Here is a 144,179-nt window from a genome sequence, read left to right as displayed (position 1 = left end):
TAGGATTTGGGCCCTTTGTGTAGTTGGGTTGGGCCTTGGATTTTTGGTCAAGTAAGAAAAAGGGTAAAATGGACTTTTACCCTACTTATGGGCTAAGTAGCATAGATTATTGGTTATTTGTCGAGATCCGATTAATAATTAGATATTATTTTGATGATGATAGCGCGAGGATTTTCTAGACAAGCAGTCAAAGATTCATTTAAGTGTTTCGGCAGCTAGAGGTGAGTTTCTTCACTATGTTTGGCGGGTCGAAGGCTCTAAGTCAGTCCATGATTTTGTTATGTTTAGGATGCTAGATGTTTGTGTGACTCTTGCATGTGTTATGTGCTTGTATATTTACTGGGCGGGGCCATATTATTTTTATGTATGATATCTATCTCTGTGATTATTGCATGTGTTATGTGTTTATCTGTTTATATGTTTTTATGTATATCGGACGGGGCTCAATGATTGACAGATATGTATACCGAGCGGGGCTCGATGACAGGCTGGTCTGTTATATTTTTATCATGTATGGTATGTGGTATTTTTGTTAACTCACAAAGCTTTGTATTTCCGATTTTCAATTTATGTTTTCAGGAACTTCTTATTCGAAGAAGAAGAGTATGTGATGATTGTAGTACACACACCAACTCGTTCTGCATTTTTATGTTAATCTGATGTTTTCTGATGTAGTCGATAGACTCTGTTTCACCATGATTTTTATGATGACGTTTTGGATAATAGTTTTATTTATTTAAAAACATAAATTTTTTATCTTAATTTTTGGGACGTTACACTCGAAAGAAGTATTAACTGTTTACTTGTACTCAACCTATCCTCTTAAGTTTCCATTATGTGATACTTTTATTATTAATCTCGAAAGTCATGATAAATACCTATAATATATAATGGATTTATTATTGTTTTTATAAATATCTACCTTGTGTTGTATGCGTATAGCAAGATCGTGTATTGCTACATATGTGTTCCAAATTTTAATTTTTCCTATTTGTTATTAGGTTATGGAACCATACATGACTTATACATATAAACATGTGCAATAAGATATGCAAGGATTTGGTGTATTATTGAGTTTATTGTATATCTAGACAAGCACAACTATTCTTATCATTTTTATTCTATTTAGTCATTAGCAACCTATATATATATATATATATATATATATATATATATATATATATATATATATATATATATATAGAGAGAGAGAGAGAGAGTAGGGTTCAATTGAGAAAAAAAAAAGGTTGAGAATGGGGAATCATTATCAACCAATTATTTATTTTTGTCGCAAAAGCCTCCAACGTACCGGTGGAAATGAGAAAAGAATGCACATATGTTTTCCAATAAAACATGTTTCCTTAACCTATGCTAATCATTACCTTAATATGTACAAAAACATAGTTTTTTTATTTTTTATTTTTTAAGGAATTATTTTTATCGAAAAATAATTTTAAATATATCAAAATTCATAATTTTTTATTCTCTATCAATGGACATCTATATTGATATAGTTTTAAGATAAAATAAAATTTTTACTTTTTTTTTATAGTTTCAGTTTTCGTTATTCATAACTGAATAAAAACAAATCAGTTTTTTACTACAGTACATCATTATTCAGTTATAAATAAAAAGTATCATTATTTTTTTTACAGTTTAGTATCATTTATATGTGGATATAACATATAATAAATATAGTACATTCATATTAAATATTAGACGATGCATTCACTTGTGAATATTACATAGTATATTCATTTGTGAATGTTAGATGATATATTCACTTATGAATATTAGATGATATTTTAATATATGAATATTAAATAGTATTACATGGTATATCACATGAGAATAGTACATAGTATATTCACTTGTGAATATTAGATCGTATATTCACTTATGAATAATAGTTGGTATATTCATATGTGAATATTGAACAGTATATTCATATATGAATATTACAAAGTGTTTTCAGAAATATATATAATTTTTATATGTTATTCACATATGAATAACATACAGATTTACATATTTGTTTTGTGTTTTAATAATCACATATTGATTCAGGTGAGAAAACTTATTCATATGTGAATATAACTTGGTAATTTTTTTTTATGCATTTTATCAAACAGTTCAAGTGCATACAAGCTAACTTTTTTAAAAATGTGATAAATATGATACTTTGACTATTTAAATCTTACAAAATAGTAGATTGGTAGAGAAATATATGAAAATTTTCAAACAAACAATGATTTGATCTTTTTCTAACCTTAATTTCGATGTTTTATTTGATGATCGATGTTGAATGAATGATACGAATTTAATTTTTTGTTGATTATCAATGATGTTGTTCTAATGATGTTGGGAGTATAATTAATCGTAGATGTTGAAGATATGTTCGTATTCAAGCAAAATTGAATGTTGGATTGAAAGAGCAAAAAACGAATTTTTATTGTCAACACGTGTTATTGATGAATATCGATGATTGATTAACATAGGATCACGTTGATCGATGATTTGATTGAAGAAATCTTGATGATTGTTGAAGGTTGGAAGAGAAATTTGGATGATAAACGATCGATTAGAATGAATTTCAACTGTTATCTAATTTTGTACACTTATGTATTTGTGATTGAAGGCTATTATATTATATTTACAAGTTTGTCACCGTGTCCTTTATGTTTAGAGACTAATTAAATGAGTGGCTGAGAATGATTCCTCCATTCTCAACCTTTTTTTATTTTCTCAATTGAACTCATCTATATATATATATATATATATATATATATATATATATATATATATATATATATATATATATATATATATATATAGGGTATAGATCCGGTAAGAAATTTTTTTTGGTAAGAATGTAAGAAGTTTTTTTTCTACATATTTTTTTGACGAACAAAATAAATGAATCACTAGATGATTCATTTCTAAGATGATTCACAAGAAAAAATTCTCAAAAAAACATCTTTATGATTCATTTTTAAGTAAATTAAGAAAAAATTCATTTTTATGATAATTTTAGTGAATAACAACAAAATCATTGTATAAATGAATCATAAAGATGTTTTTTTGAGAATTTTTTCTTGTGAATCATCTTAGAAATGAATCATCTAGTGATTCATTTATTTTGTTCGTCAAAAAAATATGTAGAAAAAAAAACTTCTTACCTTCCTACCAAAAATTTCCTTCTTATTTGATCTTGACTATATATATATATATATATATATATATATATATATATATATATATATATATATATATATATATATATATATATATATATATATATATATATAGTACCTTATAAAAGAAATCTTACTATTTCTATAAATAGAATCAATATAATAATAATATTTTTTAAGACGTTCAAGCCTTTAAGCTTAAAGTACAACCAACTATTAATATAATAATATTATAATATATATCTTACAAATGATAATTCAAGGGATACAAGTATTAAAAACACATTTAAATTAGTATTTCCTTGTTTTTAGGAATTGAATTAGTATTTTCATCAATTTTGAGCCAACTTGTATTCCTAAAATATCTCTTCTCTGGTATCTGGTGTATTCGAAATCTGAAACACTTCTTTTCGACAAATCGTTTGAAATTTAAAAGTTCATTCAAATTGGAGTTCCCTAATTTTTTGCATAAAATATTATTGACTGGAGACTAATTCAAATCTTCATCTCCTTTTCCTCCATGGAATTCATCACCACAATATTTTTTGGTTTTGGCATTGCACTTTTTATTTTTATGAAACCGATCGATAATGGTGCAAGTGTTCTTAGAAATATAACATGTCTTCGAATGGAATTAATTGCTTGAAAGAAACTATTCGCCGCCACCGCTTTGCGCGGGCAAACGGCTAGTGTGTGTGTGTATATATATATATATATATATATATATATATATATATATATATATATATATATATATACACACTAGTCGTCTACCCGCGCCAAGCAACGTGTACGAATAGTTTTTACAGAAATCACTTCTTCAGGCAATTAATTTTTTTTTGTTTTTGCACAAATAGTTTAATACATCTAAATAATTATAAATATGAATTATGATATCAGAAATAAAATCAATAAGATTAAAAATAAAAATTATGATTCTTTACAAATATATGTGAACACACAAATGTATTGTTAAATATCATTAAGCATTAGTTTTAAGATTCGTTTTCTTTTCAACGATTAATGTATTTTTTAACTTATGTGTCCCTTTTTTATATGATAAAGAGGTGTTTTTATATGTTTGATTCATCGTGTCGAAAATAGACGTTAATAAATCAACATAACATATTTGAAAAATAAAATCTTTGTTGATGTAAATTAGAGAAAAAAAAGCATTTGGCAAATAATGTTTTCCTGTATGATTACCCAAATAATTTATTTTTTATTATTCATTAGTAGTTATTAGGATGTATCTTATATAGGGTAAAATTCTTAAAATGAAATCAAAATATGTAAATCTTTTTTTTATATTTTTTATGTTTATGATTATTAGGAAATATTTGATATATAACATATTTTATTATTAATCATGATACTTATATATAAAAAAATATGAAGGCAAATTAGTTACTTCCAATATTTTATGGTTCAATTGGGTGATCAACAATTGAGTCTTAAATGAAAAAAAAGGTTTTATAAGGTCAAATATTATAAGAGATAAAGATCTTCCATTGTAATAAGAAAAAAAAAACACTTCATTGAATATGTTTCATTTTTTAGTTTATGGATGCCTATTTTATTCTCCATCTTTTACCGACATTCTTGCATGATAAATAACAATCACTTTGGAATATATTATACTTTCTCACTCGACATAGTTCTTTCCTTGTTGAATTTGTAATAAAAAAAATAAAAAATAAAAAAAGACGACATTACAATTCAATTCTCTTACTTTGACTAATTTGAACAACGAAATCAACCTAAACAATAAAACCTTGTATAGATATATAACTTGCAACATAAACCAAAAAGAGACCAATTTACCATTTATTCATATTTTTACACCAAAACATACAAGCAACCTTAATAGACCCTTCATTTCTTTTCTTTTTTCCATATCTTTTTTTGTAACAAACCACTCCAGAGGCATAAAACATGAATAATTAACTTTCCATTTTTTATACTAATCAAAAAAGGACCATTATGCCATTTTCTAAAAATTATGCACCTGATCAACATACAACTACTTTTAACGAGATCTTGATAAAAATAGATCTTAATCATCAAGAACATACAACTATCTTGACAAAACTCTTTGGATGTGGATAATTCTTTCCATAACCACCCTGATCAAATGACCAAAAATAAATTTATAGCTCCTCAATAACTTCCTGTCATCGTAAAAAGAGATACATCAAAATAATGCTCAAATTAAACAATGTGATTGTAATAACAATCATAAGGAAATAAATTTAGAACTGATTTAATTATACAAAAATCACATCATGAAAATAAAGTACAAACTCTTCATTGTTAGGTCCTTTTTTATGTGAAATTTCAAGATTGCAAACTCAAATATTTCTCTCATATCATCCATCTTCTGCTTCATACATTAATCTTAATACAAAGAAATGATTATTCTATAACAACAATAACATTCAACTCAAAAAATTTTATCATAATCAAGTAAAACATGAACCTAGCTGATTGACCATATTCAAAACTTATCAAGATTCGTAAAATGAAACTTATGTGATTTCTCCATCTACTAAAGTATGGTAGTAATAGATGAAAATAATGGTTGTTACCTTAAGCCAATAAATCAAGTGTGGGATTTTAATGAGTGCTACTAATTTCTCAGCAATGTAGTTCCCTATAACATATCTGCATAAAAAAACCATAAAAAATAGGCTTATAATTTATATTGACAATTAAATATTGATTGGGAATTCTTATCAAACACATGGTGTGCATGATGTTCCTCATGAATTCAACTTTTAACACTAAAAACATACATAGCCTGCAGCTTGTAGATCTACTACTCCTCTTCCCATATAGATATATAAATAAGATATTAATATTCAAGCTAAACCATGTAACAGAGAATGAAAACCTTACATTAAAAGGCTTATCAAAATTAGCGAAAACTGGAAAAAACATATTAACATAGAATTCAAACATTACATCAACGATCCACCAGGCTCAAAATTTCTTCTCGACACTACAACGTAGAATGGTGAAGATCATCAGTCTCTGTTTTTAGAAATAGAACCACAGATGGGGGAAGAAGATTTATGAGGATGATGATGAAATTTGAAATGGCTCCAGATAATTAGAGAGATTTTTTAGAATGGGTTAAACCAAATTTTAAATGAAATGAGGATAATGAAACTGAAACGGAACAAACCCCTCCTGAATCATACAAACACGTTAAACAAAAAAGAAGATATAGATGTTTTTTACCTGGGAAAGCATTTCTAGTGGGGAGGAGAAGGCATTATGTTTTCTTGAACCTGAAGGAAACCATAAGCCTTCTGTAAATATGAAACAGGCAAACCAACATTAATAAAAGAATGACACATCAAGCATTTTGAGAGAGTAAAATAACTTGGAGAAATTGGAGGATGTAAAGTTCAGAAGCAACATAAGATATAGGGGAAGGCGGGCGAGATTCGAGAGATATCTGCAGAGACCGGATTGGATTTCACATCATTAAGTCGTTGTACATGATGTTGTAATGGCTTGTACCTCTTAATTTTCAGCTTTTGACCAAATATGTATATTAAGGTATAAAGATATATAGGGTGAGGTTCAATAGAGAACCATAATTAACCAAGAAACCAATGAAGCAATCTTGTTTTCAACTTTTAGAACTTATTTTTTATCAAAAAAAAACTAAAAATAAAGAAATTCATAACTTTTTATCCTTTTTCCAATGATATAAAATTCGATTTTTTTACGTCAAATTCACAATGTGAATTTTTGAAAATTCACAATGTGAATCCAAAAAATATTTTTCACGTTTGCAATGTTAATATATGAATTTAGATATTTTTAGATTTTTTTTCGATAAAGAATAAGTTCTAGAAATTGAAAAAAAAAAGTTTTGGTTCTTTGAAGAACCAATAATTATGGTTCTCTATGGAACTGTTCTATATATATATATATATACATATATGGTTTTTATTCTATTTAGTCCTTATGTATAGATACCGTTTTATAATGTATAGATTCTTTATCGTATATACACCACATTCATATTAGGCTAAGTGGAGTGGGGTCGCCAAATACCCTCACCAAACTCGTTAAGCAACCTAGAACACCGCCCCCTAACCCTCGCTAGGGGGCTCACCACCGGAGACTCATCGTTGTGTTGGCGAGAAGAAAGAGAAAGAGAGAAACGAATGTGATTGGTCTGATTTTTCTGATTGTTGAACCTATGAGTTAAATCGGTTAATTTTTTTTAGTTAATGTCGATTTTCATCTTCACTCCTGACTTTTGTTTCATCTTCATATTTAAATACAATATCTAATGTGTATGTGTGTGGTCCATCTGTGAATCTGTGCATCTACGCAATACAGGTAACAAATCCAATTCATTTGTGAGTCTTGATTACTTCCATGGCTATAACAAGTTTTGTGAGCCTTGATTACTTCCATGGCTATATACATATACAACTCAAATACCGAAGTTTTAAAAAACCTGTTCAAATCATTAAGCTTCAGATTTGCTTTTATGGCTATGGCTATTTGTTGTTATTTTACTGTGCACACCATGTGTTCAATCATTTGCCTCTATGAGAATACTACTATGTAATTCAAATGAATTCTATTCAAAATGCCTGAAATTGGTTGTAACAAAATACTAAGATTAGGAATTGGAGATGCTCCATGTGATCATGTCTTTTGGCTTCTGTTATATGGATTCAAAGAAACACGTAATGTGCTATAGATACGCATGTCTTAATTACCTCTATTTTGATTTGATTAATAGACACTTGTTGATGCTCCTAACATGGTAAGAGGCCAAATGAACTTCAAGAGGTTGACACTTACAGCCATCAAGATTGACATCAATGGAGTTCCAAAGAAGAAAACCCTTGTTGATGCTTTAGAAGTTGGAGTTAAGTTTTAATAGGGCGGCTAATCTCCTTGGTTGCTGCTGTGAAAATGATGAGAAGCTACTTGTGGCTGAGTACATGCCCAATCACATCCTATGAAGTGGGCAATGAGGTTAAGAGTTGTAGCTGAGTACTTGTGGCTAATCATGTTGGATTAGTGTCTAAGTCCATAACTATTTTGGTATGTACTTGACCCGATGGTGCATGGTCCTTTTGGGTTGCCTTCACCAAAGCAACTTAATTGGAGAAATAAATAAAGAGAGAGAGGTTATTATGATTTATTAATATGTTATAAGAATAATATATTAAGGAGAAATCATATTTGCTTAATTAATATTGGTCAATAATTAATTAGGAATTAATTTTGTGATCAAGTTTAATTAATTAAACTAGAAGGGTTGAATTGTAATTATGTGATAGTTACAAAATATGGTAATGGTTATCCTAAATATGGGTTGAATGAATTCAAGGAGATAAGGATCCTTGAAATCGTCCAAAGGATAAAGGATAAGGGTTTTCAAGGCTTATCTTATGGTTGCTTTGTGGATAAGCAACTAGATAAGGATAATGACTGAAACCCTATCTTTACACCTTAATAAAGACCCTAAGGCCTTAGAATTTGTGTACTTGTTCCCAAGAAGTCCTAAGGACGAATTCTAACCTCTCTCCTCTCTCTTTATACCTTCTCCATTTGCTCTTGGTGTTTGTAAGCCATTAGAGGAGTGACACTTGTGACTCTAAGCATTCCAAAGTCAATTCAAGGTGGAATTAGGATTGTTATTGCTATATAACAATCAAGGTATGTTCTTAAACCCATTCATATGTTAATATCGATTTCATATGCTAGAATTAGGGTTTATAGTCTTGGATTCAAAGCATGTACAATAGAGAAACCTAGATCCAAGCATTAGGTTTGTATGAGCACATAGGATGTCTTATGACCAAAAAAAAACCCATCAGTGGTATCAGAGCCTAGATTGGTTTCAATTGTATTGATGCATTGTATATCTAAAAAATTCGATTTTTGGTGTTCTAGAGACTGGACTCGCCGAGTCCATAGCAGAACTCACCGAGTCCAGGGTGGCTCGACGAGTCCGGGCTTGACTCGACGAGTCAACTCGTCAGATAGTGCTTATCTCGGGATTTCTTGCTGTTTTTGCATATGGATAGTTACCTTATCATGTTAGATCAATATAAATCCGATTTTATGATATATATATGTGACTATATCCTTGATCAAATTAAAGATAATTATCAATTAATAAAATATTTGTTTCCTTATATGATAATTGATTGATTATTTTGATTAGATTGATAAATTGTTTTGCAAGTAATCATTAAATAAATCAAATATAGATAATTATGTGATTAAATGTTAATTTAGATTATTTGTTATTTGATCCTTGTTGTTATGAAAAGTTTCATATTTTACCCTTTAGGTTTTATAGTTTAAATTTGAACCCAAAAGTTTTGTTGTTTTGAAATTTAAATAGTTAAAACCCTAATGTTTTGAAAAAGGTTTCAAAACTTGCCCTCAAGTTTTGGAATTTAAAAGTTGATTAAAAGTTAATTAGGAAAGTTAAATTCTAAAACCCTAGAAATGTTTTGAAAAGTTCAAATACACCCTTATGGTTTTATTAATTAATTAAGGTGTATAATTAAAAGAAGTTTAATAAATCCATAAAAGTTTAGGTTTGCAATTTAATTGAATTAAAAGTATAATTGTTAAATTTGACCACCTAGTATTTTAAAAGTGTAAAATACACCCTATACTATATATAACATTAAAAGTCTAACATTATATATGTATAACTAAAAGTCAGTCTTACCGTTAGTAGGCCTCATTCACGAAGCTGGTCTATAAGGGGTGTTTAAGGAAATTGCCTATAAAATGGCGATTGAATAGGTATCCACTCTTACCCACCGCACTCTTGACTAGCGGAGGGTCGTTAGCCGCACGGGTAGGATAGGACAAAACCTTCCATTATAAGTATAATGAAATACAAAGTAACTAAATGTTTTTTCAAATTCTCAATCTTAGTTACTTAGGAAAAAGTGAATTGATGCAATTCCATGAAATTACACTTTGTGCCCTTGCAAAGACGTTAGTGGAGCGTGTGTGGTTTACCGGCACACTAAATGGTTCTAAGCAAAGGTAGCAAAGGGTGACTCAATGTTTGTCATAGTTCGGTGGAGCGTGTGTGGTTTATCGGCACATCGAATAGGTGACTGTAACATGTGAGGGCACCATGTAAGTTTGCATGGTTATTCACACCCGCTTTGTGATCCTCGGCATCCCAATCACAAACAAGATGGGCATATCGAGATTTAAACATGCCATTGAAAGTTCAATGAATCTCAAAGGATCTAGGAGTTTTCATTGATTTAAAACTTAAATTTCTTTTTCATTTTTCATGGTGGAAATTAGTGAATCGTCATTCACTTACCTTCAAATATTCTACAACTAGATTACGGCATCCCTTTTCTAGGTTGTAGCGTATTGTGTTGGGTCCTAGCCTTAGTATCTCATTTGGGTGATTTACTAAGGACTCAATCAATCAACTAACTTGAATTCGTTTTCTCCCGTTTTGTAGATGTCAAAGTTCGACAATCATGGTCTTCCCAAATCCCGTGGAACAAGCATTCCACATGAAGATGATATTCCACGATTCGATCGAGGAACAAGAAATCATGCTTTACTTCCTCCTCCTCCTCCAATTGTTCTCCCTAACCCACAAGATCAAAGAATTGAAAGGTTCAATATCACTAAAGCCCTATTGGAAATGAAACATGAAGATGGTAAGCCCGTGTGTGCCCACGTTCTAGTAATGAAATCACACATTGATAGGTTGATAATGTTGGGCGTGTCATTCCCGAATGAGTTGGCTGTAAATTGGGTTTTGTAGTCACTTCCTGAATCATATAATGAGTTCAAAAGAAAGTATTATATGATGGATCATGACGACAACCTCATTGACCTAACCTACATGCTCATTGCTGCTGAATCAGAAATGATTTGGCGAAGCAATGGAGCGCATTTGTTGGGAGAGTCAACCGACCATGCTTCCGAGGACGTTCTAAAAGAAGCGACCTGCGCTTGCTGCCAAGAGAAAGGGCATTGGATAGAAGTCTGCCCCAAGAGCCTGAAAATTCCAAAGATGGGAGAGTCAAAGAGTATGGTTGTGCTTCAGGTAAAATCCATTATCCAACTTAATTAAGTTCCTATTCGTTGATTCTTAATACATGATGTGATAAGATTGCATTTGAATATTTTTGTAGGATCAGTGAAAAGAAAGGAAGCTTGATAAGAGAGCAAGATGAATCTAATCACAAGAGATGGATCTCGATCGCATGGACTTGAAGATTGGATTTTGAGCTTAGATAGTTATGATAGAGTTGTTAGAAATTTTCCTTTTACATAGTTTTCAATAGATTTTGCATTTTAAGGACAAATGTTTTTCCGTTGCTTTTATAAATAAAATAAATTTTGTTTGACTTATTTATTTATTTGTTTACTTCCTTGCAATGAAATCGTTATGAAAATTGATGTTTGCATATTTCTACAACAAATGGATATGATTCTTAGTTATGTTATTTATGGAAATGTCGAGAATTTACCAAATAGGGAGAGTTTCTCATCGCCCAAAGTTTCAATTGGACTGAAATTTGGAATCACGCAACTTGGTTGCATGACGAATGAGAAATTTCATATTTGGAAATTAGACAAATTCGTTGACAAAGTATCAAGTGAAAGACTAGGAGATCGAGTACACAAAGTTGTGTGTTGATCAAGTTCACCATAAGAGTAACAAAGATATTCGTCATGATTTACTAAAGGCTTAGTAAATATGATTACACTTACAAGATTAAGTGTAATTCTGAATTGATTAAAGGGTTTAGATCAATAGTAGAACGAATAAGAAGAATCAAGTAGGCAGAAAGATAAAAGTTTCTCCATTCTAAGAAGAAGGGAGAGTAGCTTTTATGCTTTATGATAGATCTTAATGATTAAGAACCATATCTCAATTGATCCTCTAAGTGAGTCTTAGTACAATTGTATGTTTAAGAAGAGGAATCAAGGATTGAAGAAATGGTTAAATCAAAAGGTCAATCATACTTCGTTCCAATAACAAGTCTTAAAGTTAAGATTGTGACAATGAGTAAAAAGTATTAAAGGTTTATAACATTCATCAAATGTGGAAAGTTGTGATGTCTTGGATAAGACAAAGACCAACTAGGACCAATTTATGAAGTGTTTTGATAAAAGCTACACTAACTCTTGAATATTTGGTTGTCAACAAATGTTTATTGATAAGAGAATCTTATATGTCAAGGAGTCAGTGGGAGTCTTAATGGTCTTAAAAGGTTTCAAGAACAAATCAAATAAACCTTATTGATCATCACTAGCACACGAGTTGAGGTTTACAACCTATCATGTTAACATTATTTTGTTTCTGTGATGTTTCCAATTGAGTTAATTATGCATGCGAGTTCTTTGAGTTCTCATTTTGAACACGTAAAAGGCAAGGAACCTTGATCAATGAAAGGTACATTGATAGGAAAAGGTGAGTTGCTTAACTACTTGGAAGACGTGGTGGGCAGCTGTGCTACCATAAGGCAAGAAATCAAGATTAAGAAAGTTCGGTCCATATGAGTTTGAATTTGTCGTAAAATTTGGTTTTAACAAATTCACATGGATAGGAACAAATACACCATTTAAATCTAAGTGTAATAAGATTTCCTCCTTCATGAAAATGATTGTGAGGAAATGCTTTCACTAAGAAATATTTTAAGAAGATAGTGATTGTAAAATTGCATTCTCGAATTCGATCATGGTTACGGTATCCCTTTCCATAATTTGAATTGTGAGGTTTGGCAATTAGTCTTAATTGTTAAGACACACATATGAACTATCTAAGGCAAAGGTGTATAAGTTCAAGAAGCCTTGATAAAAGATTATCAAAGAACTAAGTATTAGAAACATGGACTTAAGAAATTCAATAGGTATTGTCTTTCTGAAAGTTAAGATGTTTATGAATACATGTCGAAGCTAGTGGGAGCATAAGTGTTATGTTTTATAGTAATCATCATGATAGTGGGAGCATAAAAGTTATGATTGTATGATTATTATGGAATTTTTTGCACGTTGGCAATATTAATTATAGAAAACAAGAGTTATACCTTGCAAAGTCGTAAGGGTTGTATAGTTGTTTTGCTATAATTAAGGGAGAGAATATTATGCTTCATTTCAAATCTAAAGGATTAGGTTGTGAAACGTTAATAGATTTAGTCAAAGGTACATAGTGTGTTCTTAAAATTTTGATTATGATTACGGCATTCCTCTTCACAATTCGAATTTTGAGAACATAGCAAATAAAACATTATGCGTCGTGTCCCTTACGCTTCGGGTATAGGACCGATTGCAAATGCTTTAATGTTTGACCATTCTTAAATTTTCCAAATTTCTAGCGCATTTAGAGGGGAAAGGGACTAGAATCGGTTTTGACTAAAATAATTAAACAACTATCAAAGTTCAACGAGGATTGGTCGCTTGTGAGTAGTTGGAAGTATAGTATTCGAAAATATGGAAATGTTTCCATATTGGATGGACCATATCGACATCATTAAAAATAGAAAAGATTCTATTAAGAATGAGTTGTCATGAGGAAAATATGGAAGCGTGTTCATATTAGGAAGTAAATATTGAAAATCTATGTCTAGATTAGAAACTTTTATGCAAAAGGATGTTCAAAGGAATGTACTTTGAGTGAGAGACATCATATCTAAGGAATTGTCTTGTAACAATCTCCGATAGAGGACTTTGTAATATCATTGACAATAGTCTTTGTGACTTTGGTGCATTGACATTACGAAAGAATCATTGCATAGGATGTTAGAATCTAGCATATTCTATAAGTAGCAAGAATTTGATATTCTTTCACTTATGAAAATGGATTTGGAGTTGTGAAATGAGAATGATTGGAAATGTGTGCAATTTGTCTATTTCACAAAAATAAGAACTATAGGTAAACATTGTGTGCATGCTAGGTGCATGGGACAATTGTAATAATTCAAGTAAGAAGTTGATTACCGGAAACGACAAATAATGAGTAATCAATATGGTGATAAATAAAAGGCGTTTTATTTATACTCAAAGGTTTGAGGCCATATGGGATTAGTATTATTCTTGTGTTTCACATTTGCATGTTTTGACTTCCAGAATAATTGAGTTTATTAAGAATAATCGAATTATTCGAACGGGCCACAGTCATTCACATGTTGGAAGTAGATATGAATGAAAACTGTCGTGAATTGGTGTGTGGATTGTCTAGAAGAGTATTAGACATAAGCAAATGTTTGCTGCAACGTTCATGAGTGTTTATGAATATGATTTGAGCATTGGATTAAACCCACGCTCACTTGGATCATTCCATGAATTGTATCACGAGTGATTAGTGAGACGATAACATCTTATATTCTTGAAACTGAGATGTGTGAGTTGTATCTTGTGAATCGGTTGCACATTGATAATATGTAAACGCACTAGTAACTTGGTGTTATAAAACATATTGTTGTATGTAATTCGGTGAATGAGTGCAAGCAAGCATTGTATCAAAGTTTATCTGTTCCTTTTATCCAAAGAAGGATAAAAGCGATATCTTTGGGCCCCTCGATGGCTTAGTGATGACAAACGTAAATGCTCGGCCGGGCTAGGGCTAATTTGATTTGTTCAATTAGTCTGTCATCATAAATCGGAAATCGATAAGTAGTACAAAGAGAATGATTCGAAATCATATCTCATACGATATCTAGAATGGAGGAATATATGATCCCTTATCTAAGGACACGCGTATCTGATAGGATCAGAGTTGACAGTGGCTTTGGAAAGCTATGATTGCAGATCAGGATCTAAAGTCATAGGCAGAATAGTTATTAGACTTATCCAAGTGGGAGACTGTTGGATTAGTGTCTAAGTCCATAACTATTTTGGTATGTACTTGACCCGATGGTGCATGGTCCTTTTGGGTTGCCTTCACCAAAGCAACTTGATTGGAGAAATAAATAAAGAGAGAGAGGTTATTATGATTTATTAATATGTTATAAGAATAATATATTAAAGGAGAAATCATATTTGCTTAATTAATATTGGTCAATAATTAATTAGGAATTAATTTTGTGATCAATTGTAATTAATTAAACTAGAAAGGTTGAATTGTAATTATGTGATAGTTACAAAATATGGTAATGGTTATCCTAAATATGGGTTGAACGAATTCAAGGAGATAAGGATCCTTGAAATCGTCCAAAGGATAAAGGATAAGGGTTTTCAAAGCTTATCTTATGGTTGCTTTGTGGATAAGCAACTAGATAAGGATAATGACTGAAACCCTATCTCTACACCTATATAAAGACCCTAAGGCCTTAGAATTCGTGTACTTGTTCCCAAGAAGTCCTAAGGACGGAATCTAACATCTCTCCTCTCTCTTTATACCTTCTCCATTTGCTCTTGGTGTTTGTAAGCCATTAGAGGAGTGACACTTGTGACTCTAAGCATTCCAAAGTCAATTCAAGGTGGAATTAGGATTGTTATTGCTATATAACAATCAAGGTATGTTCTTAAACCCATTCATATGTTAATATCGATTTCATATGCTAGAATTAGGGTTTATAGTCTTGAATTCAAAGCATGTACAATAGATAAACCTAGATCCAAGCATTAGGGTTTGTATAAGCACATAGGATGTCTTATGACCAAAAAAAACCCATCAAATCACTTGTTGGGTCAATTCAAAAACGGGGACATTTTTGGTCCCAGAGGTATTTTGGGAAAACTTTCTTAATTTAAGGTTTTGAGTTAGTTTAGGATTCTAATTAGTTTAGTAAATAGGGTATGGTTGTCTAATTAGTTTAGTATAGATAGGGTATGCTAAAATCATCCCTCTTTTAGCCTTCACTCACCCTAATCACACCTTTAAGATTTTAAATCATTTCCACTGAGAACTTTGTAACTTAACCTCTTATTCTTGAATATCTATTCGTTTTGGAATTTGAGCAATGCCTGATGTATATATGTTCTGACTTGGACGAGCACACAACTGTGTGACTGTTTTTCTTAAAATAAATAAAAATAAACGAGCATACAACTATATTAGCATACAGATCTGATTAGAATTTACTGTTTATGGTTTGTTTTATATGTATGTCTTATATTTATTTGCTTTCGGTTTTATCTTATTCTTATACCCAAAACATAAAACTGTGAATATTAAGAAAATATTATTCTTTGTAAATTTTCGATAAATGTATCTGTTTGTTATTTGGTGTTTGTCATTTGAAACTATTAATTTGTTGTTTGTAAATGGTTAAAAACGTAAGTTTTGATTCAACCCATGATTGGCAAAATGAATGATAAAATGTCATTTTACTTTCATTTTTTGACCAATATAACATCTTACATTTTTTTTCAAAACTTATTTTAATTATTTTTATTGTTAAACCATTTTATTTTGATAGTTATATTAAAAAGGCTAAAAATTCTAATGTAAGATATTATTTATCATTTTTTTTATCAATAAACACGGAAATCCATTCATTGCTCATTTAATTATTATCGTACAATTAGTGAGACGACAAACAACCAATAAGTTGTGTCGCTAAGACTTTTTGCATAGTAAAACTAATCCGTTTAAAAAGTACATCCAAAAATCTAGGGGATATAACATTACTATCCATGATACGTTGTAATCTATTAAAAAACTTTACCGCATTCGACACAAGAAACCAAACGTATTAAATGTAAATGGTATTTTGGGAAATGCATTTTAATAATTAACATGGTATTTTAGGAAATACATTTTGACAATTGATCCATTTATCATTATTAACATGGTATCAGCTTTACCTTTCCCGTATGCATGCGGAATAAAAAAAACATTTTTAATATATATATATATATATATATATATATATATATATATATATATATATATATATATATATATATATATATATATATATATATATATATATATATATATATATATATTAAATTAGAAAAAGAAAAAGAAAATACAAAAAATTTGAGTGCTAAAAGTATTATCACTCTTTACCAAATGTTAAATGTAAATGTAAAAAAAATAATAATAATAATGTAGCATTAAAAATAATTATATGGCAAGGGTGCCAAAAGTGTCACCATTTCTGATGAGGTGTACGGTGATTTGAAACATTCATTGCTATATGTTACATTAAATTTAATATTATTATGGTTATGATCTTTCATAAATTATAATACCATTTAAACTGGTTAAATTAAAAAATTAAAAAATTAAAAAATTATATATTAAGTCTAATTCTAGTAATGTTCAGAGGCCTCCAATGACAGCCTTAGACCTATGACAAAGGTGTTAGGTTCAAAATTAGTAGAAATATAAATATTTATATTAAAATTTCCAACAATATCAACATAATTATGCAACAAAAGCTTAACAATCTATAATTAGTACGTTATCAATATTTTTACAATGTCTACTTTAACTATTATGTTCCCAAAGAAAAACCTTTCAACAAATTCACTCATTGTAGATATGTACTAGGGTTGGGATCCACCCATCAGGTTGCAGCAGCAGAAGGTCCAGTTAGTAAAAAAGAAGCAATGCTTTCTGCAAGCATTAGCTTCTCAATGGTCACCTTCTCACCGAACTTATACGAGAAACAAATTTGACCTTGTGACTCAGCGGAGCCCATCTGCACCGGGAAACACATCACCGCACTGCCACCCAGTGGATATGCATGATCATAGAGTTGTTTCAACGACTGGTAAACTTCTCCTATGTATCTATCCCCAAGCTTACGCTTACAATAGAGCTTAATTACAAGCATGGTGCCATGGTGTTGTAACCATGACTCAGTTATAGTGTAGTTCATGGTATTATGCCATGCGGGGTTGGTCTGGCCATGCTTGTCTACTGGAGTTCGCTTCTCCAATGTCTTGTTACCCCCGATAAGTACCTGTAATCAAATTTTTTAAGGTGTAAAGAAAAGTTTGTTGATTAAGGTGGAGATTTGAGATATTAATGTTGAAAGATATCAATTAAAGATCTCTGTCAGCATAAATGTCTAAGTGGACGCCACGTTAGTAACGATAAATTAACCATGTATAAGTTTCTGTTCAAACTCTGGTTGGTTATATATACCCCTTGTATAACATCAAAAACTTAACAACAAATTTTAAGGAATAACTAAAGAAATTTGTATTATGATGATGCGTGTGGATTACTCTTCACCCCTTTTCTTTTCTCTATTATCACTACATTAAAATTATGACACGCTACACGCATATATAAGAGATGATAATTATGTTTAATTGCTCCTATCCGTTTATTGTAATTGACTGAACTATAGAAAATCTTGAAGATCGCGTACTCGTGCAAGTTTTATTTTCTGCTATGCAAGAAAATATTATTTCCTCGGTATACGAATAACGTTATCTTCATTTTTCCGGGGTCAAATACAAGAAAATGAACTGAAATCATTACCTTCGCGTAAACTTTCATCTTGAAAATTCTTCTCACTTCTCGTAAATCATGTGCAGAATTAATGGTCAACTCGAGTTTCCTGCACTCCATTTTGAGTATAGACCATAGAGGATGAGTTTAAATATATGAGAAAGAGAGAGGGAGAGGGTATAGAGTATATAGACTATAGAGGATGATTGAGTTTAAATATTGAGAAGACTTTTGAATTTTAACGTAGACTTATAAATGAAGAGAGAGAATCCAATTTTATGTTCCTAGCTCTTGACTTGTGTAAAGACTTAATTATTTATTCCACCAAATTATTAATTTTTTTTTTGGTTTGGTGCCGCTAGGTATTGAGTTTATTCCGTAAAATTTATTGTGAAATAAGTTTATTATATGGGTTAATTTAAAAAAAATTATATATAAATATTAAAATATTTGAGAACGTTGAATTTATAAGAAAATAAGAAAAATAATGAAATTTTCTATTCTAATAAATAAATAAGTTTATTCTCTTATTAACAAGTATCACAATATTAGAAATCTTCATATATCTTTACATCTTCTAATAAATTACATCTTCTAATAAATGAAACCTAAAAATCACATGTGTTACTTTTTTATAATGTTTCTTTGACATGTGGTATTTTTCTATGATTTTTATTATTAATTTTTTGTAAAAATCAAATTCAATTCAAATTTTGAAAATACAAAATCATATCGTAATAACATTATTATGTTTATTTTGCTTAACAAATTCATAATTACTTACAATTGACAATGTCTTGATTTTTCTTTGATATTTATTTTATTTTTTATCTATAAATTTTTTTAAATATAATGATTGTGGTTTTCACGGGTTATAACCTAGTTAATATTATATGTCACTAATCATGTTACATGTCAACCTATTAATTTTTCATTTCAAATTTTAAAATTTAAATTTCTCATTCTAATTATATCCTTATTTTAATAAAAGAGTAAGTTGATTGTCCTTTTGTCATGTGTCACCTTATTAAACCTTATAATTAATGTCATGTCATATATCAATTTATTGATTATCAATTTCAAATTTCAAAATTTAAATTTTTCGCTCTAATTACATGAAATTAAATAACATTAAAATAAAAGTTAAAATAAAATTAATACAAATGATAAGGTCACGTACTTATTTAAATCAACAATTATAAATTTATACAACTAAAAAATATCTTTTAATTAATAATTTATTTAAAATAATTAATTAATAATTTTCAGTTTTTACTGTGAAAATTTAATTAATTTTGTAACTGTGGTTTCCACGGGTTATAAACTAGTTAAATTAATAATTGATTCTTCATTTCAAATTTTAAATTTTAAATTTCACACTCTAATTACATTAAATTAATAACATTAGAATAAAAAATAAAAAATAATATATATTATAGAGTTATATAATTTCATATATTTATTTAATTCAGCGATTATAATTTTATATAAATAAAAAAATATCTCTTAATTGAAAATTTATTTAAAATAATTTATTTGAAATAATTGATTAATAATTTTAAATTATTACTATGAAAGTTTAATTAATTTTATAACCATGGTTCTCACGGGTTATAAACTTGTTATTATAATGAAAATGTTTTTTTTATCTTTTAAATTTAACAAATAACTTAAATAAATATAATGGGTATTAATTTTGGGAAATTTGAAACTATAAGGTTAGTTTATTAGTGAAATTCATGTCTATTGATTACTATATTTATTGCAACTATTACATTAAAATATTATATAAAATTTAATAAAATAGAGGAACTCATAAAATGATATGTGAGAACAAAATTAATTCAAAATAACCACAAAATTACATTTGGAAAATTGAATGAGAGTATGACAAATAACAAAATAAAACCTTCATTTATTAGAGTAAGATGATCTACATTTTGCATATTTTCTCTTTTAGGCCTAAAATTAAATTTAAAAAAAAAAAAAAAAAAAAAAAAAAAAAAAACAATCAAATTTTATATATTCCTTGTTATTTTATTAATTATATTGGTTACCAACAGATAACCGTATATCATTTAACTCATGTGTGTCCTAAACATCGACAAATCACTTTCGTATCAAAACCGTAACTAAATCTACACATGAATTTGTAATGAAGAATCGTGTACCTCTCAGCTATTTTCTCGGTGTCATTGTTTCATGCCATGCGAGTGTGTTTTTATTTTAAAAGAAATATGTTACGGAAGTACATGAACGAGCTGGAATGTCATATTCCAAACCTACTCCTCCTCCCATCGATAAAAATGAAAATAGGTACCAATTATGAACAATTCAACCCCACTCTATATTGCACCCTTGTTAGAGCGTTATAATACCTCACATTTACCCGACCAGATATCTTATATGTAGTTCATCAAATATGCTTCCAAATGTATGAACTTCATGAATCTCATATGGTAGCCTTAAAGGCATGTACTATGACATGTTCAAAATTCTCTTGATTATGGTCTTATACTATATAATACTCCTTCCAGATGTCTCGCCGCATGTACTGACATTGAGTGGGTCGGTTATCTCGATTTGGATTCAAAACCTTTTTCCATATGTGGGATTTAGAACCTTATTCTTCAGGTTTCATTGGAATTAGTGTATGATTTAAGACATGAGGAACAAGTATTATAAAGTGTAAGACCATAATCAAAATGACCTTGAACATAGCATAATACATGTTTTCATGCTACATGGAAGCATATATGTTAGAACTGCATATGAAATATCTGGTTGAGTGCAGGTGAGGTACTAAAACGCTCCAATAGGGCTGTGATACAGAGTAGGGTTAGTGTAACATCCTATTTTTACTATTTTCGTAGATAGTAATATAAAGCGATTATTATGAAATGAAAAGTAGAAATATATTAGTTTTTAACCAAAATAATCATCATCAACATGTAGAAGACATCAATACGAATTCTACAAATATATAAAACGCTTAAATCTTACTTCGTATGGAGAAGTTATGACTATTTAAAGTTTTGCATTCAGCCCTGTAAGGCAAAGCGTGTCGTAAAATACGAATCGAAAATAGATTGTATATTAGCTTAAGTAATCTAAACAAAATTGGTAGTAGTTTAGCCAGATGTTGGTACATATATGATATGTTGATGCTTAAGACGCACATAAGGTGGAGGGATAAAGAGCTACATATTGGTAATAGATTCCATTAATGGAATAATAAGGAATATGTTAAAGTTGAGTTTTTTTTTTTTTTTTTTTTTTCAGTTTTAATTTTAAAACGGAAAAATGCAAAATATAAGATATTTGTTGGAATAAACCCAATTTATCTATTGATAACAAATTAACAATGCCAAGAATGAAATAACGAATTGGTAAAAGTTTGGTTTATTTTAAAATAAAATGTTTTAAGTCTAAAAGGGAAAAAAAAATGCAAAATATAGAGTTTGTATGTATAGTTACATCTCACACTCGATCTCGTTCTGTCAACTACTCGATTAATAAGTAACTATCGGTTTGTATGTATAGCTACGGGTACCGGTTATCCCATTTATTAGTATAATACGTTAAAATTAACCGGATGGAATTTACATTACGTAAACTTTGATCATAATCTCGTACAAAATATAACTTGAATGTCTTAATAATTCCAATTTTAACAAATCCTATATATTTAATATCTAAAATATATTATACAAATATAAGTATTACTATACAAAATTTAAAATATATGAATATCATTATATAGGCCTGGAAATCAGGTTGGGTTTGGGTTGGTGGGTCACATGATGGTGGGTTGGCGAGACAGAAAACAAAAACTCAATCAAACTCATATAATATATAGGTTAGCGGGTTATAGATTAGTGAGTTGGAAACTTCAATCCAACCCAACCTATATAACTCGTTTAAGTATATGAGTTCGCAGGTTCACAAGTTAGTGGGTTGAATCCAACTCATATAACTAATTTAATAAATAAGCAACACATTTTAAAAAATGAAGTTTTTTTTTTCAACATAAATTCATAAAGTTATTAACATCCAAATAAAATTGAAAAATAAAAACATTCATACAAAGTGGATGCATTATTCATTCCTAACTCATAAGTATCTAAAAATGGCAGCATGTTTTCTTTTTTGATTAGGGCACCGCAAATGCAAACTACAACATATGAATACAGAAAGATTACAATGATACGAAATATTACGAATATGAAAGGAAATCAGACTTCATTAATATTTAAATATATATATATATATATATATATATATATATATATATCTATTATTTAAATGTTATATATATATATATATATATATATATATATATATATATATATATATATATATATATATATATATACACTAATCGTTTACCCGCTCAAAGCAGCCGGTGACGAATAAGTTCTTTTGGCTATTAGATCCACTTTGTACCTAATTAGATGCATCTCAAACTCTTATATATCATACTTAATTTTAGATTATCAAATAAGTTTTTATGATTTTTTTCGAGGATTAGTTAATCGATCTAAAGAATTCAAATTTATTACGGTTGTCGTAAAACACATTTGAATAAAATGAATTTATAAAAGCCGATCCAGTAACTAAAAATGACAATCTTTTTCGATTTTCTGGTTAACCAAATTGATGTTTTTCCGTTTCTGTTGCAGTTTATGTGTTTTCCTTTTGACAGTCAACCAAAAAGTTGATTTATTTTACTTTAATTAAAAAAAAATGTTTAGGTGTAGACTTTATAGTTAATAATCGATTATTATTAAAAAAAATGAATTTTAATTAATCATTTTCATATTTATTTTCTATAACTTAGAATTTCCATTATGTCCACTTTTCTTCATAAATGTGTGAGTTATTAATACAAATTGTATGTCATTTGCAGTTCATTATAATTTCTCTTAAAATAACTTATTTCAAAGAGGAACCCTTATGATTTCATTCAAATACAACTTTACCATATTGATATTTTTAATTTTTTCTTAAGTCATTTTGTTAATAAACTTTTATCCATATCACATTCCATATGTAAAGAACGATTTTCAACTTTTAGTCGACAGGTTTGGTTATTTTACATTTATACCAAATCTCATACAACATCCCACATAAATAGACACAAATGCATACATACATATGTTTTAAAATCTAAAAAATAATGATGCTTTGTGACACACAAAGTATGATAAACATTTGAACTTTTGATTATTTCCATAATCTTTAATTAATCATTCAAGGTTTCAAACCAAATTATGATGTTAGATTTTCCTCGTAATATGAACCTACGTTTTAATAAAAACAATATAATTATTCATTTAAATTTATAAAATAAAATAAATAAGTATTTAAATAGAAATCTCATTAAATCAGACAATAAATAAGGAATCTTCCTTTTTTTAAATATAGGTTAGTAAACTAAAATACGTTTATATTTAATTAAGTACAATTATATAACGTATGCTATCACATGTTAATCATATGTATCTTCAAAGCACACATTAATTTTTTTAATCATATATATATATATATATATATATATATATATATATATATATATATATATATATATATATATATATATATATATATATATATATATACACACACACACACAGACACAAACACAAACACACACACACGGATTTGCAGGTTAACCCGTGAACCCAAACATGTAATCTAACCTAACCCATGAAATAAACAGGTTAATGGGTTGATGGATCAAAAATCTCAACCAAAATCCGTCTATTTTCGGGTTGATTCAGTGTCAGGTTATAGGTTGGATCGATATTTGTCACCCCTATTATGATAAACTAAATGTTCTAAAAAACTCATAATGACATGTCATGACTCAAACACTTGTACATACAGTAAGATTTTAACAAAATGTAATCTTAAATCATATATGTATATAAAAACGATATATATATATATATATATATATATATATATATATATATATATATATATATATATATATATATATATATATATATACCAAATTGTCGTATTAAATCAAGCCTTACAAACAAAATTATTCGTCACAACTCGTAAAAACTTGAGTGTTGACAATATCGGTAAGTCAAAACTGACATTATCAACTTTGCTCCTTTTTTTTTTACCCATTTTGACACTTTTGGTCATTAAAATCAATTTTTTTTCATTTTTTAGGAACCTTTTAATATTCAAAGTTTGGCTATAAAACTTTAAGAAATTAACGACTTTGGTTTATTTTTTCTAAAAATTTGTTAATTCCACCCACTTTAATTCTATAGTAATTTTAACACCTTTGATTTTGACACTTTTGATCATTGGAATAAAAAAATTTATATTTTTTTAAGAACCTTTTAATATTCAAATTTTGTCTACAAAACTTTAAAGAATTGACAATTTTATTTCTTTTTCTAAAAACTTACTAATTCAAACGCATTTAATTCTTTAGCCATTTTTATACTTTTAGTCCTTACAATCAAAACTTTTACATAACTTTTACATGTTCTCATAAAAAACACAAAAAACGGTTCGGAACGAAACTCTGTTTTGCCGTTAGTTATTATTATATAAATGTTTGCGGTTGGGATTAGGTGGTTTTTTCATTCCAATCTTAAGAAGAGTAAAATTGTTGGTTTATTTTTATTGAAGAACGTTAATAGATTAAAACGTCTATTGTGGGCATTTATACGCATAGAAAAGACAAATTTGTCTAATTTTGTTTAGTTTTTTCAAGATCGAGACAAAAGTTATAAGATTTCTTATAGTAGCCATCAATTACAAAATAAAGAGTGAGAAATAGGCCAAAGGTCCGCGGAATCCGAAAATGGGTTGAGAAATTAGTCAATGGGTTATAAAATTGTGTTCTAATATGCTCTAAGTGGTTCACCAAATATATAAGATATATTTTTCTTCATTTTTATACAATTTTTTACATCATATAAAATCACTTTTTGTTTGAAAATGGTTTTTTTTTTTTTTTTTTTTTTTTTTTTTTTTTTTTTTTTTTTTTATGATTCCTACGAACAAAACAAAACACATGGTTTTTTTCAAGTGACGAAAAAAAATTAAAATAAATGCTTTTTTTTCTTTTGACAAAAACTATGATTAAAACCATCATCAAATGTCAAAACCAATAAAATAAAAATCAAAGTAAAAAAAAAAAAAAAAAAAACATTAATAATGTAATAGTAATCATGAAGGGTGAATGGTTTTTTATAAATCCTGAAACAGAAAAACTAAAAAATAAAACGTTTTTTTCTTTGATAAGAAATCCCATGCCTTGCAAAATTACTATTCACCTACTCACCTACAAATCATTCCTTTTTTCGATCTTTTTTTTTTTTTTTTTTTGGGTGGAATTGTTATTTCTTAAAAACAAAAGTAACTTCCCTTTTTGTATTTGTTTTTGTTTTTTTTTTCTTTGGAAATCTTAGAGAAAAGTTCCAAAGTTTTGAACCAATTTGTGATCTACTTCTAAATTAAATTTCATTAATGAAAAAGGATAAAATAAAATCGGCTATTATAATCATTTTAACCCTTTTTACCTTTTGCAGCAAGTTACTTGCTGAGGTGGCATGCCACATAGACTGTTTGGCTGAGATGGCAACTGATGTGGCATGCTCTTTCTTTATAATGTAAAAAAACTGATTTTTTAGAGAAAAAAAATGGGATGGGATTTGAACCCGTGACCTTCCACTCTCAAACCGTACACCTTACCATGTGAGTTAGAAGCATTTATTATTATTACTTCTTCAAATGTATTTATAAAGTCTTTATAATTTACCCTTACACTAATTATATTGCTAATTAGTACATATTATCCCAATTATCTCTGTTAGCTTACATGTAAATAACAATGTAAAGAAATAATCTAAAAATGTGACATGTACAAGCTGATTTCCATGGTCGTTGAGTTTAATTTCATGAGTGTTCTGAAATAGATTTAAGAAATCAGTCCTTAGATTCGTATTTGATTCTGCTTTCAGTTCTTTTGGTACATATTAGGAAAATAGACTGAATCGAATTACTAAGATGCACTGATACCATATGATATCTTGAGAACCTGAAGAATCGTCTCTAGATTCAGATCTTATTTGGGATAATCCATCTTTTGGGGCTACAGGCTTCAAGAACACCCATTTTTTCTCCTCCCTTGGTTCATGTCTCGTAACCCAGACAATCCACTTCAAACCCAAATGGCAGTCACTATTTTCAGTAATCCCTTAAGGAGAGAATACTATGGAACCGATAAAATGGAAGGGATGAAGCATTTCATAGGAAGAAGACGAGTCTTTATTCAAACAAAATTTGGTTGTCTTAGGAATGGAGCTAGATCGAAGTGATAATGCTCATACAGTCAAACAAAGGTTACAAATAACTCTAAGTCTCCCAATCGAAAAAGCTCTATAACTTTTGGAGACATGGTTTTAAACAACGACCTCAGTGCCATTCGTGACCATTCTCCTCATCTCTTAACAAGAAGCATCTTACATAGAAGCTCTTTAACTCCATGTTTATCCCGGACTGGTAGATACATCCGCCAAAAAGACCAAAGTGTCCCCGTTGAAATCCTAGGGCATTCTCGTAATTTTGACCAAACAAAACCTCTCGTAGACGAGGTTGTGAACGCGATAATCTCCGTGATTGAACCTTGGTCAACCAGGGTTAAAACGGTTAGTTTGTGTTGGTGAAACCGGTTTCACAGAAGTAGCAGCTTATCTTCTTGATTATGGCAGGAGATAAGAGAATCGAAGTTAGAAGAAAGATGTAGGGAAGAAGAAGGATTAGAGGGAGAAAGATGCGAACTTTTAGATGGTAATTAAGGATAAATTATAAGATTTTATAAATACATTTGAAGAAGTAATAGAAATAAATGCTTCTAGTTCAAATGGTAAGGTGAATGGTTTGGGAGTGAAATGTCATAGGTTTGAGTTCCTTTCCATTTTTTCTCTAAAAAATCAGTTTTTTACATTATAAAGAAAGGGAATGCCACATCAGCTGCCACCTCAGCCAAACAGTCTATGTGGCATGCCACCTCAGCAAAGTAACCTACTGCAAAAGGTGAAAAGGGTTAAAGTAATTACAATAGTTGGTTTCCCGTCCTTTTTCATTAATGAAATTTAATTTAGGACTAGATCATAAATTGACACAAAACTTTGGAACTTTTCCGAAGATTTCCCTTTTTTTCTTTGTATAAAGTTTCCTTGTGAAAATGTTTTTAAAAGGGATAATGATTTGAAAGGGTAATAGATTTTTGATTCTGTTCATATTTAGTTAATAAACATTTTTTTATTATCTATTTGTCACTGAACTATTAAAACTGTTCACATTTTACCCTTACGATCGGTAACATCATGTCATAAAGATAAAATATGAACAGTGTTAATAGTTCAGTGACAAATATATAATGAAAAAAAGTTTAGTGACTAAATATGAAGAAAGTTGAATATTCGTTTTCTTCTCAAATTATCCTAATATTATACCCCGAAAAAAGTATAAAAAACGAAAAATGAAACCAATATTATATGTATATCTTTTACTCCATGTATTGACGTACATCATATTAGTATATTTACTATTAAAAGAGATATTGAAATTTTCATATTACACACAACATACATTTAGTAGTATTTTTATTATTATTATTCTTTTTAATTTTTTTATGCAACTTATGTTAACATATACATACATATAGTTGAAAACATACATACGGTCAAATATATAGATACATAAATGGTCTATATTATATTATAGTTTCAAAAATAGTCCCATATGTAAAAAGTTATTATAAGAATTCTTCCTCGTTAGTTAAAAAAAATTTATTTTTATTTTTTTTCATTTTTAACGATTATATTTTAAAAATAAAATGGTATACTATTAATTTGTCTATGAGTTCATCTTATTTTCTTTAAAGAAGAAAAAACGATAAAGAATAATATGATATTTTTACTTTAAGCATACACAAAATAGCTTTTCTTGACCAGTTTTGTACAGGAAACACACAGAGTCAAATATAAATTGAAACCATCCAACGAACTAACCAACACCATCTGAGAGAAGGAAAAAAAAAAAGTTGATTCTTTAATGAAATTAAGCAACAACATCAATTTTAAATCTATTATCAATAACTATTGGATTTACATTATAGATGTCGTCTTCATAAAGATTTTAAGCTAACTTGCATCAATTCAAAGATGAAGTTGAGCATCAATATTCAGATAGAATCAAAACATCCTATTGGTAGCCAATAATGTTAGATTAGGTGTCTATGGTCAAAACTCAATTGATATAACTTTATGAACTAAAAAAAAAAAAAAAAAAAAAAAAAAAAAAAACAAAAAACTTTTGGGGTAGCCCCTAATAGCTAGAAATAGTTATGAAGAACTTAAGGAGCGTGATGAAATAATTTGTTTTTTATACCTTTTCGGGTATAATATTAGGATAATTTGAGACGGAAACGAATTTTCAACTTTGTTCATATTTAGTCATTAAACTTTTTTTATTATCTATTTGCCACTGAATTATTAAAATTGTTCACATTTTACCCTTATGATCAGTTTTTCTCTCTTTCTCTCTATATCTATCTATCTATCTATCTATCTATCTATCTTGGTATGTGTGTGCGCGCGACGATAATATATAACTTTTTTGTCGGATAATTTTCTTACGGAAAACTAATTATTTGATTTTATTATTTTGTTATTAAGAAATAAAAAAAGTTACCAGTTTTAAAAAAATATATTTATATTTATATCTTATATTTATATTGCATGCTTATGCATTTGATGTAAAGTAATAAATATAAAAAATATAAATTAATTTATATACTTGAATTTAATATTTTAAATTTGTCGCTCTAGATTGAATTGATTAATAACCTTCTTTAATTCAAGTTTTCAAACTTTTGTAAAGTATTAATAATTTATTTATGCATAATTGATTTGTATAAAAAAATTTGTAACTTATACCCTTAAAATTCAAAATATGATTAAACATTTGAACCTAATTCTATATAGACTTAGATTATTTTGTTTTTACTAACTATTGTGTGTCAGATGCACAGTTCTGGACCAACAGATAGAATTAATCAATATACATGATTTGAGAGTGTATGATATTATTATGAGATAACATGTACCATATAATCAAATAAATTTTAGCAAAAGGGTATTTTGGACAATTAACTAAATTTATAAAATGAAATTTTGGATTTTTAGGGATAATTAGTTCTACTAATTTTAAAAATATGAATTTTTTTAATTAGTTCAATTTTAATTCTAACTTATTTTCCTAACATAACCGATTTTATTCTATCAGAATATTTGTTTGCTAGAATGATCTTTCAGAATTTTATTCTATTAGAATATTATTGAAGAACAACAAAATTATTGAATCTAAGGTTGAAAAATAACAATATTCTAACATATTCTTATACATCTGAACTTAAATACAAATTCATACATATTCTTACAGACTAAAAGCCTTATATATTTTAATATAATTATACATATTCTAAAAGAATATCAACAAAAATGAATAAAATTCTTAAAAAATAACAACATTCTTAAATTCTAAGTATGATCAAACTTTATTCATTCTTCAAATTATTCCTATTAGGTCTTCAACGCATTCTTCCAACAATTCCTATTACAAATATAACATAAACTAATAATGACTAAAAACATGTTACTTGTAACTAACTATCAATTTATATATTCTGGTAAAATACATAGAATATGACAGAATATATAAAATATATTATGACAGAATACATAGATTTTATTCTAACAGAATAAATTCTGACAAAATACATATAATACATTCAAAAGTATTGTATTTACTGGTAATATAATTTTAGATTCCAAATATACAATAACGATGGGCAATAGAAATTGGAATTCAAAATCACAAATTGAACCAAAATAATACACAGACAAATTAATTATTTTTTTTAAACAATTACATAAAACATGTGTTCCTAGTAATTCTGACAGAATGCATACCACAAGGTTAATTTCTTTATATTCTCTTTCAGTCATTTAAACAAACACTTATTAGGCATTATCATCAAACAAACCAAAATCTTGTGAAAGGCTTAGTGTGATCAGAAGCAAAATAAAAAAAAACATAAATTCTTTAGAGAACATCAACGTTTAACTTTTTCAATATCAAATAAAAACAAAGAAGACGAACCTGAAGAATCGGAAATCAACAGGAAGGATAATCGGATGTAGACGAGTGTAAAAGCCTTAACCCTTTCCACATTACCTAATGTGGACAAGTGCAACATTAATGCTATATATATATATATATATATATATATATATATATATATATATATATATATATATATATATATATATATATATTCATTTAATTGTAACGAAAGAATCTATCTCAATGATATAACATATATGGTTTAGGATCTATGATATAGAAAAAATGGACAAAGATCAAATTGTTCATCACTCCTTTCTTAAAAGAAATTTGATTGTAAAATCAGAAATTAGGTTTAAAAAATAGAAATTAAGTTCAAGAACATACCAGGGCTAGGATGTTGGTGTACGGCGGCAGCCATAGACCGATTTCAATGATGGAATACGAAGCCGACGAAGGAGAGGGATGAAGAAGAAGATATGGAGTGGCAAGATGAGGGATATATAGGTATGTCGATGGTTATAAAGAAGAGATATTAGATCAACATATATTTATTTTGTTTCCTTAATTGCAAGAGCAAAAAACCAGAAATACCCTTCTTGATTTAATTAATTATGTAATTATTTGCTAATTTGTGATTGGTGCATTTAGGAACACAATAGTTGCTAGAAACATTTGAACCTAGCTCTCTCTCTCTCTCTCTTTATATATATATATACACATACATACATACATATGTATATATATATATATATATATATATATATATATATATATATATATATATATATATATGAGAAGAATTATGGAACTAAGAACGTGAGAACAAATATGGGCCATATATATTTTTTGCTGAAAAACCCTTCTGGGTATAGGCGCGACAGTGGAATATAATATACATACATAAATAAAAAGGTAATTATATCCTCATAAATTTCAAATTTGCCACCTATGCTGAAAATATGTTTAATCAATCGTAAAAATAAAATTAGGGTATAAATGAACACATGATGTAAATGAGATCTTCTGCCAGCTCGATTTATCCGGATCCGTACAAGTACAAATGTGTGTGTGTGTATTTATATATATATATATATATATGTATGTATGTATGTATGTATAGAGAGAGAGAGAGAGAGAGGGAGAGAGTAAAATGCTTACAATGGCAAAAACTACAAAAGACTTATGTACCTACTCTATTTATAGAGTACTCGACGGATACAAAAAAACATATAAGGGATTCGACATTAATAACGAATCTATAAATAGGTCTGATACAATATATACACTACCAAAATCATGTTTACATTCGATATTAACATAACATTCGCTAGTAAGGAAAGTACGTAAGCTTCAATATATCACAACAAATATGACTCTACAATCTCCTCCTTTGTGATCAATATCAAATCTACAGACTAAGGGTGGTACCTTTATCACTTGTAGCAAAACTCTTCTAATTTCCATATACCAGACGATGATCTCCCTTATCTCTGCTCTATCATCATTCGTATTCTTCTTGCAATTGTTGATTTGAAGAAGGATACAAGAAATTATATGATTTAGATATCTTTTTACATTGTCAGTGCAAAAGAAAAACTTCTTTTTGCCACCCTTCATATTCTTCCATTGAAAAACAACTCCTAAAGGATGATTGATTATTTCACCATCTTCATAATCATTAATGTTGAATTTCACTTTCAACAATGATTTGGGAACCTTTGACTTCTTTTTCGTAAACAATATTTAACTCAAAATTTGTTAATGCTAGGTTACCAAAGTAATAGTTTAAGAAGCTCTAAATTCGACCATACCAAATGATACACGAAGCTTTGTCTTGATTTGGTGATTATTCAAATCTCCCAATATCTTCGTAATTGTGATGAGATCATTCAAATTCATCAAAGGGAAGTCAGCAATTGTGAAGTCAACCACAACATTGTTTGCCTTAATAACACTATATTGATAGTTTTTCAAGACTTGTACGAACATAACATCAGAATTTATCGATATCAATTTGACAATCTTCACCAAGGACCAAACATCTTCTTCCTTTTTACCAAGATCAACATGGAAACGAATCATCAGTTTCTTGTACTCCTCTATATATTTATAATTCTCAACAATCTTGAATTGAGCAAAAGTAAACGTGGCGTGATTAATTGGAAAGTCCAATTGGTTGAAATATGGATCTTCAATGTCAAAAAAATTCTTCGGCACTTTTGTCAACGCATCCACTTTGCCATACACCACATTTTCAGTTGTTTTGTAACACCACGTCTTGTTTGGATCTCCCTTATCAAGACCAGGTGGGTCATTTGCTTTCGTTCACATGATGTTGTTCAACTGCTTTATTCTTTCAAACTCAAGCTCTTGAAGCTTTTTCTTCTCTCCTGCTGTAGTTTCCACATGAACATATTTTCCTTTATCTTTTGGTTCAAAAGTTGCAACAGGTTTGGTTGTTTAAAAACATGGGCCTTCTTTTTATGTTCAAACCTTTATTTGATTGTAGCTTTGACATATCAACTTCGAAATTTGGTGTAGTACTTTTTGTCGAAGTTGCCATAATGGATTTCATTGGAATTCAAGTTGGAATTTGAGTAGCAAACACCTTGCCAATTACTTTTCCTTTATCTTCTCCACTATCTTTCGATGACCACCTCTCTTATCTCCCCCCTGTGACACGATCATTGATGGACATGGAACATGGTTGGGTAGTTGAAGAACCAAATACAATATCGGAGCAAGTTGCGTTTTAAAACATGACTTCAAGGATGAAACCACATAAAAGATTTGTTCTGGAGATATCCAAGTTGTTAATGGAACATCAAACTTCGATAAGCTATCATGAAAACTCGTGAGAGAGTTATCAATTGTAACGACCCAATTTTCATGTCCAAAAATTTTCATTTTAAAGTATTACTTTTAGAAAACATTAATAAATAAAAGCATTGTTTGATCACGCCATAACACATCGCAAACCATGTTTTAATATTGAAACCATACAATCCATCAAATATCAGAGTACAGTCCCAGAGAATCTCGTAATGCGGAAACCGAAGAGTGTGTGTGTGACATGCTGCTACCGTGCCGGCTCCTTTCCCCCAGCTGAGGAGGTACCTGAAAACAAAACTGTAAACGTAAGCACAAAGCTTAGTGAGTTCCCCCAACGTACCACATAACATACAAACACATAACATACGTACTGCCAGGCTATTCTGGGGTGCCTGACTACCCGGTACGGCCATTCTGGGGTGCCGACCTACCCATACGGCCATTCTGGGGTGCCGTCATACCCGTGTCAAGCCATTCTGGGGTGCTGACTACCCATCGGTCCTAACAACCGATCCTCGGGGACTGGTCCCCGCCCGCTACCACTATCGCATAGCATAACAGACCAACATACGAGCATACCATCACATACAGTCAGATAATTCTGGGGTGTCTGACGACCCAGCGGTCCTAACAACCGAACTCTACTACTACTGCATATAGCGTATCATGATAGCATGTAACATAACAGGTAATAGCAAACCTAGATGATATCACAAAGACAATCATCTATCATACATCTCCTACTGGTGGGTCGACATTGTGGCCTTAGACCCACCACTACTGGAAGGTAACTCACCTCAAAGTAGCTGCTGAACTGATCGGGAACTAACTGGCTGCTGCTGCTCCGGGAGTCCTCCGGCTGCAATTCCCACAACATACTCAATCAAACACTGCTAACTGTCCTTTAGGTAAAATAACCATTTTACCCCCGGTCTAGCTCTAAGCCAATGCTAGAGTCAACTTTCAGTTGACCCGACTCGCCGAGTGGATCTCCACTCGCCGAGTCCCGAGCAAACCAAAGTCCTGGGTCCCTGGTTCTACTCGTCGAGTCGGGCTATGACTCGACGAGTTCACCTTCTAACTGTCATTCAACTCCTTCATCCTACTCACCGAGTTGTATGAACAACTCGTCGAGTTCATCTTCATCCGAAGAACACTTTGTGCTAAGACTCGCCGAGTTGTATGAACAACTCGCCGAGTCTGTTCTTGATCTATGAAGATTGCCTTGGACTCGCCGAGTCAGGGCATTGACTCGCCGAGTCCTAACATGGGTGAGTTCAGCTCCCAACCCACCGAGTCACTCCCTGTGACTCATGGCTCAACTCGACACATGAAGAAGGGACCAAATCGGTGACCCGCGACCAGACTCGCCAAGTCACCTATACGACTCGCCGAGTCATCGCCATGCATCCACCAAATACATCGATTTACTTGATTTCAGTTCGTGAAACTCATAGATCTGGACTACTAGGACACCAATCACACGTAAAGTTTCCAACTTTACGTGTAGATATTCACCAATATGGATTTTAGGGTGCAAAATGCCTCAAAAGGGTAGATCTAGGATGAACAAGCCACATGGGGCCATAAAGCTCACAGATCTGAGCTCCTGGAGCTCAATATTGCTTAGATCTAAAGGTTAATCCACTTATTACGAAACATTAAGCACAAACAAGCTTGAAGGATTGCTAAAGAGTGTCCCAAATGAAATCCTAAGCATAGAAACAGGGGAAAACGAGATATACCTCAAGGAAGATGTTGAAATGACACAAAGATGGCTGATCTCCTTCTCCTCTTCTTGATCTACTCCTCTTTCTCCTCAAAACCTTCAAGAACACACCAAGAACACTTCAATCTCTCAAGGAAGCAAGGGAAAACGATATTGGGGGAGTTCTGGGGGTGAATGGGGACGAGTTGGGGCGGAATGAGAGTTTAAATAGGGAGCAAACCCCTGAAACTTAGGGTTTCATCCAACAGCGGTGACTCGCCGAGTCGCCAACTTAAACGTGTCCTGGGTCTCGTCCCTACTCGGCGAGTCGGACCCTATGACTCGCCGAGTCCAAGGCTAAATTAGGGCAATGCTCAAATAAAATTCACATACCGGAAACCAGGTGCTACAAATCTCCCCCACTTATTTTAGACTTCGTCCTCGAAGTCTGCTGCCCGGTCCTGAAACAGCTCGGGGTAATGCTCCATCATCTCGTCCATCGGTTCCCAAGTCCATTCCGAACCCTTGCGGTGCTGCCATTGCACCTTTACTAGTTCTACCCTCTTGTTTCTCAACGTCTTGGTCTTTCTGTCAAGTATTGCGACTGGGCGCTCAATGTAATTCAAGCTGTCATCAACCTGAATATCCTCCAACGGTACTACGGCTGAATCGTCCACCAGGCACTTCCGCAGCTGCGAAACATGGAAGGTGCTGTGGATCTGACTGAGCTCGGCTGGCAGATCCAGCCTATACGCCACCTTGCCCACCCGGGCTACAACCCTGAACGGCCCGATGAATCTTGGGCCCAACTTGCCCCGCTTCCTGAATCGAATGACACCTTTCCAAGGCGACACTTTCAGGAGGACCATATCCCCGACTTGGAACTCCAAGTCGGATCGACGTCTATCGGCGTAGCTTTTCTGCCGACTCTGTGCAGTCTGAAGTCTGCTCCGAACCTGCTGGATCCTCTCGGTCGTCTCTAGCACCACCTCGGTGCTTCCCATGACTCTCTGGCCAACCTCCCCCCAACATATCGGGGTTCTGCACTTCCGCCCATACAACATCTCGAACGGGGGTCGGTCAATACTCGCGTGATAGCTGTTGTTGTAGGAGAACTCAGCCAAAGGTAGATAGGTATCCCAGCTACCACCGAAACCCAGCACACACGCCCGCAACATGTCCTCCAAAGTCTGGATGGTCCGCTCACTCTGACCATCTGTCTGCGGGTGAAAGGCGGTGCTGAAATGTAGACGAGTGCCCAACTCGTCATGAAATTTCTTCCAGAATCTGGAAGTAAAACGCACATCCCTGTCCGAGATCACCGATACTGGCACTCCATGCCGTGCCACAATCTCCCTGATATAGATGTCGGCCAATTTTTCGGCCGATATGCTCTCCTGAATCGGAATAAAGTGAGCACTCTTGGTCAATCTATCCATGATGACCCAAATCGAATCCACTCCCCGTGCGGTCCTAGGAAGCTTTGTGATAAAATCCATCGTGATATCTTCCCATTTCCACAGTGGAATGTCCAACGGCTGCATCATGCCATGCGGCCTCTGATGTTCGGCCTTGACCTTCCTGCAGGTCAAGCACCGCTCGACGTACCATGCCACATCCCGCTTCATGCAAGGCCACCAATAATCCGGACGAAGATCCCTATACATCTTCGTCGCCCCGGGATGAATAGAAAATCGGGACTTGTGCGCCTCCTCCATCAAAGTCTGGCGCACGCCACCGTGATACGGCACCCACACCCTACGGTGCAATGTCAAAAGTCCTCTGCCATCATAATCAAAGGAGGAAACCTGACCCACCACACGCTCGCTCTTCCGATGCTCCTCCTTGATAGCCTCCTGTTGAGCCTCCCGAATCTGCTCCAACAGGGGAGTCACCACAGTCATCCTCAAACAGACGTCCCTGATCGGCACCGTCTTGCGGCTAAGCGCATCGGCCACTACATTGGCCTTCCCCGGGTGGTAAAGGATCTCGCAATCATAATCCTTCACCACGTCCAACCACTGCCGCTGCCTCATATTCAGATTCGGCTGGTCCATGAGGTACCTCAAACTCTTATGGTCCGTGTAGATGGTACACCGAACCCCGTAGAGGTAATGCCGCCAAATCTTGAGGGCAAAGACCACCGCCCCCAACTCCAAATCGTGCGTCGGGTAATTTGCCTCGTGAGGCTTGAGCTGCCGCGAAGCGTAGGCAATGACATGCCCCCTCTGCATCAGAACTGCGCCCAACCCTGAAATGGACGCATCGCAGTAAACCACAAAATCCTCCACGCCCTCAGGCAGGGCTAAGATCGGTGCCTCACACAATTTCTGCCTCAGCATCTCAAACGCAGCCTGCTGCTCGGGTCCCCATCGAAAGACCACGGCTTTCTTCGTCAGTCGTGTCAGGGGTACGGCTATCTTGGAGAAATCCTGGATAAATCTCCGATAGTAGCCCGCCAATCCCAGGAAGCTCCGAATCTCGGATGGAGACTTCGGGACCTCCCATCTCATCACGACCTCGACCTTGGCCGGATCAACCAGAATCCCATTCTGGTTGACGAGGTGTCCAAGAAATTGCACCTCGCGCAACCAAAACTCGCACTTTGAGAACTTGGCATACAAGCTCTCCCTCCTCAGGGTCTCCAATACCTCTCTCAGATGCTCCTCGTGTTCCTCCCGAGTCTTGGAATAGACCAAGATATCATCGATAAAGACTATCACAGACCGATCCAGCATCGGTCTACACACGCGGTTCATGAGGTACATGAATGCGGCAGGAGCATTGGTGAGCCCAAACGACATCACCACGAACTCATAATGACCATAGCTCGTCCGAAACGCAGTCTTCTGCATATCCTCCTCCCTGACCCTCATCTGATGATACCCTGAATGCAAATCAATCTTGGAGAACCAAGATGCTCCCTGAAGCTGGTCAAATAGGTCGTCAATCCTCGGAAGCGGGTATCGGTTCTTCACCGTTACCTTGTTCAGCTCCCGATAATCTATACACATCCGGTGCGACCTGTCCTTCTTCCTCACAAACAGAATCGGGGCTCCCCAGGGTGAACTGCTCGGCCGAATAAATCCCTTGTCCAGCAGCTCCTGCAGCTGCGTAGACAACTCCTGCATCTCGGGAGGGGCCAACCGATATGGTGCTTTGGCTATCGGAGCCGCACCGGGAATGAGGTCAATCCTGAACTCCACCTGTCGCTCCGGAGGTATCCCAGGTAGTTCCTCCGGGAAAACATCAGCAAAATCTCGAACCACCAGGACCTCGTTCACGATCGCCTTACCAGCCTCCCGGGTATCCATCACATATGTGACATAACCCGCGCATCCCTGCTGAAGGTAGCGCCTAGCCCTTGCTGCTGAACATACAGTGGGTCCACACTGCGGCCGCTCTCCATGAATCACTAACTCTCCCCCGCTTGGGGTCCTGACTCGCACTAGCTGCTGTGCGCAATCTATCACTGCCCCATTAGGGCTCAACCAATCCATACCAATAATCACCTTGTTCCCACGTAATGGAATGGGAACCAAGTCTACCAGGCAACGCTCCTCAAACAGTCGCAGAACACAATCTCGAAACACCATCGATGCTCGCACCGATCGATCGTCAGCAATCTCTACCTCTAACGGGCGATCTAACTCGCCCGAAGTCTCATGAAATCTCTTGCTAAAAGCAAACGAAACGAATGATCGGGATGCACCCGAGTCGAACAATACCTGAACCGGGATGCCGTTCACATGGAACGATCCTAATACACATGTATACATACGGAGCACATATCAATATCACAACCACGTAAAATAAAAGATAGAAGGAAGGAATCATACCCGTCACCACATCGGGCGCGGCGCGTGCCTCCTCGGCAGTCAACTGAAATGCCCGACTCCTCACCACTGGAGCCTCTGCCTTGCCCTGCCGGCCATCTGTGATCCGCAGGGTCGCTGGAGCTGGCGCCTTCACTGGCGCTGAAACTGTCAACATAGGGCAATTGGCCTTCTTGTGGCCCCTCTGGTTGCAGTGGAAACACAGCAACTCCGATGTCTGAATAACTGGCACAGGAGCAGTGCAATCCCTGCTGATATGCCCAAACTTGCCGCACTTGTAGCAGCCTGACGATCCCATCCTGCACGCCCCCTCGTGCGGCCTGCCGCACCTCCTGCAGCGGCTCGGTCCCGACTGGCCTTTCGGCCTCCCATCTGATCCCTTGGGCTTCTTCCCCGAAGCCCCTGCTGCCTGACCGTCCTCAAGTTTCCGTTTCCGGATGTGCTCCAAATCTATCTCTCTTTCCCTAGCCCTGGCAATCATGGAGTCCAGGGTAGGGCAAGCCGAAAAGCTAACATGCTCCCGAATGTCAGCTCGTAGCATATCATGGTAACGAGTCCTCCTCATATCCTCGTCACCTGCATACTGGGGCACCAATAAAGCCCTCTCCCGAAACTTGGCGGTGATCTCCGCCACGGTCTCTGTCGTCTGCCTCATGTCTAGAAACCCCCTGGCCAGCTGCTGAAGCTCGACCGCTGGTGCAAACTCCGCCCTGAACCTAGCCACAAAGTCTGACCAGGTCATTGCCTCGATAGCCGAGGCTCCCAACGAGTCACCCACTGACTCCCACCAATCCCGGGCTCGGTCCCGTAAACACCCTGCTGCGTATCTCACCTTCGACCCCTTCGGGCAGAAGCTGGTCAACTGGGAGGACTCAATATCCGCAATCCATCGCCTGGCGACAATGGGGTCCTTCACCCCATGGAAATCCGGTGCACCACTGCCCCTGAAGTCCTTGAAGGACAGTGTGCGAGATCCCGACTGGCTAGAGGCCAAGTCGCTCCTGAATGCCCGTAGGCGATCCTCCATCAACTCCAAGATCCCTTCCTTGATCGACCCAAAGATGATGGGGGTCGACTCAAGGATGCCCCTAGTGATCTCCGACGTGATAAACTCATGTAGCCTCTCATCAATCGGCTCGGTGCCAGATCCCGAACCTGACCCCTCTCCTGACCCGCCATCCGTCGGTCTCGGTCGAAGTACCACCATTCTGCAAAACATCATAATAATCATTAGTGGTACTGCTACTTTCTATGGGATCTCAACTACTTACAGGTTCCTTGGTCTCGTCTTGGCCTTCCTCGGCTCGGGTACGGATCCTCTGCTTTCAGTAGTACGGGCCCATACTACCTTCCACATCTATCCGTACCTTCTCCGAGGAATTCCTCGACTCCACCAGCTCCCCTTTACTACTGCTACTCTCTGCTATTCTCATCCTAGGCTTGCCCTAGGGAAAACTCAAGTTCAACACGACTGGTCCTCAGCTACTGTAGGTCTCCTCATAATGCTAGTTAGCCACCACCTAAACACCATCACATGTGATGAGGATTAGATAATCCTTCAAGTAAAAGATCCGTCCCTACAACGGTTGGACTCGCCGAGTCCTAACATGGGTGAGTTCAGCTCCCAACCCACCGAGTCACTCCCTGTGACTCATGGCTCAACTCGACACATGAAGAAGGGACCAAATCGGTGACTCGCGACCAGACTCGCCGAGTCACCTATACGACTTGCCGAGTCGTCGCCATGCATCCACCAAATACATCGATTTACTTGATTTCAGTTCGTGAAACTCATAGATCTGGACTACTAGGACACCAATCACACGTAAAGTTTCCAACTTTACGTGTAGATATTCACCAATATGGATTTTAGAGTGCAAAATGCCTCAAAAGGGTAGATCTAGGATGAACAAGCCACATGGGGCCATAAAGCTCATAGATCTGAGCTCCTGGAGCTCAATATTGCTTAGATCTAAAGGTTAATCCACTTATTACGAAACATTAAGCACAAACAAGCTTGAAGGATTGCTCAAGAGTGTCCCAAATGAAATCCTAAGCATAGAAACAGGGGAAAACGAGATATACCTCAAGGAAGATGTTGAAATGACACAAAGATGGCTGATCTCCTTCTCCTCTTCTTGATCTACTCCTCTTTCTCCTCAAAACCTTCAAGAACACACCAAGAACACTTCAAAATATCAAGGAAGCAAGGGAAAACGATGTTGGGGGAGTTCTGGGGGTGAATGGGGACGAGTTGGGGCGGAATGAGAGTTTAAATAGGGAGCAAACCCCTGAAACTTAGGGTTTCATCCAACAGCGGTGACTCGCCGAGTCCAGGATATGGACTCGCCGAGTCGCCAACTTAAACGTGTCCTGGGTCTCGTCCCTACTCGGCGATTCGGACCCTATGACTCGCCGAGTCCAAGGCTAAATTAGGGCAATGCTCAAATAAAATTCACATACCGGAAACCAGGTGCTACATCAATATTTTTAAACACCCATTCAATTCCTTCTTGAGCTTAATCTCCCTAACATATTTCATATTTAAGGCTCAAATGTATTCAACCAAAGTTTGTGTAGCCCCCAAAAGAACATCAACATTATTCTTCACACCATCACAAAAGAGATTCACCTTTTTGACTTCTTTTGTAAACAAATTAGTAAATTCGTGAACATTTAAAATAATTAAATCTTTTGATGAGGTAACCATTTGTTCAAATAAGCATGCCTTTCACAAGCAACATTATGTAATTCCTTGACTTCATGTTTATAAGAACTAGATTGATTAGCAAGATGTTCTTCTAGACTCGTAACAACATTGTTTATCAAAGTCTTCGTCCTTGACTCTTGATGTAACATCCCAAAAATATAGTCCAAAATTTTCTTTTTAAATTATAATTAAACCCATAGTAATCGAAATCATCTCATGGAAACATAAGTGAAAATATTGATTAGCAAGACGTTCTTCTAGACTCGTAACAACATTGATTATCAAAGTCTTCATCCTTGACTCATGATGTAACACCCCAAAAATATAGTCCAAAATTTTCTTTTTAAATTATAATTAAAACCATAGTAATCTAAATCAGCTCATGGAAACATACGTGAAAAATATTTCAAAACATCTTATCAATCACTGTATCAAAATCATATATCAAAATATCAGAGTAAATCTTCCCAGGCTACAAGTTGTGGTGTGTGCCATGCAGTCATCCCAAGCTCTTCCCATGGATAGTGGAAGTACCTGAAACCAAAACTAAAAAATGTAAGCACGAAGCTTAGTGAGTCTCCCTAAACTAACACATACCATACACATAAACACATACTGCAGAAATTGGGCCTAGCCCACTACCTCAGGCCCTGCACGGCATTGGACGAATCCGACATCAGGCCCCGCCTAGCATTGAGCCCCTCTCGGTATACAGATCTGTTTCTACTAGGGTTTGCTTGGTACATGGCAAAATTACAAACTGAAAACATAATACCAAGTCAAGTTGTAGTTAAATACAATAGCGAATCAATCATGCTTCAATATATCTTTAGATCAATAGTTGGCTTATCCAACGAAGGACTTAAGCAAGTGCCACATGCCATGGGGTCCTTCGCATCTAAAAAATTTGTCATTCCAAAGCGCTCAAGCAAGTTCATTGCGTAATTTTATTGGCTTATAAAAATTCCTTTTTTGCTTTCGCGAATGTTGAGTCCCAAAAAGTAATTAAGTTTACCCATCATACTCATCTCAAACTGACTTTTCATCAACTCTTCAAATTCCCTTGATAACGAAGGGTAAGTAGAACCAAAATTTATATCATTGACCTCAATTTGAACAAACATGCGATGATTTCCAACTTTCTTTCGAAATAATGTGGGATCAACTGAACCTTGGTTAAATATAGCGATCTTCAAAATAATGGTTAAAGTTGCATACCAAGCATGTGGTGCTTGTTTCGACCCATAAATAGCTTTCTCAAGGATATAAAAATGATTAGGAAACTTATCATTCACAAATCCAGGTGGTTACTCAACATATATAGTCTCTTCGAGTACACCATTGAGGAAAGCACACTTCACATCCATTTGGTACACATATAAGTTCTTGTGAGCTGCATAATCAAGAAAAATGTGCACTGCTTCGAGTCTTGTGATTCAAACAAAAGTTTCATCATAATCAATTCCTTCTTGTTGAAAATAACCTTTCACAACTAATATTGTCTTATTGTGAACCATATTACCTTCTTTATCAACTTTACTTTTGAAATAGAAACCGAATCAGGATGTTCTAATGCAATATTAACTGCTTTCAGTTCAATTTTAGAAATAAAAACATTAAACATGCAAAAATTTTGATGAACACTAAGAACTTCATTTATTTCTCTAACATGTGCTCTTGTTACCACACCAAAATTAGGGTTACCAATGATTTGTTCTTTTGGATGATCACAAGTCCATTTCTCCATAGGAGGTAATGATGGATCAAAATCCAACTAAGCATCCTTAAATATTTCTTCAGTCTTTGAAAATTCTTCTGCAATAGATAAAGAATCATTAGTGTCATCATTTTCATTAGATATTCATCCATTATCATCTTTGGTATGTATGTGACTTGGATCCCTATGTACATATGGATTCACTATGTGTTTCTCCCCCTTAACAACAACATTCGAAACTAATAGTTCCCCCTTGACTTGAGGTTGTGATGTCAAGCGCTCCCCTTCAACTTGACCAGATATCGAAGTTTAATCCTCTTCGACATTAGATCTTTGTGTTGAAGATGAATATTCATCTATGTGTCCATCAATAATAGTTGAGTCATCAGAATGCTTCGATGCTTCAAATACTTGATTGGCATAAAGATTAACCTCATCATCAATTTCTCTATTAGGAATACTAACAAGAAAATCAAAGTCAATATCAAAAGTAAGCATTTGTTCAGATTCCTCATTAGAATTAGAAAGTATTCGTTTCTGATGAAATTCATGTTAAACTCTTTTAGCATATTAATCATCGAATGTTAAATTGAAAGTTTCTTCAACTCTTTGCATTCGTTTGTTCATCACCCTATATGACACAAAATTAAGATAATATCCATGAAAGATTTCTTTATCATCCTTTTTCTGAAAGTTCGAAATATTATATTTTACTTTTATATTGATCATAAAACAACTCCAACTAACAACATGGAAAAATTTTACATTAGGTTTCCTTTTATTCATGATTTCACAGGGTGTGATGTTAAATATTCGTTGAATGAAGAACGATTTTGTGTGAAAAAAGATGTAGAAATCGCTTCTGCCAAAAATATTGAGGTAAATTTGCATAAGTGAGCATTGTTCTAGCAGTTTCACATAAAGATCAATTTTTCCTTTCGACAATACCATTTTGTTGTGGTGTGTATGGAAACAAAAAATTATGAAAAATTCCAAGATTTGTCAAGAATGAACCAAGAACTTGATTCTTGAATTCCATTCTATTATCACTTTTGATGCGTCAAACTTTCTAAATCAGACTCAGTTCAATACTTTTGATAATATTATTTGTCACTTGAGTAGTCTTAGATTTCTATCTAAGAAATGAACCTAAGTGAAACACGAAAAATCATCTACTATGACAAGTATGCACTTCTTCCCATTAATGGACTCTATAGTCGAAGGTCCACACAAGTCAATGTGTAGAAGTTCCAATGTTTCTACACTCTTTGAGTTGATGAATATAGGATGACCTTGTCGATGCTGTTTTCCTAGCTCACAAGCTGCGCACGAAGAATCATTATCAAAATTTAGAACATGTAAACCTCGAACAAGATCATTTATAACAAGTTTATTAAAAAGTTTGAAATTAAGATGAGAAAACCTTCAACCCCAAAGCCAAATGAGATCAGAAGTGGCCTTCGATAGTAAGAAAACAGAGGATATGCCAACTATTGGTTTTACGTCCAGAGTGAACATGTCACCCTTTCTCTTTGACTTTAACAAGACTTCCTTCGTTTCTTTATTTGAATCACACTTCCTTCTTCATCAAAGAGAACTTGATTCCTAGTTCCAACAATAAGTTGATATATGCTTATAAGGTTGTGTTTCAAACCTTTGAGATAAGTGACTCTATTTATAGTGAACTTCCCATTCGTAAACTTTCCATAACCCTTCACTTTACAATTTTGATTATTACCAAATTTCACGACTCCATTATTTTCTAACTTCCAAAAATCTCTTAGGTTATATTTCCTTCTAGTCATTTGACGTGAGCAACCACTATCAATGTACCAATTTTCTTCAAATTGCTCGTCACATAGAACCTGCAATCATTCAGAGAGATTTAGGTACCCAAGGTTTTTTGGGTCCTTGTACATTAGTGTGAAAAGTTACGTATAGTGCCGAATTCAAAATCCAACAATAAACTTTTGTTTTGATTTTTTCAATTAAATTGACTTCACCAGTTTTTGGCACAAAAATAAAATCATTCAATATCGAAGCATCAACTTTGATTTTCACTTTTTCATCCTTACTTGCAGAAAAATCAACTTTTTTGTTTCTTTTAACTTCTTTCCATTTTGATGGCTTCAACAATGATTCTTGTGATGAAGTACTTACACTCATTGATTCATTTAAGTAGTTCTCATAATCTTGTTGGACTTGTTCTTGAGAATATTCATTCGATTGGAATTTCTTTCCTTTTCCTTCAAACCAACAATTGAAAATTTTCATTTTATTTTTGCCTTTGACAAATGAAAATTTTTATTTATACAAAGAAGATGGACTTGGAAAAGATAGACCACCAGATTTGAATGATACATTTCTCTTCACAACATTTGTTGGTTCCGATGGATTTGTTTGCAAAAAAGATTATTGTGATTTTTGTTGAAAATGATTTTGATATCCAAAACAAGACTCTTTTTGAAAACTTTTATGAATTTGGGGAAAATTCTTGTGAACGCACCTCTCATCAAAATTTGGACTTTATAAATTTGTTCCTTATTTGAAATTTGAACAACCTTTGACTTTTGTGAAAATCACTTTGATTTTTGTTCTCAACACTTTTATTGACACCTTTGTGAACAACTTTCAAAACTCCTTTTGAAAAATGAGTTTTAGATCGATTTGAAAATTTATTTTTTTAGCCTGTGGTTGTTTTTGTTGTAATTTCTTTTCCTTCCAAAGTCTCTTCTTTTCTTCCAATAAGCTTTGTTTTGAGCTTTCTTTTTGGAAACATCTTTTTCGAAAGTTTCATTCTTCGCTTTTTGATTCTTTAAATCATCTTGTAAAGACTTATCATAACTTTTCTCTGATTCACCGTTGACATCAAACTTGGTAGTTTTCATATCCCAAACACCATTTTTGTTATTTTTATTATTTTTTGAAAAGGATTTCTGACTCTTTTGATGTTGAAAAGTTTTTGATCTACGATTCAAACCATTTTCCTGAACATTTTGATTTGAATAAAAACCTTTACCAATCACTTTCAATTTATCTTCTTTCAACAATTCATTCAATTTTGGATTAAATCTATCCCTATTTGCTTTTGTGACAAAAACTTGGTTTGGAAATTTATTAACAAATTTTGGATAAATAACCGAGTTTTGTTTAAGAAAATGTTTTCCTTTTTCTTTCAAAATCTTTGTATATTTCTCTGAATCCTCAAACACTAGAGCGTCAACAACTTATGGAATTTCTTTTTCACTTGAATCATCGTCATTGTCACTTTTATTGTTCGTTATGTATTCGACAATAACAAACTCTTGGGAATCATCAGTGTTGGTTGTCAAAGATGAATCATAATTTAGCTGTGATTTTGAATCATCATTTTCTTTGCTTCTGGCTAATGAAGTGATTCTAATGACAAACAATTTTGAGCAATCAACACATTCCTCTTCCTCAATTTCACTGATATTATCAGAATCATCTTCAATATTAGCAAAATTTTGTTGAGTACTTTGTGTCAAAGTCTCTGTTTTGTTCAAAATTTTCATTTGTTCATTTTTAGATAGAGTATTATTCACAATATCAACCAAATCATCAACATCCAAACAATCATCGGTATTAACAATACCATAAGCATACGAATCATTAGGAATTTGATCATATTTAGCAACCTTACTCTCACAATCATAAGTAATCTCATTAACTAATTCACGCTCAAAATTAATGAAAGGGATTTGTTTATGGTGTTGTTCCTTACAAATATATGACGAATGATAAAGATGACTAAGTTTACCATACAACCTTTTAGTTGTATTACAATATATGTTTCTTTGTTAAACTAGCGAAATATTATCCATTCTTAAAGAGTCTTTATCTATCATGATATTTGTAATTTTCAAGTCTAAGCTCTCAACCCTAGTTTTCTTTTCCTCTAATTTATTTTTGGCTTCATAAAGAAAAGCTTTATTTTTCTCTAGTTCGCTACTCATAGAAATCATCATATCATTCAAGTAAGAACAAGTATCATCAAAATCAAATAAAATAGCACTGCAAGAATTTAAAGGAACATTAAGAGAGATAAGAAGATCATATACCTTCTCAGTCATGGGAAACCTCGAAGTGTTTGACACAAAACATATTCCCTCAATCATCTTTTCCTCCTTTTCACTCTCCTCCGAAACCTGCTGCATAAACTCTCCAAACATGCTCTTTTCTTCAGAATTATCACTATAGTGCTTCACATACATGAATTAATGAGTTAGATGACGCATTTCCTCATCGTTAGAACTAGAATACCAAGTATGGTAAGTTCCATCTTCATCATTAGAACCCTTCGCCATCAGAGAGATATTCTTTGACTTTTCACGAAAAGCTTCTCAATTTTATTAACATAGTAGGCTTCATCTTTCATTTTCTCCTTCTTCTCCTCTTGCTTCCTTAACATGCAATCCCATGCAAGATGGTTTTGTCTATTAAAATAATTGCAAGTATAACTTGAATCTCCTTTTAGATTCTCCCCAATCTTTTTCTCTTCTTTCTTCGCTTCCACGTTTTCAACACTCTTTTGACCAACACCAGAACGCACCAATGACTTCTTAATTGAGTTGTTGTTAAAGTTTCCATCAATTGGATTCTTGTATAATTTCTTGAACCTATTATTTGAATAATAAGCAATGACTTCTTCATCAGAATTCATCAAAAGACCTTCTTCGCCATCATCCACTTCACCATCAGAACAAAACTTCTTTCCCAATGGTTTTCGAGACTAGTGCCAAAGGACCTCCAAAGTTCATTTTTCTATTTTCCTATGCAATCTCTTTCACCTCAGACTCATGAACTTTTCATAATGTTGTAGTGATTCAAAAATAAGTATTTGTTGAAGTTCTCTTGAGTCTTGATCATCAGACAAATATTATTCCATTCCTTCTTCAGTCCAAGTATGAAAGTTATGTTGAACTTAAGAGTAGTGAGAATAACACCATACTTGGTATACTTTTAAATGATCTCATTGAATCGATTGTAGTATGATTCGATAGATACATTATCTTTTTGTTGAAAGTTAGCTAAATCTGATAAGCATTGAGTCATCGAGTTTTTCTTAGTATGCTCATTTCCTTGGATTTTTTTTCCTTAAGTGTGTTCTAAATATCTTGTGCAGTCTTGCAACCTTGAATGTAGTTGTGCACGACCGGTTGCAAAGTTCCACATAATCCGCGAATGCATCTCTTGTCATTAGCCTTCTGCTTGTTACCCAAGGCAATCGTATCTTCAGCTTCACCTTCTGTTTCTACTGCTTGAATACAATCGACATGATACAAACCTTTGTCAATCGATCTCCACGAATCCTCATCAATTCCATTGAGGTAATTTTTAATATGATCTGCCTACTGATCGTAATATTTTGGAAGCAACATTAGAATTTTTGTGGAAGATCAAGCAGATTTACATAGTTGATCACGATGTTAACATTCAAATTCACCAGTGAATCAAGTTGAAAAGAGAAAAAACTTGAAAAGAAAAAAATCATATAGAAAAGATTAATTAACGATCATAGAATCGTTAAATCATAGGGATCAATCGAAGAACTATGCTTTCACTTGCGGAAAGATTGAATCGGAACAAATGATTTAATAAAATGAAAACACAAACGAGATGCGTCAATCGATTTGTCGATTCCTGCTCTGATACTAATTGAAAAATGTTTAACAAATTGTAAAAATGAAATCAGAGTACAAATGAACACATGATATAAATAAGATCTTGTTTCAGCTCGATTTATCTAGATTGTTACAAGTATAAATGTAAAGAGAGAAAGTACAAGGCTCACAATGGCAAAAGCTACAAAAGACTTATGTACATACTCTATTTATAGAGTACCGACGGAGACAAAAAAACATATCAGGACTTCGACATTAATAATGACTCTAAAAATGTACCTGATATTGACATAACATTCACTACTAAGACAACTACCTAAGCTTCGATATATCACAACAAGTATCACTCTACATAAGCACTCCAACCTACCAAGACGATGAAACAAATAATATATATATATATATATATATATATATATATATATATATATATATATATATATATATATATATGTCAATTCTCAAGTGATTATTCATATATAAATATGATGGTTGGTGGCAGAGTTGATACGTAGCGGCGACAATGGTAGTAATGGTTGTGCAGTGTTGGTAGTGATGATGGGAGTGGTAACCACAAGAATATAGTTACATTTATATTTACATGGGTATATTACATTCCTTCATTGGGCCGATATGCATGAGGATTTTGCAGCAATATATATATATTGGTTAGGATCATTTGAGAACTCAAATATCGGTCAAAAACTTTTTTTATTTTTATTTTTAAATTCTCTTGAGACTTTTTTTTTTTTTTTTTTTTTTTAGCCGTCAACTAGCTTATTAATTAAGCAATTAATTTGCTGAGGAATAAAAAATATATATTTTTTGAAACGACAAACTAACTAACCTACTCCTAAATAACCATCTATGTCTTCATAGAGACTTGAACCCATGACCTCTCCTATGAGAGGATCACTCCTTAGCGAATTAAATGTTTAAGAAGTGATTTAATGGCCAGTAAAATTAAAAATTACATCCCTTAAACATAAATTAGATCCCTTAAACTTTTTTTTTTTTTTTTTTTTTTTTTTTTTTTTTTCTTTTTGTATTTATATGTGTGTGTGAGTTTGTGTATTGTTCATTATTTATGTAGAGTAATGTGTGCTCGAAAAGTCAAGTTATTTTTATTGAAGAAACTACGATGTGGTTCCCTCAAGAGATAGACTTTACATTGACTATGACTTGGATGGTGGTGGCCTTTCGGACTTGGTTGTTTGGGGCCTATATTATATGCTGTTCCAATAATACCTAAGCCTCTGGTAGGTGGTTATGCAAGTGTAGATATATAATATGAGGATAAACTATAGAAAAAGAAATAGATTTACAATTTTTTATTAATGTTTCAGCCAATTAAAATTTTTTAATTAGTCACTGCAAGGAATTTATGTTTTCTATTGATTATCACATGTCTACTTTTTAACATGTCCTCGGCCATATGTTAGTGATTTGTTAAGCACCGGATCTATACTGGAGTTGGATCACAATAATTACATTATCACAAGACATATTTTCACACACAAATCTCTCGATCAAACTCATTGTCTAATTTTTTTTTTTTTATGAAATTCCGCGAAATATTAAAAATACTCAAATCTATAGTCACTCGTTTTATAATATTAGTAATGGATATCCACAAAATTATACGCATTTTTATGGTTTTTTGATTGTTTTGATTGTATTTTCATGTAGCTGTTAAAGTGTATCATTCATACATTATTTGCATGAGAGGTCATTCGTTCTTGTATTTCATTTGAAATACATTAATACACTATATTTGGGTTTTAATTTCAAGTATTTTGCTTTGCGTTCGTCAATGGGTGGCCTGGTAATATCAATTTAAATACATTTATTAGATATGTTATATGTTACATGCTAGAAACGATGTCATATTTGTTGGGGATTTGTCGGATGAATGCATATTAACACCTACAAATATTCCTGAGTTTGTATCGAATGATGGAGACTAAGTTCAAAAATACACATGTACCTGTGGAATTATTGTCGAATTTATCAAAATTATCATAGATAAATATAATTTTAAATGATTCAAATTGTGAATCATCTTTGCATAATCAATACAAATGATAAAGATAACCATGCCTCAATTATTGCTCCAGAAGAGAACATAGATAAATATAATTTTGAAAACTTACAAGCCTGGGTTGCCAAGTGGAAGAACATCCGACTTTATATATAGCTTAATTTATAACCCCCTTAGGAAACAGTTCTTTACTGTGATTGACTGTTTTTTTTTTAATATGCCTATTTTTTTTTGTTATTTATCCAATTTTTATCGTATTATTTATTCTTATAATGTGTCAGCACGGTGGGTACATGTCTTCTGTCTTCTTCATTGCCCAACTTCCAATGCACCGACTATTTAAGCCAATGGGGATTAGACTGATGTCCACCGCTTTCTCCTTATCCTTTTACGTTTCCTCCACCGTCTCAAAAGCTTAATACGTTTTTTCGCACGCAACGATGATCCTTCACATATATTTATTCTCTTTTCCATCGACATACCCAATACTCTTTTCTACCGCCTCTTCTCACCATCTACTTCAATGGATCCTTCTCGGATGAGATGGCCATAGAAATGCTACCTTCAAAATATGTTATGCCTTCTCCTTTTTCGGTCTTCCACCGCTTATTCCTCCATCTTTTAAAACTCAAACCTGTTGAACCTTTCGCTTACTCCTTCACCGCTATATTAACTGCTGCTTAATTCAATTTTGAGATCACATCTCCCTTCATCTGCTTCCGATTCTACTCAATCACACTGATGAATTCCCGATCTGTAACATCCCGACTCTCATGTATTATATTCATATATTTATTTTTGGGATTTAATGGGTGACTTGACGAGTTGTGTGTTGTGACATCTCAAATTCACGGTCAGAAAAGACCGATTTGTTTATGCTTTAATTGAAAACCAGAATATATTTTTAAAGAAATATATTGCGGAATTTATTCCCAAAAATATGATAAAGAATTTATCAAAGCATTTCTGTAGAAATGTATTATATTAAAAACCTTGAGATATCATTGTTAATACATATCAAAAACATAAACATAAACATCTGTCTTTCCTCCAAGACCTCATCCTTTAGCAAATGGAACCAAAGTTGGAAATAAAATCAACTCGCCATGAAGAATAAAACAAAAAAAAGTATATCAAGAGATTAAGCCGCATAAGACAACATTAAAGAATAAAATTAACTCAAGTATGTTATGACAACAAGTTGTTAAAACTAGGTTAATTCTCAATAATAATGATAGTTCAATAGTAAGTAACAAATTATAATATGGGTTTATTTTCTAATTCTCTAGCTTGATTACTTATTTTTTGTAGCTTACGGGAAACATACTTTATTACTATTGGAGAGCCCATACAATTGTGGTGACTAAAGATGACATCATGTGGAAACAGAAGCGTAACAATCAGAAGTAGAAACAAGAAGGTGTTCCTTAATATCAATGTAGTATTAGGTTATATTGTTCGGAAAAACATCTTAATAACAATGTACAATCTGATCCCTTTAATACTAATGTATTACAAAAATTTGACATGATGTTATGGATGAAATTGATTGTTTTGATATATATTTGTTTCAATACTTTTGTATTATATGTAAATGAGTATCATAAAGACGCGTCCTAAATGTATATCGTAAATGGTTGCTGAAGTTTATGACACGCAAATGCGTGTCATCTTCATTTATGACAGGGCTTTAATGATATACAATGCGTGTCCTAAACGTGCATCGTAAGGTTATGACACGTAACTGTGTGTCGTCTTCCTTTATGACAGGGGCTTCCTTGATAGGCATTGCGCGTCGTAAGTGTGCGTCGTAAATGCGTGTCATAAATGTGCATCGTCTATAGACGAAGCGCCTTGACAAACATTTGCGCGTCGTTTGAGCGTTTTATGACACACATTGCGCGTCGTAAAAGGCTATTTTTCTAGTAGTGGTCCATATTGATATTTAGCCATGAGAGGCTAATGAAATGCGTGTGATATTTTAGGGAACTCACTATGCTTCGTGCTTACCGTGTTATATGTTATGTGTTTCAGGTACCTCTTAGGATTACGGGAAGGCACTAGTTTGATTGTACTCACCCGATTCGAAATTATGTGGATGATTCTGGGATAGTGACATTTTTATGTGGGTTTGTTTGACACTTGAGTCTATTATGTTTTTGAGATATATTATGAGTTTTTATGTGTTTTAAAAATGAAAATTTTGGTTTGAAAATTTACAGTGTTCCAAGTTGGTATCAGAGCCTTGGTTTGAAGGATTCGGATGTACCTTTGGGTATATCTGGACTCAAACGGAGGATTTGAGAAATGTTTTCAAAAGAAATGATTTTTATAAAGCGAGTAAATGTTTCTAAGAGAAAAACGAGAAGGATCAGTATGTACAATCAGCCAGAGCCCAAACGGTGATTTCCCAAAATACCCTTATTTATTTGTGTTATGAGAATACTTATAAGATGTTAGAGATGCATGCTAAAGGATAAGTTAGGTATTTCATATTTAGGGCTAGAGTTTCCTGATTTGTGATGCCTTAGCCTAGGAGGTGTTGCTATCTGTGTATTTGCCTTGAGTATATGCTGAGTAGGAATATTTAGCAGGGATCACTTAGAGAGAGTTCAGAGTCGAGGGATAATCTATTAGAGATACCTAGATGAGCATATGAGGGGTCTACTGAGAGAGTAGTTGGATACCCAAGAGAGGTAGGGTTGCCTGAGTTCGGTAACTCCATTTAGAGTTGTAGATGGAGTGAGTGTAGTTGTAGGATAGAGTGATTTTATGTGATTGGTGGAGGTGATTCGATGCCCGAATGCTGCTTGTTTTGTGCTTTGTGGAACTCTTGATGATGGGAGATAGCTATTAAGTGAATATGAGGATATCCAGGAGGTAGATGGATGACATCATGAGCAGTTCTTCAACAACTGATGGCAAAGAAGTGTGAGAACCTAGGAAGAGCCTAGGGAGTGACCATAGTCAGATGAGTAAGCTGATAAGGGAGAGTAATCGTTGGAGAGTGAACATGTGTAATGAGATTGGTGATCGAGGAGGTTAGGCAACTACTTAGGAAATCTGGGACCATCTGCATGGAAAGTATGGGTAGAGGTGGAAGGTAGTATGGGCCCGTACTACTGAAAGCAAACGACCCATACTCGAAACAGGGAGAATTCCAAAGGTTCTAAGTAGCAGATTGAGAGGAGATAACATGGTTGGAGTACCATGAATAGTAGCAGATAACATGGTTGGAGTAGTATGATTAGTAGAAGATTGAGAGGAGATAAAAAGGTTTGAGTACCATGATTAGTAGCAGATTGAGAGGAGATAACATGGTTTGAGTACAATGATTAGTAGCAGATTGAGAGGAGATAACATGGTTGGATTACGATGATTGGTAGCAGATTGAGAGGAGCTAACATGGTTCAAGTACCATGATTGGTAGTCGTTAGTGCTTCTGTCCTTACCAGTTTCCTCATCGTGGTTGGTCGGTCTGAGAACTGATGTGATAGGGTATGGGGCCAGAGGGCCATGTCGGATGCGATTCAATGGAATGTACCTTGAGAGGGATAATGAGTTAGGTTCTGAGAGATTTTACTGGTGAGATGCCAGCTAGAATCACAAGACTCAGGGCTGAGTAGAGATAACGCTTTGTGGAGGATTGCTATCTGAGATGGGCAATCGGCCGATAGCGAAGATGTCACTTTCTGTGATAAGAGTTGCGCTATTCCCGTTTCCTGTGAGAAGCAAAAGAGATAACGAGCTTACGGTTTCCGAGTTTGGAGGTAAACCCCGTGGGGTAGCATATGGCGACCTTTGCACTAAAATATTTGGGCAGTATGTCTGTCGGGAGGTACCACTTTTACCATAAGAGAGTCATCAGCAGGGACTGAGATGGATGAGGATAGGAGGGGGATACCCTCGTCAAATGAAGTAAGGTATAATCAATAGCAGTTCTGGGTTATTAGGAGGAATATATCGGTGTAGTGGTCCTTGTGGTTTACATCGGACATCAACTGTGATAGTGAGATCTCTTGCTTCTATGATAATCCAAGCGATGGAATGTTGGTTGAGGGATCAGGATGAGATGTGTGATAGTGCATTACTGTCATATGGAGGGTCACGTCTACTTTGTAATAGTTGAGATGTTCAGTAGTGTGTCGGTATGATATTTTAGTAACTAGGGGCAGTCATGTTGGAAAGTTCCAGGGATTTCTTCTGAGATTTGGGATATTTGGAGCTGCATGGTCTTTAGCGAAAGATCATCGAGTGTTATGTGGTACATTTCAAGAGTAAGTGTGTTGTACCTGGTGAATCAGTCTGTGGTGTAGTCTGTTGGTATGCTAATTGGCGATGGTTCGAACCCTAAGTGGGGGAGAACTGGGATATTCTGTTGGGTAAATCAGCCATTTATTTCGAGTTGTGGTTTAGGGGTTTGGGTTATGGGGATCCGTAGTGCAGATATTTGATACTAGGGTAGTGGCTGGTAAGGCAAGATACAGAGCGAAATGATGCATGTGTACGGGTTCAAGAAAGGATGAGTGTATCCATGGCAGGCGGCCGTTGGTCATAGAAATTTATTAAGGTCTGGATTTGATTGTCAAAGTGCCAGTTTGATGTATGGATTGTTATCTGAACTCCGGGAAGGGAAACAGATGTTTTGGCGGCCAATTTCAGAGTCGGAATGGGTATTCTCGCATGGGACTTATTTAGTGGAGAATAGGAGTTAGGATTACTGTCAACGTGTTCTAAGTTATTGGTGACTCCTCTGTGTTTCAACCATGAGATTGGGGTATTTCGAGGTAACAAGTTATACGAAAGGGGGATCAATGGTCATAACAAGATGTTGTGAGAGTCTGAGATGGTGCTTAGTGGTATACGAGTGTGACACTATGAGTGGAAGATCAATGGGTGAGCCAAGACATCATGGGATTTTGGGATGTTGTATCTGGGTATCGAAGGAAGATGCCCTAGATTGTTGGATCAATATGAGATATGGGTTTTTCAGATGGCAAGTGGAAAACCGGGAAACTATGTTTTCGAGTAAGAGGTCATTAGTTAGTTGTCGCCAGATGGAGACTGTCCTGGGGTGTAACTATGCTGAGAAAAGGTGCCTTGCCTATGAGAAGTCTCATTGAGAGTAGTGATGCGTAATCTGGGTAGGTGTGCGCACCTATCTACGTTGGGCTGCGGAGTATGAGTTTGTATACATAGAATGGTGATGACCTGAGGATGAGTTTGTGGGGTGATAAGAGAAAGTGTTGCAAGACTATAAGGAGCCGTAGCACCCATGAGTCTATAATAATCGGGGGGGGGGGGGGAATAGTATTCAGTAGTCAGTGAGAGAATGTTGTGATACTGCGGGGAGCCATAGTATTCACTAGTTAGCGAGAGGGAGTCGTGATACTACGAGGAGCCGTAGTATTCACTAGTTAGCAAGAAGGAGCCATGATACTACGAGGAGCCGTAGTATTCACTAGTCAGCGAGAAGGAGTCGTGATACTGCGCGAAGCTGTAGTACTCACTAGTCAGCGAGCGAGTGTTGTGATACTACGAGGAGCCATATTATTCGCTATTAAGAGCATGCCGCTGAGGTGTTCATAGGCTTATGTAGCCTTACCAAATGAGTCATCGGGAACTTAGTAGCTACCCCAGGGGCGAGACTGGGGTCTCTATGATGGTCAGGAATTGTTATATCCCGAGTTGAGGAGGGATTATTGCAATCGGAAGAAATTAGATAGATGGTGTGCGCATGAGTTCGCGAATCTCGGGTCATGAGTTGAGTATCAAATTGGAGGTGAGTGGTTCCAATTTTTGCTATTGAATCAAACTCTCGAGCTTGAGTTTGGATCAATTTGTGTATTGAGTAGTCAGGATGAGATTCCAGATTCATAGATGGGTTTCATAATGAGGGGTATTGATTTCCATCTGATGTATTAGACATGAGTGGGTCAGTTCATTGGTATGGGAAGGACCGCGAGACTCTTGGAACCGATGAGTAGTAGAAGACAGAGGTCGGAGGTGAGGCGACTTTAGATGGGGTTATAGTGTTCGCTGGAGGTAAGGTGAACTTCATGACTTGTGTGTCACGATGGGTCGAGATAGTTTTTATGAGAGGAAATCCTGTAAAGTCATTTTATTGGGTGTGCAATGGATAGTCCTTGGAGGTTCATCTGTTTGGTCGGGAGCCGACCTGGTGCTCTGTGTTGGAAGGGATATGTGACAGCAGGTTGGGGATTATGTTCTTAGAGGCCCGAGGGTCATGCTAAGTGGGCAGAATCATTTATTGTGCTTGAGAATAGGGTATTGAGGTTCATTTTGTTCAGGTGGGTTCTAATAGTAGTGTAGTTGATGGGTCCCTGGTGGGATGTGACCCTTTTCATTCTATGGAGTACGATATGGATCGACTGTTGTGTCAAGATGTGTTGTAAAACTCGTTGAGTTGTCCGAATACTCCTCCGAGTAGTCGCTACCCGACCCTGTACCGAGGCGACTTGCAGAATCCAAAGTACTCCCCGATCGGCCTCTTATTGAACTAAGTAGTGTTGTAAAACCTGGTCGACTCAGCGATTAATATGTATAAAATGATTTATTATTTAACACATATACACATGATTATTACTACATATATATATATATATATATATATATATATATATATATATATATCATAAATTTTCAACAATTATTCATGAACTAAGATCATTATGCGTTTTTCTATTTTTGTGTATTCACATGTATCTAATTTTGTTATATATTTCAATCAAGTTTTGATTTTAGCTTATGATTTTGACATATATAATTTCCCTAAAAATATTTCTACATGAATTACCGAATCCTAGTACTCCCCAAGTATTCCCGAGTACTCGTTACTCGGTAGTTGGCCGAATAGGTAACGAGTAACGAGTTTTACAACCTTGATGTCAGGTATGAGTGATCTGAAGTTGTTATGGTCATCAGTCGCATCAAGATAGTCACAATTGGAAGTATGATTTTGAGACCGACCATTCGATGAGCGAATGACTTGATGATATCTTGCATGAACGGTCGTGCAGGGAGTCAGACTACTAGAGTTTCTAGGTTTGGAAGAGTCAGAACTGGAGCCGCAACGACAGAGGGATCCTTCTGTTTTGGGATAGGGAGTTCCTATATGGGTTCAGGCATCTTGGGAAAAAGACTGTTGCATGGAATGATTTGGAAATGGTGCTATTGGGGGATACTCACGTTGGTGACCATTTGAGGATGAAGGAGGTGTGCCTAGTTAAGGTGTAGTGGGAGCACGACAAAGGATCCAAGTAGACTTGGGAGCCAGAGTCCGAGATGTGGGAGCAATACCCTAAGTTGTTTCCGGAGGATGACTTTGAGGGTGAAGTATGATTCTAGTGGGGGAGAGTTGTTACATCCCGACTCTCAAGTATTATAGTCATATATTTATTTTTGGGATTTAATGGGTGACTCAACGAGTTGTGTGTCCGACTCGTCGAGTAGAGTTGAATGGAGCATGTGGGTTTAACGACCGACTCGACAAGTTAGAGAGCCAACTCGCCGAGTTGGCGCTGTGAGATGAAACCCTAAATCTCTAGGGTTGGTATATATTTAAAGGAGCTTATGTCCTCCTTTTCGCCACACCAGCTACCCAACTCCCCTGTGTGAAACCCTAATCGACCATTTGAACTAAGAGAGAGTGATAGAGCTAATATTTGAGTGTTTTGGTGAATCATTGGAAGAGAAGAAGTGAGATTCAAGCAATGACGGAGGAAAGACTGTGAGATCCAATATTCATTCACTTGGAGCTTCTGTTAGAGTGTAAAAGTCATCACCTTGCTCACTTGTTGTTTAGATCTTGTCAATAAGGAGCTTTTGGGGCTTTTTCCATATTTCCATGAGACTTTGTATGACTTGTGATTGCCAAGCATTGAGACAACAGATTTGGACCTTGTGAGGTCCATAGAGTCCAGAGGTCCTAACTTTATCTAGCCATCAAAGAGTTATTGTGCTTTAACACCTTAGTTAGAGCTTATATCGGCATTATGGAGCAAATATTCCATGCATGAACTTAATGATTGAACTTTACATAAGATTCAAACCTTAGGAGGAAGATATAGAGTTTGGAATGGTAGATATGCCTTAAAACATTTGAATGAGAATTTGACTTAGGGACTCGACGAGTCAATGAGCTGACACGACGATTCAACTAATGTTTTCCCCGATGAGTTTGGACATGGGTAACTCGATGAGTTGATGAGATAACTCAACGAGTTAAGTTGGGTGTTTGCGATGTTCTGAAGGAACAAGGAGGACTCAGCGAGTCACATAGATGCACTCGGCGAGTCAGGTCAATTTGGACAGTTGACTCGAGTGTTGACTTTTGTTGACTTTAGGGTTTGGTCACCATTCCAAGAGTTGAGAGAGAGAATAACTTATTCACTTAGAGTCATAACTTAAATGTTAATTAGAGATAATTGTCTTATGTGATTAGGCGGAGGCTAGTTCGAGATTCGTGTACGTGATTATTTACTTGCTTGCTTACGAGGTGAGTCTTCTCACTATACTTTACCTAGAATGGTAATCTTTGTGTGACTGAAGGGTCTTATGTGTTATATTGAGTATTGTGATATCCTGCATTATGCCTTTGTGATTTGTGTTGTGTATTATTCTTAGCCTACTGAGTTAGGACCAGAGGGTCCACCCGAGTAGTGGGACTGGAGGGTCCCATTAAGACACATGACCAGAGGTTCCATATTGATATTTAGCCATGAGAGGCTAATGAAATGTGTGTGGTATTTTGGGGAACTCACTAAGCTTCGTTCCTACCGTGTTACGTGTTATGTGTTTCAGGTACCTCTCAAGATCACGGAAAGGCACCGACTTGATTGTACACACTGATTCGAAATTACGTGGATGATTTTGGGATAGTGACATTTTTAAGTGGATTTTTGTTGACACTTGAGACCATTATGATTTTGAGATATATTATGAGTTTTTATGTTTTTTAAAAATGAAAATTTTTGTTTGAAAATTTACGTTGTTACACGATCAGAAGAAGGAAAATGCTATTCACTGTCAATCACTTAAAATACCCAGTCTCTACCATATTTATGCCTTTTCTCATCCATTCTTTCATTTTGAGTTGATTTCTGTCGTCTTCATAAGTTCTTCGTCATATCCAATCCTCACCTTCTACTATGTTTCGTTGTTATATTCGGCATCTGAACGGTTGACATTGTTGCTGTTGTGGATTTGGGACTTCTGATTTCTCTCTACTGGTGTTCATCGTTTTGAAATTCGGTATGTTTATTGTGGTCTGTAGTTGATTTTGAAATAACTTCTTACATAGAGGTGACTCCGTTTGTCTTTAGGGTTATTTCACTTATTCCTTTATTAATATAAGCCATGCATCTTCAAAGCCATAACTTTGACGCCATCAACACCGTGCTTGTCAGCCAATGAGGTATTCCCACCACCCTCTTTTTCTATACCCTGTATAGATAATTGATTTGTCCCAAATCTATATTTTCAATTTTCTTTTATCTTCTATTCTCAAGAGGGGATTTAGGTTCGTTGGATCATGAAAATGACTTCCAAAATTATAGGTTCGTTTGGTTTAATTTTTTTTAATATTTGGTCTTGGAATTGTCTATATACGTTTGTTTGTAAAGTATTTGTCTTTCTTCACCATGTCTCTCCAATTGAAAGGTGTTCGATGTAGCCAATACCCGGACATGAATTTGGAGCAACCATTTTTTTTAGTCAAATTGTACGTTTTCATGGTGAATTTCTCTACACTTTCTTAAACCCACAAGCAAGCTTTACAGGTAACTTACCTATATGTTTTTGTGCTTTCTTTTTTGTTGTTTACAGTAAACAAGTGGAGTGAAGGCTTCAAGAGTATTCTTTTCAACTACTTTTGCTTATTTTTAATAGTTAATATCGTTTACAACTATATAAACATTTTTTCCATCAGCATTCTAACTCATTTGTACATATTCATTGTATATGAATATTATTTGTTATTTATCTGTTATCATGTGTGTATATTTTCATATATAGGAGCATACCAAAGTTTAGTTAACTTAAACTTGATGATGTATGTATAATTTGAATAATATATTATTTTAACGATTTAACAAATATCTTAAATTTTACATAGCAAGCAAAATTCTAGAAACTCTTAGAGATTTAATAAAGAAAAAAAATTATAATTTGTAAATCAAATTAGATTTTACATTTATTGTATGATTTTACGTACATGTGACAAATTCGATATTTAGGGCAGGCAGATTTATAGCTCAAATAGAATTGAGTCAAACATAATAAATTAAAAAGAAATAAACAAAAAGGTATGTGCGTATGTGATGAGTTTTGGAATCGAGTTTGAATGTAATTCTAGAAGTAATTGAGTAAAGAATTGAAACGATGAACACGAGAGTAAATATAATCTTTGATCAGCTCATATTATGCTTTTTAATTTATAGAATACAATGAATAAACTGTAAAACTGTGTGTGAAAATTATTCCTAGATCACTAGAACATACCCTTATTTATAGAAGAACAAAAGAATAACAAAATACTAAGGACTAAACGTTACGGTTTCACATTATAACGCCTTAGTAAAATAACTATATATACGAAGACCCATACATACAAAGACAGTAAGATACTTCGTAACAAACAAACTGACTCTTCGACTTATTACAACATTTTAGCCCTAACAATCTCCCCCTTTGGAATCAAGGTCGAAGTCATCAAGTAGCCAGTGCTTGAACGGCATACATCAGCACTCTTCGGATCTCCGTATACCAAGAAATAACCTTCTTTATCTCTTTCTTGTCTCCTTCAGAGTTTTTCTTGCAGTTGTTCATATGAACAATTAAGTTCGTATACTGAGAATTGATGTATCTCTCCACTTCACAGGTTTGGAACAAAAATCGTTTAGCTCTTCCAGCTTTATCCTTCCCAGTAAAAAGTATCCCCAATGGTTTTAAGCAACCTTCACCATCTTCATACTTGTTCAACTCATTTTGCTTCTTTGTTGGTGCCATTGGTGCAGTTATGTCAATTCCTTTCACTATTGCAAGTTCCACATCTGTTTGAGCCAAGCACTCGAAGTAATTTTCCAAGTATATTTTTATGTGATTGCACCCAAGGCTAAAAACATCAGGCTTAGTATCTTTCAGAAATGAAAATGATTTGTCTTTAAGCATCAGGGCGACATTGATGAGATCATAAGTGTTCATCAAAGGAAAATTTGGCATCGTAAATTCTTGAATTTTTCCACTTGCCCTTGCAACAATGTATTTAACATTTTCAAACTTCCCTTTGAAAATGACATCTCTTTTGATAGATATCACTTTTCTTATCTTCTCCAAAAACCAAACTTCTTCCTGAGCCTTTGCCAACACAGCATGAAACCTTATTTTCATCTTCTTTCCCTCTTCTGTTTCCATTGTCTTTGACTCAGCTTTAAATTGTGGCATGACAAACATCATCTCGTTGATTGGGAAATCAAGCTGAGAAAAATCAATGTTTGTCACCACGTAGCTTTTCTTTGGGATCTTTTCAAACGAATACATATGATCAAACATCACCCTGGATTCAATGGTTTCGTAATTATACACTTTTAATGGATCACCCTTATCAACATTTGAACCTTCCAGAGCCCTTTGTCTCATTATGCTCTGTACATGTCTCATTTTTTTCTACTTCAGCTGCCACTTCTGCTTTCTTCTCTTCTTTGGACTTTTCAATCAGTATCTCTTTGCCCTTGTCCCTTATTTTTGATAGATCAACTTTTTCTGAAGAAGATCCACCTGTTTGCTTTCCAATAACAACTCCCTTTGAAATTGGTTCAGGAATTGGAACTGTTGTGATCACAGCTGAAGTAACTGGACCAGCAGAAACAACAGTTGCCTTTGCCACCACCTTCGAAGGGTATATCTTTCCAACTACCTTCGCATCTTCTGTAGTTGTCTTCATCCCTTCGCAACTTTTTGCTTGTTCCCCAGCCTTTATTTGTTCTGTTTTTTCTCCCCCTTGCACCCTTGTGAAAGCAGGTGGGGCATCTGAGACTGTTGGTAAAAGGCTGGAAATGCGAAGCAGCGGAATTAGATTCTTGTGTAAAATGGCTTCGAAATGGGAAAACTTCTGTGAAAGAAATTCTTGGGAAATTATCGGAGAGACAGAATTCGAAGAGAAGGCTTTTAATTCTTTCAATAAACCGACCAACTCTCCAAAGTTTTGTTCTTCTTTGGCAGAAAGAGATGTCAGCGTTGCATTCATTTGTTCGAAGAGTTTGACACATCTGGTGACAACATCACAGATGATATCAATTTTCTGATTAGCCAAAGCATAATCCTATTGTACGATTTGAACTTCCTTTTGCATTTCTTCACGAAGTTCTCTGATTTGTGGATTCACATCCTCCCTTACCTTTTTAACTTCTTGTACGAAGAGCACATTACGCTCCTTCGTAACCATCTTCAAATCCTTCACTTCTCGTACAAAATCAACATTCTGAGAATTAATTCGATTCTCAGTAGAAGCATGATTTTGATCAATTTTTTCAAGAACTCTACTTTTTGAATCTCGAATTAATCCAGAAGCCTTCGAAATTACGCGCCCTTCCATCAATTTCATGAATGAATCAACCTCCAAACTCGTCACCCCAACACTACCGACATGTGCTTGTGATTGCAAGATTGAATTTAATTTTGAATTCAAAATCTTGAACTGCTTCATCGTCATCAGCATGTAGTCTGGAAAATCTTCTTTGGAAGTATCAAAGTGAAGAGCTTCGAATGTTCCTCCAAAGCCTTCGTTGTCAGTTCCAGCATCAGTAGCCATGGTTTCATCAACAGGGGACGATGGGTTCGTTGGATCAGTAGATTGAGTAGAAAAAATTGTAGTGTACGGTTGATCCATGATAGATTAAAAAGTTGGAGAATCAGTAGTTGATGTAACCTGGGGTAGAGAGATAACAAGACCTCGTTCAACGGGTCTCGAATCAGCAGGCTTTGAAATAGTAATAGGTGGACAGATCTTTGTTGCTTCTGGAATATGGACTTCAGGTGTTTTAAGAACTTTCTCTTCTTCCTCAGTCCTTTGGTTCTTCTTAATAAACTTGACAAGATCCTCAGCCCTTCGCTTTTTCGACGATGGAGAAATAGGGACTGGAATTTCACGAACCATCACACCCTGATGTGTGATTTGAGTTTTCTGAACAATCTGAGACGAAGATTTTCGCTTAAATTTGATTCAGCGAAAAACCCCCGTCTTTGATGGAATTATCTCTTTTTCCTGAGAAGCTTCGATTGTTGGTGTAGCAACAACAGTCGTCGAAATGGGAGAAATAATCTGTTGAGAACTTTCTTCGACTGAAGCTGGTTTGACTGTAGGAGATTTCTTCTTCTTCTCAACCTTCACTTTCGTTTTCGAAGATCCAACATCTGTCTTCTTCGAATTCTTTGATTTCTTCACTTCTGCATCAAATAAAACACCACTAACAACGGTTGTGTCAATTGACTGCATATATGACACCAAGACGTTATTTGTTGGATCCACCTTTTTGAGCATCACATCTGGAATACGAGCAACAAATGTAAAAATTGCAGGATCATCAACAACCTCCTTTGGACTGCCATACATATGGAAAACAACTTTTTATTCATCTTCAGGAACTGCAATCCTCTCCTTGGAATAAACATACTGATGAATAAGACTCCAATATCTGTCACATGAAATCCCTTGCCTGACATTGTGTAAGTCCCTAATCTGCCTGTGTATCAATCAAATCCGTTTGATGGTGCGGAATCCCAATCAAACGGATGATGTCAGATCAAATAGAAGAGAAGGAGAAGAAGAATAATATGAATCTCTGTATGAATTGATTAGAATTAAAGTTCTAGATACAAAAGATTCACACACAAAATGCTCTCTAGTTTCTCTCTTCTCTCTGGCCGTAAACTTCTTAGGGTTGATCCATCTCTACTCCTCACCCTAACACCTCTATTTATACTTCGAATATGGGCCGGATAACACATGGGCCGTAAATGGGTTTACGGCCGTAAGGTGTTTACGGCCGTAAACTCAACCGTAAACATGGGCCGAAACTCCAGAAATATTACAGAAAAATATAATTTCCCAGAAAAGCAAAGTATAAACCATATTTTGACCCAACAATCTCCCCCTTGGTTTATAGCTTTCTTTTCTTAATGACCCAACAAGCTCCCCCTAAAAAGTAGCTGGCTCTTCTTGTCAATCTTCAATTGGAAATTAGCTTCAACGTTTATCTTCGATGACTTCACAGCTTCAAGATGAACTTGATGAATCTTCAATGAATGACTTTATCTTGAGCAGTTGGGCTTTTCTTCAGAATTTGACATTGAACGCACATTAGGTGAGGAGACTTCTTGTACTGATTCTTGAAAGATGATGCTTTCAGCTTGAGAATCTTCAGAGAAAACATCAGAGAAAACAAATCTTCTGGATCACTTCAGCAGGTACAACGATAGTAGCAGACTGATTGAGGAGGCTTCAATGCAATCCGTTACATAATCTTCAATTTCTGCTTCACCTTGCTTCTGGGGTTGACAGGTTGAATTTGAAAGAATAATCTTCATTTCTTACTCCTTCGAATGTGAATTCTTCGATGCTCACGGACGAGGCTTTGGCTCAAAAATCTTCAACACAAACTCCACGAGTCTTATCTATATCTGAAATCACTTTTCAAGACAAAACAAAACTAAAAGAAAACTTAGCACACAAATTTAAACAGTAACAAAAATATTTTTGGATTTTTTTTAATTTTTCTGAACAAGAAATAAAACACAAATAACACTATTTTTGGATTTTTAATTTTTTATTTTTTTAAAATTTTTTAATTCTCCCCTAATATTTAAATTAGAAGAAACTATGAACAAATTTAACAAAAATAAAATGATATCTAACTTTAAGAGTGATTTGGGATCAAAGTTGTTAGACAATCTTTATCCACTTGTAGGTACTTTTCATATTCACATCTTTGTATGGTCAATCGTCGGTATTGTGGTCCACTTAAACATGAAAAATTATGACAAATTTAGGACATACTATTTGTTACAAGACAGGGTGAACTTAAAATCCTAAAATTTACATATGATCCTAATTCTTTAAATACTATATCTTAAGGACCATTCATCTGACGACGACCAAGGATATTGTTGTCCACCTAAATTGAGCAGCGAGATCTATAGACAATCTGTATGAGTTCAATTTTAAGTGTACTGGAACGTGTTTCCCGCTTCCTGATATGCCCCAGCCATCAAGAACTTCCAGAGTACTCCTTACACCGGGTGAGCAGACAACCATTCAGAGAGAAGATAGATTCAGAATTCTATTACTTATTACTTCAGAGGGGTTGAGAAGAAGAAGGTTACATATGCTGTGTACCAGGTCGGATTAGAAGTCACACAAAGGAGACAACATATGACTAACAGATAAGAAGTATTTCACATGTATAACTTGCAGAGAAATAGAGTTGCATATGTTTCAATCCATGTCGAATCTCTTCCAATCACGCAAATGGTGCAACATATGACTAACAGACGGAAAGAAAGAAAATGATATTCTATAGACCTAATTTATCGGAATTTACCAGTCGCCCCATCCAACCGGAATTAAGGACAGAATCCGCACATCGAGGAAAAGTTAAGCCACGGTTCCAAGTACGGGTTCAATTAATGTGACAAGTAGATTCTCATATATATCTCCCTGCTCAACCTATCCAAGCGTCGTATTGTCAGGCTGAATGGATCTAACTAGGTCAAAATTTGTCAAGTCTATAAATTTCCTAAGTTCAACTCTGCCTAGTCAAGTACATTTAGAATTTTTCGTGCCTACCGACGCATCAAGTCGGAGCATAGACCCTTCAACTTTGGGTACGTTATGCAGACTCAGGTTGCCTATTGTCAGTTGATAATATCACTTCCCAGAATATCTCCCTCAAGAACATATCATAACCAATGTATTTTTGATTTTCTGATTTTCTAATATTTTTGGATTTTTGAAAATTTTCTAATTTTTGTTTTGTTTTTATTTCTCCCCCTAAATTTGTGCATAGGAGAGAAACGAAAGTAAATGCGCAAATTTAAACTATCCTAAAACAAAAATTAGTCTTTAAAGTAAATCAGCTTAAGAAAAACTCAGGAGTATAGAGAAGAAAACGCAAACCGTAATTCACCGATTGAATCTGCATTCAGAAGGTCTAAGAACAGCAAGCATAACCTCAGAACAGATCTGAAAATTCTTCATATCATTAAGCACTAACCCCATTTGTGATCTCTTCCGTTCTTCCTTTCCCGCAAAAGAACACATACTCTCAACAAAGGTCTGAATGTTGTACAATTGAGAGATGTCCCCAATCATATGCCAGGAGCAGCCACTACCAACAAACTGAAGTATGATGATATGCCTCCATAGCTGCTCCAGCACAGAGCGGGATCAGTTGGTCTTTGGAACCCAATCCATTTTGAAACTAGGCCGAACTTTGTCATCCTTGCACGGTACTCTCTCCTATGACATGTCCTGCTTATCATAAACAGAAGATGTAGAAATATTAGAGTCGTTAGTTGATTTGGGAGATTGAACCTTTGGTGCCCATTTGTAGTTGGGTTTAACCCATTTCTTTTTCGATCTGATGGGTAGCTCGACACTTGCTTTTGATGTTGATGTCGGCCGTTGAGATGACTTTGACCTAACTGGTCTTTGTTTCAGTGGAGCATCTCTTGGATTGGGATTCTTCACTGGCATTCCCTTCTTGACTTTGGGATTTTGATTCTTGTCCTTTGGAGTTGAATTCTTGGCCTTCTTGGCATTCCAGTCGTCAATGTCTGATCGTGATCTCAAGGGGTTTCTTTTGGAGTATCTCCCTCTTGGCGCGTTCTTCCATCCTTGTGCATAGTAGGGAACGTATGCATGATTTGGACAATTTCGGGCAATGTGACCAGGTGTTCCACAGTGAAAACAAGTCTTTTTCTTCACTGGGAAGTTGTGTCTTCCTGCCCTTGGTGGCGTATCTTTTCCTTGTTTCTTATTGTCCCCACATGCACACTTGCGACATGCACTCTGTTGCGTTGGGATTGGAGGCCTGTATTTCTCAACGGAAGGTTGATCAGAAGCAGTTGAGTTCGAAGCAACATATTCAGAATTCAAGGAGATGTTGGTTTGTTCAATGGTTTTCTCCTTGTTCTCATCTTCTGCTACTTTACCTACACATGAAGCAGAAACATTAGTATTTTCAACATTAATAACTCCTCCTGACACAAATCCAGCTCGTTTGCCATAACGAAGATGTGGCTCCCTATCAGTTTCGTCCTGTGTCATAGGGATGGATGTGTAGTTATGATTATAAGTAGGAGGTACACTATCATACCCTAGACCCTTGTTTTGATTTTCTTTGAATTTTAATTGAGTTTCATACAAGGACTCGACTGTCTGACTTAACGCAGTATAATTTTTGAAACTGACATCTGTTTTTCCACACTTAATTTTTAAAGTGTCAAGTTCTTCAGTTACAGCAGTAAGCTGTCTCTTAGTATAATCATAATTTTCACACTTGTTGTTATAATCTTCCTGAAACTTCCTAAAGTCCTTGGTTTTTGCTTCTAATTCAGCCTTCAGGGGTTTGTGTCCTTTCCTGAGTTGATATCCTTCATATCTCAGGTCCTCAACTTCTCTTTTTAATAATTTAGTTTGTTCCCGAAGAAATTTAATCGTAGCTTCACAAGCTGGAGTACATGTAACTTCAGTGACCGGAATGTTTTCAGAACTCATTGTTTCTCTACACTTCAAAGCATCAAGTTCTTGAATTACATCAGCAAGACTAAGATGATTAAGATCTTTTGTCTTCTTGATGATAGCCACGTTCATGTCCCACGATTTCGGAAGTGAATTTAGCAGCTTTTTGTTTATCTCGGACTTAGTCAAGAAGATCCCGACTATATTCATCTCAGTAGTGAGTGTAGTAAATCGTTGCAACTGAGTTTCAAGGGTTTCTCTAGGGATATAATCGAAAATGTTGAAATTTTGTCTTAACATATCCTGACGACTCTCTTTCATGTTTTCAACTCCCTCGTAGACCTTAAAATCAATTAAAAAACACAACTAGAAGATAAAATAAAACTTAAAAGTCAAACCCTTTGATTATCAACCTCAAAAGTCAACCTTAAAAGTCAAATTTAAAAAGTTAAACTCAAAAGTCAAACTTAAAAGTCAAACCGAAAAGCTAAATTTGAAAATTTAAAAGTTAAATGAAAAAGTCAAAGTTCAAACTTGGAAGTCAAAGTCAAAATTTCAGGTCAAAAGTTAAAAAATAAAAGTTAAAAATTAAAATATAATTATATTTATTAATTTTAATTTAATTAATTTATTATTATTATTTTTAAATTTATTATTATTATTATTATTATTATTATTATTATTATTATTATTTTTAAATTTATTATTATTATTATTATTATTATTATTATTATTTTTATTTTGGATGAAAAAGAAATTTAAAATTAAAAGGAATTGAGTTTTGTGTTAAAAGTGTCAAAATAGGAAAAGTGGTGCAAGAGGGAGTGTTTATGAATAAAGAAATGAAAGGATTTTAACAAGTTGTTCCTTGGTTCAACTGGTAAAGCCTTGGTCTTTTATGAGGTAGACCCGGCTTCGAATCTCGGCATCCCCCAAAAATGATCCGCGCCCCCTTCTTTTTAAGTGTATGCGTGCGAACTTCGGACCCTGATCGAAGTCTCGCACAAGCTCCTGACCGAGGCTAATCGTGAACGCGAAGGCCGTGAACTCCGAGGCCGCAAACCTCGGGCCGTGAACTCCTCGGAAACCCTAACTGCTGGCCGCCACCCCCTCGCAGGTTACGACCAAAAACAGTGATTTTTGCCCTTTTTTGCTCCAAAACTCGATCAAAAACCCGTTGTCACACCCCGCTAAAGCGGAAATGCAAGGTATGACAGCGATAACGGTTTCAATGCAAAAGATAAAGATACATCACCATAGCAGTATTTAAAAGTTTACAACCCATAGCTTCAAAAGAAACAAAATACAAGTTTTTTTTTGAAATAACATTGTTCAAAATATAGCTTCATAATAGCTTCAACACGATGCAGCATGCTCTATGATGATGAATCTTTACATCCACTTACTAATTACTTCCTAAAAAAGCATGTAAAACGAGCGTCAACTATGAAAATAGTTGGTGAGTATCACAAGTTTATAAAAATCGAGCGTACAATAAGGCTTTTCGTAAATACAAGTACATTGCTTCAATGATAAACAAGTTGATTGCTATTAATGAATACAAGTTTATTGCTATAACGAGAAACGAGTTTGTATGTGTATGAGCAAACAATGAGTCTCAACCAAACCTATGACTGAAGCCCTATCGAGATCTATGCTTATCGTTCCATAGATGAATATGGTATCATGCACTCCAGCGATTCAGGCGAGTGAGGAGTTGTCAATTCCTAATAGCGTTATCCATAATGACCATTGGCTCAAAGAGTTAATGGTTAGAGATAAGGGAAGGGCCTTAGTACGATAAGTTCTCATGTTCCGTGTTGCATAAACATACATAAAGATACATAGCAATACAATAGCAATCAAGTTTGATAATAAACAATTTAAATACATCATGCAAACAATAGTTTTTCTGGACATGCTTTTCCACCCCAAAACATAAAAACTGAAAATAGAGGAGTGCGTGAATACTCACGATGTTTTGTGTAGACACAAGCGGTACTTCGGGATGCACCAACGTCTTACTACCGGGATCCTACGACATCAAACACACGCACTAGTGAGTTTCCATGTCGATATCTAATGCTAATATACTAAACTCTACATATAGGGAAATGCCAATTTATGTTTTAGTATTGAATTTTATATCAATTAGTTACACTTTTTCTGAAGCAATGAAATTCTATATATCGGGCGATTAATTACAACCTTGGAATATAAACTTTCCAAATTTTTAAGTCCTTATTACAACATAAATTCACGAAAATAGCGTTCGAGGGATAAAAATTCTCAAACTTTTTATTTAACTGTTATTACACAATACTAAGCTGGAAAAATTATAAAAATGGATTTCCAAGCTGTTTAATTATATTTTATGATTTTTGAGCATTTATTTCAATAAAAATTGAAATAAATAGAAAACGGTTTCCAAAATTACCCAAACTTTTTATTTAATTGTTATTATACATAAATAGGCTGGGAAAAATATAAAAGATATTTTTTAGTGGGTATTTCTATTTTTCCTTGCTTTATTCCTTTAAATAGTCATTAATTAAAGAAATAATATTAAACAGTTAAAATAAATCACCATAAATTTTTGTAACATCATTTACAGTATAAATATCCTGGGAAAAATATCAAAAGTGGTTTTCATAATGTATAAACTGGTTTTGGGTATTTATGTATATTTAAGTGTATTTTAGTGCAATTAACTTTAGAAAATAAGAGAAAAATAGTTTACAGTAGAGAAAAATATTCAAAATTTTTTATGTAACCTCCTACTCTATAATATTATATCATGGTAAATTTTCATGAATTTTGGATAATCAGAACTATTTCTCCCATTTTTAGACCATTATAATTACCAAAAATTTGGAAAAATAGTAAAACATGATGGAAAATCTTGAAATTATTTTCTGGAGTCACCCATCACAGGTAAGGTATGCGAAAATTGTTAGATACAATTTTCACATCCTATAAAGTGGTTTTGTAATTTATTATGTCCTAAATAAAAGAAAATTAGAAATCATATGAAACAGTAACAAAAATTGCTGAAATTTGGTGAGGGGTCATTATTCCCCATAAGGATCATCCATGAATTTATTTAGGATTTATTGACCTCTGGAAGTATTTTATATGATTTATGCCCTTGGTTTTAGCAATAATTCTAATAAATCAAAGAAATAACAAAAGCTCTTGAAATTTTCCAGATTATCTCATGCATGCAAGGGCTTTCAAAAGGAAAAATGTGAAAAAATTTATTCAGAAGAGAAATGAGGGTAATGATTCCAAACAATTTAAGAAAAGTTGCATGCAATAATGCATGAAGTGTAAATGTGGCTGAAGTTCATGAATTTGTGTAGCCCATTCAGTGAGGTTTTAAGCCACGAAATTTCAACCATAGTTCACTAGATATGTTAAGTTTCTAAGGTAGTTTTCCTCAGATTTATGGTTAGGTTTAAGGCCATTGTTTAAGCAAGATAAAAATAGTGATCACAGAAAAAGAGCTGTATGCGCAACCTTTTTGTAAAATCTGCTAAAAATCGGATATTTAATATTTTACAGTGAGACCAGTTGGGTTTGAAATTTAACTCGTGGAACTAACCAATACAAAAACAATATCATGATTTGGTTAAGAAATGACTGAGTTATGACTGTTCAAAGTCGAACAAAGTAATCTGGCAGATTGCATGTTTGCTTGTGTGCATTATTAGGGTATTTCAACAAGAACATCATGCATGTCTTTGGTAAGGCCCGATTTCTAACACATGCATGGAATGAATGAGCATCCACGATGTACTAGAAATGGTTTAAATGCTTTTGTTCATGCATGAACACAAAAGAAATGGAGAAGAACATGAAATATTAGGTTTTGATGTCACATGATCATATGTGCATCTTTTCCACTCCTTGCATGGGTTTGATCCCGGATTTTCACCATCTCTAACACATGCATTGTGTTATGGTGAGAATCTACAAACCACAAGGGGAGAATAAAGATTTATAGCCATGGAAAGGCATAGAATCCGAAAAGTAGAGAAGACTAAGAAGAAAAAGAGGTTTAACCATGAAACTATGGAAGAAGATGTTGTTGTTTACCTTGGTTTTGACCTTGAGAGAAGTAAGAACACTTCAAGGGCTTCACAATCTCGAAATTTTGCAGAGAAATGAGAGGATTTTCGTGAGTTTAGAGAGAGGGAAGAAGAGAGTGAAGTGTGTGAAGAGAGTGAAGTGAGAGAGTGAAGAGGGAAGAGGTGGAGTAAGGGTTTAAGCTTAATGATTGTGTTTTGGGGAAGAGAGAGGGCATGGGGAGAGGTGATGGCCGGTTTTTGCATGCATTTTGGCCTCCTCTCTCCTAAATTTTAAACTTTATAAACTTCCCTCCTATATTTTATATAAAAATATTCATTTTTATAAAATGTTTATTAAGCAATTTGATTTATTTAAAAATCTTGTTTTCAACAAATAATTTATGATTAATACTTGTAATTTATATTTCTAGTTCATTGGTATAATCCATAATTTGATTAATAAAATTTGATATTAGGAAGTTTATAGCCAAATTTTATAAAGTTTTTAAGCTTTATAATTTATAACTTTGGATTTTTGGCTCTTTAGGGTTTTTGGAATATTGTTTGATATTCAACAACATGTTGAAGTATAATTAGAATGTTTTAATTTATTTTTAGAGTTTTATACCCTATTTCAATTATAACAAAGCTTGAAGCTTTATTCTAATTATAGTATTGGCATTTCCTATTGTAGCTAAGCAACTTACTAGAATTGTAAGTATCAAGTATATTAGTCCTAGACCTTAGTTGGATCCTAGTTTATGCAAGATTTTTGACCTAATTTATACTACTAGGTCATGGCATGTTGTGCATGAATGGTTATTATAAAGATGCATGAGTCCAAGAATGACCTGAATTGGCAGTTGTCACACCCGTTTTTACGAAAAACGTGAAGAACAAACGCCCTTTATTTTTGCGAGATCTATCCAAAAAAGCAAAAATATTTCGAAAATAAGATCAAATAATGCCTCAAATTTGACAAAATTGACTGATATAACTTGGCTCTAATACCAATTGTAAGTCCCTAATCTGGTTGTGTATCAATCAAATCCGTTTGATGGTGCGGAATCACAATCAAACGGATGATGTCAGATCAAATAGAAGAGAAGGAGAAGAAGAATAATATGAATCTCTGTATGAATTGATTAGAATTAAAGTTCTAGATACAAAAGATTCACACACAAAATGCTCTCTAGTTTCTCTCTTCTCTCTGGCCATAAACTTCTTAGGGTTCATCCATCTCTACTCCTCACCCTAACACCTCTATTTATACTTGGAATATGGGCCGGATAACACATGGGCCGTAAATGGGTTTACGGCCGTAAACTCAACCGTAAACATGCGCCGAAAACTCCAGAAATATTACAGAAAAATATAATTTCCCAGAAAAGCAAAGTATAAACCATATTTTGACGCAACACATTGGTCTTCGATATACTTGTCAAGAACTCTGTCCATAACTGTTCAGAGTAATCAACTTGTAAATCATAATAAAGCCCAGCCACCATTGCATAGACTTCCATTCACCCTTTATCTAGACCCACTGTTCTTCCGGTAAGACAGTGAAGAAAAATTCCAAATAAAAAAATCTATACCGTAGGTAAACCTGATTTCTTAAAATCACTGTACGCGTCAATGGAGGTTGATGACCCATTTCATTGAACATGAACACAATTTGTGAATAAGTGACGTCCACATACGGACCTGTGTTCGGAATTCCCAAAATCTTGCAAAATAACCTCTTGGACACCCGAATACGTGTTTCATTCACCATTGTAAACTCCACACTCCCCGTCTCTTTGTTGTACGATGCTGTTGATCTAGCTTTAGATAACCAGGACATCGGAACCGCAAACGAATTAAACATTGCTTTAGATAGAACATAATTTTGTAAAGCAACCACCAACATCTTGAGTTCATCCGGATACTTGGATAAATCAGACTCGACTTGATAATTTGAACCTTGGATCTTCAATATCGGAACAGAAACAACTTCTTCAGTTGTTGGTGAGGATGGAATTGAATCTTGCCTTTGAGTCGCCATTGTTGGATGTGAAGAAAATGATTTTTGAAGAAAATGAATTTCAGAGAGAATTTGTAAGAAAGAGAATATTTGATCGCATAAAACGTTATGGACCCCTGAGTTCCCTTTTTATATGTAACCCTAGAATTTTGAATTTCAAGCGGGATGCATTAAATGCTTGCTGACATGGCACCTTGAAATACAGACCTCACTCATCAAAAAGTAACAAACGTAACTGTCAGCACGCCTAAAACTCGTATCGTATTCCATACGTCACCAAAAGACAAGACTATTTGGTTTGCCCCAAGAGAAGTTTAACCGTCGGAACCCTTCGGAATGAATAGAGGTAAGGCTCTTTCACTTTTGGCTTAAAAAGCGAAGTCATATGCCAGAGGTTCGAAATCATCAGTCTGAGTTGGTAATACTCAAAACCTCAAGGATTTCGTGTGTGCTGTGTTCCAAAAATTTAGATAAGAAACAAATGTAAAAAAATTTGGAAAGTGGTGATGTCAAAAATTTTATTTGACACAAAAGCAGTTAAATCCCGGGCAAAGATTTCTTCGAAAATTATCAAGAGAGATAATCAACAGCTTGCTTGGTTTCCCGTGAATTACAATCGACAACTTGTAGAGAAGTTTTGAAGGGTTTCTTTTATAAGGCTAATGGGTGGCTTCGAAAATTTTGTTACATATCAACCTTAACATAAGGTGATTAATTGTAACCGAAATTATTTGTATGACCAATGTAGTCAGTGAAAAATTGGTATGGAATGATATACAACGTAACAAGGATTTTCGAAATATACTCACACGGAAATCATATTCATAAAAAAAAATTATTATGCTGGATCTTGTTGGGAACAAACATCGTAGGTTTCGAATGTTTGATCAAGACCACTCAACAAAAATGAATACAATTTGGAGTATAAAAGGTACTGAAACAAATGTTTCGTAAGTTCTGGAACAAAGTTCCCCATCAATTCCTTCATTTGTTGGATTTTAGGGTTTCACTTTCATCACGGACTCATGATTTCAGATCATAAACACAGAGTTTTTGTATGTCTACATTTCAATTGGTTTGATCAAAATCTCTGGGACATACGTCATTGTGTGTGAATTGTGTAAAGAAATTTAGGATGAAAAAGATTGGTTTATAGATCGAATGTACCTCTGTTATACGTGGACAAAACATAAAACTCTTAACTCATATAAGAAGAGTAAGGTAGCTCTGTTGACTAATGCGAATACAAGCCTTGTTGGTAAGAAATTTTCATGAGATAATTTCATCAAGGCTTTCCTCTCACACATTGAGTCATATGAGGCTTGAGTCAACATGCAACAACATGCTTCTAGGGACATCCTAACTATTCCAACGTTTATTGAAATCATACCTTAGTTGAAATGTGTGTGAATGCGAAGAGTTTGAATGCGAAACCATGCAAAGATTTTATTTAGAACAATGACCTCTGAACAAGAATATCTTCAAAGAACAAAACAAACGAACACAAAACAATCGAACAGTTGACTCTGAACAGTAGTCTCTGAATACAGACTTCATCAAGGAACAAAACATACGAATGCGAAGAATTCGAAGCGTTGACCATGAACAGTAGCCTCTGAATGCTGAACAACTTTCGCTTTTGTTATTATGAGACATCACTCTTCGCTTTTGTCATATGAAATTGAATTTCCATCAAGCATTCCCAATCCTTCTAGAATGCGAAGAAATGATTTTTCATCCAATGCCTTTGTGAAAATATCTGCGAGCTGTTCCGTTGTTTTCACAAAATGAACTTCAATATTTCCTTCTTCCACATGGTCTTTTATGAAATGATATCTGAGATCAATGTGCTTAGTCTTCGAATGCTGCACATGATTATGAAAAATTCTTATTGCACTTTGTGAATCACAATATAAAGGAATCTTTTTCATATGTATAGCATAATCACGTAATTGACTTTGAATCCAAATAATTTGTGATGTACACACAACTGTAGCAAGATATTTAGCTTCAGCTGTAGAGATCGAAACACATGTTTGATTCTTCGATTGCCAACTGACCGATTTTCCATCTAGTAATTGACACCCACTAGTTGTGCTTTTTCGATCAAGACTGCATCCTCCTAGATCCGCATCTGAATAAGCTTGTATAAAGAACCCTGTTTTCGAAGGATACCACAAACCTAACGAAGTGGTGCCTTTTAAATATCGAAAAATATTCTTCACTGCTGTTAGATATGGTTCATGTGTATTCGATTGATATCTTGCACAATTACAAACAGAAAACATAATATCAGGTCGACTTGCAGTTAAGTATAATAATGACCCTATCATGCTTCTATACAAAGTGATATCGACAGTAGATTTGTCTAACGAAGGAGTTAACTTGATGCATGTTGCCATTGGTACTCGTAACCTTGTGCTATTCGTCATTCCAAAATTTTCAAGCAGATTCTTCGTATATTTCTCCTGATTAATGAAGATGCCTTCTCTGCTTTGACGTATATTCAAACCCAAAAAATTATTAATTTTGCCCATCATACTCATTTCGAATTTGCTTTTCATCAAATCTTCGAATTCTTTAGACAAAGCAGGATCAGTAGAGCCAAAAATTATATCGTCAACATAATTTTGAACAAGCATCAGGTGACTCCCAACTTTCTTTCGAAATAAAGTGGGATCAACTGATCCTTGTTTAAATTTAGATTGTTTTAAAAATGATGTTAAAGTTGCATACCATACTCTTGGTGCTTGTTTCAACCCATACACAGCTTTATCTAAAATATAAACATGATCAGGATGTTCGTTATTTATAAAACCTGGTGGTTGTTCAACATAAACTGTTTCTTCAAGTTCACCATTTAGGAATGCACATTTTACATCCATTTGATATACGTCAAAATCTTTATGAGCTGCATTGTAACACCGAAAATTTAAACCGAATTTTTTTTTTTCAATTTTTATAAAACATAATTCCATCAATATTCATTAAAACAGCCATTTTAATCGTCCAACAAAACAATACAAATCCCAAGATCATAGCATCAAGCTCCAAACGTGTGTGTGTACGGATCAAGCCGGCGCCTTCCCGCGGTCGTCACTAGTACCTGAAACAAATAACATCAACACTGTAAGCACAAGGCTTAGTGAGTTCCCCAAAATACCACATATAACACATATTAGCCACTCTAGGCTATAACTCTGTGGGTCCGTGCACCCAAACCCTGTGAACCCTCAGGTTCTAACTCTGATAAACATGCACCACATAAATCACATAGAAATCATGCAGTACAACACATAACATACATAGCATACATATACTCCATCAAATAGCTCTGGTTACCTACTCAAGGTAAAGTATAGTGAGAAGACTCACCTCGCGTATCTCGGTATCTCACGAATCCTGGAAATCCCTCGTGCTCGATCCTCCGAGCTCTAATCCTCCTATAAAATTATACGTTTCTAATTAACACTTTATATCTCTAAGGTTGACTATCTATAAGAAGTCAACACAGGTCAACTCTGGTCAACGGTCAATGGTCAACTCTGACCGGACTCGGCGAGTACCATGGCGACTCGGCGAGTCTAGACGTTTTCACCTACCCTCTGAAATCCTCTTACTACACGTCGAGTATCCCTCCCTTTACTCGACGAGTTTCACCTGAATGAATCGCGGGGCCACCCCGACTCAACTCGCCGAGTCTCAAGGACAACTCGGCGAGTCCAAGTTTGACTTAGTCCACTCGTCATCCCTCTCCAACTCACCCTGACTCACTGAGTCTACCCGTGACTCGATTGGACCACTCGTTGAGCAGTCCCAAGGCAATCTTCAAGCTACTCGCCGAGTCGGATGAACAGACTCGGCGAGTCCATGCCATGCAACCACTCAAACTCGCTTCTAAGGTCAGATCTGCTTCCAAAAACTATAGATCTGGCCTCCCTCGACTGATTCATCATGTAAAGCTCCTATCTTGGTGCTCATAACACACCCTATACCTCAATAATGGAGTTTTTGACCTAAGGCATGAGGATTCCAATCCAAAGCCTCCATTGATCCCCAAAAAGCTTGGGTAAAGGGACACTCTGGACCTCTAAGGGTCCAGATCTATGGTTCCAACCTCATAAGGGACCAAAAGGACACCAAATCTTGCCATAAAAGGGTTCAACAAACCCTAAATCGCAACAAGCTTCACCAAACAAAAAATGGTCCGAGATAATACCTCTAGAGTGATGATCTGAGCTCCAAATCCACGAAATAGCAACCTCCTTTGCTTCCTCTTGCCTAGGATCTCCTTCTTCTTGCTAAACAACACACACAAGGTCAAGAATGGCTCCCTTCTCTTCACAAATCGCTCAAGAACACTAGGGACACTCACTGAGGGTTGGGTGAGCACAAATGACGGCCATAAGGCCCTTTAAATAGGCCTCAAACCCGGAGATTTAGGGTTTCATTACACAGCGCAGACTCGCCGAGTCCATATCCTGGACTCGTCGAGTCCAGGCGCGCACCAATGTTCAATCCCGCGTCCCTACTCGGCGAGTCTGAGCTCCAACTCGCCGAGTCCCTCTCACAATATAACAAAAAATTAGATTACAAGCTACCTGGTAAAATCCGGATGTTACAACTCTCCCCCACTAGAACTAGACTTCGCCCTCGAAGTCTCGCTTTAAAACAGCTCGGGATGCTGCTCCCGCATCATACCCTCCGGCTCCCAGGTCATTTCTGATCCCTTCCGATGTTGCCACTGAACCAATACCAGAGGTACCTCCTTGTTCCTCAAAATCTTGATCTTTCGATCCATAATAGCCACTGGTCTCTCAGCATAATTCAGGCTTGCATCCACCTGAATATCCTCTAGTGGAACCACTGCCGACTCATCGACTATACATTTCCTCAACTGCGATACATGAAAAGTGTCGTGAATCTGTCCCAACTCTACTGGTAACTCCAGCCGATAGGCTACCCGGCCTACCCTAGCAATCACACGAAACGGGCCTATAAATCGGGGCCCCAATTTGCCCCTCTTCCTGAACCGGATCACTCCTTTCCAAGGAGAAACCTTCAGGAGAACAAAGTCGCCGACCTGAAATTCCAGTTCGGACCGGCGTCTATCCGCGTAACTCTTCTGTCGGCTCTGAGCGGTCAGTAACCTCTGTCTGACCAGTTGTATCTGCTCTGTCGTCTGATTCACGATCTCTGTACTGCCCATTACCCTTTGCCCAACCTCTCCCCAACATATGGGAGTCCGACACCTCCTACCATACAACAGCTCAAAGGGCGGCATACCAATGCTCGAATGATAGCTGTTATTGTAGGAAAACTCCGCCAACGGCAAATACGTGTCCCAACTACCCCCAAAGTCCAATACACATGCTCGAAGCATGTCCTCGAGTGTCTGTATCGTCCGCTCACTCTGACCGTCGGTCTGGGGGTGGTATGCGGTACTAAAATGCAGCTTAGTACCCAACTCCTCATGAAAATTCTTCCAGAAACGGGAAGTGAAACGTACATCGCGGTTTGAAACAATCGAGATCGGCACCCCATGCCGAGATACAACCTCCCTCACGTAAATCTCCGCCAACTTCTCCACCGAAGAACTCTCACTGATGGCAAGAAAGTGAGCGCTCTTTGTCAACCTATCCACGATCACCCAAATTGCATCGACTCCTCTGGCAGTCCTCGGCAATTTGGTGATGAAATCCATAGTGATCTGTTCCCACTTCCACTCGGGAACCTCTAATGGCTGCAACTTGCCATGAGGTCTCTGGTGTTCGGCCTTTACCCTTCGACAGGTCAAACACCTCTCGACAAACCATGCGACATCCCTCTTCATACAAGGCCACCAATACTCCTTCCTTAAGTCCAAATACATCTTTGTAGCCCCGGGATGGATCGAAAATTTCGATCTATGAGCCTCCTCCATCAATGTAGTACGTGTACCGCCCACAAACGGTACCCAGATCCTGCCCTGATAAGTCATAAGGCCTCGACTATCCGATATAAACTCAGAAACCAACCCGACGACCCGCTCTCTCTTCTGCATCTCCGGACGCACGGCCTCGGCCTGAGCCCCACGAATGGCGTCCAGGACTGGAGCTATCACGGTCAATCTCAAACATACGTCTCGCAGTGGAGTACTCTCCGCCCTGCAACTCAATGCGTCGGCTACCATATTAGCCTTGCCCGGGTGGTACAAGATCTCGCAATCATAATCCTTGACCACGTCTAACCATCTTCTCTGCCGCATATTTAGGTTAGGCTGATCCATCAAGTACTTCAAGCTCTTATGGTCCGTGTAAATCGTACAACGAACCCCATACAAGTAGTGCCGCCAAATCTTGAGGGCGAACACCACTGCCCCCAACTCCAAATCATGTGTGGGGTACCTCGTCTCGTGAGGCTTCAACTGCCTCGATACATATGCTATCACATGACCCTTCTGCATCAATACCGCTCCCAGTCCTAAAATCGATGCATCACAGAATACCACAAAACCTTCCATCCCTTCCGGAAGAGCTAATACTGGAGCTTCACACAACCTCTGGCGAAGCGTCTCAAAGGAGTTCTGCTGCTCGGGACCCCATGAAAATGCAACACCCTTCCGGGTCAATCTGGTGAGTGGAACCGCAATCTTGGAGAAATCCTTAATAAACCTCCGATAATATCCTGCCAACCCAAGGAAACTCCGGATCTCAGAAGGTGACCTTGGCACCTCCAATCTCATCACTGCGTCGACCTTGGCCGGATCGACCAATATCCCCTTCTGGTTAACGAGATGTCCCAGAAACTGGACCTCCCGCAACCAGAAATTGCACTTGGAAAACTTTGCGTAAAGTTTCTCCGATCTCAAAACTCCAAGAACCTCCCTCAAATGCTCCTCGTGCTGCTCTCTAGATCTCGAATATACCAGAATATCGTCAATGAACACAATCACCGACCGATCCAACATCGGCCGACATACCCTGTTCATGAGGTCCATGAACACAGCCGGGGCATTGGTGAGCCCAAAAGGCATCACCACAAACTCATAATGCCCATAACGCGTCCTGAATGCTGTCTTCTGGACGTCCTCGTCCCGCACTCTCACCTGATGATAGCCCGACCTCAAATCAATCTTGGAGAACCAAGATACTCCCTGTAACTGATCGAATAAATCGTCGATCCTCGGCAACGGGTAACGGTTCTTGACCGTCAGCTTATTCAATTCCCGGTAATCAATACACATGCGATGCGAGCCATCTTTCTTCTTCACAAACAGGATGGGTGCTCCCCACGGCAAGCTACTCGGCCGAATAAACCCCTTCCCCAGCAACTCCTGAAGTTGCGAGGATAACGCTTGCATTTCTGGAGGCGCAAGGCGATACGGCACCTTAGCAATAGGCGCGGCTCCCGGAACCAATTCGATACCAAACTCCACTTGCCTCACGGGAGGCACACCTGGTAACTCTTCGGGAAAGACATCTGGGAACTCACGCACCACCGGAACTTCATCCACTGAACTCGGTCTCTCGGAGATCACTCGCGTATCCATCACATACGCCACAAAACCCTTACAGCCCTGCTGTAAACACTGCCTCGCCCTAGCAGCCGAACAAAAGGCCGATCCAGAACGTGTGCCCTCGCCGTAAACCGAAAGAACTCCCCCACTAGGATCTCGCATAGTCACCAGCTGAGGCTCGCAATCGATAACCGCACCGAATCGGCTCAACCAGTCCATGCCCACTATAACACCGACATCACCCATCGCAATAGGAATCAGGTCGATCGGGAAATCAACCCCGAAAATCTCCAATACACATCCCCGGAGGACCTCTGTAGCACAAATCACTCTGCCGGCGGCTATGGAAACCCGCAGGGGCCAACTCAATGCCCCACGACTAACACCGATACGCTGACTAAATGCCAAAGATACAAAAGATCGACTCGCACCCGACTCAAATAACACTAAAGCAGGTACAGAATTCACAAGGAAGGTACCTATGCATAGCATAATATAAGCATAATATCTCAACACCATAAATAAATAATGAAAAGGAAACGTACCAGCCACAACGTCGGGTGCAGCGCGGACCTCTTCCGCAGTCAGCTGGAAGGCTCTTCCCCGAGCCCTCGGTGCCTCGGCCTTCACGGGCCGACTCTCTGTAGCAGTAGCTCTGATGGCGGCGGGAGCAGACCCCTGAGATGCTCCGCGCAGCAGCGGACACTCTGCCTTCCGGTGTCCGGTCTGGTTGCAGTGGAAACACACTGCAAATCCCTTGGGGCAATCCTTGGCCATATGCCCCTCGTTGCCACATTTGTAGCAAGACCCTGCCCGACAGACTCCATCGTGACCCTTGCCGCACTTCCCACAAGTGCGGCCCTTTTGGCTCCCGGGTCTGGGATCAGCGGGCTTGGCCCGCTTGGCTGCCGGCTGGGACTGTGCCGGCCGCCGATCCCTCCCCAGAGACTCCGCCTCCTCCCTGGCCTGAGTCTCAAGCTCAATCTCCCTCTTCCGAGCATTTGCCTAAAGCTCGGCAAATGTCCGGTATGAGGAGTTCGCAGCGAACTCCTGAATCTCCCATCTCAGAATGCTCAGGTAACGGCTCATACGTGCCTGCTCGGTGGACACGTGCTCAGGGCAGAACATCGCCCTCTCATGAAACATCCTCGTAATCGCTGTAACTGACTCGGTACCCTGCTTGAGGGTCAGAAACTCCTGTGCCAGATGCTCCCTCTCCACCTGAGGAACGTACTCATCTCGGAACATGGTAGTGAACCTCTCCCAGGTCACTGCCGAAAGCTCAGTCAGTGTGAAGTGCGCAGTCACAAACTTCCACCAGTCCTTCGCTCCCAAGCGAAGCTGGTTCAGCGCGAACCGAACCTTCAAATGCTCAGGGGACGAGCAAGTGAAGAAGCATCCCTCCATATCAGATATCCACCTCATAGCTACCACCGGATCCTGCGTACCATCAAACTCTGGTGGCTTGGTGTTGCTGAACTCCCTAAACAATGTCGCATCACCTCCCTGGGGTCTTGCCGCAGCAATCGCTGTGGTAGCCGCTGCAACCGCAGCCTCAGAAAGAGCGGCATAGCGCTCGTCAAATGTCTCAATCAACGCGGTCTTAATGGACCCAAACATCTCTGGTAACTCAGCTCTGATGACCGCAGCCACCTCCTCATGAATGATCTGTCGAATTTCCTCATCGCTAGTTCCGGCATCCTCTGGCATGTGACGTGTCCTCACCATGCTCAACCTCTGAAATACAACATGCGATAATTAGAATTCACTCGAACACTCTTTCATTCGACAATCCACCCCTCCTTGACTCTTGGCATCCCAAGATTCTTATTTGGACTGTGTATCGCACCGGTGCTTTCAGTAGTACGGGCCCAATACTACTGTCCGCACCGTCTCAGTACACACCCCAAATCTTCCTCTTCGGATCCCAATCCCCAAGTACTCTATTATACTTAAATCACTCTGTAACAGGTCTCACACAAAGCTCTAGCTGCTACCTAATTACTCTCAGCATCTCATAGCAGCTCACCATTCCCTAGGCTAAGGCATCACGAAACAGGCCATTCTAGTCCTATCAGCAATACCTAGCCTACTCAAGCATGCAAACACATCGCATTAATAATTATCACGTAATAAAAGATATTTTGGGAATTCACCGTTCGGGCGCTGGCTGATCGTACACACGTTTCTTCCTGGAAAATCTTTGACTCTTAGAAAACTTTTGGTTTTTATTTTGAAAATATCTCTTTAATTCCTCAGTTTGAGTTCAAATACCCCCGGAGGTGTACCCGAATCCCTCAAACCAAGGCTCTGATACCAATTTGTAACACCGAAAATTTAAACCGAATTTTTTTTTTCAATTTTTATAAAACATAATTCCATCAATATTCATTAAAACAACCATTTTAATCGTCCAACAAAACAATACAAATCCCAAGATCATAGCGTCAAGCTCCAAACGTGTGTGTGTACGGATCAAGCCGGCGCCTTCCCGCGGTCGTCACTAGTACCTGAAACAAATAACATCAACACTGTAAGCACAAGGCTTAGTGAGTTCCCCAAAATACCACATATAACACATATTAGCCACTCTAGGCTATAACTCTGTGGGTCCGTGCACCCAAACCCTGTGAACCCTCAGGTTCTAACTCTGATAAACATGCACCACATAAATCACATAGAAATCATGCAGTACAACACATAACATACATAGCATACATATACTCCATCAAATAGCTCTGGTTACCTACTCAAGGTAAAGTATAGTGAGAAGACTCACCTCGCGTATCTCGGTATCTCACGAATCCTGGAAATCCCTCGTGCTCGATCCTCCGAGCTCTAATCCTCCTATAAAATTATACGTTTCTAATTAACACTTTATATCTCTAAGGTTGACTATCTATAAGAAGTCAACATAGGTCAACTCTGGTCAACGGTCAATGGTCAACTTTGACCGGACTCAGCGAGTACCATGGCGACTCGGCGAGTCTAGACGTTTTCACCTACCCTCTGAAATCCTCTTACTACACGTCGAGTATCCCTCCCTTTACTCGACGAGTTTCACCTGAATGAATCGCGGGGCCACCCCGACTCAACTCGCCGAGTCTCAAGGACAACTCGGCGAGTCCAAGTTTGACTTAGTCCACTCGTCATCCCTCTCCAACTCACCCTGACTCACTGAGTCTACCCGTGACTCGATTGGACCACTCGTTGAGCAGTCCCAAGGCAATCTTCAAGCTACTCGCCGAGTCGGATGAACAGACTCGGCGAGTCCATGCCATGCAACCACTCAAACTCGCTTCTAAGGTCAGATCTGCTTCCAAAAACTATAGATCTGGCCTCCCTCGACTGATTCATCACGTAAAGCTCCTATCTTGGTGCTCATAACACACCCTATAGCTCAATAATGGAGTTTTTGACCTAAGGCATGAGGATTCCAATCCAAAGCCTCCATTGATCCCCAAAAAGCTTGGGTAAAGGGACACTCTGGACCTCTAAGGGTCCAGATCTATGGTTCCAACCTCATAAGGGACCAAAAGGACACCAAATCTTGCCATAAAAGGGTTCAACAAACCCTAAATCGTAACAAGCTTCACCAAACAAAAAATGGTCCGAGATAATACCTCTAGAGTGATGATCTGAGCTCCAAATCCACGAAATAGCAACCTCCTTTGCTTCCTCTTGCCTAGGATCTCCTTCTTCTTGCTAAACAACACACACAAGGTCAAGAATGGCTCCCTTCTCTTCACAAATCGCTCAAGAACACTAGGGACACTCACTGAGGGTTGGGTGAGCACAAATGACGGCCATAAGGCCCTTTAAATAGGCCTCAAACCCGGAGATTTAGGGTTTCATTACACAGCGCAGACTCGCCGAGTCCATATCCGGATGTTACATGCATAAGCCAAAAAAATACGAACAACCTTGAGTCTTGCGACAGGGGAAAAAGTTTCTTCATAATCAATTCCTTTTTGTTGAGAATATCCTTTAACAACAAGTCTGGCCTTATTTCGAGTAATATTTCCATCTTTGTCGGTTTTGTTTTTAAAAATCCATTTAAGTCCAACAATTGAAACATCAACAGGTTTAGGAATTAATCTCCAAACCTTGTTTCTTTCGAATTCAGACAATTCAGCTTGCATTGCAACAACCCAATCAGAGTGTTCCATTGCAACCTTAACAGTCTTTGGTTCGATTTTGGAAATAAAAACATTAAACATGCATAGCTCTTGGTGAGTATTCAGTACCTCATTTCGGGCATGAAGTTGAGCCCTTGTCAATACCCCCGCTTGTGGATCTTCAAGAATTTGTTCTTTTGGATGATTTCTTGTCCAGTTATCCAATGGTGGATAATCAGGATCAAAGTCCAAAGCTGCATCTTCGAACATAGCATCAGTTTCTGATCCATTTATTGAACATGCATCCTTAGCATCATCAAAATGCTCCTCTTGTAATACTGGATGCTTCTCAAGTAGTGGCTCCCCCTCGAGTATTTGCTCCTCTTCGTGTATTGGCTCCTCTTCAATTATTGGCTCCCCCTCAACATCAATATTGATAGACATATTATCTGCTTTGTAAGAATGCTTCCCCTCAACAAAAGTGTTTGAATCTAAGTGCTCCCCCTCCACTGGACCATCAGATATTTCATTAGGGTTTAGATTGGAAAGCGAGATTGATTCATCATGAAGCTTCGAATCTTCTGATTGTTGATTATCTGGTGCATTTCTCTCTGCATCAATTGCATGATCTGAAATACCAAAAATCGATTCATAATCAGCATCATCTATTTCTATTGGCTCGTTTTCATTTGAAGAATTTTGCAAAATAGGATAATTTGCAAACTGATGATCAGTCTTTTTAATATAAAAATCATCAAAGGTCAAATTGAATGTTTCTTCCACTTTACGAGTTCACTTATTTAACACTCTATAAGCTACAGAGTTGTGTGAATATCCCAAGAAAATTCCTTCATTAGCTTTTGTTTGAAACTTCGAAAGATTATCCTTACGATTCATTATGAAACACCTGCACCCAAAAACATGGAAAAATTTGACATTAGGTTTTCTATTATTGATGATTACATATGGAGTAGCATTAAACCGTCTATGAATGATTGATCAATTTTGAGTAAAGCATGCAGTTGAAACAACTTCAGCCTAAAGATATTGAGGTAAATTGGAATATGCCAACATTGTTCTTGCAGCTTCGCATAATGATCGATTTCTTCTTTCAACTACACCATTTTGTTGCGGTGTGTATGGAGATGAAAAATTATGTGAAATACCTTTCTCCGCCAGAAACGAATCTAAAACATGATTTTTGAATTCAGTTCCATGATCACTTTTAATTTTTCAATTTTTTTTCTTCGAAATTTCCATTTGCTTGATAAAATCAATCATCATTTGTGAGACTTCGGACTTTGACCTGAGAAAATAAACCCACGTAAATCTTGAAAAATCATCCACAATAACTAGAATGTACCTTTTCTTGTTAAGAGTAGCAACTGTTGAAGGACCACATAAATCAATATGCAAGAGTTCTAGTGGTTCAACAATCTTCGAATCTATTATGATTGGATGACCTTGTTTGTGTTGTTTTCCTACTTCGCAAGCTGCACACAAACTATCATTATCATATTTAAGAATGAGTAAACCTCTTACCAAATCTTGTACGAAAAGTTTGTTGATGTTTCGAAAATTGAGATGTGATAGCCTCTTGTGCCATAACCAGCTTGTATCAGCAGCAGCCTTCGAAAGTAGACACACAACCGGTTTGCCTACAATTGGAATAATGTCCAATGTAAACATATCACCTTTCCGTTTGGACTTGAGTAAGACGTCGTTTGTCTCAACATTTGAAATGACACTCTCTTATTCACTAAAAAGAACTTGATTGCCAGTACCCACAACAAGTTGTGAAACGCTTACCAAGTTATGTTGTAAGCCTTCTACATATGCAACTCGATTTACAGTGAATTTCCCATTAGTTATCTTTCCATAACCCTTGACTTTGCATTTATGGTTATTTCCAAACTTAACCACTCCACCATTCTCTAAGCTTCGAAAATCACACAAGTTTTCCTTCTTCCGAGTCATGTGACGTGAGCAACCGCTATCAATATACCATTTGTCATCATATTACTCGTCACGAAGTTCCTGTGATTATTGAAAGAATTTAGGTACCCAAGACTTGTTGGGTCCATTTATATTAGGTGTCTTTTTCAATTGTAAAGTATGACCACTAACCCAATCACAAACTCTAGTTTTGAGACTGTCAACAAATTTCACATTTTCATTCAAAGGGTGGTCAGATATATGAGTTTTTATTGTTTTCAAATTTTCACTGACTGTACTCTTCGCATTTTGAGTTTGTGATATGACAATGTTCGCTTTGGTGACTGGCTTCCAAACTTTAATTGAAATATTTGATTCCTTGGAGGATAAACTGCCATTCATTGAAGAATTTACATACTTTTCGCATGCCTCATGTATCTGTTCTTTCGAAAACTTACTTGATTGATATATTTTTCCTTTTCCTTCCAACCAATGATCAATATGTCTTTTAATTGTTATACCCTTCGCTTTTGAGGCTTTGTCAGCTTGTTTCTTCGGAAGATTATAACATTTTGCTGAAATTGGAACATAATCCACTTTTGGTTTTAATAGATAGGACTCATGATAAGACGTATTTATTTGTGATTTACAAATTTGTTTTTCAACCTTTTTCTGAAAACTTTTTCTTGGAAGTGTTATTTTTGTTTGATTATTTGAAAACGAAGCATTTTTCTTTTCAAAAACTTGACTCTTTGATTTTGCTCTAAAAACTTTTTCTCCTTTTGAAAAATTTATTGATTTCTTATTTAATGACTCAATGGTTTGCCAAAAAATTGTTGTTCTTGCTTTTCTTTTAGAAATGTTATTTTCTTTTGAAAAATTTTCAACTTGATCCTTAAACTCCTTTGAATTCAATTCTATTGCTTTGTTAACCTCTTTAAACACTGGTTTAACATCTTCGTTCTTTGGTAACTCTTTTTCAGTTGTGTTAGCTATCTTCTTTGCAACTATCGACTTTTCAATCCATATTCTTTTTGGTTTTTGACGTTGAAATGTATATTAATTCTTTGTTAGATTGTTTTCAACTGTGCTTTGATTTGAAAAAAAACCTTCATCAGAAGTTTTCTTATTGTCCTCCTCTACCAACTTTTTGAATTCAGGCTTTATATTTTCAACATTGTCTGTTGTTACGAAGACTTGATTTGGGAATACAATATCATCAGTGCATTTGAAGATTGAATAAACCACTGTATTTGATTCAAGATAATGAGAACCTTTTTCACTAAGAATTTTCTCAAACTTTTGTGAATCCATATAAACCTGATCAACAACCACTCGAGGAATCTCAACTTCTTTCAAACTTTCATGTGTCTTCGAATTTTTGTTTTCTTCCTCATTATCACTATCATCTGTTTGACTATCATGTATCTCCACAAAATCCATATCACAAAATTTCGAAGTTAAGAGTTTATTAGTGTCAATTTTACCAATAATTCTTCACAATTTTCTTTCCCTTTAAAAGAAGTTGCAACATTTATTACAGACAGTTGAGAACAATCTACATCCTCTAAATCACTAATTTCACTAATATTATCAGAATTATCTTCAATATCAACAAAATTAGATTGGGAATTAGATGTAGAGTTCACAGTCGTTTTCAAAATTCGAATTTGTGCTGATTTACTTAAAGTCTCATTCACAATTTTTACTAAATCATCAGCATCAAGATAATCTTCGCCTTTTGCAATTCCATATCTATACCTATCATCTGGAACTCTGTTAAAATCAGATATTTTTTTTTCACAATCATATGAAACACTATCTACCTTAGCTCTGTCGTAAGCTAAAAATGGTAGCAACTTTCTATGTTGTTCCTTACTCATCTCACTAGAATGATGCAAATTCAGTTAATTTTCCATAAAGTCTTTTTGCAGAATTACAAAAAATATTACGCTGTGCTAACAAAAAATTTATTTCTTTAGCTAAACTCTCCCTATCTGCCACAATATTTGTAACTTGCAATTCTAGATAATCAATCCTAGTGACTTTTGAATCTAACTTCTTTCTTGTCTCTAGTAATTGATCATTTAACTTTTCCACTTCATTGCTAGCAGACACGACAAGTGAATCAAAGTACGTAACAGTTTCATCAAAAGATTCTAATTCAGAATTATATGCAGAAACTGGAATATTAAAAGATTCAAGAATGTTACGTACCTTTGTTGTCATAGGCGACCTGTCAGTAGACTTCGATACGAAGCACTGCCCACGCACTTCGTAAGTCTGCTCTTCATCTGAATCCTCTTCAACCTTTGCAAACAAAGCTCCATGTGATGGATTCTTCATCTCTTCATCATCAGAGCCTAAAGACCATATTTGATATGTACCATCTGATTCATTTTCTCCATGAGCCACCAGCGACAAATTCTTTGCTTTTGACTTCACTTCCTCCAACTTCTCAGTATAATATGCTTCATCCTTTGTTCTATTTTTCTTTTCTTCCTTCTTTCTTAACAAACAATCTATTTCCAAGTGATTAGCACCATAGTGTAACAGCCCGGAATTTCAGGTATTGCTGTAAAGTTATTTTTGGGGCATTTTAGGAGGGGACTCGGCGAAGTGCTACCTGACTCGCCGAGTAGGATCACAGGTTTGGTCGCGGGTTCGCGACTGGACTCGACGAGTCCAGATATGGACTCGGCGAGTCGACGCTGTTCAGCAGAAACCCTAGCCGTCTGGTTTGGGATCGTATATAACGCCTCTTAGGCCGTCATTGTTCGTTTTTGCTTACTGAGAAGAACCCTAGAACGATTGTGTACATCTGGAGCAAGGATTGAAGACCATTGTTGGGTTTGGAAGAGTTGTGTGCAAGGAAGAGGAAGGTTTAGCTAAAGGAACAGCAAGAGAATCACGTTCTGAGGATTGGGGACACAGAAAGTGCATCAATTAGGTAATATCTCGGATCTCGTTCTTCTGTGATTGATGTGTATATGAAGTTAGGGTTTATAAAACCCATTTGATGATTAGATGGATTATTATGTTATTACCCAAGTGTTTATACCCTAGTAATAGGATGTTTAGAGGTCCAGATAGTCCCATGAGTGTGTATTTCGGGACCATACGTGTTTCAGGAAGCAGTTGATCGACTGCATGGCATGGACTCGCCGAGTCGGATGAGCAGACTCGGCGAGTAGCTTGAAGATTCACTGGGACTCGCCGAGTTGTTCTTCAGACTCGGCGAGTGGAGTCGGGGTGGCCCCGCGATTCTTCCACGAGGACCTCGTCGAGTCAAGAGGGATACTCGACGAGTAGAAAGGGGAACAACAGGGAAAAATCGGGGAGGACGTCTAGACTCGCCGAGTCGCCTTTGCACTCGACGAGTCCGGTCAAGTTGACCGTTGACCAGAGTTGACCTGCATGTAATTTCGTAGGGTCAGTTGTCTTGTTTGATAAGATTATTAATAAGGGTATATGGTATTATAGGGAGACTGCAGATCGGCGGACTGAGTGCGAGTGGTTTCAAGAGTTTATAGTTTACATACTACGAGGTGAGTCTTCTCACTATACTGTACCCGGAAGGGTATCTATGTGTGACCGGAAGGTCGAATATGTTATGTGTTATATATATATGCTATAATTGAAAAGGTAGTTGCTATGCATGCTATGTATGTTCTATGGGCCGGAAGGAAAAGTATTATGTGACAGAAAGGTCAGGTATGATATATGATATATGTGCTATATGTGTTTAAGTAATTGTACTATGTGTTGCATATGTTTATGGGCCGGAAGGCAATATGTTACGGGCTGGAAGGCAATATGTTATGGGCCGGAAGGCAAAATATTATGGGCCGGAAGGCGATTATCTCATGGGTCGGAAGGCGTTGTACTGTGGACCGTAAGGTTCGGGCCTGGAAAGGCGTATATGTGTAGTGGTATACTGGGGAACTCACTAAGCATTTATGCTTACAAGTTGTTATGTATGTGTTTCAGGTACTAGCGAGGACCGTGGGAAGGCGCCGGCATGATGCATACACACTGCTGCTAATTGAGATCTTGGGGATTTTATATATGTATTTGATATGAAACATGAAATAAATATTATTGGTTGAATGAAACTACTTTATTTTTAATGAAAAATTTATTTGAAAATTTGCGTTGTTACACATAGCAATAGTGGCAATTAATACCAGTGTCTCCCTTTAACTTCTTTTCCATTTTCTCCTCTTCGCTCTTCGAAACCTTCTTTTCTTCTTTCACCTTTTCATCCATTCTATTTTTGTTCTCATAATTTCCTTTCGAATCTGATGACTTTTTCTTTGTATTAAAAGGTTTCTTAAAAAATTTCTTTACTCTATTGTTTGAGTAAAATGCAACAGCCTCATCATCAGAATTCATCAGAAAACCTTCTTCTTCATCAGACTTTGATTTTTCACTTTCTTTTTCTGGAACCTTCGAAATTAATGCCAATGGACCACCAAGACTTGCCATAGCTTCCTCAGCTATTTCATTAACCTTATTTTCATGAGATTTCAATTGATTGTACAAGTCATTTAAAGTCGAAGTGTCAAAACTCTGCTGATTTTTCACCATCATACTTACACTTCTCCATATCCTTTCAAAGTCCCATTACAAATATCAACTTGAACTCCATTGAAGATCTTGTGATACCATAATGATTACAACGGTAGATTAACTTGTTGAACCAATCATAATAAACTTCAATGGATTCAAACTCCTTCTGTTTGAAATCTTTGAGTTCCACCAAACATTGTTTCACTGAAGTGATCTTCGTCTTTTCACTACCTTGAAATTTGTCTTTGAGATTGTTCCAGATTTCTTTTGCTGTCATGCAAGTCCTGAAATAATTGTACACAACAGGAGGCAAAGCACCTCCTAATTCCCTCATGCACCTCTTCTCCAGCTGTTTCAAACGATTTGATTGATTATCAACCTCCGAACTGCTTGAAGATGCTCCGATTGGTTGAACTCTTTCAGGTTGATTGATTTCTCCTGAAATACAATTCCATAGTTCTTCATCCAATCCATTCAAGTAGTCTTGCATACGATCTGCCCACTGATATTAATATTCTGGAATTAACATCGGAATCTTTGTGGATGATCCAAGAAAATGAGAAAATGATGTCATGGAGTTAAGATTGAATGTCGCCATTGTTGTACGGAACAAAAGCTCAAGATTATTATGAAAACTTGGAGACTTTGAAATCACATTGTATTTTTCAGATTAGAATCACACTACTAACAAACGATTCACAAATTTTTTTTGCAAAATCAAATCCTAAACCTAGATCAAGAAGTATTTTCTACACAAAAAGAACGGAAACTTTTTGAATCAAACAGTAGACTCAAAAACCTTCTTGAACGTATGAAAAACCGATCACAGAAAGGATTCCTTCTCTGATACCAATTGATGAGTTTTGGAATCGAGTTTGAATGTAATTCTAGAAGTAATTGAGTAAAGAATTGAAACGATGAACACGAGAGTAAATATAATCTTTGATAAGTTCATATTATGCTTTTCAGTTTACATAATACAATGAATAAACTGTAAAACTGTGTGTGAAAATTATTCGTAGATCACTAGAAGATACCCCTATTTATAGGAGAATAAAAGCATAACAAAATACTAAGGACTAAACGTTAAGCTTTCACATTATAACGCCTTAGTAAAATAACTATATATACGAAGACCCATAAATACGAAGACAATAAGATACTTCGTAACAAACAAACTGACTCTTCGACTTATTACAACATTTTAGCCCTAACAGTATGTGGAACTATCTATAATATTTATCAATATTTCTGTATTTTATACCGTACTATCGGATTTTGCTGTGAGGTAAGCTATATTTGTTGTATTGGGAATTTTTAGCTAAGGAGGAGACCTCTAAAAGATGAAATGATCTGGAGTAATGTTTAATAACATATTTTGGTAAACAAGAATTTAGCCAATTACAAGTGTTGGTTATTCTCTTTATGAACTGAAATGGGGTTTTGCTTTTCACTTTTGCTCTAACTTGGATCATTATTCTCTTTATTGCACTTATTCAACCTACAAATTATTCTCTTTAGGACTCATGGAAAACCCACATAATGGGATGTCGCATTTTCATTCTTTGATCCACCAAAAAGTTTTTTCTTAACCCTAACAATCGAAATCAAAACTTTACAGGAAAGATTATTATATACAAGGCACCCATGTCTATGGTGAACTTAATGTTTTGCAAGTGTTTGGTAAAGCCTTGATAACATGGGGAAGATGGGTTAATGTGAATATACACTCTAGCAAAACTTTGGTCGTTTTATCTGGATGTTCTTTTTTTTTTTTTTTAGGTATATTAACATCAGACCAAGTTACAGTTATGTTCAAATGCTATAAAATCACCAAAATCAATCTGAATTTGATGATTTATATATTTATGTAGAGAAGGATAGTGGAATTCAAGAGTTCAATGTGATAATGAAGTGGAGCCTACGAAAAAAGAGATGTTATCTATCACCAAAATCAATCTGAATCTTGGTAATTTATACATATTATATTTTTATTGTTGTAACTATTAACCATATTGAATGTCCATAAAAACACTTTTCTTTTTCTTTTTGAAAGCTAACCAATAGGAGCATTGCATTTTTTTTTTTTGAAAACCTAACCAATTTTAGCATTTCACTTTCTATTTTCTTGAAAAACTAACCAATAACAGTTTCTTTTTCCTTTTAAAAACTTATCGGCTTTAGCACTGCGATCTTAATTTTCTTTAAAAAAATAATCGTTTTTATCATTGCATTTCCATTTTTTAAAACCACTTTTCGTATTGCACCAATTAGTTAACAGGTATGAGTTGTCCAAAAAAGAAGAACTTTTTTCGTTAGTTGGTGTTGTTTAGCCTACTCATTTGGCCTCGACCTTACTGCTTTTATTTATTTTTTCTTAATTGTTTTTTGTTATTGAAATCACTGCATTGATATTGTTAATAACACAATTTTTTCTTCAAGTTGACAGCAAAGAACAGGTTCTTACAGTACTTGATCTCTTTAAATGTACTTTGACCTCCCAAAAACCAAAATACATATTCAATTGGTTAAATTTCCAATTTTTTGTTATAAATGCCGTAAATAGCATTGTACTTTCAGGTATGAGTTGTCCAAAATACATATTCAATTTGTTTTGACTTTTTTTTACCCTTTTACAAGATTAACAGACATTGAGACGAAAATTCAATGCAAAACTGATTGATGTAGGACAAATACAAGATTCCTTCATATCATTACATCAACTTTTTACATTAAAGCGATACATGTTTGTGACAGATTGTGTGTAGGTGGGGGCAAAAATGCCAACAACGTGGTAACCTAAGTCCTAATTTAGTGACTGATGGAGGTAAGATTGATCTGTTTATAGCTAATTTGGATTTTAAGTTAAAGTTTCTTATTTTATAATTTTGGGTTATAAAACATCGTCTTGTGTCAACATAGATTATGTTTAGTAATTATTAACGGCCCTATCATTACAATTTTATATTTATTGGTTATGATTAAAAGTTGTAATAACTTCCTTGCTAAACTTATATATGAGTTGTTTCTGTAATTGTTTTTCACATGCTATCTTTTACTAGGTTTGTACGAGGCATCATAGGTATGAGACTGTAGCCGCTCATACAAACTATAAAGCATGTTATTTCAGTCGTTCTTGGTCTAGATTGTAGAGAGATTTACTATATATATATATATATATATATATATATATATATATATATATATATATATATATATATATATATATATATATATATATATATATATATATATATTTTTTTTTTTATTGTGGTTGCTGCATGAGAAAAAGAGGCATTGATAGATATTAATAAGTAGTTTAGTTTGTGTGTAAGGTTTTAAAAATAAACATCCTCATATTTTAATGTAATTTTTTTTGTTTCATGTAAAGCATTATAAAAATTTTACAATTTCTTGTTTTTTATAAAAGACTATGAAATACTCTCCAACCCCCGCAACTCCAACACTCGCAACACGTGATACTTTCCTAGTTTTGTATAATTAGAAACCTCAAGGCTGAGAGTGTATTATATTGTATAAAGAAAACAATATAATCTCTTCTGCCTCTATCAATGCATGAATTTGCACCAATCTCAACATTATTTTCCCTGAGAGATTTCGGAGCCTGAATATTAAAAAAAATAAAAAATAGAATAAATTAAAAATGAAATATGATAAAGGAAAGACAATATTATTGGAAAGGAATGCATATTACTACGTTTTGTTCACTAAAATTGATCTTAATTAGCACCTTGAGCAATGTAGACTCTATGATGGTTGGCACATGAATCATCAATTTTGTAATTAGCAATTGCAACATTATACCTAACTAAACGTAAAGAACTTAATTATTACTAAATTTTATTAGAAAAAGATTGAAAAAAATGAAATTAATAATTTAAATTTAATTATACCCTATCTTCGTGGATTGACAAATTGTCTCAATCCTGATGCTACATGAACATTACCACCCACAAGAGACTTTGAATGGACTACTACACGAAAATCTATTAGATCATCTTCAACCCGTTTCTATTTTTTTTTCTCTATAAATGGAGTAAAAAATAGGGTAAATAGTGATTCATCTCCAATTCTACTCTATTTTCTACCTTATTTTTATCCCAAAAAATATATTCCTTGAATATTTCATTTTATAACACACACACACATACACACACACACACACACACACACACATATATATATATATATATATATATATATATATATATATATATATATATATATATATATATATATATATATATATATATATATATATATATATATATTGCCAAATACACCCTTCTACTAATTAGATTTTAACAAATACCATATATTATATTTTTTCATTACAAAAATATTACAAATTATATTATCATAAATAAAATGTTTATAGAAAATAAATTTAAATTATTTATTCCTTTAATATAAATAATTATTAAATAGATAAGATTATATTTATAATAAATATATCAAGATCACGATCATATTGGATTACTATATTTTATAAATTATATTACTGTATTTCAAGTCTTTAGCTTATATTTAATTTTTTATATGTATTCGATAAATAAATATTAAACTCTATATTTACGATTAATTAATATAAATTAGTATATAACATGATATTACAAATATTAAATATTACATTTAAATTAAAATTAGTTGACAAAAAAACAAAAAATGTATAAAATAAAAACGAGAGAGACTAAAGTTGGCAACCGAAACTTCAACTCCATTTTTGGAACCCCAAATATGGGGGAATACTATTTATATTTCCGAAAATAGAGATGGAAATGGGGTAGGGTTGGAGGAGAATGGAGGAAGAAATAAAGAAAAAATGGAGTTTCAAGGTAGGTTGGAGATGCTCTTAATGCAGTCTCTTCCTCCTTTCTGCCATTCTAAAAATTGAAGGTGATCATTTTCAATAGCTTTCTTATTTAATTGATAAACACATGCTTTCTTGTTTAATTGAAGAAATCTAAATCGGCATGATCTACAACAAATTTGTGAACCACTACCATGTTTGCAGTTGTAAAATTGATCTACAAAATGTAGAATTAGGTAAAACCTAAACCAAGAAGTTTCCAGTGCACAGTGCACAAATCGAAAATCATTTGCAAGGAACCGAGAAACCATGAAGCCAATTCCACACCAGGAAAACATATTTTAGACACCGAATAACCACAAATTGAGTCAGGGTTCAATACAATTGGGCTAAAAATATGCGTTCTTGAATAAACATTAGAAGATGAATATGAAAGCACACTGATTTAGAGAAACAAATCAACCCAAAAAAAGAACCGATCCTCTAATTTGTAAAATCAAATAATACGTCTATCCTCGCTACGTTCTTGCAATGGAGTAGAAAGCACAGATGAAATGAGGCTGGTTCCACACCGATGAAGATATTATATTAGAGAGGAGGTGGGGAGAATCCGATAAGGTGAAGGAATCGGCGACGTTTGATTTTATGATTCATAGTGAACATAAATTGGATAAAACATTGTTTTCCTCCATCTTAAACATTTTTTGATGATGAATACCACAACCAAAGACAGAACGGAGAAACAAAATGGTTTTTTTTGGAGCTAGGTTTCTAGAGAACATCGCCACAGTGTATCTGTGTTCGTCTCTCTCATAATCGATCTGTCATTGTGAGAGCAAGAATCTATGCGTGAATAAGGATTGAAAACTCAAACCTTGAGTTAATCTTTAAGATCAATGTCTGCTTCTAATTAGTTGGTCCATTCAAGTCTGGTAAACTAGTAGAGACTTGAAGATTATATTCAACAATTTATTCAAGTAGAAAAATAAAGTGAGTTTGAGTATAATAAAAGTAAATACAATTTAGAACAAGTACAATGTAAGTGAAAGAAATTGAGTTTCAAGTGAGTTTGAAATGATATGAAGAGAATAGTGATTGCTTCTATTCTTGGTATTTAATTCATGAAACATTCACTCCTTAAATAGAAAAAAAGGAACATGGTACAAACCGAAGTACAATCTAAGGACTAGTTAATACAATGAGTTTGGCAAATCAGGCACTTAAAAGATTTGTTGAAAAAGTCATAAAAATGATACATCAAGAAATGACAAAAAACATTAAATGGTTGTACAGACTTTAACTTCAGACACACTCTATCTCGGTTCAAAAGGAGCTTCTGATCTTCTTCACATCTGAGAACAGAGTTGACTTTAGATTTGCTTTTGATTGCTAGAGGTTCACTTCTTATGGATTAACAATCTCCCCCAAAGTGAACTTAGCAATCTATAAACTCATTTGGCATCTTCACATATGAAAATGTAAGCATTACGGAGCCAACTTCAGACTTCCATATACCATTTCAAGTGATCAATGAATTTCTTCTTCACAGGCTCAGGAGCATCACTTTTGGCAGCACTAGCGATGAACTCTTGCAGAATGGTTGAAGGAACAAGATTATTATCAAAGACTCAGAAAAATTCTTTTCTGTTGGTCTTCTTCCTCAGATAGATGTATCCGAGCTCAGGTTCCTCAATCAGACCTTCTACCAGGATTTGAGCTTCAGGAAGTTCATAATTTATCTTTGCCAACACATTTTCAGTTTTGAACAAGTGTGCGGACTCGATGTCTGTTGGAACCTGAAAGTGAACATCTAGAAATCCTAAGCAAATATTCTGAAGATGGTTGGTTCCAAAATGAAAAGCGCTCCGAAACCTAGTCTGAAGCAGAAAAGGAGGAAAGGAAGAGAAACTCTAAGAGAAACACATTTCAGAGTGACACTCACATCTGGAATATATGCAGATCCGGAAGAACATCCATTTTATCTTTTATCATTAATTATCCTTGTATTGATGTGACGTTTCATAGGACTTAGCCTTTTGTTGTATTTGACAATAAGAATGTCAGAAATAGTTCTATTGTCCAGTCCTATGTAAGTTACTTGGTTAATTCACCGCAACGCTCTCTCCTATATAAAGGAGATTTCAATTCAAGATAAGATACGAATCTTTGCTCAACATTTTAGCTTTTTTACTTGTCATTTAATATCTTTCAAACATTCTTCTTGTTCTTCATTTTTATTATCTTTACTTTACTTTGATCATTAACTCTATTTCTTCATTTAATGTCTTGATCATTTGTTGAATATTATATTTAAGACTTGATTGGTCTTTCTAGTTAAGACTTGAGCTTATTTTAGAAAGCAGACATTGATTTTAAGCATTCATTCAAGGCTTGTCTTCTCAAACCTTGTCCCTGCGCAACTGATCAAATTCTAGTTCTCACATATAGTATCATAGCTTCAGTGGTTGTACTTTGAATCCACAAAAGCAGATTATAGTTGGTTCGAGCATACCTTGGTATTTCAGCCATTTTTGTCTTACGGATAAAAGTTCTTCCATATACCACTTTTGCTCACAATATCTTAACTTCATTGGCTGCTTCTAATCCCCAACAAATGATTTCAATGCAAATCGCAAATAGTGTGGGTGGCCCTACATGTGCCCCATTACTAGTTGTTGAAGAATATGATAACTAGAAAGTTAGAATGGAAAGGTTTCTCTTAGCTAAAGACAAAAGTGAAGAGATCTGGAGATCCGTGAAAGAAGGTCCTCATGTTCATGTTAGAACTATTGTAAGAGATGTTGCTGCTTATCTTATGGGTCAAGTTGAAAATCGTCCAGCTCCTCTAACTGCTGATGACATTGAAAAGCTTCATGCAAACTAAGTCGCTTTCTCCGAAATGGTGTTTGGTGTTCCTCATTCGCTCTTTGAACACATCAAGTTATGCAAATCAGCTAAAGAGATTTGGGACATTCTTCAGGACCTAATTGAAGGTTCTAAAAACATGAAAGACAAGCGCCTTACTTCAGTTGCCAATGACATTGACACCTTCACAACCTCTCCTGGTGAATCAGTGGCCTCTGCTTGCAACCATTACCGAATTGTGGTCAACAACATGACTGCTCATGGGATTGTTCGAACTCCCTTGGAGTACAATCTTAAATTCATAAACAGTCTTGGCAAAGGATGGGGAAATGTAAAATCTTGCCTTCAAAGTAATGGTTCTTTGAAGAAATTGAAGCACTATCAACTTTTTGATGAACGTCAAGGACATGAGTTAAATGTTTCTCAAACCATAAGGGAACTTTCCGGAGGTCCACTTGCTCTTCTCAGTTCCTTCGAGCCAAGTATTTCGAATTCTTCTACTTCAGATCTTCTCAAAACCACTGTTTCACTAATCAATTCATCAATACTCTCTCAAAACTATACTATTGATGATTCTGAACTCATGGATTAAGAACTCCGTTTCCAACATGATTTCACTCTTTTCTCAATGAAATATAAACGTCCTTTTAACCCTTCTTTCAAGCCACACCAAAACAAATTCCAAGCACCTCACCATAACAATCCTCAATCATACTTAAGTCTTGAACCTGAACCAACTTCCGAAAATTCTCCTGCATACAAACCAAACCTCTTTATGTCAAACACTGCAGCTAAATCCTCTCAGAATTCCATTTCGGACAAACCAAAAATTGTATGTCATAAGTGTGGACATCCTAACCACTTTGAAAAAGATTGCCGAGCTGAATTAGAGCTGAAACCAAAAATCAAGAACTCTACCTACTATGCTCAAAAAGCTCAAGAAATGGCTAAAAGTGAAAAAGCCTTTGTAACAACAGTTCAAGAGACATTGAAGATTAGTGGTCATCCAAAGATGATGATTATGTTGCATTCATTGGAAGAAATATGTGCTTGATGGAAAGACAAGATATTGAATGTGATGATGGCTATTGGTCATCTGGATCAGAGAAAGATGATGAAGATACTGAGCGCAACTACTGCTACATGGCTAAAAACGATCCTCCAGGAAGAAGCATCATTCAATAGGTACAACGCTTAATTACAAAAATTAATTTTGATTTGTTTATTTGTGAACCACGTCTAACTGAGATTCAATCAAACATGAATGTCATTTACAAAACCTATGAGTCACCCATAGAAGCCTGTGAGAAGAAGGATGTTGAATTGAACCGTCTTAGGTTATGTTTCGAGTATGAAATTACTTACTTAGAAAGAAACATTTTGATTTCTGATAATAAACGTCTCAACACTAAAGTAGATGCTTTGCACAACTCTATTAACATGCTTGAAGCAAATGAACAAATGACTCATAATTTTCGTCATCCATGGTAGAAAGGACCTGAACTCGGAAGCGAGTTTCCAAAGCCAATCGTTAGTCCTCTGAGCAGCTACAAAATTTGACTTTTCTAGGAGAAGTTATGAACATCAAACATTCGGACACCCCTGTTTCTCCTTTGTCACCCCTTCCTAAAAAAAACGATAACTTTGCGTCTTTGATCCCTAAGTTTCAACCAATTGTTGTTAAGTGTCCTGATTCCACCTTTTTTCCGCCTCTGATAAACCTAAACCTGAATAGAACCACGGAATTCCATTATAGTGTTTCAAATAGAATAGATTATGTTCCGAACAACAAAGCTCCTAACAACTGTGTTGTTGAGGAAATTGCTCCTACTCTTTCAGAAACGACTCCATCTAAGTTTGTATGGGCATCCTTAGATGATAAGGTTGAAATCTCTAGTGATGTCTCGTCTGATTCATGTGAATCCGAATCCCTTGTAGTTTCAAAAACAACATTGGTTCCCATTGATCCAAAGTTTAGCAACTCATTTGTAGGACAAACCTCGAAATCTGTATCTCGATCTAAGCTGAAAGAAGAACTCTATAGAAAGGATATGGTAGATCCTAAAGTGGAAGAAAAAAAATGCTTACAAGAATGAAGTTAGGTCTAGAAAAAACTCTCGATTCATTGAGAATTCTAAAAAGAACAGATCTCATACCTCTAGCTCATCCACATCTAGACAAAACCTCTTTGCTCCAACTAAGATACTCAAAAGACTAAGTTCTCCTAGTACTGTTCAACACAAGACCGGAGTCAGTTCCACTCCACTTAAAAATCATGAACATGATTCACTAGCTCAAAACACTCCATCCCGGAATGTTTCCTCAGTCTTTATTGCTAAAACTGACAGCACCATTTTTATATCAAATTCTTCAAAAAACAGCGTGTCGTCTAACCAATCAAAAAGGACACAAAACATAAGTTTTTAAAAATCATCCAAACAAAATCTTGTTTAGAAAGTCAAATCTTCCTTCAAAGAAAAACAGACTCCGAAAAAATTAGTTAAGAAGACCTCTCCGGAACATCATGTTCTGAAACACAATGCCCCAACAGTTCATGCCACTAAGTATGACTATTGGATTGATGAAATAACATTATCATTCTATGTATTTCGTAAAAGCTCTCGGAATGCACCTGTTAGATCTGTTGCTCACAAGTCCCGTTCCAAATCCAAGACTCATACCCTTATCTCAAAACCTAAATCAAAGCCTAAAACTCCATAACTCACTAATTTTGCAGGAACTCTATGCTTCGGAGCAAGAAACAATATGGTATATTGATAGTGCTTGCTCCATGCACATGAAGAGATAGAAGAACTTTCTACAAGATCTTAAGTTTTCATCAAATGTTGGATATGTAACATATGGCAACAATTCAAACTTTCAAATATGAGGTTATTGGACTCTTACCAATGGCAACTTCTCAATTTCAAATGTGGCATATGTAGCTGACCTAAAACACAACTTGATAAGTGTGGCACAACTCACTGGTGCAAATCGTCGAGTTGAATTTTACAAGAAACACAGCTACATCATGACCGAAGACCAAAGCGAATTTTTGATCAAGTCCAATCACAACAAGAACATGTACCCTCTTGACATCAACATGATCATTGGCAAGCCCTAGCTGTGCTTACTCTCTAAAGTTGTTCCTGACATTAGCTGGTTGTGGCACTGAAGACTTGCTCACTTAAACTTTAGATACATGAATGATCTTGTGTCAAGAGAAATGGTTCGAGGACTTCCACTCCTCAAATTTGAAAATGATCATTTGTGTGCTGCGTGTGAATGTAGGAAGCAGTCTAAGTAAGGTCATTCTGTCATCATTGAAAAATCTATTTCGGAACCTCTAGAAATCCTGCCTATTGATTTATGTGGACCATCAACAGTGGAAAGTTTACATCACAAAAAGTACATTCTTTTGATTTTGGACGATTTCACTAGATTCACCTGGGTCTTCTTCCTCAGGAAAAATTCGAAACCGCTTCTGAACTAATCGACTTTATCAAAGGAATAGAAGTTCTCATCAAGCTCCCAGTTAGACGTATCCGAAGTGATAATGGTTCGAAATTCACCAATTCGTCCATTGAAAACTTTCTTTCCAAAAAGGGTATTGACCACAATTTCCCTGCTCCATATACTCCTCAACAATGCTCAATTTTGCAACTCTTATTGAAGTTGCTCGATCAATGCTCAACTTTGCAAATCTTCCACTCTATTTATGGGATGAAGTCGTCTCAATTGCATGCTTCACTCAGAACCGAAGTATCATAAATCGCCGCCTCAACAAAACTCCATATGAAGCAATGAATGGTCGCAAACCTGCAATCTCATTTCTGCATGTCTTTGGATGTAGATGCTTCGTCAAGAACAATCATGATCAACTTACCAAGTTTCAACCCAAGGCTGATGAAGCAATTTTCCTTGGGTACTCCTCTAAATCAAAGGCTTATCGGATCCTCAACCGACATACTCGAGTTATTGAAGAAAGTTTTGATGTTACTTTTAATGACAACTTCATTCGGAATTCCAGTCCTACTCATGTTACAACCCACATCATGGAGTTCGATGCTCCATCCCCAGAATATCCAAACATCCAAGTAATTTATGAAGTTGATTTTGATATTCTCTTTGGACCATTTGAAACAGCTCTTGATTCGGAATCTCGAACAAGGCAAAGCATAAACATGACTCCTGAAGCTCCCATCTCTCAAAATGTATCCAGTCCAATTCCATGTCTCGCACCATTTGATTATGAACCGTTTCAACCTTCTCAGGTTGGGGGGAGAATGCTCACTCATTTCTTGAATAAAATATAGATAGTTTTCAAGATGCAGTTGCTAATTTCGATGACAATGAAAATTTCCATGACTTTTCTTCGGATGATGATATAAATCTCTCTGGTTCAGAAGTTCAGGGGGAGCATCATCATCAAGTTCAAATCATTTAAGAGGAGCAACTCAATCCTATTGTTGATATTGGCTCATCTGCTGCTCAAGAACTTCCAAGATTGTATATCTGGACCAAAGATCATCCTCCAAACCAAGTGATTGGAAACATCAATGCTGGTGTACAAACTCGTTCTACCTCAAGCATCCAAAATGAATGTCATTTCTCATTATTCATATCCATGATCGAACCCAAATCCATTAAGGAAGCATTAGAGCATTCTGACTGGATCACATCCATGCAAGAAGAATTAGCTGAATTTGACCGAAATGAAGTATGGACTCTCATACCTCCTCCTCCAAACCATCCTATTATCGGCACGAGATGGGTATTTCACAACAAGCTAGACGATGATGGAGTTATCATCCGGAACAAAGCAAGACTTTTTGTCAAAGGTTTTACTCAAATTGAAGGGCTCGACTACGATGAAACCTTTGCTCCTGTTGCACGAATTGAAGCTATCTGAATCTTCCTTGCTTATGCTTCTCACAAAAGCTTCAAAGTCTACCAAATGGATGTTAAGAGTGCTTTTCTCAATGGTGAACTTGAGACCGATGTATATCTTCAATAGCCTCTCGGATTCATTAATCTTGCATTTCCGAATCACTGCTACAAACTATGTAAGGCGGTTTATAGTCTTAAACAAGCTCCTCGCACATGGTACGACACTCTTACCGACTTTATTAAGCGCTCAGGCTTTCAGAGGGGAATTCTTGATCCCACTCTGTTCCAATGATCCAATGGTAAACATCTCATGTGTCACACCCCCAAACCAAGGATGGCGGAAACGTCCGGGGGTGGAGGACTTCATGTAGAGTATCACAACAATGTGTATAATAGTGCTCAAAGTAAATACAACCATCACAAATATAATTGAAAACGTTACATCAAAGCACATGTTTACATGAATCACATCAATTACATTATGATACAAAATGAACTGTTTGACGATTTATCGTCCCATCCTGAAAACATTGTTGATTTCCTGTTTTCACAGAATTCCTGAGAATACAAGTAGTTTTGAAAAGTGTCAACACAAAGGTTGGTGAGTTCATAAGAGATTTCGTTAGAAAAGTAAACCGTTTTCCTTGTAAAAGCGTTAGAATATGTATCTAGAAAATCCGATATTTTCTTTAAAATCTGTGTAATGTAGTCTTATGACCGAAGACCAAAATGTATAAGTAACCTTTCTTACTAATAGAAAATGTTATGTGTTTAAATGGACATGGACGCGTTTGGAATTAAATGAAATTTCCGTATGTTCTCATGTTTGTTAATACTTTATGTATATGTAGTCCTAAATCCGAGGACCGAGAAAGAACGAGTATTGACTATACTTAAAGGTATAAATGTGGTTTCAATTGATGTGTAGTCATAACTACCAAAACCAAAAGTGTACAGTAATATCTATACTCATTGAGATAAAAAGTGATTTTAAATCGACATAAAACTCATTTAGGTTTTATAAATAAAATCTCATATACCTTATGGATTGTTATATCCCTATGTGAGTCGCTATAATCATACTATAACTATGTGAACCTGCCACGACGTTTCTCAGGCGTCGCGAAAACTGAAATGACATTTGTCACCCGTAGACCTGCAGGTCCCACTGTAGCTAGCAGCAAGGTGTGGGGTGTCAATCCCAATATAGATCTATATACAAGTATCACGTTCTCCCTCAAGGAGATTCTGATTATAACTACCAGGAATTATATCCCGCACTCGGATGTACGGGGAGTGAATGTTTCACAATATAGGTTAACAAGTTTACGTGAAATGTGTGTGAATATAAATCTTTTCTGTATGAATGTACCCTTTCTGTATGAGTGTGTTGTGTGATGTATCATAAACTATACCTATTATAGTTTATCTAAAACGTTTGTAATATGTATGAACTCTTTTATGGAAATGTATTAGTGTTATGAATTTATTAAACTATACTTTTTTATAGTTTAATATACGTGTTCTAAAATGAATGAATAATATTTATTATGAATGACTTAGTTTCAGTTCATGATGATAAACTAACAAAGAAACACATTCAATAATTAGAACTTATGATTATACACTTTGCTCAACATAATACAAAGTGTTATAATATTTACATGCTGTTGGCTAACTTTAGCCATTCTGCACTGTTTTGGAAACATCATAGAAAAATCATACGAAATTGAAAACTAGATTCGTAAATTCTGAGAGTTCACAAAATGTGTCTAGTTTATTCATAATTTTTATCACGATTTTTAATGACCTCCAACTTGGGTGAAAAAGTCCATAATCGCAGACTGGTCCGGATTGTTGTTTGAAATGATAGGCAGTTTTTTAAAAATCACCATAAACTGTAGAAAAATCGTATGGAGATGCGCAAGTAGTCATTTTAAAGCTAAAAACTTGAACTATTTGAACCTTGTACAGTTTTAAAAACAAAAATGTTTAAGATGCCCAAAACAGTCCGTGAATGGAGTTGAACTTTTCTGATGAAGGCTGTTAGAAAAATTTAGTTATGTTCTTGGTGTTTTAACTTGTATTCCCCCCCTGAAAACTTGAGAAAACATGAAAATGTAGGGGTATGAACTCACCTTGAGTGATTTCAGTAGATAAGTGATGAAGAAGAGAAGTGTTCAACCCAAGAACACTTGAAGAATCACTTGAAGATTCGAAGCTCTAACACAAATATGATGGAGTTTGTGTAAGATATCCATGATTTGAGTGGAAATAAGTGAGATAATCATAAGGAGAATGGATTATGCTTACCAAATGTGGAAGATCACTTGATAATCAGCCTTGAATCTCGAGTTTGGTGGAGAAAAAGTTTGAGAGAAAAGTGGTGTTTGATACTTAGTGAAATGAGAGCAAATGAGAGACATGAGGAGAGAGGATGTTTGTTCCAGCTCTAAAAATGTGGGAATGAGTGTAAATTGAGTGTAAGGGACATTGAAGTGACCTAGGTATGGTGGGGAGGTATGGCTGGTCATAGAGTGGGTGTGGGGTGGTTGCTTGTGATATCAGTTAAGGCAAGGTCAACACTCCACCTTAAATAAATCCCCCATTAGATTTTTATCATTTAGATAATGATTTTTATCAAAATATGTTTAAATTATGAATATTTAGGGTTTATTATGTTAAAATATAATTTCTGGAGAAAATCCCGCTTTAAAATCACGAAAAACGGGCTTAAAATGTTAAAAATATCAAAAAGGGGCTAAAAGTGACAAATTTCCGAAATCTGGCCGAGGTTCGACCTTCTGATGTTGAAACCGAGAGGACAGAGGGCAGAAACCGAGAGGGGAGAAGAGAGACCGAGAAAAGAGAAGAGACAGAGAGGAGAGAACAGAGAACAGAGACTGAGAGGGGAAGAGAGGCGGGAGGAACAGAGAGTGAAGAAGCGACCGAGAGCGAGAAGCGACAGAGAGAGAGAAGCGACCGAGAGCGAGAAGCGAGAACAGAGAGGAGAAGCAACAAAGACCGAGACTCGGTCTCAGCTACAGGGGCTCGGTTCGGTCCTGGGGCATTTTCGGTTCCTAGTCTCGGCCTTAAGGAGCTTCGGCTCCTTAAAAAGGGTTTCGGTTCCTAAGGTCCAGTTTTTTCGTTTTTACCCCGTTTTAAGCTTTTTTTGACCCTGTTAAGGGTTGGAATTACCCGAATGATTCTAAAAAGTTACGGGAAACTTTTTAGAGAGATTTGGGAGAGATTTCTCACACTTGGAGAGATTTGGGAGAGATTTGACATTCTTGGAGAGATTTCTCATACAAAGAGATTTTTGCAAGAGATTTCACATACTTGGAGAGATTAGGGAGAGATTTGAAATTCTTAGAGAGATTTCTCATACAGAGAGATATTTGAGAGAGATTTCGCATACTTGGAGAGATTTGATATTCTTGGAGAGATTTCTCATACAAAGAGACTTTTGGGAGAGGTTTCACATACTTAGAGAGATTTCAAATAGAGAGAGATAGAGTGAAAACGATTGAGAGAGGTTTCGAGTGTGGCATTTGTGAGTGTCTGGCTTCGCAAGGCAAGGTTCGTAAACCCTGTTAAGCCTTGTTTAAGGATCTTACACACTCCCGATGAGTATGCAACATTGTCTTATCGGTTTGGCTAGCCACGTACCACAATTTTAGGTTAAGGAGATCTAGATGTTTGCACCTTTTTATTTATGATCTCTCATTAGAATAGAGAGTTATGTAGAAATTTCATAATGTAAATTGTAGTACCCAAGGGCAAATTAAGTCAAACGGTTGACTTGTTGACTTTGACTTGATCGAAATTTGACAGTTGTCACATCATCCGCCCGTTAGAGGGAATTTCATCCCGAAATTTGAATTTAGGCAAGGGGTAGGCATGAATAATCAAGCCAAGAAGTGGGGATACTTCCTAATCGACTAATTCTCGCGCTCCCAAGTGACTCTAGGTGCTTGGTTAGTATTCCAGCGAACTTTCACTAATGGAAAGTGGCGTTGTTTCGTCCGCTTGACTTCGGTCCATGGTCACTATGGTTCTTCCAAGAAGGTGAGGCTCTTGTGGAACTCGATCTTGTCGAGGGGAATTGCAAGAGTCTCGTCGGATAGATACTTCTTGTAAATTTGGGACGTGTTGGGTAGAGTGTACTTTACCAAGCTCGCGGGAGTAGATTGAAGTAGAGAGTTACAGGGCTGATTCTGAAAAGGATCTCGAAAGACACAATTCTTTTGGGTATTGGCTTTCCATGATTTCCGAAGCGTACTAAGCCTTCCCAGAGTGAGTGTTTCTAGAGGAATTTGGTCGGTTATACTGGCGTTCTAAAGGTTTCTTCCTCTTGCTTCTCTTCCTGTCAAGGGTTGCTCCCTTTAGGGTCAAAGTTGGGAGGGGGGTCCGTATTTTTCGAGAAGTTCCAAAGGAACTAAGACGGTAGGTCAGCGAGACCCAGAATTTTGGCGTATTCCTGCTAACGCCTTCGGTGCTGACTGTTTCTCAATGGTTTTGATCAATTGAAAGGGTCCTTATGAATTTCCACCTTGATAACGATGTGTCTTGAGAATTGAACTCCTCAATTCCAAAACTCGTATCTAGAGAACTTCGGGTAATACTTCTCTGATCGTATTGCTTCCGTGGTTTGTTGTAGCTGCTCTCCTTGGTTTCCTTCTTACTACGAGGGTAGATAAGTAAGTCATCTGTAATGACGATGATGAACTGATCCTAGCAAGAATGGTATATCCTATTTATTACGTTCATGAATCCTACGAGTGGGTTTGGGTCCTATCCGAGGGTTATCACTACGAACTTTCAGCGTCTGCATCGAAATTAGAGGATTGTTCTCGGACATCCTTCTTCAATACTCGTGACTGGTGATAATCAGATCTCAGGTCCAATTCCTGAAGGGTACCTCGTTCCTTGCGGTTGGTCGGCCTATTCGTCTATGCGAGGCAGATAGTAAAGGTTTCTATTGGAGATGTTGTCGGGGCCTCTGAAATCGATGGAATTATGAGCAATTTGATTTTCTATTTGATGAATAAGACCAGAGTTTTCCAGGGTGAGAAGCTTGGTTCTTCAATTTCATTGTTGAGTAGTTCGATAGGTTTGACCTGACAGCTCTTGTAGCTTGGTAGGAAGTATGTGGGTTTGGTTTATGCGACTAGGCCTTTTTGAATAGTAGGACATTTACTCGTCCTTCTGGGCAACCTTAGCCCGAAGCTCATGGCAGGACTCGTACCATATCTGTCCCAAGCTTCTATGCTTGAATCTTGTCTGCTACATGCGCGACATTCCCGAAGGTCTCCTGTATATACATGTGATAAGGCTTCGGGAAGTATAACACTCCTCTGGTGCGTGTTTTGGAGTTCCACAACGAGAGATGACCCAAAGGTCCGTGCTGGATGTTTATGAGAGATGATAGTTTCGATATTCGGGGGGTTAGGCGAAGGGCCCTTTTGTAGTCGTTAAATCGGGAAGACGAGGGCTATATCAATCAAAATTGGATAACGACAATACTATCTTTTTAGATAACATGAGATAAGTTGTATTCGAAGGAAGAGATCACTAGATTGATAGAGTGTCCTGTATTTCTTTTCTGTGTATTCCGTTTTGTTAAATGTTATGATTATTGCAGATGGTTCATACCACAGTGTCTAGCACTGGTAGTGGGTGTGTTTTCGATAGCCAGTAATGATATTTGATATCATGATTCATGATAGGTCTCCTCACGGTCGAGCGGTATATGATCATCGTATGTAAATTGATATCGTGAAATCGTCGAGTGGGTGACCCCACTCAACCCCTAATACTAGACATGGGATCAGAGTCAGGATGGAATTATCTGTTTCAAGACTTTAGTATTTTGATTTTTAAATTACCCCGATGTATGGACAAGGTCATCACAACTTACAGGTAATGCTCCTAAGGTCACATATGAATGTCTTTGGTTTGATTTGTATGAGAGAGAAAATATTTTAGCTACTTTTTAGAAGGAAGGTTACTTTAGTAAGCGTACCAAATTCATTACAAACATATAGTACTTAAACGTTTTGTCGTTGGGAACATTACAAAAGTCCTAACATGGTTCCCTTGCTGCTCCTGTTGGTGTGTTCATCACATTCCTCCTGTTCCTTCGTCATTCTTCTCAGTTGGACATTCTCTCTTGAAGTGTCCCGTTTCACCACATAGGTAGCATACTGGGCCTACCTTGGTGCAGGTGATTGAAGGGAGGTGATGGGCCAGGGACCTACAGAAACGGATGGTATGCCCTTTCCTGTTGCAGTTTTTACAGTGCATCTCCCGGCAAGCCCCACGGTGATGAAAGCCACATTGGTTGCTCTTTGGGAGTGATCCCTCATATGGTCTGGCAGGCATTTGGGTGGCGGACCCCGTGGATAGTGTCGAGGCATGTGTCATGACTGCTGTTGTAATGGTAGGGGCGGCCCTAGGTTGTTGTCTTTTAGTGTATCCTTGAGATTGGTGGCGCTCTTTCAAGTTCCAAAACTTTCTCTTCTTGTTCGTAGGTTTGTGGTCTGAGGTATTTTCGTTGGTAGGTACCCATTGGTGTCCCTGATTGTTACCACAATTTGTATTGTTAGTACCGCTTCCACCCCTGCTGACGTTGTTAGTATTGAAATGCACCATGACGGCTACCACGACTGCCGTGATTGCAACTTGAAAAGTAGCAGCGTCTATCTGAAGTGTTGGCGCCTTGCTAGTTGGTTTGTTTCCTTTTGGTGAAGACATAGCTCTGTTTCATGACGAAAAACGACTTCGTTAGTGGAAATGATTGTCTTAAGTGCATCCTTACCATTTATATTTACGCATATAAATTTTTGCACATTACTGTACTATTCTTAGTGTTTCTGCTAACGCTCCCGAGATGGAGTTATGGCAGTAGGTAGGAGTAGGTTTCATACGGACGTTAAGCTTTACTCCTCTTAGAATCATGTTTGTCCGAACACACTTGGCTGAGGAATTTTTGATGGGATCCGGTGCATTAGTGCTGGAACGTTCGCACTCCATAGGTCTATGAAGAAGAAACTTCTCAACAAGTGTTTAAAGGTGAGACGATAATGAGTTTTTAGAATGGCTATATGTCGCGAGTTTTCTAACTAAGTTTATCTCATATCGATTTGTATCAAAGTTCGGTTGTTTAGGGTGTTCTGAAAACAATTTATAACGAGATTCTTTGTATAATAAACTCATGTATTTTAGTAGCTCTGTATCCAAGTGAAACCTTATACTTGACCCAAGCTAGGTCCTTATCACGACCTATTGATGTATGCGTAGTTATATAATTAAGGCTAGATAGTCCTTCGAGTGTGTTAGGTACATCCTAAGCCCATCTTGTTAATATGACTTTAGTAATCATGGTTTCAGTAAAAATTTTGACCTCGATGCAGGTCTACTTCACATTTGTGCATGGGCGGGTTTTGATAGTGGATAGATTTCTCGATTAGTATGACCATTTAGTTTGTAGTGTCGTGATTTTACTTACAATAGAGTAGCACCAGCGCATACTTATGAAACTAATTTACCAGGTCTGATGAGCGGCATGAACTCTACTTACGATGATCCATCCCTTGTGATGCCTGAGGCAAGGTCGATGCAATTTTGTAGCTTTGCCAATCAACGCTTGGCTACAATCATCCTTTCTTTGAATGTTGTGTGTCCTACCTTGTTACTCTCTTTCCTTTTCACGAGTGGCGATAACGTCCTAAGAAGAGAGTTGGTCTCGAGAATAGTAGTATAATTCTGAGTCACCGGTCCATGAGATGGTGGGGTCTATAGTAGCGCGCAGTTTTCTGAACTCATATTGTAGTCTTCCTGTTTTAATCCCCGGTGATCGCAATCCGCCGGGTCCTTGCCGGGAGGGCTCTGTCCATCAGTACCCCGTGGTTGAGGTCATAGCACCCTCGTTGGTCTCCACATGGTGGTTGTTGTCATTGTTGTCGACATTCAACCCTCGATCACGATTATCCAACGGGGTACAGGTTCGATATAGTTGAAACGGTTCGCAGAACCCTTGCTATGCATGGAGGATTGATTACCTCCGGTCCCGCTTATGATTTTTCTCATAACCATTCACCATTCCTCGAGTTCGGATTAGGAAAGTAAGGGTCGTCCGGTAAGTAGGATTTTGCTATGCCGTATTTGCGAGAATAGGAGTGGAGGAGATAAGTACTATGTGTCTAACTCTATTATCAATTACTTATAGGGGGTGATCCTTATTAGTTACTTCTATAATGACATAGTGCATACTAATTACATATAACAAGATACGATAGACCTTTGAATAAGTGATCCCACTCTAGGTCCACATCCAAACAAGGAAAAGGAAGTAAAGTAATGACCACAAATTCTAAGTCTATAATTTCTAAGTTATATATAACCTTAAAGTATCCACTTAGGGACTATAGACCTATTATTAAGGATCTATTTAGTTTTCATATAAGTTATGATATTACAAAATACTCCTATATTATTTTAAACTCATGTTCTGTTCTAATGTTCCCATTGTGGTAGTGTTGGTAAGTTTTAGACTTGTTGCCATATCACTACTATTCTTGGGCATGTGCTAATTGTTGGGTTTTGAGCAATCTAACACTTCCTAAGTGTCCATGCAACCCTAATAAACCTTGGATCTATGTTTGTCTAAATACATGCAAAATAATAATTTTCCAAGGTTTATAACCTATCTAACATGGCATGGGGAACATTTCAACATAAAAGAGTTAGAAGAGATTACATACCTTTTGGTGAGTTTGGTTCTAAGGAGTTTGAGGGCCAAGCACCAATAGTGTGAATGCCTCAAATGGAATCACAAACACCACAAACTCTTGGAAAACTTTGATGAGAGTATACACCTTGTATAAATCGGCCACACACATGCACACACACACACTAGTTCACTAGTTTTCCCTTAGGCTCCATTTCATGCTCCATAAGCATGCTTATATAGTGTGCATGGTTAGGGTGAAACCCTAATAACCCATGTCTTTTCCTTTTCCAAGGATCCATGGGTTAAAAGCTCCATGGATCATCCATGGACTTCCACATAAGCCTAGCCCATTAACAAATGAGTATTAGCCCACACTATAAAAAACACATAGCCCATAATTTAATTAGTATTCCTTTTAATCTCTAAATTAATTCATAATTAATTTAAGACTAAAAACTAATTAAATAACGTAACTTCATATTAATATATTATAACTCATAATATATTAATAAACATATGTGTATAACTCTCATAAAATTATCCATAATAGTTTGGATGAGATGCAACCCAAATGGACCATGCCGGTCGGGTCAAGTATATACCAAATAAGTTATGGACTTAGACACCTTATCCAACAGACTCCCACTTGGATAAGTCTAATAACTATATTTTCCTATAACTTCAGGAACCAACCAACAATCGTAGCTCTCGAAAAATCCCTCGAACAATGAAGACTCTGTCGAACTATGAAGCGCCATTTTAGATAAGTGATCACATAATCCTCTGTTCTCATGATATCAGCCGGACAAACACATGGAACTATGTCTTGCTTATTGTCTAGTAGTTGTTTCTCGATTTTCCGATTTGTTTGACGAAGAACTTCACTAAACACATCGGTTTAGTTCTGACCAGGCCTGGTACATGGGTCAACACAAAATCATCGAGGGGCCCAGATATCGCTTCTATTTCTAGAAGGAACAGATAAACTTCGACTGATATGCTTGTTCTACTACTTATTGAATTGTACACAAAGGCACGTTTTATAACATCAAGTTACTGATGCGTTTACGTGCAATCAATGCACAACCAACTCATAGGTAACAACTCATATCTCTAGGTTTAAAGATTTATAAGATGTTATCGTCTCACGATCACTCGAGATAAATTCCATGAAGTGATACAAGTGAGCGTGGGTTTATACCAATACTCATAACTTATGAGTACTCATGAATGTTGCAGCAACCATTGCCATGTCTAAACACCTTTAAGGCATCTATAAACCCAATTCATGACAATCTTGATTCATACCTACTTCCGACGTATGATCGATTGTGGAGGTTTGAATAAATTAATTATTCTGGAAGTCAAAACATGCAAAACTGAAACAATAGTAAATAATTGACAATGATAGTAACACTTTACTCATAAATAAATCACAAATTTTATTCATCATCAAACGTCGATTACATTTTACAAGTTTCAGGAAAACTATCTAATCTGTAAAACTAATATCGTCCCTCAGCCCGATGCGTCTCGCATGCTGAAAATGCTTAACCCTCGTCAGTCCCTTCGTAAGGGGATCTGCAGGATTCTCATCCGACGATATCCTCCTTGTCACAAGGAGTCCTTCTTCAATCTTGTGTCTTATGAAGTGATATTTTCTGTCAATGTGTCGGGATCTGCCATGATCTCTTGGTTTCTTGGCTAAGGTAACCGCACTATTGTTGTCACAGAAAATCTCTATAGGTTCCTTAATAGCTGGTACAACTCCAAGGTCTCCGATAAAGTTCTTTAGCCATATCGCCTCCTTCGCTGCTTCACTCGCTGCTATATACTCTGATTCACAAGTCGAATCAGCCACCGTCTCCTGCTTGGAACTCTTCCAAGAAATTGCCCCTCCATTTAAGGTAAAGATCCAGCCCGACTGAGAGCGGAAATTATCCCTATCAGTCTGAAAACCAGCATCACTATACCCTAATATTCTCAAGTCATCACTGCCACCAAGGGTAAGGATCCAATCCTTAGTCCTCCGCAGGTACTTGAGAATGTTCTTTACCGCGGTCCAATGAGCCTTTCCAGGGTTCCCCTGATACCTGCTGACCATGCTCAAAGCAAATGCCACATCAGGACGGGTACAAGTCATAGCATACATGATCGAGCCAACTGCGGAAGCATATGGTAATCGGCTCATCTCAGCTATCTCTGCGTCTGTACTCGGACTCTGAGTCTTACTAAGTTTGGTATTGCTTTGGATCGGTAAATCTCCTTTCTTGGAATTCTCCATGTTGAATCTTTTCAACACCTTATCCAAGTAGATACTCTGACTAAGTCCAATTAGTCTTCTACTCCTTTCTCTTAATATCCTTATCCCTAGGATATAGGTAGCCTCCCCTAGGTCCTTCATAGCAAAGCATTTCCCAAGCCAGGACTTAACCTCCTGCAAGGTTGGGATGTCATTTCCTATGAGTAGTATGTCATCCACATACAGTACCAAGAAGCTAACTATACTCCCACTAGCTCTGACATACACGCAAGACTCATCTTCGCTTCTCAAGAAGCCAAACTCTTTTACCTTCTCATCAAAACAAAGATTCCAGCTACGAGATGCTTGTTTTAATCCATAAATGGATTTCTCAAGCTTGCATACTCTATTAGGGTACTCTGCATTGACAAAACCCTCTGGCTGATTCATGTACACATCCTCAGCCAACTTTCCATTAAGGAAAGCGGTTTTGACATCCATTTGCCATATTTCATAATCATGAAATGCTGCAATGGCTAACACAACCCTAATAGACTTAATCTTTGCTACCGGCGAAAAGGTTTCATCATAATCAATACCTTGAGTTTGAGTAAAACCCTTCGCAACCAGTCGAGCCTTATAAGTATGCACTTTTCCTTCCATGTTGGTCTTCTTCTTGAAGATCCATTTGCACCCGACTGTTTTACGGCCTGGTACATTGTCAACCAAGTTCCAAACTTGATTGTCATACATGGACTGTATCTCGCTATCCATAGCCTCCTTCCATTTAGCAGACTCCGGGCCTATCATGGCTTCCTTCACACTGCTAGGTTCATCCAAATTTACTAGTGTACTATCACTAATAAACGTATCACCTTCCGTAGTAATATGAAAACCATAATAAAACGGAGGTGTGTTCCTAACCCGTGTGGAACGCCTCGGAGGTACAGACTCGTCAGCTGGATCAACAGGAGTTTCCTCCTCAAGTTGATTGCTAGTGTCTGAGGTTCCTTCACCAATTGATTCTTGAATTTCTTCAAGATCAATCTGCCTCCCACTGTCTCCTTGGCTTATAAATTCTTTCTCGCGAAAGATCCCTCTTCGTGCTACAAAGACCACATTCTCACTGGGTCTGTAGAAAAGGTAACCGAAGGATTTCTGTGGGTAGCCGATGAAAATACACCTTTCACTTCGGGGTTCAAGCTTATCATGAGTTTCGCGCCTCACGAAGACTTCGCAACCCCAAATTTTGATGTGGTCCAAATTGGGAACCTTCCCAGTCCACATCTCATGAGGTGTTTTGGTAACCTTCTTTGTAGGGACTAGATTAAGGATATGGGCGGCAGTCTCTAAGGCATACCCCCAAAAAGAGATTGGTAACGAAACTCGACTCATCATAGAGCGAACCATGTCCAACAAGGTTCGATTACGCCTCTCAGCTACACCATTCAGTTGTGGTGTCCTGGGAGGAGTCAATTGTGAGACAATCCCACACTCCTTAAGATAGTCAAGGAACTCGGTACTAAGATACTCACCACCTCGATCGGATCGAAGCATCTTAATGTTCCTGCCCAATTGATTTTCTACTTCCTGCTTGAATTCCTTAAACCTTTCAAAGGTTTCGGACTTATGTTTGATTAAGTAGACATACCCATATCTACTAAAATCATCAATAAAAGTCACATAATACCGATTAGCATCCCTTGTGGCGGTTTTGAATGGCCCACATACATCAGTATGTATTATGTCCAACAAACCCTCACCCCTCTCACAAGTTTCAGTGAAGGGTGATTTTGTCATTTTTCCAAGTAGACAAGATTCACAACTATCATCTGATTTAAGGTCAAATGATTCCATGACTCCACTCTTTTGGAGTTGGCCTATGCGTTTCTTGTTTACATGTCCAAGATGACAATGCCACAATGATGCTTTATCTAGGCTAGTAGAAGAATCAATATACAACACATTATTCCCTAAGTTGTCTACAATCGACACAGTTTCATACACGCCATCACAAGGTAATGCTTTAAAATAAAACACATTATTAAAGAAAGCATTAATACCACCACATTCATTATCAAACGAAAAGGTAAAACCTTGTTTGTACAAAGCATGAAAAGAAATAATATTCCTCGCCATTTCAGACGAGTACACACATTTATTCAAATCTAATTTTAACTCATTATTAAGCAACAAAGTATAAACTCCAATCTTGGAAACATGTGAAGCCTTCCTATTCCCCATGATTAAGTTTATCTTCCCGTGCTCCACATCCTCACTTCTTCTTAGGCCCTGCAAATCAGAACATATGTGAATACCACATCCTGTATCAAGCACCCAAGAGTTAGAATATGTTGAGTAATTAGACAATATAGTGTAAATGCCTGCATAGGTGGGTTTCACTTTCCCATCCTTTAGATCCTACAAGTACTTAGGGCAGTTTCGCTTCCAGTGTGCCTTTTCATGGCAATAATAGCATTCAGCATCCTTGGGAATGGCAGAAGGAGTGGCAGAACCGTTCTTAGTCTTTGATGAGGAGCCTTCAAGAGACTTTCCCTTGGTACCCTTCGAAGGGTGCTTCCTCTTCTTCCCTTTGCCTTGCCCAATAGCTAAAACAGGGTTAGATGTTGGAGTAGGAGTAGTAGAGGTAACTACCGCTTTACTCTTAAGACCGGTTTCAGCGGTCTTCAAGAGTCCTTGAAGCTTGCTGAGGGTAACTTCCTCCTTGTTCATATGATATGTCATTCGAAAATGATCATAACAAGAAGGCAAGGAGTGCAAAATGATGTCAATTGCCAACTCCTCGGGGATGTTAACATTCAACTTCAGCAAACGGTCCACATACCTTTGCATCTTTTGCATGTGGCCCGTGACGGATTCACCATCCTTCACGCGGGTAGTTATTATGGAGGAGATTATTTCATACCGCTCCTGACGAGCACTCTGATGGTACCTTTCCATCAGGTCTTGGTGCATCTCAAAAGGGTAGAAATCTTCATACGACTTTTGGAGCTCGGCTGTCATCGTGGCCATCATGATACATGCCACCTTAGTAGCATCTCTCTCATGAGTCCTGAATTCAGCGATCTCCTCAGGAGTAGCAGTAGACTCATCAAGTTCTTTTAACTCCTTATCGAGGACATATTCCTTGTCCTCGTAACGAGTAACCATCCTGATGTTCCTAATCCAATCCATGAAGTTGGAACCATCAAAGATGACCCTCCCACAAAGATTCATGAGAGAGAAAGAACCAGTTGGGTTAGAGCCTGAAGCATTAGTGTTGGAAGACATCTAAAAGAAGAAAGTAAGTTTAGATTAGATATTTAGGATCCTTAATAAGACACCCAAATGTAATATTAAGGCTAGGATCCAATCACAATATATTACACTTAGAAGAGGGATGCCGTAATCTAAGTAATAATATATTTGAAAGGTAGGTGAATGACGATTCACCAATTTCCACCATGAAAACGAAATGATTAATTAGGTTTAATTGGATTTGAAATTCCTAGATTCTTTTGAGATTCATTGAACTTTTCAATGCCATGTTTCAATCTCGATTGTGCCCTTCAAGTTTTGTGACTGGGATGCCGAGGATCACAAAACAAGGTGTGAATAACCATGCTAATTCACTTGGTACTCTTAATATTATCACCTAATCAATGTGCCGGTTAACCACACACGCTCCATTGATCTATGACAAACATTAAGTCACCCTTCGTGATCCTTACTAGTCCTAGTTAGTGTGTCGGTTAACCACACACGCTCCACCAACGACTTGGTAAGGTACAAAGTGTGAATTCCATGGATTAGCACCATGTTCACATTTTCCTAAAATAACTAAGATTGGGAATTAAAAGAGTTTAGTTATTTTATAATATTCATTATACTTTTAATGAGGATTTAAAGTCATTGTTCTACCCGTTCGGCTAACGACCCTCCACCGATCAAGCAAGCGTTGGGTGAGAGTATACACCCATTAAGTCGCCATTTTATAGGCAACAACCTTATACCCACCTTATAGACCGGCTTCGTGAATGAGGCCTACTAACGGTAAAACGACTTATTCTTATACATATATATATAATAATTAACCATTAATGTTATAAATAGTATAAGGGTTGAATTTTAACTATTAAAACTATAAGGTTTGGAATTAAAGTTTATTAAAGTGTGTGAAACTTTACAAATTCCAAAACTTGAGGGCAAGTTTTGTAAATTTGCAAAACTCTTCATTTCATAACTTATGAATTAAAGGTTCATAAAAATGAAGACTCTTCATTTTCATGTAACTTATGTGTTTTAAGTGTGTGTTAAATGAAAGTGACCTTTGGTAATCCATAACTTGAGGACAAATTATGGACTCCATTAAAACACATAAATGATAAAGAATTAATCCTAAACAATTCAGCAAATAATTCCTATCATTTTCTAAATTCATAAGAACATGAACATGATCATCAAAAATTCAAGAATTATATGAACACATAAAATCATGGAATTTTGATATATGCTATTGCAAATGGATTAGAACAACCATTACACCAACTAAAATAAGTTTTATAACACCAAAACAATTTAGGGTAATGTTTCTAGTCCATTTCCAGCGGCAAAAGTAGAGATTCTGCATTCTTTCGATCCTACTCGTCGAGTGCATGAACTGACTCGTCGAGTAGGTTGAAGTTTGCCTTGGACTCGTCGAGTCCCCCCAATGGACTCGGAGAGTCCACCATGCAGATAGCAACGATTTCGACTTTTTTTCACTATTTTGCATCAAGTATCAAACAAGAAAGCCTAGGCTCTGATACCGCTGTTGGGTTTTGAGCAATCTAACACTTCCTAAGTATGCATGCAACCCTAATAAACCTTGTTTCTATGTTTGTCTAAATACATGCAAAATAATAATTTTCCAAGGTTTATAACCTATCTAACATGGCATGGGGAACATTTCAACATAAAAGAGTTAGAAGAGATTACATACCTTTTGGTGAGTTTGGTTCTAAGGAGTTTGAGGGCCAAGCACCAATAGTGTGAATGCCTCAAATGGAATCACAAACACCACAAACTCTTGGAAAACTTTGATGAGAGTATACACCTTGTATAAATCGGCCACACACATGCACACACACACACTAGTTCACTAGTTTTCCCTTAGGCTCCATTTCATGCTCCATAAGCATGCTTATATAGTGTGCATGGTTAGGGTGAAACCCTAATAACCCATGTCTTTTCCTTTTCCAAGGATCCATGGGTTAAAAGCTCCATGGATCATCCATGGACTTCCACATAAGCCTAGCCCATTAACAAATGAGTATTAGCCCACACCATATAAAACAAATAGCCCATAATTTAATTAGTATTCCTTTTAATCTCTAAATTAATTCATAATTAATTTAAGACTAAAAACTAATTAAATAACGTAACTTCATATTAATATATTATAACTCATAATATATTAATAAACATATGTGTATAACTCTCATAAAATTATCCATAATAGTTTGGATGAGATGCAACCCAAATGGACCATGCCGGTCGGGTCAAGTATATACCAAATAAGTTATGGACTTAGACACCTTATCCAACACTAATCACTCCTCGGACCAACATAGTTGATCAGGCTATGCCACTCCCAAGACTGACCATACATTCCCGAGCTTACTTGTGATATTCAACAATCATTACTTTTGTTTTGTTCTAGAGTGGTGCTGACCTTAATATGTATGTATGCATGTATACCTTTAATAAGAAACTATTTATTTTTAAAAGTATAGTTGTTTTGAAACTTTAAATCAGAGACTTAGTCCCAATGCATTTATAGTTTGTATATCTTATGTGGTTTGATATACTGAGTTCACTATAAACAATGCTCTGATACCAATCTGTCACACCCCCAAACCAAGGATGGCGGAAACGTCCGGGGGTGGAGGACTTCATGTAGAGTATCAAAACAATGTGTATAATAGTGCTCAAAGTAAATACAACCATCACAAATATAATTGAAAACGTTACATCAAAGCACATGTTTACATGAATCACATCAATTACATTATGATACAAAATGAACTGTTTGACGATTTATCGTCCCATCCTGAAAACATTGTTGATTTCCTGTTTTCACAGAATTCCTGAGAATACAAGTAGTTTTGAAAAGTGTCAACACAAAGGTTGGTGAGTTCATAAGAGATTTCGTTAGAAAAGTAAACCGTTTTCCTTGTAAAAGCGTTAGAATATGTATCTAGAAAATCCGATATTTTCTTTAAAATCTGTGTAATGTAGTCTTATGACCGAAGACCAAAATGTATAAGTAACCTTTCTTACTAATAGAAAATGTTATGTGTTTAAATGGACATGGACGCGTTTGGAATTAAATGAAATTTCCGTATGTTCTCATGTTTGTTAATACTTTATGTATATGTAGTCCTAAATCCGAGGACCGAGAAAGAACGAGTATTGACTATACTTAAAGGTATAAATGTGGTTTCAATTGATGTGTAGTCATAACTACCAAAACCAAAAGTGTACAGTAATATCTATACTCATTGAGATAAAAAGTGATTTTAAATCGACATAAAACTCATTTAGGTTTTATAAATAAAATCTCATATACCTTATGGATTGTTATATCCCTATGTGAGTCGCTATAATCATACTATAACTATGTGAACCTGCCACGACGTTTCTCAGGCGTCGCGAAAACTGAAATGACATTTGTCACCCGTAGACCTGCAGGTCCCACTGTAGCTAGCAGCAAGGTGTGGGGTGTCAATCCCAATATAGATCTATATACAAGTATCACGTTCTCCCTCAAGGAGATTCTGATTATAACTACCAGGAATTATATCCCGCACTCGGATGTACGGGGAGTGAATGTTTCACAATATAGGTTAACAAGTTTACGTGAAATGTGTGTGAATATAAATCTTTTCTGTATGAATGTACCCTTTCTGTACGAGTGTGTTGTGTGATGTATCATAAACTATACCTATTATAGTTTATCTAAAACGTTTGTAATATGTATGAACTCTTTTATGGAAATGTATTAGTGTTATGAATTTATTAAACTATACTTTTTTATAGTTTAATATACGTGTTCTAAAATGAATGAATAATATTTATTATGAATGACTTAGTTTCAGTTCATGATGATAAACTAACAAAGAAACACATTCAATAATTAGAACTTATGATTATACACTTTGCTCAACATAATACAAAGTGTTATAATATTTACATGCTGTTGGCTAACTTTAGCCATTCTGCACTGTTTTGGAAACATCATAGAAAAATCATACGAAATTGAAAACTAGATTCGTAAATTCTGAGAGTTCACAAAATGTGTCTAGTTTATTCATAATTTTTATCACGATTTTTAATGACCTCCAACTTGGGTGAAAAAGTCCATAATCGCAGACTGGTCCGGATTGTTGTTTGAAATGATAGGCAGTTTTGTAAAAATCACCATAAACTGTAGAAAAATCGTATGGAGATGCGCAAGTAGTCATTTTAAAGCTAAAAACTTGAACTATTTGAACCTTGTACAGTTTTGAAAACAAAAATGTTTAAGATGCCCAAAACAGTCCGTGAATGGAGTTGAACTTTTCTGATGAAGGCTGTTAGAAAAATTTAGTTATGTTCTTGGTGTTTTAACTTGTATTCCCCCCCTGAAAACTTGAGAAAACATGAAAATGTAGGGGTATGAACTCACCTTGAGTGATTTCAGTAGATAAGTGATGAAGAAGAGAAGTGTTCAACCCAAGAACACTTGAAGAATCACTTGAAGATTCGAAGCTCTAACACAAATATGATGGAGTTTGTGTAAGATATCCATGATTTGAGTGGAAATAAGTGAGATAATCATAAGGAGAATGGATTATGCTTACCAAATGTGGAAGATCACTTGATAATCAGCCTTGAATCTCGAGTTTGGTGGAGAAAAAGTTTGAGAGAAAAGTGGTGTTTGATACTTAGTGAAATGAGAGCAAATGAGAGACATGAGGAGAGAGGATGTTTGTTCCAGCTCTAAAAATGTGGGAATGAGTGTAAATTGAGTGTAAGGGACATTGAAGTGATCTAGGTATGGTGGGGAGGTATGGCTGGTCATAGAGTGGGTGTGGGGTGGTTGCTTGTGATATCAGTTAAGGCAAGGTCAACACTCCACCTTAAATAAATCCCCCATTAGATTTTTATCATTTAGATAATGATTTTTATCAAAATATGTTTAAATTATGAATATTTAGGGTTTATTATGTTAAAATATAATTTCTGGAGAAAATCCCGCATTAAAATCACGAAAAACGGGCTTAAAATGTTAAAAATATCAAAAAGGGGCTAAAAGTGACAAATTTCCGAAATCTGGCCGAGGTTCGACCTTCTGATGTTGAAACCGAGAGGAGAGAGGGCAGAAACCGAGAGGGGAGAAGAGGGAGAGAAGGAACCGAGAGGGGAGAAGAGAGACCGAGAGAAGAGAAGAGACTGAGGAGAGAACAGAGAACAGAGACCGAGAGGGGAAGAGAGGCGGGAGGAACAGAGAGTGAAGAAGCGACCGAGAGCGAGAAGCGACAGAGAGAGAGAAGCGACCGAGAGCGAGAAGCGAGAACAGAGAGGAGAAGCAACAAAGACCGAGACTCGGTCTCAGCTACAGGGGCTCGGTTCGGTCCTGGGGCATTTTCGGTTCCTAGTCTCGGCCTTAAGGAGCTTCGGCTCCTTAAAAAGGGTTTCGGTTCCTAAGGTCCAGTTTTTTCGTTTTTACCCCGTTTTAAGCTTTTTTTTGACCCTGTTAAGGGTTGGAATTACCCGAATGATTCTAAAAAGTTACGGGAAACTTTTTAGAGAGATTTGGGAGAGATTTGACATTCTTGGAGAGATTTCTCATACAAAGAGATTTTTGCAAGAGATTTCACATACTTGGAGAGATTAGGGAGAGATTTGAAATTCTTGGAGAGATTTCTCATACAGAGAGATATTTGAGAGAGATTTCGCATACTTGGAGAGATTTGATATTCTTGGAGAGATTTCTCATACAAAGAGACTTTTGGGAGAGGTTTCACATACTTAGAGAGATTTCAAATAGAGAGAGATAGAGTGAAAACGATTGAGAGAGGTTTCGAGTGTGGCATTTGTGAGTGTCTGGCTTCGCAAGGCAAGGTTCGTAAACCCTGTTAAGCCTTGTTTAAGGATCTTACACACTCCCGATGAGTATGCAACATTGTCTTATCGGTTTGGCTAGCCACGTACCACAGTTTTAGGTTAAGGAGATCTAGATGTTTGCACCTTTTTATTTATGATCTCTCATTAGAATAGAGAGTTATGTAGAAATTTCATAATGTAAATTGTAGTACCCAAGGGCAAATTAAGTCAAACGGTTGACTTGTTGACTTTGACTTGACCGAAATTTGACAGTTGTCACATCATCCGCCCGTTAGAGGGAATTTTGTCCCGAAATTTGAATTTAGGCAAGGGGTAGGCATGAATAATCAAGCCAAGAAGTGGGGATACTTCCTAATCGACTAATTCTCGCGCTCCCAAGTGACTCTAGGTGCTTGGTTAGTATTCCAGCGAACTTTCACTAATGGAAAGTGGCGTTGTTTCGTCCGCTTGACTTCGGTCCTTGGTCACTATGGTTCTTCCAAGAAGGTGAGGCTCTTGTGGAACTCGATCTTGTCGAGGGGAATTGCAAGAGTCTCGTCGGATAGATACTTCTTGTAAATTTGGGACGTGTTGGGTAGAGTGTACTTTACCAAGCTCGCGGGAGTAGATTGAAGTAGAGAGTTACAGGGCTGATTCTGAAAAGGATCTCGAAAGACACAATTCTTTTGGGTATTGGCTTTCCATGATTTCCGAAGCGTACTAAGCCTTCCCAGAGTGAGTGTTTCTAGAGGAATTTGGTCGGTTATACTGGCGTTCTAAAGGTTTCTTCCTCTTGCTTCTCTTCCTGTAAAGGGTTGCTCCCTTTAGGGTCAAAGTTGGGAGGGGGGTCCGTATTTTTCGAGAAGTTCCAAAGGAACTAAGACGGTAGGTCAGCGAGACCCAGAATTTTGGCGTATTCCTGCTAACGCCTTCGGTGCTAACTGTTTCTCAATGGTTTTGATCAATTGAAAGGGTCCTTATGAATTTACACCTTGATAACGATGTGTCTTGAGAATTGAACTCCTCAATTCCAAAACTCGTATCTAGAGAACTTCGGGTAATACTTCTCTGATCGTATTGCTTCCGTGGTTTGTTGTAGCTGCTCTCCTTGGTTTCCTTCTTACTACGAGGGTAGATAAGTAAGTCATCTGTAATGACGATGATGAATTGATCCTAGCAAGAATGGTATATCCTATTTATTACGTTCATGAATCCTACGAGTGGGTTTGGGTCCTATCCGAGGGTTATCACTACGAACTTTCAGCGTCTGCATCGAAATTAGAGGATTGTTCTCGGACATCCTTCTTCAATACTCGTGACTGGTGATAATCAGATCTCAGGTCCAATTCCTGAAGGGTACCTCGTTCCTTGCGGTTGGTCGGCCTATTCGTCTATGCGAGGCAGATAGTAAAGGTTTCTATTGGAGATGTTGTCGGGGCCTCTGAAATCGATGGAATTATGAGCAATTTGATTTTCTATTTGATGAATAAGACCAGAGTTTTCCAGGGTGAGAAGCTTGGTTCTTCAATTTCATTGTTGAGTAGTTCGATAGGTTTGACCTGACAGCTCTTGTAGCTTGGTAGGAAGTATGTGGGTTTGGTTTATGCGACTAGGCCTTTTTGAATAGTAGGACATTTACTCGTCCTTCTGGGCAACCTTAGCCCGAAGCTCATGGCAGGACTCGTACCATATCTGTCCCAAGCTTCTATGCTTGAATCTTGTCTGCTACATGCGCGACATTCCCGAAGGTCTCCTGTATATACATGTGATAAGGCTTCGGGAAGTATAACACTCCTCTGGTGCGTGTTTTGGAGTTCCACAACGAGAGATGACCCAAAGGTCCGTGCTGGATGTTTATGAGAGATGATAGTTTCGATATTCGGGGGGTTAGGCGAAGGGCCCTTTTGTAGTCGTTAAATCGGGAAGACGAGGGCTATATCAATCAAAATTGGATAACGACAATACTATCTTTTTAGATAACATGAGATAAGTTGTATTCGAAGGAAGAGATCACTAGATTGATAGAGTGTCCTGTATTTCTTTTCTGTGTATTCCGTTTTGTTAAATGTTATGATTATTGCAGATGGTTCATACCACAGTGTCTAGCACTGGTAGTGGGTGTGTTTTCGATAGCCAGTAATGATATTTGATATCATGATTCATGATAGGTCTCCTCACGGTCGAGCGGTATATGATCATCGTATGTAAATTGATATCGTGAAATCGTCGAGTGGGTGACCCCACTCAACCCCTAATACTAGACATGGGATCAGAGTCAGGATGGAATTATCTGTTTCAAGACTTTAGTATTTTGATTTTTAAATTACCCCGATGTATGGACAAGGTCATCACAACTTACAGGTAATGCTCCTAAGGTCACATATGAATGTCTTTGGTTTGATTTGTATGAGAGAGAAAATATTTTAGCTACTTTTTAGAAGGAAGGTTACTTTAGTAAGCGTACCAAATTCATTACAAACATATAGTACTTAAACGTTTTGTCGTTGGGAACATTACAAAAGTCCTAACATGGTTCCCTTGCTGCTCCTGTTGGTGTGTTCATCACATTCCTCCTGTTCCTTCGTCATTCTTCTCAGTTGGACATTCTCTCTTGAAGTGTCCCGTTTCACCACATAGGTAGCATACTGGGCCTACCTTGGTGCAGGTGATTGAAGGGAGGTGATGGGCCAGGGACCTATAGAAACGGACGGTATGCCCTTTCCTGTTGCAGTTTTTACAGTGCATCTCCCGGGAAGCCCCACGGTGATGAAAGCCATATTGGTTGCTCTTTGGGAGTGATCCCTCATATGGTCTGGCAGGCATTTGGGTGGCGGACCCCGTGGATAGTGTCGAGGCATGTGTCATGACTACTGTTGTAATGGTAGGGGCGGCCCTAGGTTGTTGTCTTTTAGTGTATCCTTGAGATTGGTGGCGCTCTTTCAAGTTCCAAAACTTTCTCTTCTTGTTCGTAGGTTCGTGGTCTGAGGTATTTTCGTTGGTAGGTACCCATTGGTGTCCCTGATTGTTACCACAATTTGTATTGTTAGTACCGCTTCCACCCCTGCTGACGTTGTTAGTATTGAAATGCACCATCACGGCTACCACGACTGCCGTGATTGCAGCTTGAAAAGTAGCAGCGTCTATCTGAAGTGTTGGCGCCTTGCTAGTTGGTTTGTTTCCTTTTGGTGAAGACATAGCTCTGTTTCATGACGAAAAACGACTTCGTTAGTGGAAATGATTGTCTTAAGTGCATCCTTACCATTTATATTTACGCATATAAATTTTTGCACATTACTGTACTATTCTTAGTGTTTCTGCTAACGCTCCCGAGATGGAGTTATGGCAGTAGGTAGGAGTAGGTTTCATACGGACGTTAAGCTTTACTCCTCTTAGAATCATGTTTGTCCGAACACACTTGGCTGAGGAATTTTTGATGGGATCCGGTGCATTAGTGCTGGAACGTTCGCACTCCATAGGTCTATGAAGAAGAAACTTCTCAACAAGTGTTTAAAGGTGAGACGATAATGAGTTTTTAGAATGGCTATATGTCGCGAGTTTTCTAACTAAGTTTATCTCATATCGATTTGTATCAAAGTTCGGTTGTTTAGGGTGTTCTGAAAACAATTTATAACGAGATTCTTTGTATAATAAACTCATGTATTTTAGTAGCTCTGTATCCAAGTGAAACCTTATACTTGACCCAAGCTAGGTCCTTATCACGACCTATTGATGTATGCTTAGTTATATAATTAAGGCTAGATAGTCCTTCGAGTTTGTTAGGTACATCCTAAGCCCATCTTGTTAATATGACTTTAGTAATCATGGTTTCAGTAAAAATTTTGACCTCGATGCAGGTCTACTTCACATTTGTGCATGGGCGGGTTTTGATAGTGGATAGATTTCTCGATTAGTATGACCATTTAGTTTGTAGTGTCGTGATTTTACTTACAATAGAGTAGCACCAGCGCATACTTATGAAACTAATTTACCAGGTCTGATGAGCGGCATGAACTCTACTTACGATGATCCATCCCTTGTGATGCCTGAGGCAAGGTCGATGCAATTTTGTAGCTTTGCCAATCAACGCTTGGCTACAATCATCCTTTCTTTGCCAATCAACGCTTGAACTATTTGAACCTTGTACAGTTTTGAAAACAAAAATGTTTAAGATGCCCAAAACAGTCCGTGAATGGAGTTGAACTTTTCTGATGAAGGCTGTTAGAAAATTTTAGTTATGTTCTTGGTGTTTTAACTTGTATTCCCCCCCCCCCCCCTGAAAACTTGAGAAAACATGAAAATGTAGGGGTATGAACTCACCTTGAGTGATTTCAGTAGATAAGTGATGAAGAAGAGAAGTGTTCAACCCAAGAACACTTGAAGAATCACTTGAAGATTCGAAGCTCTAACACAAATATGATGGAGTTTGTGTAAGATATCCATGATTTGAGTGGAAATAAGTGAGATAATCATAAGGAGAATGGATTATGCTTACCAAATGTGGAAGATCACTTGATAATCAGCCTTGAATCTCGAGTTTGGTGGAGAAAAAGTTTGAGAGAAAAGTGGTGTTTGATACTTAGTGAAATGAGAGCAAATGAGAGACATGAGGAGAGAGGATGTTTGTTCCAGCTCTAAAAATGTGGGAATGAGTGTAAATTGAGTGTAAGGGACATTGAAGTGACCTAGGTATGGTGGGGAGGTATGGCTGGTCATAGAGTGGGTGTGGGGTGGTTGCTTGTGATATCAGTTAAGGCAAGGTCAACACTCCACCTTAAATAAATCCCCCATTAGATTTTTATCATTTAGATAATGATTTTTATCAAAATATGTTTAAATTATGAATATTTAGGGTTTATTATGTTAAAATATAATTTCTGGAGAAAATCCCGCTTTAAAATCACGAAAAACGGGCTTAAAATGTTAAAAATATCAAAAAGGGGCTAAAAGTGACAAATTTCCGAAATCTGGCCGAGGTTCGACCTTCTGATGTTGAAACCGAGAGGAGAGAGGGCAGAAACCGAGAGGGGAGAAGAGGGAGAGAAGGAACCGAGAGGGGAGAAGAGAGACCGAGAGAAGAGAAGAGACAGAGAGGAGAGAACAGAGAACAGAGACCGAGAGGGGAAGAGAGGCGGGAGGAACAGAGAGTGAAGAAGCGACCGAGAGCGAGAAGCGACAGAGAGAGAGAAGCGACCGAGAGCGAGAAGCGAGAACAGAGAGGAGAAGCAACAAAGACCGAGACTCGGTCTCAGCTACAGGGGCTCGGTTCGGTCCTGGGGCATTTTCGGTTCCTAGTCTCAGCCTTAAGGAGCTTCGGCTCCTTAAAAAGGGTTTCGGTTCCTAAGGTCCAGTTTTTTCGTTTTTACCCCGTTTTAAGCTTTTTTTTGACCCTGTTAAGGGTTGGAATTACCCGAATGATTCTAAAAAGTTACGGGAAACTTTTTAGAGAGATTTGGGAGAGATTTCTCACACTTGGAGAGATTTGGGAGAGATTTCTCACATTTGGAGAGATTTGGGAGAGATTTGACATTCTTGGAGAGATTTCTCATACAAAGAGATTTTTGCGAGAGATTTCACATACTTCGAGAGATTAGGGAGAGATTTGACATTCTTGGAGAGATTTCTCATACAGAGAGATATTTGAGAGAGATTTCACATACTTGGAGAGATTTGGGAGAGATTTGATATTCTTGGAGAGATTTCTCATACAAAGAGACTTTTGGGAGAGGTTTCACATACTTAGAGAGATTTCAAATAGAGAAGGATAGAGTGAAAACGATTGAGAGAGGTTTCGAGTGTGGCATTTGTGAGTGTCTGGCTTCGCAAGGCAAGGTTCGTAAACCCTGTTAAGCCTTGTTTAAGGATCTTACACACTTCCGATGAGTATGCAACATTGTTTTATCGGTTTGGCTAGCCACGTACCCCAGTTTTAGGTTAAGTTGATCTAGATGTTCGCACCTTTTGATTTATGATCTCTCATTAGAATAGAGAGTTATGTAGAAATTTCATAATGTAAATTCTAGTACCCAAGGGCAAATTGAGTCAAACGGTTGACTTGTTGACTTTGACTTGACCGAAATTTGACAGTTGTCACATCATGCTGGTACAAATCTATGTGGACGACATCATTTTTGGATCTACGGATTCAACCATGTTTGCTGACTTTGCTAAGTTTATGATCAATCAATTTCAAATGAGTATAAACAGGGAACTAAGTTTCTTCCTTGGTCTCCACGTCAAACAGACCAATCGAGGAATATTTATTCACCAAGAGAAGTACATTTCAGAACTTCTCAAAAAGTACTCTATGGACACCTGTGCCTCTGCCAAAGTACCTTTGGGATTTGGTCACAAAATCTTTGCTGATCCTTCAGGTGTCGCAGTTGATGTAAAGAAATATAGAGGAATGATTGGATCTCCGCTTTATCTAATAGCAAGTCATCCGAATATCATGTTTTCCACATGCTTATGTGACAGATTTCAAGTTAATCCCAAGATGTCTCATCTTCTGGCAGTTAAGCAAATTTTTTGATACCTTAAAGGCACTAAACATCTTGGAATCTAGTACCCAACAAATGAAAGCTTTATTCTTCAAGCCTATTCATATTCAAACTATGGTGGACTTCAATGTGATAGGAAAAGTACATCCGTTGGATGTCAATTTCTTGATGGACGATTAGTCACCTGGTCATCGAAGAAACAGAACTGCATTGCTCTCTCTACAGCCGAAACTGAATATATTGCTGCTGCCAGCTGTACCTCACAAGTTCTTTGGATGAAATCCAAACTCTTGGATTATGGTTACTGATTTCAACGCATTCCTATCTACTGTGACTCTCAAAGTGCCATTGCAAATTATCACAATCCAATTCAACACTCCATGACAAAGCACATGGATATCAGGTACCGTTTTATTAAAGATCATGTTATAAACGGTAACATTGAACTTATTTTTGTTCCATCTAACGATGAGATTGCTGATTTCTTTACTAAGGCATTAGACAAAACCAAATTCAATGGCTTTCTGACCAAAATGGTTATGATGATTCCAGATCCTCAGTTCTTTCAAGAGACCTGTTCTCTCTGATTGCAGTATTTTGTAGAAAAATTGGTTCCGATGTCAAATTTTCTCTTCGAAGCTATTTTCCTTACGAATACAAAGGATCATTTTACTTGTCTTTATTTCTAACTATCTATTAAGTGTTAAGTTGATCAGTTCACCCTAAGTACATATCCGGAAGGAAATTATCTTCTGAACCTCTTCTCAAAATGTGCTCCGAAGTTTTACTCCGGATCATCAACTCCGGAATTTTTAATATTTGCTCCGGTACTTTGCTATCCTCATAAAAAAAATCTGGAACTCCACGTTCTTGCTCCGGATCCCCAAACCCTGTTCCGGAACCCCACGTTCTTGCTCCGGATCCCCAAACCCTGTTCCGAAACTCCATGTTCTTACTCCGGATCCCCAAACCTTGTTCCAGAACTCCACACTCTTACTCCGGAACCCCAAACATTGTTCCGGAACTCCACGCTCTTACTCTGAAACTGTCTCAAAAGAAGATTTTTAGAACTCACCAATGTACCTAGCAGATAATAGCTGTTCCGGACTCATCTATCCGGAATACCAAAGGATCTTATGATGAATCGTCAGAAACAAACTCTTTCGGGATTCTTATCCAATTAGTCTTGATATCTGTGCCACTATTGCATGATCTTTAAAAGCAAACATCCAATCGTCGTTATATAATTCCATTTTGGAACTACAATCCATTCAAACTTTCAATTTCCTTGTCATCTCAACCCCCAAAAAAACGCAAACTCATTTAATGCAACCCATTTATTCCCGGATCATCATCATTATTTTTTTAGCCCGACCCATCCACCCTTACCTATTAATACCCGTTAAAACCCATTTTCACTCCTTATGCGATCAAAACCTCCAAAACTCTTAAGCTCTCTTACTATTCTTTGTGTTCTTCGAGCACTCATCCTCCTTCAACAATGGTGTCTTCATAGAAAGCAACTCCAACTGCATCCACTCCCAATAAATCCATCGCAAGGTAGAAATCATCAAAAGGATCAAAGGGTTCGTCTTCTTTTGTTGATCAAGAGCCCTTTTTAGAGATACAACTCAACTATTGTCTCTACATCCACTTGGCTACGATGAGTTGATCAGAGTGATGATCGAGTTCATCGCCAATCATCCTATCTCCATTCCTCTTACCAAAATCCCACATCTTCCGCTACCACTTCATCATCTTCATCGCACATTCACTAGCATCAAAATTCAAGATGATGCCCTGCAAATCAACATTATCGGTGATCGCACTGTTCCCATTTACAAATCAACCTTTCTCAAGGAGATCGATGTCAAACCTAATCCCAAAGGTTTCAAAGTTGTTGAACCAACTACTAAAGAATTCCATACGTTCCTACATTATATTGGCTATACACAAGACTACAAGGCCAAGGACTTCAAGAAATATGTTGTTTCAAGTCTCTGGATTGTTCTTATGCATCTCATCATACGTGGATTATCTAGCAAGAATGGAGGTACCATTACATTGAACAAGGATCGCCTAAACCTTGTCTTCAGCATCTACTATGGACACGCAAACGCTGTGGATCTCCCTGAAGTTTTATGGCAAGATTTTTGCAAGTTCACCATTAAGAGGAAGCCAAATGAAATTTCGAGCCCTAGATTATGGGCCTTGACTCTACATAAACTCTTCACTGATCTTTCGAAACCACTTCCGGTTAGCACAATCCCTCTGGAGGTATGCATCTCTTTTAAAATCTTTAAGTCATATAGAATTTTGGACCAATCATCTTTTGGTCCGGTCTGACGACTTCCAAACCACATGTTGGTCATAGTTCCTTATGACTCTCCCTATTTAAGACATCATTTAGAGACTTCGGTTGTGTTCAAGCCAACACAACCTGCCCCGGTCTCTGTTGACCCCACTTCAGAAGAGGTTGGACCTGTTGTATCCGGACCTAAACTGAAGAAATCAATCAAACGAAAAGCATCTCCCACAAAACCCAAAGCCAAAAAGAAAACCAAAGTCAGTGCCCCTCTCAACAGGCTGGCACCCATGAGATTCCGGCTGATTCTGGCCGTCCACATACCCCACCTACCCACTCATCTGAGGTACCCCTCCGTGTTTCAAAAACACAAGCACACACACACACACGGGGAGTCTCCACATAATCCACCCTCTCTCCCAAAAGGGTGATGCTGGTGTTGATCAAAGTTCCTTGCCGCCCTCTGGAACTCACGTGTCAAATTAGATATTCCCATTATCTCTTCAACACGCACACACTCCGGAACCGTTGTTCCGAACCCATTGCATCCGGAAGGAGGAGAAGTCCCTCCAACTTCTGATGCCTCAACTGGTCTGATACCCGGAAGGAGTAAAAGACGACTATGGTCTAATGAGCTTGATTGGGAAGATTTTTTTAATAGGGCTGCATCTAGACGTCTAAACTTGTCACGAGCTCAAGTGGAATCCACTTTAATCTCTATGAGGAATCGGGCTATTCAAAGCAACATGCCCTATGTCCCTCCTACTGATGTAGATGCAGATGTTGAGATCAATTCAAAACAACCACTTGTCACCACTCATCCAAGTGCTTTCCAAATCAATCCGGAAGAAGAAATCTCGGAAGAACTAATGCTGGACAATGAAGCAAGGATTATTCTGGAATACACCTTTAAGGATTCTACTCAATTCATATCCAAGGCAACTGTTTCTAAGTCTGCATATGACTTCAGATCCTCATCATCAACCACTCCAGCCGGCGTATCACTCACCAAACATCAAGAAGATGATGCTACCACCAAGCCCAAACCTTCAACTCATCTTACTTCTCCGCAACACTATGAATCTAATTCGGAATCCTTAGTTGGTGACTTTGTCGACCCTTTTGCTCTTCTAGAGATCCGCAACAATGTATTGGACACTATGGATAAAGTGTCCTCAGTAGAAACGTCAGTTACCTAAGTCAACTCCAAACTGGATCAAACAGTCTCCGTACTAGATGCGAAACTTGATACTATTCTTCGATCTCTCTCTCCCAACAGTCCGGATTGTTAATTACTGAAAAAGAAGATCAATGAGATCAATTAATCTCCCTCGGGCTCAAGCATACCATGGAATAGGTCGATTCTAAATACGATGTTCTCGTAGACAATTACCTCAACGCCATCTCTTCGATGTTCAAGATACATGACGATTTGGTATTTGCTACCAATGACCTAATCAAGCAGACCCATATTCTCCATGAAAAACAGATTCAGAGGTTAGAAAAGGAGATCAAGCAAAAAGATGAGATGAGCATGATAATTCAACAAGTCCTCATCAAACTACTTCGTTCAAATTGGAACATTGTTGATATTACGAAGAGAAAATTCGATGAGATGATTACTATCCTCAATAGCACTTTCAAGCACCTTTCAGAGTAAGCTCCCACCGCTAAAGCCTATGATACTCTCTCTATCTCTCTTTAACTTACCACATGTCTTCAAAAAGTCTTCTCCAAGTTTGATGATCTTAAGGATTCTCTGTTTCCTGCACCGGTCCACCGGATTACTAATGCAAGAGGGGGAGAAGGACCCAACAAAGAATGGAAACCGGCCACTCAGTTTTCACTCTGAGAGGAGGAAGAATCAGAAGACGATGATGTTCAGATTCTCTCTCCTTCCAAAACAAAAATAGATGAAGAAAGTGAAGATGAAAGCGAACATGTTTCTGATGACGCTCCTAAAGGCATCCTTGCTCTTCAAGCTCCCAAAATGTCCATTCCCAAAGTCATCATTAAAGAAAAAAAGAAGATATGGTCTGCAGTTTCTTGGCCATCCTCTCTTCCGGAAGTTTTTGAACAAGTTGTGAAAATGGCTAAGGCCAAAACCTTTTTAACAGTCCAGGCATTCTGGGCCACTCCTTCCGAACAACCTCAAATTTCACATCCTAAAATTGTTCCAATTGATCTGGGCTCTCCACTTCGGATCCCTGATGACATTCTGAAAGACCCACTTCCAAATCCTACTCCAGAATTCACGATTGATGAGAATATGAAGATGGTCATCTATGCTCTTCAAAGAGACAAAGGCAAGAAACCAATGACAGATCCACACTCCGGACCTCCTATCAAACAAAAACATGGATGGTCTCAAGATGAAATAAATCAAGCCCTTGAAGAAAGCATCCAGATCCAGGCTCTGAAAGATAATCCTGACCCAATGCGTGGGATATTTCCTCTTTGCCGAGAAGGTATCCTTCAGGGTCATGAAATCATTCCAACCATGTCCTACGACATTCCTTCAAATGACTTTGAGCAACTCGATCTCCCTCTCTCTCCTTATAGCAAGTACTACACCAAGTTTCCTCCACTTCATCCCATAGATCCTCCAGAAATGATTATTCGCATAGAAAGAGAAAGATTACTCTATTCCAAGAACGCCATGCCATTCAAGGAAGTGTGGTCGAAGAAAAAGATTACTCAGGTCAACGGATTCGGAAGAATAATTCTTGTAAAATTTGAGCTGCATTGTCTGCTGTTTCACTTTCACATTCTCCAGAACAAGCCCACTCCTATTACATTTTCTGATGCGGACTTTCCATCAATGAATCCGAACGAAATTCTTACCTTGGCTGCCTACTTCAAATAAAATCAAAAGGATGACCTCAATATGTGCTCCTATCATGCTGCACTAAGTTTTCTCAAAGACTATGTTGCAGAATTCAGCCGAAGAGATTACGAACTTGCTCATCTTTACGGAACAGGGAAATTTGTTCCTAAGATTGATTTTTTCCTTCCGGAAGCTGAACTCATCGTTGATGGTCCTATTGAAGAGCCTGTTCTAGGGTTTATTTACACCACAAGAAAAACAAACAAAAAGGACTGCTTTCGAGTCCTGGACAAACACTTGATTCCAACCAAAGCTTTAAAAAAGTTCATTTCGCATGCATCCAAGACTGATTCTCCGGAACACGTAAAGGAAAAGTTTGTGAGTCTACTGGCATGGTACATCGAAGTCTGTAATTGGTTGTTTCGGGCCTACACCTTCATCAAGGAAGAACAGATCTAAGCTTGTTGGATTGCTAAGTTCACTTAGGGGGATTGTTGGAACCTGAAAGTGAACATCTAGCAATCCTAAGCAAATATTCCGAAGATGGGTCATTCCAAAATGAAAAGCACTCTGGAATCTAGACTGATGCAGAAGAAGAGGAGTGGAAGAGTAACTCTAAGAGAAACACATTCGGAGTGACACTCACGTCCGAAATGTATGCAGATCCGGAAGAACATCCATTTTGTCGTTTAGCCTTAATTATCCTTGTATTGATGTGATGTTTCATAGGACTTAGCATTTTGTTGTATTTGACAATCAGAATTTCAGAAATAGTTCTATTATCCAGTCCTATGTAAGTTACTTGGTTAATTCACTGCAACGTTCTCTCTTATATAAAGGAGCTTTCAATTCAAGATAAGATACGGATCTTTGCTCAACATTTTGGAATTTTTACTCGTCATTTAATATCTTTCAAAAATTCTTCTTGTTCTTCATTTTTATTATCTTTACTTTACTTTGATCATTAACTATAGTTCCTCTTTAAATTTATTGATCATTTGTTGAATATTATATCTAAGACGTGACTGGTCTTTCCTGTTAAGACTTGAACTTATTTTAGAAAGCAGACATTGATCTTAATCATTCATTCAAGGTTTGTCTTCTCAAACCTTGTCACTGTGCAAGTGATCAAATTCTAGTTCTCACAATGTCGGATCTACAGAATTCAGCTAGATAGTCCTTCAGGAAGTTCATGCCAACATTGTATGTTCTGATGCTCGAGAGATTGGATTGGAGATCTCGGAGGTGAGTTGGAATGAAGAGAATGTCATTGGGTTTAATCTATGGAAAGTGGACATCCATAATTCTGATTTTAGCTTCCTTGTTCTGAGAGTTGTAGTATCTGTACAACATGTAATTATGGTCAAGTTTGCTTAGAACCTTGTTTTCGAAACCAACAGTCTTTGTGATCCACTTTCAAGATCACACTTTTTTCTGAGGACGTGCGTTAATAGAAAAGAATGTTCTCAATCTCTCTCGCTCAGTACTGATGATAGTCTGTGGATCATCATTTGGATGATGAGTAGCAAAATTGATGTAGTATTTTCCGAATGGAGAGATTGGAATATCGATTTTGTCGGAGTCTGTAGATGTCGAACTTATTTGTGAGGTGTCGAATATCATTGTAAAGTTTCGTTAGTTTGTAATATTATTACAAGGATACTTATGTGACGAAGTATAGTGCTCCCAGTTCCTTGTATTTTTGTTCGCTTTCATATTTCCTATAAATAGGGAATTATACTAGAGTAGAAGAGGACTTTTCGCTTTGCTCATTCATGTAAACTTGTGTATTCTCTTTGTGCTCATCAATCATTCAATACTTTGATCTTCTTATTCAAACTCGGTTTCTTTGTAGCTATAATTGGTATCAGGACGGGTCTTTGAAGATCAACACGATTTTTAAAGAAACGATTCTCGGTTTGGCTAAATTTGTCACAATTCAAGCATTTATGGTGAGTCTCTCTATGATCTCTCTAAATCTCATTGATTCGTGCGTTACGTTCTTGAATTTTTGATCGTTTTAATTCATTGGATCTAATTTGTTTCAATTCCATAGTTGATCCAATTATATTTTTTTTTTTTTAGATCAAATCATAAAAATCAAAATCATATTTTCACATTTTTTTTTAATTTCGTAATGATTTTTTTTATGTTTAGCAAATATTCAAAATGATTTGTTCATTCATGTTCAAAAGTTTTTTGAATATTGTTCGTCTACATATTTCGAAGCCCATTCCATCATCAAACCATTCATTATTGGTTTCAAGCCCAATAACTCATACAACTGCTATTCATTACCGATTTGAAATCCTTTTTATCATGTATTTTGCTTATCTCATATCAATTTCATGGTAGCTTCATGTCAAAATCAATTTCTTTAATTGATAGAAAATTTCAAGTCGACATTGCTTTTGATTTTGATTGACAAAAGCTTAACAAATCGAACCTACTGACTTGGAATCAATGTGGATTTGAAGAGTCAAAATAAAAAGTGAAACTTGTTGTTCTTCGTTCAAATTGTACGCATGCTTCACTGAGTTGTACAATTGCATTATCATCGTTTGATTCTTGAGTTTGGTGATTGAATATCAATTTTTGTTGTTGATTCATGATATTGGAAGTCGATACGAAATCAAATTTGAGGGATGGACTTAAAACAATAGTCGGTACGAAATTAAATAGCATTTGGAATTTATTGGGAAAGTTAATGGTAGATTTTGGTTTATTTGATAATTTCTAATCATGTGACTATGAAAGAGATGAGATTTTCGATTCGTTGACTGTTATGAATAGTTACAGTTGAACACAAACTGTGTTTGATTTTGGAATTAATCGACTTTTGATTTTGATGTCGATTGTGGATGTTTGAAATCATATGTTTGACGTTTGTTGCTTGAAGACGAATTGGACTTTGATGAATTGGGTTGGAGTCAATTCTGACTATTCTGAAGTTTAGATGGGAATACAAACAAAGGGTATAGACTGGGAAATTGCTATCGAATGGTTGATTTTGATGTTGATAGTTCCTTGGAATTGTTAACGAATGAATGGATTGATGATATTCAATTTTGGAGTTCCAGTTAACTCAAAGCGAGTGATGGTTCGATGGTTGAATCAACTGAAGTTGCAGTGTAACGACCTAAAAATCACGGCTAAAAATTTCTTTAAAAAACATTACTAAAACCATATTTATAAAAACCGCATCATAAGTCATAACATAATTTCCGAGTATAAATCCAAAACATAATCTTATTATCAGAGTAAACGTTCCCAGGCTAACTTACTATGGTGTTTGCACTGTAACCTCTCCGAGCTCTTCTTTTGAAAATTGAGTACCTAAAACCAAAAACTGAAACTGTAAGAACGAAGCTTAGTGAGCTCCCCCAAACTACCCCATACCATACAATAACATACAAAGCACATACTGGGCCTTGCCCACTGCATCGGACCGAGGTCCGGACTAACTGGGGCTTGCCCCCTGCATCGAACCGAAGTGCGGGAACTGATTGGGACCTTGTCCTCTGCATCGGACCGAAGTCCGGACTAACTCGGGCCTTTCCCCCTGCATCAAACCGAAGTCCGGAAACTAACTGGGACCTTGTCCCCTGCATCGGACCAAAGTCCGGAATAACTAGGGCCTTGCCCCTACATCGGACCGAAGTCTAGAAACTGACTGGGACCTAGTCCCATGCATCGGACCGAAGTCCAGACTAACTGCATCGGACCGAAGTTTGGAACTAACTAAACATAGCATAACATAAACATATTAACTAGCATGAACACACATATACTGCTTACTGCATCGGGCCGTAGCCCGGAACACATAACACATAAATCCTATCTGAGCCACAAAGTCATCAAACATACTAACTACTGCATCGGACCGAAGTCCAGAAACTACTACTAGCTAAACGGGACGGCATTGTGACCTTAGACTCATTCCTACTGGAAGGAAACTCACCTGAACTGCTGAGCTGTGTTGATAACCCTCTAGCTGCTAACTGACAACCCTGTGAGGTGCTGCTCCTCTAGCTCTCCGTGCTACCAATATCAATATAACACTTAGTCTGACAGTCCTCCAAAAGTCAACTAAGTCAACTCTTGTCAAAGTCAAAGTCCTATTCAAAGTCAACCTTCCAAGTTTACCCTACTCGCCGAGTCATCCTACTGACTCGCCGAGTTCATAAGCTCAGAAACCCCTTTCATTTACGACTCGACTCGCCGAGTTAGACCATGACGTGCCGAGTCTACCAATTTCCGAGTCCAGACCTGTCCAACTCACTGAGTCCCCACTCAACTCACTGATCCAAGTCTTATCTCGAAGGGTTTGGGGTTTCCCGACCTGACTCGCCGAGTCCAAGAACAGACTCGCCGAGTCTAAGTCAATCTTCAACAGGCTCACCGAGTTGTTCTTCCAACTCATCGAGTTCCTACCCATCTTCATACAACTCTCCGAGTCTACCCATGTGACTCGCCAAGTTACTACGCAATACAAGTCTGATATCTAGCCCGACTCGCCGAGTCCATACGTGCATTCCCATAATTTCGAGTCACAGAGCTTCCCCTTTTCTCCAAACAATAGATCTGGTCTTCTAAGACTATCTGAACACGAAAAGTTGCTAACTTTATGTGTGTCTATGATGCAATGAAGCCAAAACACTACAAATTAAATATTAAGGAGGCTAATTGGGCTAGAACAAGGTCATGGCTACCAAAAGATGTATTTCTTGAGCTCCTGGAGCTCAAGGATGTCTAGATCTACAATATGAACCGAAATAACTGCTTCATCATTACGAATTTATGGTTTTTGAGCTCAAAACCATCCATTTGGGGGCAAACTAGATCTAGAAGTACAATAGTCAAGGTAAGAGCTTTATTACCAGAAAGTGATGAGGTTGAGAAGCTAATCCTGGACCAACAACCTTCTCCTTGGACCTCCCAACTCCTTCTCCTTCTTCTTTTTCTTCAAAGCATGCAAATTACTTCTCCAAGGCTAGATCTTGCTCCAAGAAAAGGATATGGTGGCTAGGGTTTGGGGTTCTGGACTATAGGGGCCGCAAATGAGCCCTGTGGAAGAGAATAAGGTGCTTAAATAGGGTACCAAGTCCCGGAATTACGGTTTCGCAACCCAGACCAGACTTGCCGAGTCGACTTGCCGACTCGCCGAGTCGGTCACTTAATTTACACCAGGATCCCGCTCCAACTCGCCGAGTTCCTCCCTGGACTCGACCAGTCGACCCTCTTTAACTTATGGTTTTCCTTTCCTTTCTTGACCTTTCTAATTTCGGGTATTACAACTCTCCCCCAGTTAGACTAAACTTCATCCTTGAAGTTCTCTATGTTCAACTGACCTGCAATCCGCCTCGAACACCTTGCCTGGTGACTCTAACCCTTTTGTGCATCACTCCAGCCAATCTCAGTGCTGGTCACTACTACTGGTACATACTGAATTCTTCTCATTTCCATAACTTAGTGCTGAGAACCCGTCCCAGCGAATGGATCAGATAATCCTTCGAGTGAAAGATTCATCCCTGCAATGGTTAAGAATCTTACGAGAGCTGCGCAACAAGGTAAAACCCTCCTCTCTGAGATTATCCAACCCTGTTGTGAGAGGCGTAGCACCATCTATCAACTTGCTGCCTCTTACCATACTTCCCTTATCGTTACTACCTCTGACGGAAAATTCTGTTGCCCCTCATCTGCCTACCGGATGCATTGAGACCACCCTCGTCCAACTAATCTGCCGATACTTGGGTTATCGGACTCCCACCGGTCACTACAACCCATCAAATCCTCCTAGTCGCTTCCAGCGACTACTAAAGATACTTTAACTAGCTATAACTACTTTATCCACTCTGCCGCTCATACTGAATCGATGCTGCTAGAACCAGCCTGCTTATCTCCCACCTGACTACTCAAATTCCACTAACTCAAGCCTTCCATCTCGAAAGAAAGGCTACCTGCCTAATTATCCTTCCAGATCACTTATGCTTGGCAGAAGACTCAAATGATCCCGCTAAGAGGGACTCACCATTTCCAAATCAACCAACTATACCGTCAGCACTTGCATTCCAACAAAAATACCAATACTGTTCGTAGCACTGAAACTATCTGAAACATTGAACTGTATGCAACACTGAACTGCCTGAGACACTGAACTGCCTGAAAAACTGAACTGCCTGAAACACTGAACTGCATGAAACACTGAACTACCTGAAATACTGAACTGCGTGAAACACTGAACTGACTGAAGCACTGAACTGACTGAAACACTGAACTGCCTGGAACACTAAACCGCCTGAAACACTGAACTGCATGAAACACTAAACTGCCTGAAAGACTGAACTTCCTGAAACACTGAACTGACTGAAACACTGAACTGACTGAAGCACTGAACTGACTGAAACACTGAACTACTATGTGGCTGCGTCCTAAAATATCTCAAGACCTTCCTGGTCTGCAATCATTCGTCGGTTATCCACAACATCGAGTTCCAACTCAATAGTGGAGCCCAAGCACTCCTTACTTAGTCGTTCCACGACTTCTTAATGAAATCTTTCTCTGGAACTAGTTTCAACTAGTCATCCTGTCATTGTGACCCTAACAACCTCGCGATCCAACC

The 144,179-nt window shown here is 36.6% G+C and overlaps 1 protein-coding gene across 1 annotated transcript; it reads right to left on the bottom strand.

Annotated features, from left to right (window-relative positions):
• Positions 1 to 17,514: 17,514 nt before the first annotated feature.
• LOC145011869 (protein SRC2 homolog) lies at positions 17,515 to 18,805 on the bottom strand. The gene is made up of 2 exons (XM_078970617.1): positions 18,634 to 18,805; positions 17,515 to 18,106 (listed from the first exon to the last, which is right to left on the bottom strand). The coding sequence occupies exons 1-2, from the start codon at positions 18,721 to 18,723 to the stop codon at positions 17,708 to 17,710; spliced, it is 489 nt and encodes a 162-aa protein (XP_078826743.1). The 5' UTR covers positions 18,724 to 18,805; the 3' UTR covers positions 17,515 to 17,707.
• Between the last annotated feature and the right edge of the window lie 125,374 nt (positions 18,806 to 144,179).

This window comes from Lactuca saligna, chromosome 8 (genome assembly GCF_052625555.1).
Source record: "Lactuca saligna cultivar CGN05327 chromosome 8, ASM5262555v1, whole genome shotgun sequence".
NCBI lineage: Eukaryota > Viridiplantae > Streptophyta > Magnoliopsida > Asterales > Asteraceae > Lactuca > Lactuca saligna.
Note: the sequence above shows the minus strand (reverse complement) of the source record. Positions and strands in the feature narration are given on the sequence as shown.

What these genes read in the sequence shown, in the direction of transcription:
- LOC145011869 (XM_078970617.1), bottom strand. Translation starts at nt 18,723, where the DNA reads ATGGAGTGCAGGAAACTCGAGTTGACCATTAATTCTGCACATGATTTA. An exon ending in AGATGAAAGTTTACGCGAAG is followed by an intron (nt 18,107 to 18,633) that starts GTAATGATTTCA and finishes ATTTGATTACAG; the next exon opens with GTACTTATCGGGGGTAACAA.